The sequence below is a fragment of the Haliotis asinina genome, chromosome 7, assembly GCF_037392515.1.
Source record: "Haliotis asinina isolate JCU_RB_2024 chromosome 7, JCU_Hal_asi_v2, whole genome shotgun sequence".
In the NCBI taxonomy this organism is placed as follows: Eukaryota; Metazoa; Mollusca; class Gastropoda; order Lepetellida; family Haliotidae; genus Haliotis; species Haliotis asinina.
The window spans coordinates 19,661,589-19,792,733 of NC_090286.1; the positions used below are offsets into that span (position 1 = coordinate 19,661,589).

Consider the following 131,145-nt stretch of genomic DNA (forward strand, 5'->3'; position numbering starts at 1 on the left):
AGAGTTAGAACTTGGGGAACAATAGTTTCAACATTCCTTTCTGACTTCTTTCAAAACAATTCACATATATATAAAATATGCCATGTTATATACCTACTTGAGGTAAACATAGCTGTAGGTAAATGATATTACGCCAATTATAGCAAGTAAGGGTATGTTGTCTTTATATGACAGTGTGTTTATTGTGTACGATAGGCCACACACGAGAACAGCATAATTCTTGGAACGTCAACTGTGTCCTTGGACATCTGAAACACTCGTAAAATACTGACATACCAAACATATTGCATACCACAAGATCTGCTGATGTCGTTAGTAGTATTTTGTACGCACGCCATTTTACAGAGTTGGAGTCTGTGTTTGAGTGAGTACTGCGAGGAGTACAGAATGTGTTTTTGTGTGGGCTGGTGTCTTGAGTTGATGGTTTATGGTGGTTTATTTTGATTGGAGTGTGTGGTTGGGGGAGTGGTGCAAGGTGGAGAGTGTGTGATGTGTGGGCTGGTGTGGTGTCTTTTGTGTTAATGGTGTGGATATGTGTTAGGTTGGAGCTAGTGATTGAGTTAGTGGTGCAAGGTGGTGCGCGGAAAAAAGTACACAGAACATTCTGAAGTCTGGGTCATCACGATATGTCTGAACTAATATATGTTTTACATAGCTAAAATATGATGTTCAAGGCTCATCCTAATCTTAATTAAGCATGTACATAAGTATTCATATTAAAACTGTTACTTTTTCCTTTGCTTTTTCCTGTTTCTTTTTTTCCTGTTACTTTTTTCCCTACATTCATGCAAGGTAGGGAGCTTGTGTGTTGTTTGGACTAGGTTGCATTGATGGTGTGCTGGGTTGATGGTGTGCATACGTGTTGGGTTGGAGTGTGTGACAGAGGGTGTGGTACAACATGTGAAGAGCATGTTTGTATGCGAGACATGATGAATTACTTTATAGAATTACCTTGACAACTGTATTGATTAATAACGAAAGGTTTGACATGTACTCAGATGTGCATTTGTATTCACAAAGCCTGCATCAATACGTTATTAACCAAAGGGTGTTGTGACCTGTCAAGGCGTGTGCGAGAGAGACTGTCAAGTCACTTCAGACTGTCGCCAATGTGATATACTATTTGCCGACAGTCTGGAAGAATATACAGCGCCATTGTGATTCAGATTAGTGTTGAATATGGATCAAGAAGGTACCATCTAGCAAAAAGCTCTAAACAAGAACTTCCTATGTTTATTTGTTAGCTACTTCATAAACTTCATACATGTTACTCATCTGGGGAATAGTCAGGAACTATCATAGTTGATGGCAATGTTTAGAATGCATGACCAGTGTTTTGGTAGCTTGGTGTATAGTTGAACAGCATTATGTTAAAGCTTACATGCAAAATATACAAAAACAAAAACAAATACAAAATATAATTAAACATAATTATCATTTATTCAGGACATATACTATACATATCCGATTATGAAAGAAACAAATAAACAAAATTATAAGTGTATAATCGCAAATCAAAAGTGCAATATTTTGTACTTGGGTTTACTACCCTCGAAACGGAGTAGCCGGGATACCGAACCCAGTCAGAGCGGGCGGGCGTGCGCTATAGTAAAAGGAAGACTTTCATTGGCTGTTTCATTTGCCGATACTTTGCGTGTGTGTATAGAGATGTTGGGTTTTGTACATACATGCTCATTTTTTCTGCATTTGCGTTCGATCCAATCAACAAATACTGAGATGGTGAACTACTGCGTGGTTGGAAACCGTCGTTCGTCCAGGTACAAAGCAGAACCTGAAACTGACAGTCGGAGTTTCCGGTTTCCGTCGGATCCAGTCATCCGAGAAAAAAAAGGATGCAACTTGCAATCAACATACATCATAACAAGTATCACATCTGCCTGTTTGTATAATTATATAATCTGACACAGAGAGAACTCGAGCCATTTATGGTGTATAGCCTGATAGGTGTTAAGTTCAAATTGCATGTGGTCAATGATTGAAGTTGTGTATTGTATATTGCCATTAGCAGATCGGCAGACAGACATATAGGTGTCAATACAACAGAGATTGAGTTTGGTCCGTGACAGAGACTGCTTATCCAATCAACGTGCTTCCATGGAAATGAATCAAAACATTTCAGTTTTCAAGCTGGTCATTTTTAACAATGGTATTAGTATTTCTAATGCTACACTTTCTTGAAAACTTGCCAATCTGTCAACCACCCAAGTTGTGAAAAAGATAAGGAAAAGCATGGAAGCATACCCAAGATGCTTGTAATCACAAGAAACATCTTTGTTCACCTACTTTGACCACCACCACTGATGATCACTTGTTGTGTTTTTACGGGTTGCCTTCTTGGGGATAAACCGTCAAGGACGACAGTTCCTATCTCACCGTGTCTCCTCATTTCCTTGTTTAGTAATGTACTAAAACAGGTCTTGCTTAGTAACACATTTGAAATGTTATAAGGTGTCACTACCTCGCAATCCAGAGGACAACTGCATGATCACAGATCCACGCAGTTGTGATGGGTTTCCATGTGTCTATGACCTATGTGTCAGCGCACCTGACCACCCGATCCCGTTAGTCGTCTCTTAGGACAAGCATAGGTTGCAGCAGACGAGGAATAGACAAAAGTGACTTGATGTCTGTCTTGTTTAAGTGGCTATATATGCATTCACATGTCAGTGGTAATCGTATATATGGATGCCAATAATTCTGACCATGGTTATATATACCCAACCGTTCCTTATGACCACATGAGGCAGTGTGCTAGTCTGGAACGTGGTAAGACCTAGGTTCGATTTCCGACATGGGTACCATACGTGATGTCCATCTCAAATGATTAAATGCTAGAATAAAACCACAATAAATCGATCGATCGGTCAATCAATCAACACAGTTTGCTTTCTCTTTTTGCCCTCACCTCACCTGTTGTTGTGGTCTGCAATCCCTTGGATACACTATTGAAAGGAAAATACCAAAATAAAACAAACAAATATGCATGAAGCCGATGACGTGCAAGGTAACATAGCTCATATTGTGCCAGACGTATACTGCTGCAGCGTGGATGGTGTGTATGGAACTATGGAATGCTCTAAGTGACATGTAATGAGTCCCTTGAGCACTGGATCGCCCACGTGGTGGTCCGTCAGAGCTGGACACTTGCCAAATATTCACGGTAATAAATACTAGTTCGATAGGGTAAATACATACCAGTTCGATAGGATACGTACTTAACGAATTTCATGCGTCATTTATGTCTTTTGGACATTTTAATATGGGCTTCTATTTCATGTTTGTGTAATTAAACCCATACTTACATACTTATCATCGGGGATACAGTGCATCTATGCCTTTGTTTGACCACAGATGGCGAACCTTTGAGTGTATGTAGTGAACAATTTCACATGAATAATATACACGATTAAGACATCTCACTATCCCACGGGGCCTCTCAGTGATCAATTTGTACATGAATACCTCTCTTTGAACATACTTGTAAGGAGCAAAATGTCACTCAAAGCTGTCGAACTAATAATATTGTGTCTGATTGTTCACAATTGTGTCGGTTTGAGTACTATCCTACCATCGCTTCCCGAGATATTGAACGACTTTACACCAGATAATTACGTTTTTCTTATTAGATGTCAACTTCCATACGTTACATTGTTTAGCCTGTATTTATGTTGTCTTGTTACTTTCTTCTGTTGTCACATGTACATATATATGTTTTCTGCCACATATCATTCATTTATCTGATGACGGAGTAAGGATTTACTCTGAAACGTCGTGTTCCACATAATATAGAAGGTAAAACTACCTCCCAGGTTCCCTGACACTTGGCTGATTGAACTTCATGTAAATTGTCAGTCTTTAGGTGCGACATAATGTTTCACATAATACATCAGTTGCAATGTTAAAATAAAATTAAAAAAGAACTGTCGCTACAAATAATCAAGATCGTATATCAGAGTGTTTTGTGTGCGCATCTTTTACTAAGACAGACAAAGAATCAGCGCATCAATATTCTTTTCCAGGGCAAAAAACGTCTTACTCACTTCTTTTAGCCCATAAAAATAGAAGCATGCCAAAAATCTAAATTTTGGATCACTGTTAGAAATTTAACCAAAAAATTAAAATATTTCCTGAACATATTTAATTTTCACACATACGTAACACCTATGCTCGATGGTATCCACAGCAGCAAGCCCATGCTCAGTATTGCTCACCTTTCCATATACGATTTGTAAGTTGGTCACTGATGTGAAGTCAGGCTTCACACCAATCTTGACAAAGAAGGTACGAGTAATGGCAGATAATACAGCGACGTATGAAGGAACGTTATTCATAAATCATGTCCGAACATAATGGGATGCAGTCTCTTCTGGCTTCTACACAAACATAATCGCAAACTTCAGTGCAATAATTTGTTCGGCTTGCAATTTGGTGAATTTTGATACACGACTAATGTAAATACGAGATACTTAGGCCCGGCAGAGAAACATTCCAGCATTTCAGACACTGTCACTGCAGATTTGGTTACTATTACACAGTCGGCGATTAAGTGATCTCCAAGACTTATCAAACGCTTAAACCGGTCGATGCAAGCTGAGAGTTCGCGTTTGTGGAACTAAACAGTTAAACATGTATTGTTAATATAGACTAGACTCTCTGTCCTTTGTTGTTCTGAATTACCATTATCCTTCCAATTCCTTTGAAATGTACCTCCCTACAAATAAACAACATTTGGTCTCTACATGACAGCTTCGATCTATATATCGATAACTATTTGCTGAGCTATATATATGTACGCATTATATTGATACCTAATCATAAATAAGTCCTTATGGTGCCATGCTGTACTACTTTTATAGATCAGCTGTCATAGACTGTACGGATGCTGCTGCACTTGCCACGGAACAAGCGTCGTTGAAGACGACCCAGTCCTTTCACAGTCCAGTTTCCAGTGATAACTATACTGCAACACCAGTAGCATGATATTAGTGACCTGTTATAACTGCTTTTAATAAAATGGCCACTCTCCATGACCAAATGCTGAATGGTCAATATCCTCTCATTGTGGTATTAATGGTTCCGTTTCATTCCGTTTGAAGTATTTGTTTATTCTAGTCGATGCCAAGTAATAGACATGAAACCAATCCCTATAAACAAATTACTGTCATCAGCAAGTCAGCTGTATAGTATTTTGTTAGTCCATGTTAGACTTCCACCAACCATCTACTGAAGACGTAATATATTGACATGTTTGTTTCAAAATTGCAACTTCCATAAGTTTCCCTCCAGAATTGGCAATGACAGAGTGGGAGTTTACTCGTCCTGCACTTAATTACGTGAACTTATCATTCCCTTTGATAGTGTCACACAATGAGCAATGAACTGGTCAGTAAACATACAGCTTTATATGCGTCAATATCCCAATGCTCATTGCATTTATCGATTACACTCCTGTGATAAGATCGCATATGTTCAAATGAATCTCCATCAAGCATGTCACCCCCAGTTGTATAAAACAAGTCATCGCTTGATGTAAAGCCGAGATACGAAGCAGTTAATAGATAGGATGCCCAATTGAATAGTAACGCATTTACGTTACTGACGGCTCCATAGTACAATGAGACATTGATTGTAGATCTGGAATACTTGGATCAAAAAGTGGCATGATGCCGACCCACGGCTGCGTCTCTGGATGTATCAAATGTGTTGTTAGAGACTTTAAGTTCAGTAAATGCTGAGATCTTTGCTGAGAAACGTCATATCCTATGTCCTACGACATCCATACAATTCCACTACTGTAACTTGACGGTTGAGATGTTTCATATGTCATCCTCAGAAATGACTAATATGTTGATGCTCCTCTGTCCTGTCTCGGGGGACGTAACCAGTATTGTATATAAGACATGTGGCAGGTTGTAGAGGGCGACTTGTTCATACATGGTATTAATTCCACTTTTCTCATTTTTTCGGGTCTCAATATAAATATACAGATGAACGGGGGTCAAGGCATTTACTTACTCAACGCCTGGGAGATTGATTAGACTCGAGGCTTCAACAATCGAATTGAAGGAATAGCCCAGACATGTTATATAAATAATATGGAAGAAGTTGACATCCATAGCATTTTGTCTTAAACCTGAATACCATCTTCTACATGAACTTTTCAATGTAAAGAAAGTAATTCCGTTATTGCATTGATTCTGATCTATTTCGGACGTCGTAATATATCAAATCGTACCTATTTGGTGCAGCTTTTCAGTCCAGTTGAAAACAATGGTAATTATAGCTTCGGGATGTAGAGGCAAGTCAAAAGATGTTACATGAACTTCAACGTTAACATTTTTCATATTTCAGATTTACTTGTGGCTTTCTCGTTGATCCCGTTGCTTTTCAATGGACATGAAGCAGTAGGGGGAACTGCATTTGACAAAGGTAATATCTAAACTGGCTGTGTAACAGAGAAACATAATGGCGTCATTATGAAGTTAAGTCACTGTATAACCTGTAACTGCAATCACTATCTGAATATATAACCAAGGAGGTGAAATTCGTGTTGTGTCATTGTTTTGTGATGTTCAGCACTTTTGACAGTTCTTAGTGAACGACAAAGTATTTGTGGAATGTGATCACAAGACTGAATTGTTGTTACCCCTTCACATGTTTTGCATGTATGTGAACAATATAAATTTAGTCAGTAACTCCCAAATCATATATCTAACATTTGCTCGTCGAACTGAATTCACAAACACGAACTGGCATTAATATCGGAACAGTAATTCCAGCACATTTCTTTCCAAGTTTATTTACCAGATATTAACTTAATATGTTAAACTTTATATTTTAATAAGACATCAAGTGTTCCTAGAGATGAAATGGAATTGTTCCGATTGACACAGGATGGTAGATAACAAAGACGATACCACTTTGTTACACAACATCCTTCCTTGTATGTATGGTGGACAACAAAGACGATTCCACTTTGTTACACAACATCCTTCCTTGTATGGTGGACAACAAAGATGATTCCACTTTGTTACACAACATCCTTCCATGTATGGTGGACAACAAAGACGATTCCACTTTGTTACATAACATCCTTCCTTGTATGGTGGACAACAAAGACGATTCCACTTTGTTACACAACATCCTTCCATATATGGTGGACAACAAAGACGATTCCACTTTGTTACACAACATCCTTCCTTGTATGGTGGACAACAAAGACGATTCCAGTTTGTTACATAACATCCTTCCATGTATGGTGGACAACAAAGACGATTCCACTTTGTTACACAACATCCTTCCTTGTATGGTGGACAACAAAGACGATTCCACTTTGTTACACAACATCCTTCCATGTATGGTGGACAACAAAAATGATTTTCACTTTGTTACACAACATCCTTCCTTGTATGGTGGACAACAAAGACGATTCCACTTTGTTACATAACATCCTTCCATGTATGGTGGACAACAAAGACGATTCCACTTTGTTACACAACATCCTTCCATGTATTTATAGTTGATTGTAAAGATAGCATTATGATTAAAAGAGGCAACGACAATCGACGTATGAATCAAATATAGAGTTATATTGATCATTTGGACAGAAATGTTGCTAAATGAGCGTTACCTGACGCTAGTGGTTTACTGACGTTGAATGCTGTTCTTAATACCTCGAAGGAAGTACTGAAATAACACGTGATAACCATATGTGAGTGCATGATATATAGTTAACACATCCCTGATAAGTGATGTCATCTTATGTCCTAATCTAAACGAATTCGGACTATCGGGTTTTCACTGTAACTGAACCTTGAGTTTGGTCAATGAAATACACTTGCAATCCATGATTTTCAAATCAGTTGCTTGTTACTCATTCTTAAACATAATGAACGTGCCAATCCTCAAATCAATGCACCTAATACAACTGATAACGTCGGTGGGTTTTTTTTTTATCTTTTCAAAATCGTTCTGGTATTTGCCTGTCAAATGCATCTGTAACTCAAACAGGTTTTTTAAGTAGGTGCCTTTCATCAGATAACGTTGACAGCCAACCGTCATCACCATGTCCATCAATATGACGTTATATTAAATGGTGTGCATTTGTGTCGTGTTCGTGGCGTCCAGGTTTCTTTCAAGACATTTTCCACAGTATTAATTTTCTCTTTGAAATTTCACTAAGAATATGACCCGTTCTGTTTTTAAGAGATCTGTGAATAGCTTCCAACGCCTTGCATTTTGTGAGCCATTTTCCAAATCGTGCTGTCACAATGTTACAGGATCAGATTTCACAAGAAAATCAATCACAGCAAGTAACATATTCTAATCTCTTTTAACCTAAATCGTTCGTAAATGTTTTTACAAGTGTTTTTAATTTCCGAATTAGATCATCTGACCGTCGTCCACTAGTATTTTCATCGTGAATGGTTTCTAAGGTAATGACACATAGTCTGAGGAATCCATGATGATGGTGGCCACAACTCTATCTTCCAGATTCATAATTATACTGGATCGCTCATCAAGTTATTCAATGCAGTTTCCTTCAAGTTTTTAACACCAAAGTTTATTGTCATTGACAGTTCCACAAATCCAGCCGAGTGTATGCATTTATCTTCTTCGCACACCAGTAGGTTTACTGAAGTGATCACTGAATCTACGGCGTATTTAAAAAGGATTTCTACATGTCCTAAGTGTCGACAACGTTATTTCTTCTTTCATTTCATTACATTTACTTCTTTTCGGATATCGTGCAAGTTTAAGCCCTTATTCGATATTCCCTTTTCTGTTTCCCTTAACTTCCGTGGTGAACGGCTGGTGGTTTCCTTCTGCTTGGTATGTTTAGTTTTCGTGTTTGCCGTCAAACAAGGATCTTTGAAAGAATCCTCGTTTTCAAGGTTGTGCTTTTTGCTGCAGCTACTCATAATGTTTATCTCTTTTTCTCGATAGTTTCGCGTATTTGTGTCCAGTTCTTTCACCACAGTCCCTTCTGGGCTTCATGGACCGATTGTGATCTTTTTGTTGGATTTGTTGCTGTTGCCTTCCCGCTCCATTTATTCCAATGTAAGTGATATTTCATGTACTTCCGAGACCATTCTTCACAGGTTATCGTAGCGCTGTCGTAAGTCAGTGCTATAGTATTGGAAGTACGATAGTCGGTGCGCTACGATGGTTTTCTGAAAGGGGCCCTAGATATTTCGAATCTGACTCACTTCCATTAACAGTGCATTAACAATGCAAAACAATTCTCAGTATCCTTGCCTGTCTTCGGCCAAGGTAAGGGCGTTTTCAACCTGGAAAACGATTTTCTTTCATTACACTGTAAATTAGTATAAAATTATTATTATATAAGTTCCTATTATATAATTAGAGGAACAGGCTACTGGTTATGTTTGCGGGGTCTGCGGCAGAATGTTGAGCTCATTTTTATAAAAGGAATATTTTTGTAAATGAAAAAGCATGAAATTCCCATTTTGCATGCGTGTTGTGATATCAGCACAGTGTACTGTTTCACTTATTGTACTTGGCAGGGATGATTTTCTTAAGTGCATCGAAGCCACCGCATGAGCATAGTTGCGTAGACCGTCTGTAGACCTCGTCAGGAAATTCGAGGACAAGGAGTTGCCCATGTTTTGTCTGTTTGACACAGTTCGTTGGGGTTTTTTTGTGTTATTCCTTCCACGTGGTTCCGGGAATGGCTTCCGGGATTGATTATGCAATGTTGTGCCACGTACTGCATTTTTTCCACAGACATTTCATTTTCTTCTACCATGCCCGTAAGGATTCCCTCGAAGTCTGGAGTATTGATCATAAAATTTAGTTTGGAACGTCTGTTCATTGAGCAGGGATGTTGCATCTAGTTTCCCATGTATAATCTGTATCAGCTCTGTACACAGGCTTTTAAAGATGCTAAGGCCTCCCTCCTCAGCTAGTTTGTCCCTGTTGTGTCTTCTTGAACACTGTAAGTATTGTATTACCAACAAACAACAAAGAAATGTAATCAGCAACTGTACACGGAGATTAACTTAGTTCACAAATGAATGCAAAGTTGTCAGTATGGCAATACGAAATAGTGAGGCAGTACAGGATCAGCATCTGTATTCAGCTTATAATAATAGCAACAGTAATCCAACTTAGACATGTGAGCTAGGACATGTCGGTAAAAAGATAAAGAGCGATCTCACGAAATGCTGGTCTTCTTGTGGCTTGAAATGTCAGATGTGATGCTTGTATACCTCTCTCAGAGTTATGACTCTGGAAAAAGAACCCTCTAGCTCAGGTCCAGCTTCACTTGAGATGTCCATCAGGTTGTAGCAAAGGTTTAAATATATCACATCACAGCCCCTCACATCTAAACATACATCGATGGTGTACACATAATCGAAGGTCGGATAATTATCGCTATAAATCTGTTTTCAGATCTGTCCTATTCACTTTGCATTCCTTCATAGGCATGACCCTGTGTGCCCGTTTCGGAATGAAGTTCAAGTTACTGTCAACCAAAGATGGAGGAAGGGTAACAATATATGGATGAACAATTTCTTTATTGCTATGAGGGCGATTTTTCAGTGTAGGTTCACCGTTAGAACCCTGAGGACCACAACGCCTTTGTTCATCTTTAACACAGCATCCATTAAATTCAACGACAAGGCTGGAACGTTATTCCACTGAACATATATCTTACAGTTTGGGAAACTCTACGGTATTTCCAAGTGCTAACATAGAGTGTCCTTGGTATTTTTTGCTATTTGAAAAAGAATCTAAAACGTGAGGTAATTTCAAGAACGGAGTGCGCGTGTTTCAGCAGGGTATGGTGGAAAGTTTAGTTGATTTAATGCTATCACGGATGATATTTCTCACAACATTGAAGGCAATATTATTTATGTTCTTTGACCATGCAAGTGATGTGTATTACCGTTGACATAACACACATACAACGGTGATAGAGGAATCGAAGACTACCTGTATTAGTCAAGTGGGAGGATGTGCTGTAGACTTTGTAGCATGTGCACGAGGTACGAACACACTTAAGTCTGTTCACTTCAGTCACCAAACACGTATTTAGATTTTGATTACACTTTCTCAAATTGTCATACATAACTGTAAGGTCTAACAACGGCCACTCTTGGTGCTCGCTCGCACACACACACGCACACACCATACACATATACACACCACACGAAAACACTGCTTTATGAATGTGCGCGTGGCGTATTTGTATTAATGAAGTGATAGCGGGGCTACTGCCGTCTTTTTCTTCTTATGAGTCAGCGTCTCCTGGTTGTATTGTGGTTTAACACATAAATGGACAGCTGACTTTATCGCTTGGTCCACTTTTGGATTTATCGAACATTTTGTCTTTACCACGATGCGGATTATGTATTGAATGAAATAGGAACAGAATTTTCATGTAGAACTATCCGAAAACATATTTCTCCATCTGGAATGTATTTGTACAGGAGTCAAACAGCACCGATTGTGACGAGTGACAAGTGATTCGTGTCAGTTGTGTTGTCATTGGCATAGCTTTCACAAGATGAAAGGCCAACAAAACTCGCAATGTTTTCACCATCTCCTTGAATTATTTTTGCTCATTAGAGCTTCTCTTTTGAAAACATCAGTTCAGTGTTAAGGGTGCCCGTTTCATTGTGATTCTATTTCTATGTTAATCGTTCAAACTATTAAGCATTTTCCAGATAGCATGACCTTTGGAAGAGGATTGTGAAAATTTGAGACCTGATGATTCGCGGCTCTGTAACGTCTTCCTTAAACAGTCCTCCCTGCAGAGTAGGTACTGCAGACAGTCCTCCCTGTAGAGTAGGTACTGCAGACAGTCCTCCCTGTAGAGTAGGCACTGCACACAGTCCTCCCTGTAAAATAGACACTGCGCACAGTCCTCCCTGTAGAGTAGGCACTGCGCACAGTCCTCCCTGTAAAGTAGGGGTTGCAGACAGTCCAGCCTGTAAAGTAGGCACTGCACACAGTCCTCCCTGTGAAGTAGACACTGCGCACAGTCCTCCCTGTAAAGTAGGCACTGCGCACAGCCCTCCCTGTAAAGTAGGGATTGCAGACAGTCCAGCCTGTAATGTAGGCACTGCGGACAGTCCTCCCTGTAAAGTAGGCACTGCAGACAGTCCAGCCTGTAACGTAGGCACTGCGGACCTGCCTGCTATGACTGGGTTACTGCAATGATATTGGCTGTGAATGAGTGAATGGACTTTAGATCATGTCACACGTGTCATACATCGCCCATGCCTAGGCGTGGCTGATAATGACATGCGTTGTTTACTAATTGTATGTCGCCTCTGCTTTTGGAAGGGGTTTAGTTGGGTTTATTTGGTATGTAAAGTAGCGACGGAAACAACATTTCTTACTCGCCACAGATGGGGAGTAAACAAAGTAATGTGAAGATCATGAACAACAGTATATAAACACCTTTAGACAGGCCATCTGTTGCCCATTGATTTGGTCATTAATCAAAAGGTAACGATTCTTTGTTTTAAAACAAACACTCATGTTCGTCTGAAAACGGCCTGAAAATATACCTGTAATTGTTGTGATTGAAATACATAAGACGTGATTCATGTGTTGACCATTATAACTCCACAGCACTGCTCTAGGTAGGCTGGCAGTGTCAGAACACTGTTTTGATGCATACCTTCCCATGACTCGTCTTCTATGGTCTTTTTGCCCATGGAACTTCCATCACGTTTGTATCTAAGATTTCAGATAATATTACTCTTGTTAACTTTAAAAGATGTAACTGCCCCATAAACGCCTACATTATCGTCTATGTATACCTAATACTCTCTCTATATTTTTATCATCAGCTAAGACGTGACGCGTATACGGTCTCTTTGTCCTCGCGTCGGTCCGTGGGTCGGCTCTCTCCAACAACGTCAAGAGAAGTAACTGGTCATGACAGAAATGACATTCCTTCATATGAATAACACTGAAATACAAATTTAGGGTAACGTTAGTAGTTTTCTCTTCTAAATGTTCATCGAGATACAATCAGACCCTGAAACACTGGCGATCTGGTTAAATGTCAACAAGTAATGATTAGTATGTAAGGCAGGGACGTGTATCGTATGTATAGGTATGCCAGAACACTTCGTCGTCAAAACGGTTCACATATTTTCGAAAAGATTGTTAACGGATAATATTCGCTCAGGAGAATTAATATGTTGAACGCGATAAGGGCTTAATGGAAAGGGTCCTAAGATTTCAATTCTGAAGGACATTATCAATAATATGTATTAATGCTTACGTTTTACTCGTCTCCATTTATATTGACACTACTAGGTGAGAATGTCAATGTGTCCTTAGTGTGGTCACGGGAGATGAAGGTATGAATACACACTGCCATTTAGAAAACTACCAAATGCTAGAGATGACCATATGCTGTGGTTTGAGCCCAGGTAGTGACGACAGCTGCAACTGTCCAGTGGTGTATAATGGCGACTATTTTAACTGTGCATGTGTATTGTACAAATATGTGGATGGCGTACAGACATGCGAAAAGAAGGGTATAGTGATCATTCTACTTGAATATATTCAAACTGTTCTTGTTGTAAGGAGCCTATTTTGACATACATATTTTCTATACATTTACCAATATTTTAAAATGTTCTAGATTTTAACGATCATATGTAAAGTTTGAGTGATTGCAATCGATTTTAAAGAATAAAATACGTATCACAGCACTGCCATCAAATCAAGTAAATACAACTGAAACTTTACAGTCTACAATTATTTTCCCAACTGGTACTTTGTGCTTACAAATACAACTGAGACCTTCAATGAACGCAAATTACAATGACTATTGAAATTCCTTTGTTCTTTCTTTTGACCAAAAACAACTTCTTTCCAAATAGAATTAGGAGAAAGAAAAATATCAATCCAATTATGATGTCACTGTTGGGGTATGAAATTGATTTTTCGATCACACTTTAATTGTCTTCTTCAACGCAAAAAAACCCACACATAAATAGGTTGAAATGGAATGGCACAATAACTGGTAACCTGCATTGTCTCATCACGTGCCCATTCATTCAATTATTCATTCTGAACACGTTTTAAGGGGGTTTTTTGAGACTGTTATGCTATTGGTAAGATAAATGTATCATTGGTATTACTGATGTGGCATCGTTAAGACTGATGTAGAATTGTGTCTCCAGAGTGTCCCTACGATGGTGGATACTACGGTGTCAGTCCTATTGGATCTAATGTCACATTCAACAGCGATGGAGCTGTCTTACAGAGCGAGCAGTTTTGTGTGACTTTAGTAACTGATTCAACCTCCTATCCCTTACCATTCATTTTCCCTGTGGAGACGTAAACAAAGTTTTACTTGTCATACTCACTAACAAACTGAATACCAATTTTACCAGAAAATGTGCCGCATTGTCTGATGTAGGAAGTCTGTGATTTTTACCTACGTAAAACGTTATACTCGGAGAGACCGTACATCCTAACCTTTCGGTGAACCCAACACCAAGAAACAACTATCGCAGATGTTGACCATACAGAAAACCTTTATTTAGTCATCCAAGTCATCCAAGACAAATTGGTTTGTATCCCTTAAATTTCTGTTGCAGTAATCGTGGAAAGACACATTAACCCAACTCACAAATTACTCGTGAACAAAAGTATCAGACGTAAGTACACGGGCTTATTTAAATCTCAATAAATGATTAATCACCTGAGCATGTGTTTGATCCACGCCTTCAGGGATGTCAGATTGTCAGCATAACGACGACTGTGTTCCTGTGGGAGAGATAGTGGACTAGTTCTGATCCACCTATGTGTGCGTGAACGTGGGCAACGTCTACTACCTGGCACACAGTAAGATTCCAAGTATGTGTCTCGTTCTTCCAATATCTTCTACGGGACGGCGGGGTAGCCTAGTTGTTAAAGTGTTCGCTCGTCACGCCGAAAACCCGGGTTCGATGCCTCACATGAGAACAGTGTGTGAAGCCCATTTTCCGGTGTCCCCCGCCGTGATATTGCTGGAATATTGCAAAAAGGCGGCCTAAAAGTAAACTCACTCATTCAATATCTTCTACAATGAAACAGTAAGTCTGTGATATCTGTAAAGCACCTGACATGCTTTTCTAAGATCACATTATCCATGTTTGTAGCAATAATAATCATTACTTATAAATTTGGTAGGTACATATAATCTTTATTATATAACTATTGTTTGATATGCATAGTCGTTCGCTAATATGTTTTAGCAGCCCAGAACCCTACATCAGCGCTTTTAACACTTCCGACATATTAAAGATCCGACAGAAATGTTTAAGAGTGCGAAATATACAGGGACTACCATGACGTCAATGCAGCGTACAGCTGCTTCAGTGCAAAGTTGACGCAAATAATGAGCCTTGCATTATCAAAGCTGCGTCAGCTGATCTGCTTACACTTTGTGAACGTCCACCCTTTTCCCAGTAAGCTAAACCAAGTCTCACATTATCAAAATATATAATATATATTATGTTATGAGGGGGCATGGGTTGATGTATCCTCGATTTTTGTTTATGCTCCCTAAGAACCAACAGTTCACTATCGCCTGCTAAACCTACACCTGCAAGGCGGATGGGGAGTTGGCTTCAGGAAAGACGAAGGCCAACAGACCGGTAAGGTCATACTTAAACTAAAATGTCATTTTCCTTCTGGTGCTTTGGAAGAATCATTTCTTCCAAACCAAATGGGACTTTCACGACCAGGCAAAAACCAGTTTTCTTACCATACCGCCATGCGTTGTGCGTGATTGTCTGTCTTGTATGATGCGTCGTTTACACTGCTCTGACGTGGGCGACATGGGGGACTGCCGCACATGTAGTAGCAAAGGCGAAGTGAACTACGGTGAGCTATCGCGGTTATCTTTAAGCACATACATCCACGTCCCCAGCATGCATGTCCTGATATTCTGATGTAACACTGAAGCGTTCATGACATCAAGTGAAACATAATTGGTTTTTTAATGTTTAAAACATACGTTTCATCTGAAGGATGCGGTTATACAGCCTATCTTGCACTGCGAGCGGTGCATCTGGTATCCATGTGAGCCGTGGCACCGACTACACCTGCACATGTACGGTGGCTAATGGTTTCAGGAACTCATCATGCGCCTATACGTGATCACGACGTCACGTAACAGTGCATTATTTATTAAAGTGACTTGAAAAGAAGTTTACTATCAGAATAAAGTTTAGCCATTATTTATTTTCTGTTCAGCCGAGACATTGGCCGATGCTTATTGTCGTCGTTGCATTGGGCGATGTTCAGCCATTGCCATGCTGCGTAGAGAACTTGAGCTTCAATTCTAAAGTACATTTCCATCAAATGTTTGACATCCAGTTAACAAGCCATTACGCGGTACGTTGGGTTACAATATTCACTTAGACATCTGGTTCTGTATTGTCCGGCTGTCAGACAGAGACAACATGGTCGGTGCGTTGACCTTCTCACAGCAGTCATGATATCGACTGGTCGTGCCACAATGATGTACCTTAACAATAAAGATCCATATACACGACTAAGTATTGCCACACCTGTAGCATGCTGCACGCCTCATTGCTCTACGAAAGTGTTCACTAACTGACCTTATAACATTAACAAAAGAAATATATAAAGGATTAAAATTGTCAAGATTTGAAGTAGTTTAACAGCATGTCATTAGACACCAGAAATAATCTACTACTGCTGAAAGGGAGTTTTTTCATGGAAAGTAGATAATATGATTTTCCAAAGGTTATAAAATATACAATAAATACTGCAGTCTTATTCAAGGGGCTAGGATTCATAATTGGATCTAGCTTTTCATAATTATCTTTCTTATAATTAAAGAATTAAAGACAAGAGTTTACAAAATTACCATCGGAAAGATTGATTGTCTGAAGTGTAAGGACAGTGTTGACTGATGGAATGTCAGATCCTGTAAACACCTCTGACGTGGTTGAGTGGGGCACCTGTGTCCGACTGAACTAACCGTAGTTACAGGTTAACGTGGTGCTCTAATGGCGTATTCATGGGTTGACAGACTAGCCCACTATTCCTTGTTTCTCAAGTCGCATCTCAATCAGCCAATGGTAATAACGTTAAATCCAGTTAGGGTCTGCAGTTATCACAGATGTGTGTCGTGCGTGTCTGTTTCAGTGGTGCACTCATCGTTAGAGACATCTGTCACAGTTTATGGTCTTCCATGGACCTGAAATATTCATTGCATTGTGTTGTATTATGTCAGGCTATAGCGACATTTATGTGTTACACGTGGAACTCTGATCACCTTTCTGTGTTCCACAGTGTATTCACAACTGACGCAGTTTCGTAAGTATTGTTTACATGTTTTATAATAGCATTGCGTTTTCTGAATATTCCATTGTGTACAGACCGACGACAGTTTCCAGAGATTCAAATGCCCAGGTATCGATCACTTGAAGAAACGTGAACAGTTGACAACTCAGTCATTCGGAAGAGAGAGCTTTCTGCTTTCTTGTACGTCAATATCTGAAAGTGACTCACATGATGTCGTTGTCGATAAACAGTGACGTGGGCAAACAGCGCATGTTGTTATTTTGTTCCTGTAGAATTACTGCTGACTACTGGGTAAAATATTCGCCACACTGAAATATTTACAACATTCAACAACGTCTATCACACCGAACAGTAGTTTGAGGACTTTGTGAAAACAATATTAGAAGTTGTTACATTTGAATCCGTAATTTCCTAAACAAATATCTGTAGTACAGTATCCCTAAGCTATAAAGTTATTTTTTTTCATATACAATACACGCGGATACATGTTGTACCCAAAATGTCAATACAAACTTCTGATCCATTCCAGACACAAAGTGTATACAGTAGGTCACCATCTTTATTTGACCTGCAACACTTACTAATAATACTTTTATCGGATTTCTGTATGAAGTGATGTTTTAAGCCAGGTTTACCGTACTTTTCATAAACTACCCATGTTGAAATATCTTCTGTATTTGAAACAGACACCATATATGGCTGTGAGCCTCCAGGCAGTGTGCGCGCTCGCCTTGTGTCTCGCCTATGTCGGCACCCATGTGATCAAGAGAGGTACGAGTCAACCAAATTCTACAACATCTAAATTCTTTTCCGACAAGTGTGCAAGCCACCTATTAAAAACAATGGAGTAAGATTAATATCAACCTGATATCATCCAGCCACCGCCCGTCTTCACTATCAAAGTGTAGTCCATCCTTTACTTATCATAGCCGCAGACTGAATAGTGCATATATAGTGCACAGTGTCATATATATTTAACCTTTCTGTTTACACAGAGACTACATGTGCAGCCAATAACTGTAAGTATATATACAGACTGTAGATATATTCATAGAAATACGTAAGAAAGAACGTGGCAAAGTTAAGAACACGGACCAGGAGTGAACATGTACCCTGAACTAGAGCTACAAGTACACCTAAGCAGAGGCCAACGGCCTTAAGCTTGGAGCCGACTGCAACCCATTTGAACCCACAGCTTTTGCTATCGCCATGTCCTTTATGGCCGACAGTTTTTTTCATCCCCAATAACTAAGAGTATCATTTTATTCAGACAATATCACTGAGTAATATCTAGTTTTTTTTCTCAGTTACTGTGTGCAAGTGAAACGAAAATCATTTTGGAGGAGGCAATTTAGATTACTGAGATATAAGTTTTAACTACGAACACGTTGTTGGAAACTACCAATATTAAAGCTAAAATATAGTGCCTACTTATTCTGATAAGGGACCACAGCTTTGTATGTTTCTTGGTCCTTAGGGCCTTCAGCTTTTCAGGGTTAAGGGCACACACTGTCTAAGGGGTTAGTACAATGAGACCGACCTGGAAGTATGTTGACAGTTTTGAACATGTTTGACCACTTTACCCTGCAGCCTGTCCTGAACCCCGGGGTGGATGTGTCCCTCTCAACCAAACCTACGAACTAAGCCATTGTTCTAAGCTGACTTGTACTTTGGAGTCCGGTGTTTATTGGCTCCGCGGTAATATGGGTACGTTACATAGAATGTATAGCTGAGTTAATGTCTTCATCTGAAATTTATCATAAGTCCTGATAAATCCATTATTCCATAGTACACAGCTTCTTGTTTCTTTCCTGTAAATAAATACCTGTAACAGCACCAATACTTTAAATGTTTCTTCACTCATTGGACAACTTCGTTGATATGACACGATGATAATCTCTGTTATAGGATGTGCCACACTAGCTGGGAGTTGCGTCAACGTTGGCCAGATATATTCATACAACGCCTGTACAAACGTCACCTGCACATACGTTAATTCGTCTCTCATATTCAAGGGCACATATTGTAAGTTCCACCCCGTATCTCCCCGTTATATCTAATACGTTTGCAGTGATATTAACATTTTCCAATAATTAGATTACTCAAGTTTGTCAGTTTACATTTCTTGTAATAAAATCGATAATATTTTCAGATTGTGCCCATGGTGACCCTATATCTTGCTATGGACAAGGTGCTAATTTAACCATCAACGGTTGCAGACACACGTGTGTGCTCAGTGGCAACACCATCGGCTTCATGAAAATCAACTCCAGTAAGTCGTCGTGTCTTTTATTTCTTTCTTTCCTAATTAGTAGATAATACTGAACATCCCGTATTTCCTGTTTGTATTGAAATATTTGAATATTGATTTCGATAAATGTCTGAGAAGCATGTGCTGTAAATGGGACACTCCACTTTCCTTCTAATGATCACGCGCGACTTCATGCAAGTGAACTTTCATTGTTTGTCAATTGCCAAAGAAAATTTAAAAACGTACAGTTAGATAATCGATGTCTGTTTCTCTACTCGTCTTTTAGTGTGCTACATTGTATACCAAATTATGGTTTTCAGATGTCAGATAATTAAACCGGATAACATTTTTATATGGACACATTCGAATGTTACCCAACACAGACGTATATCTTCTTGTGTTCCAGATTGTGGATAGGCTACACTACAGAACAAGTTAACTACCAAAGTCGTTTCTTGGAAGAACATCAGCAATAAATATATGTTCTAGAACACTCATCATGTACTTGCTCGTTCTTTAAGGGGTATGGTATAGTTCAAGCGTTTTCTCGCCTGATGTTAGATCATTTCGTTATTGCAGAGGATCAGATATTAGTGTATTACTGTACTACAAAGGACCCTAAATTAGTGCACCACTGTCCTACAAAGGATCTGGCCCCCCTTTCACAAAGCGAGCTTAACTAAGGTTAACCTTAACACCCATTCTTTAACATTGCCCTATGGTTAGTGACTTACGATCTCTTTCTAGCGCTTTGTGAAGGGAGACCCTGATATTAGTGTATCACTGTACTATAGAGGTCCCAATAGTATTGTATTACTGTAACACAGAGGACCAGATATTAGTGTATTTCTGTACTACAGAGGTCCCAATATTACTGTAGTACTGTAGTACAGAGGACCTGATAATAGTGCATTACTGTACAACAGATTACCTAATATCAGTGCATTATAATACTACAGAGAACCTGATATTACACTGTTACTGTACTACAGAGGTCCCAATATTAGTACAGTACTGTATTATTATTACTATTTATTATAGGATATTTATATAGCGCACATATCCATGCAACTATTGGTTGCTCAAGGCGCTGGGATTTGTTTACCTCAATCATTGGATGTTCGTCTCAGCGTCACATCGTCTTATCAGTCTCAACTCCTTGGGGAGTATACAACTCTTGCTGCCACTTGGCGCATCGTGTTTATCGTGACTCTCTCATCCTAAACGAGATACCCAGTTCACAGCTGGGTGGGCTGGGACACATAATCACAGTACTTAGTCCAAGTTTGCTGCACGTTGCTGTACCCGCAATTAGATGTATGCACGTATTCACGTGGCTACCATTTGGTCATATGCCAACGGATTCGTGAGTTCTTTAAGTGCACAGGGTTGCGACAACACGGAAAGAGTCTACACACAAAGTTGACTCCAAGGTTTTTACACCTGGTCACAGATGGGCTCGATTCCGACACCTCAACCTTGCTTGATCTGATATTAGTGCATTACTGTACCACAAAGAACTTGATATGACTGTATTACTGCACTACACATGACCCGATATTACTGTATTGCTGTACTTCAGAGGACCAGGTAATAGTGTATTACTGTACTACAGAGGATGTGATATTACTGTATTACAGATGACCTGATAACAGTGTATTACTGTTTTACCGAGGACCTGATATGACTGTATCACTGTACTACCGATGACCTGATGTTACTGTATTAATGTACTACAGAGGACCCGATAATGGTGTATTGCTGTACTACAGAGGACCTGATGTCATTGCATTACCATATTATGGAGCGCCTTACGTTTTATCACATATTTAAATTTAAGGCTGCCTCACATCAACTGTACTGTACAATACTATAGCGCAACTGATGGTATAATACCAAGGCCCAATGTGTCATAGTGCGTGATATCTGTGTCTCACAGTGTTATGGTGTGTGATATCTCTGTCTCACCGTGTGATAGTGTGTAATATTTGTGTCTCACTATGACAGAGTGTGTGATATCTGTGTCTCACTATGACATAGAGTGTAATATCTGTGTCTGTTATAACAGTTCCATCCAATTACAGTACAGTTGCAATATACACATGGGTATAACGTATAGCAGCACCAAACATTTTTCATGAATAAAAGTATATTACAATTAGGAAAGGAACTTATCCACACCTCAATCAGTTTTGATGAAATTAGTAATACCGTGTACAAAGTGAAGAATAATAGAAGCCAAAGGGATTAATGGTTTTCCTATTGATTTCTTTAAATGGATCTATAGATTCATTAAAGATATATCAGCCAATAATGAAATGTCTGCGAATTGGAAATGAGGTGTTATTACCTGTATTCCAAACCCAATAAAGATAGAACATTACTTTAATATGGAGACCAATCACTTTACTTAATACTGTTTACAAAATTATCAGCTCCTGTATAGCACACAGATTAAAAGCTACTCTAGACTAACTCATTCACTCTAACCAAACTGGTTTTATACCAGGGAGGACAATTAGTGAAAATACAAGATTATTATATGATATTATGTTCGAAACAAAGAAACAGAACATCCCTGGTTTGCTAATCCTTATTGATTTTGAAAAAGCGTTTAATTAATTCTGTTTCAAAAGATTTTATCAATCTAGTCCTCCATAAATTCGAATTTGGCCCCAAACTGATAGGATGGATAAATACGTTAACTTATGAAACAACATCTTCTGTCATCCAACATGGTAACCTATCTGACTTTTTTCAAATGAAAGGGGCTGTAGACAAGAAGACCCTTTATCCCCATATCATTTCCTCTTTGTAGCCGAGATTCTTGGTTGCACGATAAGACATAATGAAAATATCAAAGGTATAGTTATTAATGATAATGAATATAAACTGAATCAATCTGCTAATGATACTGAACTATTTCTGAATGGGACTGAAGAGAGTTTGTACTCTGCAATAGACACAGTTAATACTTTTTACAAGATGTCAGGTTTGAAAATTAATTTGGAGAAATCAAAAGCAATATGGATTGGATCAAAAGCTAAATCTACTGATATGATATGTAATGACCTAAAAGTTGAATGGGTAGTTGGTGAATTTCATGTACTACGTATTAAATTTACACCAGATCTTGAAGATCTATGGGTAATTAACACTAGAAAAAGACTGGAAGAAATTAAAAGACTCCTAGCATCTTGGACAAATAGAACTTTAACACTTATTGGTAAAATAACAGTAATAAAAACTGTAGCAATCTCCAAAATTGGTTCATATTTTCAATTCCCTGCCCAACCCACCAGCAGATTTTATTACTTCTGTCGAAAAAATTTTTTTTTAAAAATTTGTTTGGAATGATAAGAATGACACAACAAAGAGGAACATAATAAAAAATAACTATGTAGAAGGAGGTTCGGGAATGATCGATATTAAAACATTTAAGGACGCTTTGAAATTATCTACGTTACGGTGAAGGTGAAAAGAAAAAACCATGCACCATACCTTTCAAAGACATATTAAATTTAGGAGCAAATTCTGATGCCTGCATTAAGATTGAAAACCCTTTTTGGCAGGATGTACAAAAGCATGGCAAATATTTCACCTAAAAAATATATTGACCCAAATAACATCGATGAAATTCTATCACAACCATTATGGTTTAATCACAATTTCAAAAATTCACAACCATTATGGTTTAATCACAATTTCAAAAATTCATAAAACTATATAAAGAATTGGGCAGATAAGGGGATTCCCAATATTCGGGATCTTTGTGATAAAAATGGATTATTGTCATTGGAATCTTTAAAAGAAATATATGATATCCAAGGTACTTTTTTAGATTATACATATTTACTACATATGTTTCCAGACTCTTGGAAAAATACCCTAAACCAATGTCATTTAATACCAGCTTGGGATTTAAATATTAACTATTGCCGGAATTGTCTCATAAAAACATCTAAAGGATGCAGAACTTTTTACGATAAGCTTATTTCCAATGATATATACCAAAATGTTTGTAAAAAGTGGCAGCTATTATTCTTCGGAAACAAACTTTGACAGAAAAGGTTTGCAAGACACAAAGCTCATAGATTTTCAATATAGATTTCTACAAGGTGCGATTTATACTAAAAGAGAGTTGCTTAAAATGAAGAGAGTTGATACTAATATATGCTGTTTCTGCAAGGATCCAAATGAGAGTGTTTGTCATGTGTACTGGGAATGCCAGGTGACACAAACTTTTTGGAGAAAATTACAAATTTGGCTTAACAATTCATTCCCTCATCCATTTCACTTTACAAAACATATGGTTTGTTTCGGTACCCTACACCGAAATACATTGCTAAATCACATCATCATTGCAGCCAAAAGACACATTTACATATGTAATATTAAGTATATATATCCTAACATAACTTCAGTTACAAAAACCTTAAAAGAAATTTTCTTTGTCGAGAAACATATATGCCAAAAAAAAAATAAAAAGATAGACCATTTCAATCATAAATGGGGCCCTCTTTTCCCAGTACTTGGATAAATTGGAATGTTTCTATACATCTGTCATATATCACCTACATCACCCTGTATATGTCTATTATCATAATGTCAATATAATTTCTGTATATCATCCATCGATATGTACCTCTGCTTCGTACATGACACTGTATGTAATCACGTGAACAAATAAAAAAACAAAAAAAACAAAACAAAACAAAACAAACTTTTCCACACCTCAATTCAATGTGTTATCTGGTGATTAAATATCTATGAAATCTAATCACAAAAAGACAAAAAGTACTTAATATTTCCTGGAGAGCAAACATGGCAATAATTGTCTCATTTTATAGTGCTGATAACCATGGTGGTATGACGCAAACAAGTGAAGCTACTTTTACGATTCTGGCACAAAATACTCATGAAATCACAGAGAGATCAGTGATCAGCAGAATGTCAAAACCTGGGTTGACTCCTAATAACAACAACAACTCTTTGAACCACTGAAAAATTACCATCAGCACGTGCACGATGAGGCCTAGCGTTGTCGTCCATGAAGACTGGCTGTTTACAGGATGGTCATCGAAATATGGTGCCACAATACTGTCTACGATGTGACTGACTTTCCATTGCCCAAACAGATTTTGACTGATCGTCACAGGGTCACGTGTGCAGTCACATGAGACCCACCCCTACACCACCAATGAATCTCCGCAATACGGTACATGCTAGAAAGATATTCCCTTGTGCAAGTGTGTCATATCCCCATGATCTCACATTCAGGTGAAGTCGGGCTTGATTCCAATGGTCCTGTTGGATTTATACTCGACCAATGTTAAGCGATTTTGAAACCCTTCTGTTGCACAAATGACGATGTGCAAACCACTCTGTTTTAACACGCACGGATGAAGTCTTATGTGCGTTGTCCTCACGAGAATCTATCATCTGTGGTCGACCTGAACGCTGAGGTCCTTATCGTCAATAGTTTGCTGATGGTTTCTGAAAAATGACCATCAGCATCTCTTGCAGCATACCAATAACTACCATCTTTGAGCAGTTGACAGTTGACACGGTCCCATGTATGCTTACCAACCAAACGACACCAGTTGATTTTCCCAAATCTTTGAAAACAGTTTACTAGAACTTGATATTTGCTTACTGACAGATACATGTGCAGCAGATCTTTTAAAAGGGTCAAAATAACAAAACAGACACATATAATCATAATAGGAATACAAATGATGGGTAAATCAAAATTGTTGCGATCATATTTTTTCCACATGTATAGTTTCCACATGAAATATGTAACCATGGTTACACACATGTACATGAACTGTTCAGCGCAGATAGCATAACAAGTGTTACATTTTGATTGCACTTTGGGTTCGGACACATGTATGTTTCGTTAATATGAATTTGTGAAATTTGAGACCTTCTCACCTGCTGCCAGTGTCTTGGTATATATTGCTGTGCACCGCCTCCCTGTCATTCAGCTCATACCCAGCACAGAAACACTTACGTAAGTATTGGACTCCCTCGTGTAGCCTGTCGAAACATTGTGTCATGGAGAGGGAATTCTTTCACCACTCTCAAGATGAAGATTACACATGAATCCGCAAATGGATTTGTTCAAGTCATCATACACTGCAAAATACACTGCAAATTACGTGAAAACAGTTTTCTAAAGTTCAGCATTTCATGTTAAATCTGAGGGTTGTCTGTATGTATTCACTGATACGCAAGAATAGTGTGTCTTTTATAGTAAGTGAGTGATCATTGTTTTCTGCCGCGACGTTGGGATTAATCATGTGGCCATGGATAAGTAAGTATAAGCAGTAAACGGAAGGCAACAGCTTGTTAAACCCATGAGATAATTACTGTGGGGTTTTTTGGTATCTGTAACAGAACGTCGTCATGGGTCTGGTATTGTATGCAGTCAGCGTCCTCGGCATGTGCGTGACATGTATATCCACTCAAGCAGTTCCGAAAGGTGCGTGTCTATATATTACTCCAGGTACCCTCCCCAGTAGCACTATTATAAACATGGAACAATTGTAACAGCACATATTAACTGCTAAAGGAATCATCGGGACGGTTGGACGTGTTTCTCTGTTCATTGCTAACCAGTTTCAGTTTGACAACAACTGCTAGCATTCTTGCTATAATTTTAGAAAGCTTCGTACAAATTGTTCAATGTAAGCCTACCCGAACTCGTCCTAGTTTTAGATAATCTTGTATGGATACTGGGCTTATTCACAGTAACGTTACAAGGTTACAATCATGTCAGTATGTTTTGAAAATATGCCAGAACTCTCCAAATGTCCCAAACGCGATCCTTTCTGTACTGATGATACGCTCTACTCGTGTGTTGACCATCACAGCTCAACAAACGTAAATCAGTCACCTGTTTTATTTTACAGCAGAGGACTGTGCTGCAAGTAGCTGTGAGTATAGAACCAGTGTAGCACGTGATGCTATAGAACTGAACGTTTAATGTGAATGCAATGGTAAATGGAATATTTCTAGAAACCGTGTCGTCATTTTTAAACGCACTTTCACCAAGATGTAAAACTATATCTAACTTCAAACAGATGAAACAAAGGGTGTTTTTTTCTTTCCTAAAATATTAGCTCCCTCAGCTGAAGACCAATTTCAATTTACAACAACATCTAAAGTCCCAAATGACCTTTACAAGGACAGTACAACCACTTTTGTTAATATAGCTTAAATTCTACAATTCTCTAACATTTGTTACTAGATAATGTGTGTCTGTTTCTAACACAATCAGTGGAATATGGCTCCTTGTACCGAGAGCTGAACCAGTGATTGGTCTGTCTGTACCATGACTGCACCAATGACTGGTCTATCTGTGCCATTACTAATGCGAATGTCTGTACCCTTACGTATACACTGCAGCATGTCCTGCGCCGGGTGGCGGTTGTGTTGCCCTTGGTGACCCTTTCATCCTGAACCCCTGCACAAACCTGACTTGCACAGTTGAGGACAACATCTTTGGACTCCGCGGGACAATGAGTATGTTTACCAAGTAGCTCATGTTTACTCCCGAATATTTTACTCATGTCTGACCTTATATGACGTGTGACTGCAAGTGTCCTGTTTTTTCATTTGGTTAAAGGTCGTGTGAGTGGATGTGGTCCTGTCTGTTTCACTAGGTTATACGACGCTTGATTGCAAGTGGTCATGATCGTCTCTCTGTGTTGTAGGATGTGTGACAACAGCGGGAGACTGTAAAGACATTGGCGAAACATACGCTTTCAATGCATGTACAACTCTGACCTGCAGTTTGACAAACAACTACCTCAGATTTACAGGTGACTACAGTAAGTATCACATTACAGATTGTATTTTAACTGAATGTCGTAAAGGAGATCAGTCCGTAAGTAGGTTTGATATCGCTTTGTTGATAACGCCTGGTTCTTACCAGTCTGCATATGTCAGCTTCAAGTTTCTCCATGTGGCCGCTCCTAGATTCATAACGAACATGCATGGGAATAACATTATCACAAATGTACAGAATGTGCACATGGAGCCGACTGCTACGAGGAGGGAGCAAAGAAGACATTTGGGAATTGTCAGTATTCATGTTCTGTCGAAAGCGTGGTCGGCTTCGTCAAGGAGGACGCAGGTACGTCACCACTTACCATTGCACGAACAATATATTCACCGACCTTTTAAATAATGTATTCCAAAATATGGCTTTATGACAAACGAATCGGGTATTTCGGTTGCATATATCATTTGCATATTATACTCTGAATGTATCAAAACTGAATCTGTGAACACATTCTAACAATCTACCTTAAATCTTTGAAAAAGGGATGAAATATTTCAGCTGTATATCCCTTTCCTACAATCTACACTGATTTTCTATAATATAAACCAACAGCAAACAAAACAAAGGTTGCTCGAAAAATCTTATGAATATACATGAATATCCATCATTAGAACGTGGATCGAACCATTCCCTGGTATCCATTTTTTTTCATTTTTGCACGATAGAATCCTGCAGACGTTTCCATATGGAAGTATGACTGAATGAAATCATATTCTGCTGGCCAGAGTTCGCCATTGGAAACACAATTCTAACTAATCTAACCAATATTACACAGGCGTGGCCAACTACCGTAGATACGTCAACTTGTAAACGTCGCGCAATGTGTTGGCAGTTGTTCACGTGTGGGTTGATGGTCGAATGGATGAATTGGTTTTGAGTTTCAGAATTTGTTCTGTGCTCCAAAGATGTCATGACCAGCCACCGTGCACCAGACGGGTCAGACACGTAACCACGAACTGACGTTAGACTCACGCACAATACAGTGGCAGTCGGTCGATGTTAGGTTGATAGCTGAAAGGCTGAATTATGAGTTTTTGGCTTCAATACTTGTTCTATGCTCTAAAGATAGTTTTGTTGATTCTGTTTCGATTCGAAAGCTGCTTGTTATTGATCGTAAACCACATGATAATACGTTGATCGTATAAAAGGACATATTTACAAATACATGTCATCTTATATAAGGACATATTTACAAATACATGTCATCATATATAAGGACATATTTACAAATACATGTCATCTTATATAAGGACATATTTACAAATACATGTCATCTTATATAAGGACATATTTACAAATACATGTCATCTTTCGACGACGCTATATGTTTTGGATATAAGAAAAATAAGTTGTTTTCAAATGGAGAAGCAACACAACCGCAGTCATTTTACGCATATTTCAAAACCTGTATCTTGCAAATGCATGCTAGATTAGATGCTGTGATTTTGTCATGCCAGATTCAGTCAAGTAAAGTAATTAGCTCTAACGATGACGTCACGTTGAAGCTGAAGCTGCAATACCGCAGCTGTAATAGGAATCTTTCAGACAACCAACCTGAACGAGAGTCTGTTATGATTTGCAAATATTGGGTTGATCCTACATTGCCCGTTCTTAAAACTGATCACAAATATTGAGATGACTGTGCCTCTGTACTACCATACATTCTAACAGTGTCTGTGAAGTATGTGTATGTGACGTTTTGTAGATGTTTTACTATGTTTGTGCTGATTTCTTTTCAGACTGCGTATAGTCAACTTGAGAACTGCCTGTTTCAAGTTCCACATTATGACTGAAATAAAAGATCACATGTTTATGTTAAGCACCTTCTTGGGTCTTGCTTCTGTTTACCTGTTCTCGGTTCAGTAGTTCTCTTCCACCGAACCACATACATGTTTGTATTCTGGTACCGCATAACATAACTCAAACCATATTCTACGAGTGCTTGCTACAAAGCAGAGAGTTCCCTTCACCGCATTTCACTATACCCAGCTATACTCCTGTACATGAACGACAACGTCATGGACGAACACGTTTTCTTCCCTGCACTGACTATTATTCAGGCCACAATCTTGGTCTGTAAATGAATGTTTAAGCACGTGTCCATTGGGCATGTTTGAAGGGACGTTATCAAATAATGTCGTCGAGATGTCGCTATGCAACAACAACACTAAGGAAATTCTTCGAGAGTTTGTCAGAAATACACCGACAGCATATACTTATATGTGATTAAGTAAAGCACGAGCGGGAAAATATTAACAGATTTTAAAGAGTATAAAGGCTTTCTGTGAAGCACTACATAATGTCGTAACCTTCAAGATGGCACGTATATTGGTGGAAGCACCAATTTGTTTTGGCTTTAAAGAGTGCACGCATATATATAAGTATGTTAAAGCACCTCAACGCGTCTCGAACTTCTGTCTAACCAGACAGTTTTCTATTTATATTGTACCTAAGAATTCATATTGCCGAAAGCCAACGGTTCACTTGACATTTCCACAGATGTAAACTGAACAGACACTGTCATTATTGTGTCACTGAAGTTTCCATAGAGGAACAGTAACTACCTCTGTACGAAAAGAATATTGGTTGATAGTCACTTACATATTATATTACCTGAAATGACTAAAACGGACTGGGTACAACGTCATGCTTTTATGAACTTCAGGCGAGTATTCTCTGGAGCTTCAATATTGTTCAACCAGATGGTTAACAATGTTTGTTTCTCATCATAGCTTATCCTTCAGTTGGAACTCATTGGTATAGATTATGTTCCAATTTGCGTTTAAATTTCAAACTGACATTTATGTCGCTGTACATAAAGAGATTTGACAACAGAACATTTGAAACATTAAATCTCCAAAATGTTTCCTCCAAAAGATGAAAGATGAATTGAACTGATATATCTATATCATGAATTACGCACACTATAGCTTTCAACGTAGAAATGTTGAAGAGATCAACCGACTTGATCAACACATGCTGTCATCTACACTGAAATAATCAGTTCATCAGGGTCTATGTTCACAGGAAGATACTGATACACTTCCACACAGTCAAACGGGCAATCCATTCGGTAGTAGTACAGCTGTTACTCCTTGCGAAAGTTGGTGAATTTTTATTGGGAATTTGTTTGATTTCAAATTTAAGACTCCTCCCACTGGTTGCCTGTTGCCCTATATAAACCTTCTCTTACCAGCGCTTGCGGTATAGGCTGTTAGCTAACTTGCGTAAGTATTCGCCTCATGTTTCCATGTGTACTTGTGTCTTAAGGATAGGCAGTAATCATTCATAGTATAATTATGTGAATGTAAGAAACAGTTGTCTTTTTCTAAAATTACTTTGTATTTACTCATCTGTGACGAAAAGGGACTTCTCTGCATTCTTCCCATGTGCAAATTCTGCCGTGTACATCAGATTGAAAATGTTGCGTTCAAGAAGAGAGTTTCGTCCTAACCGTGGCTGTAGAAAGATAACTGGCGAAGGGTTGAACTTACATAACACACAATATATGTGGCCATAAATTGTACGAACTTTCTCATGTACGTTTCGTATTACAATTTTATCAGAACTTCACAGTCAAGTTATCCCTTTGAATTTGCTTTAATGTGTGTTGCCGACAGGTACATTAAATGTATCTTTGTGTTGGCGCAAGGTTATGGACTCATATCGCCTCGCACATCTTTCTGAGTAGGAAGCCTAGCCTTAAAGATATCACCCTGTTAACGTTGACTGACTGACTGACTGACTTCCTACTGGGGTAGATGTATCGAGATGTATTTACATCGGGTGGTGTGCTATCACAAGTTTTCCGTCATGTCTTTACAATGTGTCACAAGTATAGTATAAGTATAAAGGGTAGACCGATACTGTATACCATGTTGCAGCACACTGCAGCACCACCTATAATGTCGGGGTGTCTGTGATAACTTGAAAGGAACGTGGAAGAGCGCTGCTTGGCATGACACGACAGAAATAACAAGAATCATTCATCGATGTGCAGGGTTCAGTGAGGCCCTATCACCATCAAGCTGACACTAAATACAGAGTCAAGTGCTGCAATTACTGCACAATTTCGCTTGTTTATGTGTAGATCGAGGCGATGAGGTGGCCTAGTTGTTAAAGCGTCCCCTCGTCACGTTGAAGACCCGGATTTGATTCCCACATGGGTACAATGTGTGAAGCCAGTTCAGGCGTTCCCCGTTGTGATGTTGCTATAAACTATACTCAGTCAATCATGTGTAGATCATATGTAGAATGGCAAGTCCAGATAATTTCTAAATTCTTCTACTTTACCCATAGCTATAGAGTTCTGGGATCATTAAGGACTCATTACAGCTGTGACATGCCATGACTTGTCCACGCTTCATCAAGATCTCACAAAGAGGGGATACACATTTCTATGAAGCCAGAGTCTTGTAATTCAAACATAAGATTTAATGATCACGTCACCTGTTACCAGTACATGTACATAAAGTTGACTTTCTTTGTGCCCCGGCACTTACATGTCGGACGCGCACGTAGACGTGCATCTGTAAGTATGTGTTTTGTATTATACAAACTAACGTCTGTGTTGCATGGGTGAATGTCAGACTAGACAAGGTATTTTAACGTCTCCTTATGTCCTACTTGGTCTAAAATTAAGTACTAATAAGCAGAATGTTTAGACAATGCTTAGAACTTTGTCAGATAGTCACATATTCACTAAATCATTTCACCACTTGCAATTTTTTAGAGTAACCGTTACTAATATAGTTAGTACCAATTACCCTCAACAGGTGATATATCTTAGCTTACGAAATGTTAACTTCAGCAAGTTTTTGATCCGACCTGATATAGACACAAGACTTGATCGTATTTTGATATTTCTTAGAATATATTTTTTTGGCTGATTCGCCTTGATTCTTGTAAATGCGAAATATGTGTGAAGGAGCTTTTTACTACGGCCCTGTTGTTGCTGCCACTCCTACCTGATAGCATGTATACGGTAATATCATGTCATGTACTGATAGGACATGTACGGTACTGTCCAAACTTCCTTGTCAAAAGCACGTGAGAAAGATATGTATACCCATCTTATTACTTAAGGTCAGTATCATGCTCGTAAAGCTAACATTCAGAGTTAAGAAATCGTGTTAAATATCATTTCCACATTCAGACGATGTATGACAAGGGTCGTTGCTCTGTCACTAGAAATTCAATTAGAATAATCGAGAAGGGTTGATTATCTATAGTTTTTCAAAATTCGAACCGCATTCGGGAGAGATTGTCAAAATAAACAATTATTACTTTCGTGCATTGTAAGAATGCTGTTACTGCTGACTTCTAAATGCTATCTGACGTTCCAGTGACAGGTGGCCATGTTTAATGCCATTCGGTGATGTTCTGATGGCGTCAAAGCTCATTAGAAGAGCATTCGAGGCGTGCTAAAAGTATTCGAACACATTCGAGCTCTATCCCAAATGCACTCGAAATTCCCTGATACATTTGAAGAATGGCCAAATTCATTTCCTACAGAAATCGATATACATTCCGACTCATTCCAGGAGCAATTGAGACATTCTGACAGGATTTGAAGTGACTTGCCTTTTCTATGATTCTCCCTTGAATACGTTCAGAATACCTAGAATGCAGGATGCAAATACCGTTCGATATTTTTCCACTTCGAATATACGTCGGAATTTTTGAACGTGTTGAAAACATTCGTGCAGGTTACAGGAATAGACACGAATAGGTGGAATGCATAAGGAATGCAGTTAGTTTCCAGGGATTTTTATTCCGACAGCATTCCGGCTCATTCCACCTGAAATGTGACAGGAGTGTAACATTTCTTAATGGGGGGACTCTATGCACTGTTAGTGCGAGGATCTGTGACTGCGTGTGTGTCCGCGGGCGAGTGCCTGTGTGTGTACATGCGTGTGTGTGTCGAGGGGCATGCTCCCCCGGTATTTTTATTTTTAAATTAGATGCTCTCAGAAGCAATTTCCTTTGTATACAATGTTTTTTTTCGGGCTACCTACGGCCCAGTAAAGACATGAAGAGCGCCACATTCAAGTTTGTTAAAACAGTACCAATCTCTGTCTTCTGTTTTAAAATGGCTTCTGTCTTATGCATCTTTATCGTTCAACTTCAAGTTTCAGCAATACAAATGCTTAACCATCACAATCATCACATCAAGATTCTTGATCTCGGCGGTAAGATACACGGGGTTTTTTTTTCAGTTACGGAAAGTCGCTATGGCTCGATTCATCCTCGCATCGTGTGTTCTGGCCGTATGTCTGGCGTACACTTTCGCTGGTGGCGATATGGGAGGTGAGATATGATGATAGTTTACCCATCTGTGACATCATGTCCCGTCATGTGCATCCTTAGTTTACCCATCAGTGACATCATGTCCCGTCATGTGCATCCTTAGTTTACCCATCAGTGACATCATGTCCCGTCATGTGCATCCTTAGTTTACCCATCAGTGACATCATGTCCCGTCATGTGCATCCTTAGTTTACCCATCAGTGACATCATGTCCCGTCATGTGCATCCTTAGTTTACCCATCAGTGACATCATGTCACGTCATGTGCATCCTTAGTTTACCCATCAGTGACATCATGTCCCGTCATGTGCATCCTTAGTTTACCCATCAGTGACATCATGTCCCGTCATGTGAATCCTTAGTTTACCCATCAGTGACATCATGTCCCGTCATGTGCATCCTTAGTTTACCCATCAGTGACATCATGTCCCGTCATGTGAATCCTTAGTTTACCCATCAGTGACATCATGTCCCGTCATGTGAATCCTTAGTCTATCTATGTGTGACATCATGTCCCGTCATGAAAATCCTTTGTTTACCCATCAGTGACATCATGCCCCGTCATGTGAATCCTTTGTCTACCCATATGTGATATCCTCTCCCGTCAACAGATTTCTTAGCCTAACTATATGTGATATCAATCTTCGTGTCGGTAATATCATACCTCTTCGCCTGATGTGTTAGTCTTCAAATCTGTTCCATACTGACGTACTGGTTGTCCATGTGTGTTCTGTTTACTGCAACTAAATGGGTTTTATCCACAGGTGGCGGTAGTGCTGGCGGTGATGGCGGTGAAAACTGTGCATCCCAACAATGTGAGTACAAGCCCAATCGTGATAAAGGACATGTTCACAACGCTAAGGTTTACTAGAATAATATCATTTTATTTTGTCCCAAATCAGTGAAATGTCCAACAGTGCCTAAATATGTGCTTTACCAAGGATATTTTTCCTTCTCTGAGCCTTGTGACACTTGAGGTCACCCGGTCATAATATCAGAAACACATCATGATAAACCTCGTTCAGAAGTTCCGGCATACCTTTCTGTGGAATTCCGATATTTACATGAGCCATCTGAGATCCCCTACTCTGGAGAGCCCGCGTGCAACCACTTTATCCTTGTGGGGTTTCCGTGTCAAACTACGTCCTGATCAGGAATACCCATGCTTGTATCGAGAGCAGTCTGAATGGATCATCCAGTTTGAGCTGGATGTATATAACCGTATCCACATTGCTTCAACCATAATCACATTGCTTCAACCGTATCCACATTGCCTCAACCATAATCAAATTGCTTCAACCGTCATCACATTGCTTCAACCGTAATCACATTACTTCAAACAAATGTCCACCTCTTGTTGCTTTTTATCTAGGATACAACTATCGTACATTAATACAACCTCATTCAAAGCACAGCTCCAATGAGGTAGATCACGCTCAACTTAAAGTTAGATTTAAAATTGTAAGTTACAAAAATAGCTATCTTGACATTTCCTGGTCTACTCAACATCGCCACTGCTCCATGTAAGTCGAGTGTGTATTATGTTTATAGCATGCCCGAAGCCTGGAGGCGGATGTGTTGCCCTTGGGGGTACCTTTGAGCTGAACGCTTGCACCACCCTGACATGCAGTGTTGAGGGTAACGTCTACGCCCTCCGTGGACCTACCCGTAAGTTCATCAGTCCGTGGTTTAGTGAGAGGTATTTACCCAGTATCTACCCGTGACAAACCGTGTAATAAGACATGCCTGTTAAAGAATCTAGTTATGTTGATTGGACGACCGCCTCCTTGCACAAAACAACCAGGCTGACTGGCCAGTCGGTTCGAACATCGTGGTGTCATAATCTGTAATGTCAACTGCTTTGTCTCACCACAAAATGTTCTGTCCTTTGACTTAAAAACTTGCACTCGATGCAAGTGTGAGACAGATACCGTAGGCTTAACAAGACGCGCAGCAAGCCATTTCTTTCGCGCAAGTCCAAAAGGTTGTTCACATTAAAAAAGCTTGGTATCTAGATTGTTTTGAGGGCTTGCCCAACTATCATTTTCAAAGCCAGGTCTAAGTCTGCTTTTCTTAATAATGATATCTACGCCCCTGTTTACTAGGTCTCTGTAACATGTGAAATTAATGACAAAGTCAAAAAGTTCGGCCTCGAAGCGTTCAAGCTATCCGAGCTCGGAAAACCAGGAACACCCCGCTAGTGACCTTTAAGGTATAATTAATTCGATCTTTATATTCACACGCCCAAAATGCCAAGTAAACTTTGATAAAGGCCGACCAATGTCCGTATATATAAATATAGTAATATCGTATTATTGTAATTTGAGGCTGTTTATAATTCAGCTCCCTAACATTGGTTCATGAATTGAATATAATTCAATATTTTCAGAATGTGCCTTTGGTGGTGATTGTTTTGATGGGGGTATCCAGAAAACATTTGGCAACTGTCAATATACGTGCTCAGTCTCTGGCGTCATTGGTTTTGTCCCGGATGATCCAGGTAAGTTGGCAGACATGGAACTGTAGCCTTGTCACAAAGAGCCCTTCTCTCCAACATCCAACAGGGTCCGTGTAACACGTGACGTCTTAAGTGGCCTTCACACGACAAAATTAAGTTGGACAACACATATTGTTGAAATGTTAAAAGTCGCCAAACTTGCTCTTTAACACGTCAAACACATTTGGTCTAACTTTCGTGTCATTTTGAACGCCATGTCTCTATCGGTACGGTCACGTGACAATTTCGTTGACTGCGATTTGTCCTTTCTGAACAACACCAGTCTGACAACGCTTTACACGTCAAACTCGAGTTTGACAACACCGAAAGTTTGATGGAGTAGTTGGCGAGAAAAGATACCGATCCTATTTCTCGACAACAGTTTCACAACTTGGTGTAGGTGGCGAGTTGTTGGAATGTTCACACTCTCAAACTCGAGTTTGACAAGAAGTATTGTCAAACTTAAGTTTGTGTGTGAAGGCCGCTTTACTTGTTTAGATGAGTCCAGGCCGGATCTTTCATTATGGACGTAACGCTGTTTTTAGGAAATTATCCATTGCAGAAACCTTTTTTTAACTGCCCGACAAAGCTTGGCAGTCTGTAAGCCTGACTGTCTGTAAGAGCACTCTCTCCCAGGCACCTTGCATTGTAAGTCTGCTTTGACGGTGTACACGTGTCAAGGCCATTTCAAACATATACCAGGATATTATTTTATACTTCATAAGTGATAACTTTCAATTTCCGATAGTTTATAATACCACCGAAGAATATGTTCCCCTTCCTCACTGCCCCAGTCTATAATGCCACGTATTCCCATCCCTCACTGCCCCAGTCTATAATGCCAGGTATTCCCATCCCTCACTGCCCCAGTCTATAATGCCACGTATTCCCATCCCTCACTGCCCCAGTCTATAATGCCACGTATTCCCATCCCTCAATGTCCCAGTCTATAATGCCACGTATTCCCATCCCTCACTGCCCCAGCCTATAATGCCACGTATTCCCATCCCTCACTGCCCCAGTCTATAATGCCACGTATTACCATCCCTCACTGCCCCAGTCTATAATGCCACGTATTCCCATCCCTCACTGCCCCAGTCTATAATGCCACGTAGTCCCATTCCTCGCTGCCCCAGTCTATAAGGCCACGTATTCCCATCCCTCACTGCCCCAGTCTATAATGCCACATATTCCCATCCCTCACTGCCCCAGTCTACAATAGCACGTATTCCCATCCCTCACTGCCCCAGTCCATAATGCCACATATTCCCATCCCTCACTGCCCCAGTCTATAAGTCCACGTATTCCCATCCCTCACTGCCCCAGTCTATAATGCCACGTATTCCCATCCCTCAATGCCCCAGTCTATAATGCCACGTATTCCCATCCCTCAATGCCCCAGTCTATAATGCCACGTATTCCCATCCCTCAATGCCCCAGTCTGTAATGCCACGTATTCCCATCCCTCAATGCCCCAGTCTATAATGCCACGTATTCCCATCCCTCAATGCCCCAGTCTATAATGCCACGTATTCCCATCCCTCACTGCCCCAGTCTATAATGCCACGTATTCCCCTCCCTCACTGCCCCAGTCTATAAGACCACGTATTCCCATCCCTCACTGCCCCAGTCTATAATGCCACGTATTCCCATCCCTCAATGCCCCAGTCTATAATGCCACATATTCCCATCCCTCACTGCCCCAGTCTATAATGCCACGTATTCCCCTCCCTCACTGCCCCAGTCTATAAGACCACGTATTCCCATCCCTCACTGCCCCAGTCTATAATGCCACATATTCCCATCCCTCACTGCCCCAGTCTATAATGGCACGTATTCCCATCCCTCACTGCCCCAGTCTATAATGCCACATATTCCCATCCCTCACTGCCCCAGTCTATAATGGCACGTATTCCCATCCCTCACTGCCCCAGTCTATAATGCCACATATTCCCATCCCTCACTGCCCCAGCCTATAAGACCACGTATTCCTATCCCTCACTGCCCCAGTCTATAATGCCACATATTCCCATCCCTCACTGCCCCAGTCTATAATGCCACATATTCCCATCCCTCACTGCCCCAGTCTATAATGCCACGTATTCCCATCCCTCACTGCCCCAGTCTATAAGGCCACGTATTCCCATCCCTCACTGCCCCAGTCTATAATGCCACATATTCCCATCCCTCACTGCCCCACTCTATAAGACCACGTATTCCCATCCCTCACTGCCCCAGCCTATAATGCCACATATTCCCATCCCTCACTGCCCCAGTCTATAATGGCACGTATTCCCCTCCCTCACTGCCCCAGTCTATAAGACCACGTATTCCCCTCCCTCACTGCCCCAGTCTATAAGACCACGTATTCCCATCCCTCACTGCCCCAGTCTATAATGGCACGTATTCCCATCCCTCACTGCCCCAGTCTATAAGACCACGTATTCCCATCCCTCACTGCCCCAGTCTATAATGGCACGTATTCCCATCTCTCACTGCCCCAGTCTATAAGACCACGTATTCCCATCCCTCACTGCCCCAGTCTATAAGACCACGTATTCCCATCCCTTGCTGCCCCAGTCTATAAGACCACGTATTCCCATCCCTCACTGCCCCAGTCTATAATGGCACGTATTCCCATCTCTCACTGCCCCAGTCTATAAGACCACGTATTCCCATCCCTCACTGCCCCAGTCTATAAGACCACGTATTCCCATCCCTCACTGCCCCAGTCTATAAGACCACGTATTCCCATCCCTCGCTGCCACAGTCTATAATGGCACATATTCCCATCCCTCGCTGCCCCAGCCGATAATACCACGTATTCCCCTCCCACACAGGCCTAGAGAGAACCTTCAATGTATAATACCACGTATTCCACTCCCACATAGGCCTAGAGAGAACCCTCAATGTATAATACCATGTATTCCTCTCCTACACAGGGCTAGACAGAACCTTCAGTGTATAATACCACGTAACCCTCTCCCACACAGGCCTAGAGAAAACCTTCAATGTATAGTACCACATATTCCTCTACTACACAACCCTAGAGAGAACCTTTAATGTATAATACCACATATTCCTCTCCTACACAGACCTAGGGAGAACCTTCAATGTAAATACCACACATTCCTCTCCCACACAACCCTAGAGAGAACCTTCAATGTATAATACCACATATTCCTCTCCTACACAGCCCTAGAGAGAACCTTCAGTGTATGATATCACGCATTCCTCTCCCCCACACACATAGAGAGAACCTTCAATGTATAATACCACGTATTCATCTCCAACACAGACCTAGAGAGAACCTTCAGTGTATAATACCACGTATTCCTCTCCTACACAGGGCTAGACAGAACCTTCAGTGTATAATACCACGTATCCCTCTCCCACACGGGCCTAGACAGAACCTTCAGTGTATAATACCACGTATTCCTCTCCCACACGGGACTAGACAGAACCTTCAGCGTATAATACCACGTATCCCTCTCCCACACAGACCTAGAGAGAACCTTCAGTGTATAATACCACGTATTCCTCTCCTACACAGCCCTAGAGAGAACCTTCAATGTATAATACCACGTATTCCTCTCCTACACAGGGCTAGACAAAACATTCAGTGTATAATACCACATATGCCTCTCCCACTTAGCCCTAGAGAGAACCTTCAATGTATAATATCACGTATTCCTCCCCTGCACAGCCCTAGAGAGAACCTTCAATGTATAATACCACATATGCCTCTCCCACACAACCCTAGAGAGAACCTTAAGTGTATAATTCCACGTAAACCTCTCCCACACAACCCTAGAGAGAACCTTCCATGTATAATAGTACGTATTCCTCTCTCTCACACAGCCCCACTATATACCAACAAAGTATAATGCCTTGTGTTTCTTCTCTACACAACCCGACAACATGCCTTCAATGTATAATACATACTCTTTACCTTCACAGTCCTTGAATGTAGCCTGGTATGTACAGTATCATGTTTCCTCGTTCTCGTTTTATTAGTACAGTTACATATATGAGCATCCAACTGTAAATTCTTTTCCAGCGTGTCCGGGATCGTAGAGCAGATGCACGTGTCGCACGACTTGGAAGCAGCAAAGTCATTGTAACGTAACGTCACTTTGATGGATCGTGGAACTGTGCAATAAATCTTAAAATAACATCTCGTACTCCTTGTGTGTTTGTTTTCGGGTTTTGGGTATGTCTGTATTACTACTTATTTTAATATGGCCCCTATTCAGAAGTTTGAAAATCTGGAAAATGACATAAGCTTTTCTGATGCAAGTAAAACACGATTGTTTGGTTCATCTATCAAGATAAGTCGTAGGATATCTGTTGGTTTTCCTCCTAGTTGTGTGTAATGTTAGGGGGTAAGATCACCTCAGCAGACTGGCGGCGCGTACACGTCGTGGTCCAACTTACAAATGAACGTTTTCACAACGTTAATATTCTGTGGACTCCCATTGCCGTTATGACAACGTTAATATTCTGTGGACTCCCATTACCGTTGTGACATCGTTGTGGCCTGTCGTCATGATGCGTCATTTTACGTCACCACATGGTTAAATGTTTTGATACGTGATTTTTTATCTACTTTGTCTTAACGTTCTGTTAAACTGGTGCAGTTGAAAAGATTTCCCAGCAGTGAACGCTACATAAAGCACAAATTCACGTCAATGTTCAGTCGTCAAGTTGCACGTTGGTTTTGGTCGTGTCTTTTCTGAAGCTGTAGCTGTGAAGAAAGAATCTCAAAGTGAAAGATTTACAGAAAACTCTACCGTCATAAGAAACGCTGATATGACCTTGTGGGATGCCCAAAACATAACGTAACCTCAACTAAATTTACATCATTGTTTTACGTTGTGAAGTTGTACAATAACGCAATTATAACGTTGCAAAACGTTGCCAAAACGTTTTGTATTAGGTGGGATAACACCAGGGTTACAATATCAGAAGTCTGATGTACTTTCCGAAAATACCACTAATTAATTTAGTGAGGAATTATATGAATTGAACTACCTTAATGAGACCATTATAGGAATCAATATAAACTGCGAGCATAGATATACAAACCTAGAGATAATATTGGGGAGAAGCGGGATTCGAACATGTCAGCTTAGGTGACGCAGCTCTGCCTTTCAAAATGCTGACACAGATAACCCCGTGCCAGTATACACACAGAATACATGTAGTTATGACCAAGTGTATGCGTATCATAACAGAATCCTGTGGATGTGTGTGGGGTAACTCGCAATCTAAACAAAAACGATTTAAAAGGTTCTGTTGCAAAATCACCCCTCCTAATTACCAAATAGTAACATTTCTCAAAATATTTTGCCACGTTTCAAACTTGAAGGAAATCTAAGCAGATATAAAGCAAATTCAAAATCACTTGGTATCCATTTGCTATCTATGAAACCCGTCATTAGATGCTTATTGCAAATACCTACAAAACCTGAGAGTGATCACATATAGCATCACTCTGTGGCCAAACAGTTCTTAGATCAAACAATGTATTTCACTGAAATAGAAAGGACGGACCCCACACAGTACTCAGGGTTACCGAGCATGACATATTGTATACAGTTGTACCATTTCACAGACCTCTTTCACCTCTTAAACGTCTACTGAAACAACTGTGATAGTCGTATGACCTGCACCAAGGTCGCTGGTAGCACTTCCAGTCTGAATTTTAGAAAAGGATACTACTGCTATACTCCGATCTAAATACTTCCTGTTAAAAGATCATACGCGTCCATCTATGGTTTATTTGCATGGTAACATGGTAACATGGTAACATGGTAACATGGTAACATGGTAGGTTGATGCCAATTTTTGCTCTATGTAAGACGTAATGGACATGTGGATTACTGGAGCAAGTATCACCTGAACTACGGTAGACCCTCCTTGGTGCTGATGGTCTTAACTGTTTTGTACATGCGGGAAGCCACTTAGTGGAAACCCCGAAAGGCTTCAACATCCGTCGTCTGAGGACTTTCCTCTTTATCGACAGTGACATGAAGGTGGGCACCCGAGCACTAAGTGTAGAATGGTTAAACCACAGGTTCCTCCGTCACACATTAGAACTGGTTCAACTTCACTGGCTCTATCCCTTGACTCTCCTTTAATGACATACGTGATTTGTGCGAACTTGGAACTCACTTCCCAGAATCAAGAATGCCCGATATGTGGCTCGGTATCTTGCCATTCATAACATATTGCGGACTCCTGATGTTATTCTGATATTTCAAAATACTGACATTGCAATGCTTCTTTTGAGCTGGAATACGATACGGCATTACTGTTACCTAAAATAGTTTGTCTAACATATCATTGTCAAATATTGGATTTGTTTTTCGTTTAAAGACACACTCAGCAATAATCAAGTCTGGACCACAGTCCCAGTGATTGAAATCATGAGCGAATGGGATACGATGACTCGCTTTCGCCATGTGAGTCTGACCACCTGCTCTTATAGTACTTGCACTTACGTTAATTACAGGTTGATGGATCGATGTTAATAAACTGCAGTAGATCTCGAATTAGTATAGTGTTTGATATAGTAAATCCGTGTATACCATGTATTGACTGTAACAATATCTTACGTATGTTCATGTTTTTATTCCAAGAATTATGTTTACAGGCTTTTCTTGTGAAGGTCCTGGGGTAGAATAGGCCTTCAGCAACCCTTGCTTGCCACAAAAGGCGACTATGCTTGTCGTAAGTGGCGACTAACGGGATCGGGTGGTCAGGCTCTCTGACTTGGTTGACACATGTCATCGGTTCCCAGTTGCGCAGATCGATGCTTATGTTGTTGATCACTGGATTGTCTGGTCCAGACTCGATTATTTACAGACCGCCGCCATATAGCTGGAATATTGCGGCGTAAAACTAAACGCACTCACTCTGCAGTACAGTACAGATAGCTTTATTGTACACACATACAGTGTTTCCTTGATCACAATGCAAATACTATGCTGCTATCTTGCCTGTAATGAAAGACCTTTGAAAGTCCGTCTCCACCTGAGGTCGTAGTTTACATATTTCCTCTCATTACCTCAGTTTGCTGGTCAAAGGGAGATAACCCGCAGTGCCATGTGTTCAGTAGTATGTTCGTCGATATGTCATAATTTTTTTGATAATCGAAGGAAGGATGAAGGTTTTTTGTATGGTTAATGTGTAGGCTAACGCGGCAATCAACAACATTGCAAGTGTTTGACATAATCAAGTGGTGAATACAGAGGTAAAAGTTTAATGAAAAGAAATACCACTTTATGAAAAAACAGTTGTGACCTATCCAAACACATAAGGAATCATACGCTAACGCACACCCAAAAAAGACCAAAAAAATCACCATAGTACTCATAGTTGGAATCAATCTTCTCGGGAGCAATGTAATACTGCACATGTGATGTATTTATTGGTAAACTGTAATCCTGTGTGTTCCAAATTCTCTACACATTCATTCACTCAGATAAATTTGTCTACCCGTTATTAGAGACACTATTGTAAAGCTACCATGTTGTTTCAGTCTGTTTCTCCATATTTCCTACTAACTTTACCAATAGTCATCTGTTCCAGTGCGTAACAATGTATTAGTGATTAGTGTTTTTACATACGCATTAGAGCAATCTGTTACAATGCTTCTATCATTCAGTAAAGATAGTGAACCTCATCACAACTGCCTTCAAATCGCAAATATTTTAGCACAATGGCCGGTTCCATAAAGCACATCTAACAGTTGGAATAAAATCATGAATATCAACTGGAGCTACATATCACAGTGCCATTCAATGTGAATACGGTATTTATGCACGATTTGTTTAAACAGTTAACGGGGTTTTCTCCAGTATGTCTGCTGTGGCGTTGCCGTGTATGTTGTTGTCTAAATGTCTGGTGTTGAATGGTCCGCTCCAGGGAGACAACTCCAGTAGGATATGCAACGGGGAACAATTCCCATTTGTGTTGTTGTTGTTGTTGTTGTTGTTGTTGTTGTTGTTGTTGTTGTTGTTCTGTTTTTTGTCACCATCCTTGTCAAAATGATGAACATACAGTGTAATTCCATTTTTCTTAAAGCTGGTCGTTAATCATTATGTTCCCCACACACTAGATTCGTGAGTTTTCTGCTGAATGGTTAGAGGATATTTTTCATTCTGATATATTTTATCAGTATTCCCAGCATTTATTTCCTGAGGTAGCAATCCGCATCAAATTATTTCCAGTTGCCTTATATGTATGTATATTCAAACGTCTTGAATATGTCACATCAAGTTTTGTTTCCATGGTATACTACATAAATTATCTATTCAATTTTAGATTCGAATTATATGCATAAGTTTGATATCCCCAATTTTAATATATGACATTATGTGCGGTTTACTTATAGAAATTCGATGTTCATGTTCGGATGATTATTGATATCACAATTTTAGATATCACAAACGTATATACGGATTTTACAAAATTCATTGTAATTAACATTGTTATTAACATATTTCTCAGATTGCAGATTACACTTTAATGTTCTCATGTGTAGCCAACTGAAACAGCAAGAATTCATTTTTTCATAATTCTCCAAACAGTATATTGTTTACAGGCATGTATTGCCCCAGTATGGCTTTGCGAGCGAATTAGGGTTTTTTTTATATTCCCAGAAGTGAATTATTTATCTCATAATTCAGTTTTGTGATATCAATAATGCATTTCGTTTTTGTGACATCAAACGTTCATTTTGCATTTATGATATTAGTAATACATATGTTGATATAATTGATATCGATTTGGTGATATCTAAAGTACATTCGTTTATTGATACAAAAACCTGAAAACATGTATAATAAATGAAGTATTCACACCAAGAATAGTATTAATTATGAAAATGATGCCACATAGTCCAGAGTGAAAGACAAAATCATGCTTTGAAATTGTTCTGTTCAAAATATTTCCAGGAGCTAGAACTGGAATATATTATGATAATCACCACGACACATGTACGAAATACATGATTATAGTGTCACAGTAGGTGTAAAGGGGAGCGTAATACATATGCTGCAACAATGGTGTGTGATGAATGACTACCATCCCATAAAAAACCTTCCATGTCTGTAAAGCTTACCACTAAAACAAATCTTGTACGCAGAAGCGCCACACATCGGTGTTTTGTGTATTTCCCTAATTTGGGCGCTCGAAAAGAATTGCGATTAATCTCAGAGGACCATAACCTCTTATTTTTTTATTTTGTTGATCATACAGTAGCTACGGGCCATAGGGATGTTGGAAACTGTCAGAAACCAACGTGTATTGGCCACTACGCTCAATAGTTAACAGTCTGAGATCATCAATCTATGGAACTGATACCAACGAACACAAAATGTCGTGTCCTTTCAGGACGTCCCGAGTCGAAAAAAGGACAGGGTCGATTGATTCAAAAGTATTTTCCACGAAACAAACGAGAAATCAAATTACTGTAAACGTTCATCGGGCTACTGGAGCTGTGGGTCAGCTGATTAGCGATCGTCCATATGCAGCTCGCCCCACGTGTTGTGCTGCCCCTCACAAATCGTCATATTGCAAACAGACATCAATGGTGTTCACGACGTCTAAACTGGAGTAATTGTCGCTGCTGGCGTGCCATGTTTTCAGATGAGCTTCGACTGACTTTGCTGTTCTTAGATAGGCATGGTCGTGTCTGGAGACGTCGAATTGAAGGTCAAGCCAATGTCAACCTGAGACTCAATGACAAATTTGAACCATAGTGTCACTGGACAATACTATTGGAGAACATGCTGACACTATCTGGCGTTCCGTTTGCATGGTGTGTGGGTCGACGTTTTGTCTCTCAAGCTTAAGATATTTAGTGGCACGGTTCATGTGATTTTCTTTACAAATGGTGACTGAGGACTCATTTGCAAAGACGCTTCATGTTAACCTGAGAGGCCGTCGACCACATTTGCACTTCTGTCATACTTCAACATCAAAACTTTAACTGTTTACTGAACAACCTATAGCAGGAGTTTCCATGTATCAAGCGGATGTATCATTCTTCGTGTTATCATAGTAGTAATGATTATTTTTTTCAACTAAATTCGAAATTCGCTCAACCCAAAACAAATGATTTTGTCAATTCAATAATAGCATTCATGAAATTGCTTGAATCTATAAAGGATATCCCATCCTTTTGAAATAGGTTCTATGTAAGCCATGTGATTAATGGACCACTGGAACACGGTGATGACATCAGGTGTTTACTGAAAGGGTAAACATGTCTTGTCGTTAGCAGAGTGTCAGTCACAACATATTACACACTGTTTTTAGCTCTAAGATACTTTAATTTCGTCAAAACGTATTTGCAAAGTAAAGTAACTGAGGAGCAATATACTCGTCTGTTTCACAATGCTATGGTCGCTTTAATTGTTTAGTTCGTATATGCAAACTCGATGCGAGTATAACAAGAAACAACACAACTTTAGCCTCATTGTTTCAACCAGGCTTGATAGTTTGCTGGAACGAGGCAGAAATAGGTTATTGATATACACGCATATGATATATAATATGTGAACATCCTATATAACAGCTGTGTTATATCCTTGTGTTGAACCTGTGCCCTAGCTGTGGATGAAGATGCCTGTATTGCGTTGCTGGTGTCGACCTGTAACGCTCAACTTGGATATTGTCCAGTTGGTGGCTACTGTTGTCCACCATGGTGGTTCTGGTGGCAAAGGATTGTTCCATCTCCCTCTTTCTGACCCTGGTCCGACAGCAACACAATATGGCATGCTTGAAACTCTTCCTGAAGTTCTTGGACATAAAGCCGTACACCACAGGGTTGGTGCAGCTGTTCATATAGGACATAAGGAAGAAGGCTTGTCTCATTGGTTTGAGGTAGCCAATGTGGAGCTCGGGCAATACACCCGTAGATACCAGGAGATTGTTGATGAGGATAGGCCCCCAGCAGATGATAAACAGCACAACCACCACAATCAACATCTGGATCACCTGAAACACAAGACCTCAATGTGGAGAAATGTTGGAATTCACACGCAAGACAACAATGTATAGGTATAAAACAAGGTGTAGGTATAAAACAAGGTATAGGTATAAAACAAAGTGTAGGAATAAAACAAGGTATAGGTATAAAACAAGGTATAGGTATAAAACAAGGTGTAGGTATAAAACAAGGTATAGGTATAAAACAAGGTATGGGTATAAAACAAGGTATCACAGTCATTGCAATATACCAAAGCATCTTGATGTGTCAGCTTGAAGGTCAGGAGGACTGCAAGTCTGATGAATTGACAAACTATCGAAAAAAAACTCCAAGTTTGTCTTTTGTGCGAATTTACCAAGAATTATAATCAAGGTGACCTTCAGTTATTGGATTTCGGCACGAATGACCGACGTTAATGTGCACCAATAATTGTGACACCTGAAACACTTTTTGTGAAGTATTAGTTCATGTACAGGTAAATGTATGGTAAATGCCAGGCGATCCTGACATATCCCTTTGTATTCGAAAAACAATAAACAACAGAATTGTTTCCATGTTTGCACACGTTAGACTAAAATCAGTTCCCAGACATGCATGTCGTAAGAGGCGCCTAACGGGATTTGTGACTCGCTTAGTTGACAAGTCATCGGTTCATACTGATCACTGGATTGTCTGGTCCAGACTCAAAGCAGCGTTAAAAGCAAGTAAATCACTTATTCTTCCTCAAACACTCTTGCGCACCGTTCGAAATTCTGATTTTATCATTTGATATCATGCTTTTATCCTGTGTTCTAAAACTTCCAACAAGCTCCCGTGAAGAGTTCCGCAATACTTTTAAATGCGACATTAGACATTCATCATTTCAATAATTTTACAACCAAAGTATGGCTGCAAAAACGCCATTGATTTTCATCTGTCCCATTTGGCTTAAAAGATGATTCAGCCGACTACTGATTTCATTTTAGATATCATAACGCCAGAAATAAAGTTTACATTTAATTTCTTATGATGCATTAAACCACTTAAAATACAATGATCCAATCTGATTTTGAACTATTAAACTCACTTGATTAAAAAATAAATCATTATTCATGGCAAGGTTATGGTTTAAGGCGTTTTATAAAATACTACAAACCACTTAACGATGATAATGATTCGGTGACGATAACTGAGAGAACAACTATTTGCCCTCCAGGCGATTGTAGAGCACTGTTCCAGTTTACTTTCTTGGTTTGGGTGAGTAATGAGGTAGTGATTTTCCAGAAGAAGACGCGACAAGTCATGCAACTGCATCAACGTCCTTGAATTGCACTGTGCAATCAATGTAGGATTAACGACCAGACATCTATCAGCTCGCCAATACTGCCTTTAACAAGCTGCAGCCTCCGTAATGGTAGACGGGAAACCTCCATGTCCTTTACATGACAACTTGATCCGAGAAAAATTAACTCACTCTCACTTCTAAGAAGTCATCGACTTTGGTTTTAATTCCCAAGTAAGCATCTGTCACGTTTTCAATTAAATTGCGTACTGTTTCAGGAGAGGGACTGTTGATCAAGGGCGGCATCCAATCACATTCTTTTGGGGTAAAATCAAGAGGAAACAGCCGATGTAGATCTTGTGGACAATATGCCTCCGGTTTTTGTTCCAATAACACATTACGTCCATTTTAACAACTTCTCGTTGAAATTGATGATTCGAGATTCCTGTAAACTGCTGGTCAGTTCTTTGCGAAATATCCTCATGCTGCTCATCCCGCATCACTAACGTACCTCGTTACAACGTTCTGAAGTCTGAACGTGGCATCATAATTACAGCACACTGTTAAACTAGAATTAACATCCCATTCGAAACAGACGCATTTCACGACAAGCTGAAGACGTGCTCTTTACTTCCTCAAACATTTGATGTTAATGACACGCCACATGTATATGTCTGAATGTGGCCTAAAACACTCAAACCTCATGCCATCGAAATCGGGTTTACATATTTATAGCACATGTATGCCTTTATTGACTATTGTAAAACACTTCCACGCAAAAATGTTTGTACGGTCGGAAAAAGAAATACATCTACGGAAAACTGAATAAAACATTTGAAAAACGGAGGAAGCACTAACTTTACATTTCTCTTCATCCAGTCGTGATTTCTTTTCTCGTGACTCTTTATACACCTGGTTGGGATGTCTGTATATGGGGGCCACGCAGCCACCTGTCTGGCGAACCATTGGTGTTCTTTCATGAGATGTATAACTCCCGCCCCTGAAACACATAGCAAACTAGATACCTGTGAAGAAACCATGGACTGACCGAAGTGATGAATGTCTGTTATGTGGTATACTTTCGTTTTAGCCGTGGTTTGGCTTCATTTTGTAAATGTATCACCTTCTAAATCATGCAGGGGTATGGCCTGATAAAAATGTTCACCATATTAGAGCATAATGATGAAACCGTGCCACGCAGACAATATCGTATTCTCATTATTGTTTTGTCATCGTTTGCTTAGTTTCTACATTCAGGCTAGTAAATTAAACATATGGGAAAAATTGTTGCACACCATCATTATAACCCTTGCTGCATTACAAGATCCAAAACACCCAAATGTGCTGGTAGTTCATCAGGTAGGATGTGCTGTTAAATTCGATGGGAAAACGATCGCAAAAATGCAGCAATGTGCACGTGAAGAACATGCGGCATAAATTGTGCAAATTGCAGTATCTTCTTAAGATATCGCCTATAAAAGGCGTAACACACTGTAACACACAATGCCGGGTAGACGATTGTCAAATGACAGGTTAATGGTCTTCATAGAGCAGGTCTGTCCTTCAAGGAGACTGCCAGAAGAACCGGACGACATTACACAACAATAAGCCATTTGGCCCGAAAACTTGCGCAAACTAACGACGTAAATAATCGGAAAGCCTCAGGCAGACCATGTAAGACATCAGATAGAGAAGACAGAACATTGCTAAGGATGGTGAAGTAACATTCATTTGCTTCAAGCTCAACCCTGAAACATCAATGGCTTCATCTACGCCTCAGCTACCAGACAATAAGGAATCGTCTTAAAGCTGCACGGTTGAGGTCCCGCAAGCGTTCTAAACTCTTTGACAACCACAAACTGCTACGTCTGGCCTGGTGTAGACTGAGACAGGGATGGAACTTGAGGTCCTGGGGAAGAGTCCACTGGTCCGCCGAACGCAGGGTTCTTCTGCCTATTGCGGATGGGAGAGTTAGAGTTTGGAGGCGACCTGGAACAGCTTATGCAGCGAGAAACATCATGCCAACTGTACCATGCGGAGGCGGATCTGTTATGGTGTGGGGGTGCTTCTCATTTGATTGCAAGCTGGATTTGCTGACAAGACAAACGGTGCTTGTTCACGTTGTTGTACCCCATTGTGCCAATCACCCATTGGCAAGCAGAAGGATATTCATGGATGACAACGCCCGGCCACATCGTGCGCAAGGTGTGACCCAGTTTATCCAGAACAATGCTCTGACACACATTCAATGACCAGCAATTGATCCGTATCTTAATCCCCTGGAACATGTTTGGGACATTTTGGGACGCCGGATGAATTGGAGGCATGGGACAGTTTCGACGTCTTGTGAGGGGTATGAGACGAAGACTTGTGATTCAAGTGCTGGCTGGGTGACTGCTTGTGTTTGTCGAATTGCCTTATGACTCTTTTGACCTATTGGATGAGTTCTGTGAGTATTAAATTTTGATATTTGACCATACTTATTGTGTACTCGTTTTTTGCAAATGCAAAATAAGATTCTTATATGCCATAAGGTCACGGGATACTCCATTTAAGTTCATTTTGTTGACAAAAGATTGGTTTGTTGGAATACGCAGAGTCCTGGTTCAGACATTCATTCTGTTTTATTTAAACCCTTTCAAAACCAATGCACCCAACAAAAAGTAAAGGGGTGCAACACTTTATTTACTATGTATATTCTGAGGGCCAGTAACCTCCAGGCATACCCAGCCTGGCTGGCTAGCACAAGTTGGAAAGTACTTCGCACACTGCTTTTGTTCCCGCAACTCACAATACTTCAAGCTAGTGTATTAGTTTACAGTTCATGGTTTGTTCAACATTTAGTAGACTAGTTATACCGTTCGATGTTATCTGTTTCTAACTTGAAGTGCAGCTATATCTTTTTCAAAAAATAAATACAACTCCTATTTGTCCTGTAACTGGCTTGACCAGAGGGCCTATGTGAACGTGTTTGCTCCCCTACAGTTCATTAGTTGCCAGTTAAAAACATGCCGATGCCAGTTCAACTTCAGGTTCAAAGGGAACGCACCATCAACACAGCCTAGTGTGCACTGATCAGTGGCATTATGGTAGAGCAATACTCCACAGAAAGTGAATGTCCATACTTCTCAGACACCAGTGTTACAACTGTCAGTCATTAGACAGTGATGAGAAAATGGACACAAAACCCCCACCAACAATGCAAAGTTGTTTCTTCAAGAGTTTAAGGAAAAACACTTTCAACATTTATGTGCAAGAGACCCTATAAAGGCAATAACGTCTCTTAGGGGCCTTTCTTAGGACGAAAACCTGAGCTTTAGTTTTATGACCACAGTTATGGAATGAAAGCAGTGTTCGACCGAAGGGTTCCCCCGTTAACATCGATTTATCATCCCCGAGGAATTATGTATTTGCTGTACACTTTAGAATGTCTCAGAAATTTCAATGAATTGCTTCAAAAGCAGACTGTCTGGGAAATATGTTAGAAAGAGTTGTTTGAACCAGTTTCAGGTGTATTACTAACGCCTTATACCGACAGACACAGCCTTACACAGATGTAAGTATACAGGCCATGAGATTCAGTCAGGTTTCATCACTTCGCCAATACACTTCCTGTATGAATCAGTGTTTGATACACTTCCTACATCACCTAAATACATTAAACATCTGGTTCAATACGTAACTACGGGACAAGAACAGTATATCGCACACAAAGTCAAGATCTGTCTCTCATTTTGCCTCATTACTGTAGATCACTGTGAGTGGTCAAGTTGCGCCACTGTCGTGGCCTGTTTTATGTGTTGAATACGGGTCGGTTAAACACGCTATATGAGAGTGAGAGACAAGCCATATATTAGCTCATTGACATTACCTTTTGGGGGTTTCTGGGACCACCTACCTACCATGAAGACGGACGAATACGTTGAGTCCACACTTCTTTAGTTATAATACAATGAACAGGTTACATTAAGAAATAAATCGAGCAGTTGTTATAACTCTACTATGACGGGACATACATAAAGTTGTAAGAGAAGAACCTTAACACTTTACAAAAATGAAGCAGTCAAAAATCTATAACCTTGAAAATAATACCTTGTCAAAACATTGTACCCTAATGTCACTGTGTGACAATAACCACTAACTCCGGTCAAGACCGAGATTATTTTGCAGAAATAACATCATGCAGTCGTTACACATTAACTTAGATCCCATTTTATTCTGTGTCAGCAAGTATTTCAATCATTACTCAAAGAAGGCATGTTTTTTTCTTTCAGCCGTTCAAAATAACAGAGAACATATGAAGTGTTGATACCAAAGGCCTGAACAGCAGGTTGTGGCATAACATATGCGGCAGATGGACGGCAAAAATACCAGGGTGAATTACGTCTCTAGACATGTTGAAGTTACCATCTCCTGGCGGGTTAAACACATGTTGCAACCCGTGCTCTTTAATCTAACAGAGGCCGTAGACGAGGCCGCAAACTTCAGCCTGCCGTGTTTCTGTCTTTAAGAATTCATTGTCGGGAATATATGAGATGGGCCTTGTAGTAAAGATTACCTCACAGTAGAAAACATTCATCTTCTGAGAGTGGATTTGCAATCCATTTTGGCAAGCAGTTTATTTTAGGAGCACGTCTGAGATTGCTGATGTGAGATGAAGCCCGGGGATTAAGTCACATGCAGTGAATGTCCCTCAATTCAGGGTAGACAATCGCTGGGGGAAACTTGTCGGCTCCACGGGTAGTCACATTAATTTAAATATCACAGCATTTTGAAAGCGAATTTAGGATACATTTTGCTTTGATATGTGTTTATAATACGTGCACAGCAGTTGACAGGTATTATTACCACAGTGTAGGGCAAATGAGGATTTTAAATGGTGTAAGTTACGTGAATCTAAATGTTGCCTACAGGGATACTTCAAGACTTTGGAATGATAACGAGATGCGGGGATATATGTACTATCTATACCGACGGAAATGGTAACCGTCCTCTGCATGAAATGGTAAATATGGTGTATGTAGTAACTTTAATGGGTTTTTTTATAAGAACAATGTATTATTTCATTATTTATCTGACCATTGCATTATGAAAACAACTATGTTGACAAAACCGAGACCAGGAACCAGAAAACTTGTAAGAGGCACGTTACAATGCCTGACCACCACTGCCATTGATGAGGCAGCAGCGGTTATTTAACTGATTACTGAAACCATCGTTAAGGATGTCAAGCAAAGACAGGACCAGCTGATATATCGTTCAATGGTGAAAAGAGATGTTCCATGTGTCAACGCGTCCATATATGGTTGATGCGTCGACTGGGGATTGGCTCATGGATAGGATGACAGGAGACAAATGAATACGTTGATGAAGACGAAGGCATAGTTTAGTTCAAACTTCATAAGTTGGTTTCACAAGACATGACAAACACGTATACGTGAATGAGGTGAGTGGACTTCCAGCTCAACCTCAGGGCCTTTCATGCGAGCGGCATAATCCTGCTCGCGGTCGTCCCTACACAGAGACTCCACACTCACATCTCACGTACAGTATAGATGTGAGCAGACATATACTAGTATGTAGTTTTTAACAACAATGGACAAGCAAAGATTCAACAATGGACAGATAGAGAAACAATAGCACTTCCTTGTACAGTTGATGTGATGACAGACGCAGCCAAGAGGGATGACCAATAAAGGCCATAAATGTCATATACAGTAATTAATGGAAGTGACAAAGAGGAACAAGGTGTCTGACAAAACAATGTACTCTGCAGTAGTGATAAAGATCAAGATTGCAGATTGAATAATAATAATAACTAAATGTCATATAGCCTGTCTACATAGTTTTTGGTCTGTTGACATATTGGGACATGGCTGTCCTGAAGTAGACACTATAAAACATGTAGCAGGACATCGATGTTATGGTGCCTCTACAAATCTGTTCATCGTGCTGATATGTCGGTGTAGGTGTCGGCGTTGTGCTCCAAAGCGTACGGTTCCGCCTCCAAGTGCTCTCGGCCTAGGAATTGTTGATACGGTATTTGATATCGATTCCGTAGATGCACCAACCGATATGTTGACGTGGCGTAACATGGACGACTGGTCGGCGTCACGAGTAATCTATTCCTGTAGTATTTCTTCACATTCTTTAAAAGATTACATTGTGTTTCTTCATTTTTCCTGAGAGACCACATCGTGTTTCGATAAACCTACCTGTCAACTCTATTTGTTTCCATTGATCTTTGCAACAATATGGTCGCTTTTAGCATTGTGTCAACAACATTTTCTGTCTAACAAACTGTTTATAACATGTGCTTGATAGATAATCACTGAGTACTGCTCAGATACAAGAAACACACCTTTAAGATAATACCCGAAATAAACAAACATCCAAAATGTCCAGCGTATACAAACGTACATGCATGAATTGTAAATCACGACCAGAGATATCTTCATAAATATCTATTGACAGATGCACTACTGAATATAATATATCCTACACTTTATACACAGTTACATATTTCTTTTAGTACACGAAAGAGTGCGAAATTTCCTTCTTCAAAAGTGGAATGACTAGCGCCCTTCAATCTACTTCGTAGTAGACCAGATATTAACTTTCTCAAGTAGGAATGACTCTTTACTAAAGCACATTATATTAAATAATTTGAGTTTTCTTCATTGTACCTTTCCCTTGCCTATACTCAGGTTCTCGGACGCCTCACAAGTGCTGTATTCATGTTGGCACGAGCAATCCACGGCCTGTACAACCTCGGGTTCAGCTCGAAACTTCACGGAGGGACCAGTGGGTGTGGCTATACGAAACATATTGTGACCAATCCGTCAGATGTCTGAGGTTACGAAACTGCGGACAGGCTTGGGAGGACTGTGTAATCTTTGACAGTCGACCAATGTAATAAATGAACGCTTTAGTCTGAGACAGAGGAAATGACATTGTTGAAAGACTATCTTGTAATTAGTACGTCGCCTAATGGTAATCTTGCAGTATCTGCCGTGTAGTATAGTTATTGTTTGAAGATGAAAAACGAGTGAGTGAGTGAGTTTAGTTTTACGCCGCACTCAGCAATATTCCAGGTATATGGCAGCGGTCTGAAAATAATCGTGTTTAGACCAGTCAATCCAGTGATCAACAGCATGAATATCGATTTGCGCAATTGGAAACCGATGACGTGTCAACCAAGTCAGCGAGCCTGACCACCCGATCCCCGTTATTACGTTAGAAGTCAACTTGAGCAGAGAAAGGACTATCGTTAAAGAACACTTGCTAACCGTCAAGACAAGCAGCAATTATCGAGGTATTTCGAACTACGGTGTTTGGTCCTTCTTACATCGAATAACGTGGACATTCTCATAGCTGAATGGTAATGCCCGAAGACCTTGCATGTCTTTGATTAGCCAAACTAGGCTGATTTACTGCAAAATACACATACTGGAAAATACGGGACGTGGTGCTTGATTACACTGTTAAACCATAGTGGCCCAGGGCAACGACCAAGGATGTATGTCTCTTAACATACCCTGAAGTAGTCACACTTGCAAAAAAACGGCAGTATCTAGTTTAGATCAGAGAAGGCTATGAAATTGAAACTGTGATGTGAATGCGTTAAGGAAGCCTTTCCCAGCCTTGAAGCGAAAGCTGTTGAGATGGGACTTGTTTGTGAGTGACGAACGATTTAATGTGTTTCTTGATTAGTGCAATAAAATATTCTATATTGAAGGAGAGTCAGGTTCGACAATTTTTTTCCAGAGTTTAATCAGGTTTCTGGTCTTAAAACCAGTGCATAAAGTGATACATTATTCCCAACTGTGTGGCCATGATGTCAAAAGAATATTAATCACAATGAGTGTCAGATCTAAGCAATGCTGATAGTTCAGTCACAGTATACAAGGGGACATGCGTGGTACTAGAAAGAAATACGACAGTCAATAACTGTTTCGTCTCAGCATTTATATCTATATTCATGGTTGCCATCGCAGGAAATACGTTTGGTTGCTTCAACGTTCATATGTTCAAGTACTTGTATATGTGCATTTCAACTTAGCGCCTCTGATGTTAAACTGAGAAAACGTTTCAAGTGAGTTCACCGAGAAACATTTACAATTTTATTTTGTGCAAGTTAATGTGTATGTAGAAATACGCAGAAAGCCAAGTTCCCTGACTTCAAGCACACTATGGAAAACGGTTTTGTTATCTGTGGACCGGTAAACACCGCGAATGTTTAACTATCAGACGTCAATCAAAAAATATTTGGCTTTGAAAGAGGCGAATTCAGCTTAACCTCTGATAAGAAACTGTTACATTGAGGCCCCTGTGGGAATTCTGAAGCAGAAGAAATGCCTTGTAACAAAAGCCGAAAAATGTGAATCCGTTGGCTAGAATGTGTGACTGAGCTGACCTTTTGTCAGTCAACTGTCATTGACCTCTGATGACCCTTGACCTAACTGGATGTACAGATCGCCATGAAATGGTGTCTTCTGTAAATTCAAAAGTATTCATTTAAAGTTCAAATTGACTTTATAATGTTATCTGTGCTCACATATGAGAGCTGAAGTTGAGGTGATGTAGAAGACGCTTGGGGCATGTCCCCTGAAGGAGAAAAACATTCTCGAAAACACAGGACCACAAAATTTGATCCGAGGGCTTGTTGTAACTGATCTATACAAGATTACAGAGCATAATTCTGCCCCAGTCGTAATCATCAGTACAGTCCCATCAGCCACCTGACCCGCTCGTATATCTTACCGCTAATGTCTTTCTACTTAGACTTCAAATTCAGTACCATGGTTCCTGGGTGAAATTGGACAGAATACAAATTAGTCATGACCGAAATAGCCAAAACCTCCTTTACCGAGCGAAAAGGCAGACCACACATGTCACTGGGCTCCTGTACGTCGGTACATTGTCAGCATGTAGTACCGACAGTGTCTGTTGGTGCCACACCTCCACATGAGTACGGTCATCTCGAATGGAATTGTACTTGTGCAATTCTGCAATTCATAATGGTACTTAGAACTTGATATAATATTAAAGCGTGTTCGTCGAATATGCAGTACTCATCTTGTATATTCCATCGCGTGGATCCACTGTCACTGACTTCATAGGATTATTAATGAACGTATATACAAGTTAGAGAAGGAAACTAAGGCCAAGAATCACCCAGCATTATCGGTCGTCCATATCTTCACATCCACATTTCAGGGTGTCACAGCCACACCCCGTTGTTTCCACTACAGTATTTGGACAAATATTTGCCACGGTCTAGAACAGGGGAACCGGTCTTATACTTAACAAAAGTTAAACTCCTGTAAATTGAAAATCTACAAACTGGTAATCCAATGGACACAGAAGACGTTTCCGAAGCCGCCACTCCCTCTGACTGGAGTATTCCTGTCCATATCAGTAATAGAAGTGTACAGAACGTGACTATCCCTACACACATACGCCGAGACCAGATCGAAGTTGAAAGATGAGAAGATTGAGGAAGACTGGAGTAGTCGGTAATCATAACCATCAGAGGAGGTTTGATGATTGCTTGATAATTACAAACTCCTTCATATATCCGGACAATGGTATGTGATTACTTATACACACACTTGACCCTCGTGGACCAGGCGTATATAGAGAAGATATTGATTACGAATATTTGTTACGAATAAGGAGTAACGTTCTTTATTACAATATATGCGATGTGTTGCTGTTCGTACCGACCGATAACGTATTAAGCATGTGATCCTATTGTTTCATAGGATGTCTGGACGTTCCAAGTGAAGATATTCTGAAGTAATTAGGGTTTGAAACGGCATGTAGTTCTTCTGAAGGAGTTCACTAAACGTGACGAGATAATGTGTGTGTATACATGTGTGGTAGATCGCTAAAATTTAACACTACTGTAAACCCGGCTGTTACACTTTGCATTTTGATATGAAAATATCAAAAAAAGTTGTCCGTTGTGAGTATTTTCACTACGGAACTATGACAGTTTAAACTTCAGTGCTGACGTAAAGTCATGTATTTTTCAACAATTTCATATAAGGACCTGGTTGTCTTAGTTTAAAAATTATACAATTCCGTAATAATGAAACAATGTGCATATAGTCATGATGTACTGACGACGCAATTGAGAAACCACGTTGACTGAGCAATATCTTTAATGCGTGTCATACACATACATGTATCTGTAAATGTTAAAATGGAGCATCACACACACGCACGCACGAACGCACGCACGAACGCACGCACACACACACCAGTCGGTATACTATGACGACACGTACTTTGCCACCTGACCGTAGCTCTATTTGCCCTTTAATCCGAACACACAAGTTCGATTTCTCACAATCTTCCCACCCATTTCTTGTGTTCCCCGCCATGACATTCGTGGAATATTGCTAAAACTGCTTTAAAACCAACCCCACACGCATTAACAAGTCAGCAAGATCAACGTATAAGCATCTGCTAATTCTATTTCACTTTCCTTTTTAGTGTCACATACGAAAACCATCGGAAACTACTCGCAACAGCAATTCTTGAAACAACTGCAATGTGTGGTCGTCCTGGGTACATTTCAACAAAACCAACAGGTTGGCAACACATTAAAAGCAGACCACTTATAAATAAGTGCCAAACTTATATGCGACATAGACTACTCACAGTGTCTTAACTCATAACTGAATTAGTCTACAAGTTGTTGTCTAAGCTGGAGACTTCTGTTTCCGCTCCCTGGGTTGACTGTGTTCAACTTACTGTGTAACGCCTAAAGCCAGTCTGGCGCCTGACACTCGCGACAACTCGCAGCAGATCCCCGTGTATGCGACCATCATGACCAGCACTGGCACCACGAAGATGATGACGAACATGTAGGACTCAAACAAGATGGCCAGACTTGGGTCACCATACTTCTTGATACACCAGTAGGCCTTCCGTACTGTCCCAACTTCATGGTGCGTCTGGAAACATAAAAAATTATCAGCATTCAACGGGCAATAGGCATGTATATGTGAGTAACAGGAGGCACGGAGAAAACAACACTTGCCAGATTATACCGTCTCTGATATCAGCATGAATCTTATAATGGAAACTTATTCATAATTTGGGTTCTACATAAACAGATTGGTCTAGATGGTCACTGCATCCCATCCCATGACGGTTTGCTATTGCAGCTTCTTATCCAGTAATAAGTTAACGATGTTTTTTCACGTTTTAATCTATTCTGGAACATTAAGATCACTTTGTATAACGCCGCTACAAATACACTCAGAGACAAACGTCATGGAGCTTTTTCTGCGTGTGAACCAGAGGAATGTGTTAAACTGTTCTACGAAAAACGCAAACAAGAAATTGTTGTTTGAATTGTATGATATTTGCAAATGGTGAGCAATGTTCACCGTAAGTGTACAGACAACTAGACGGTTATCAGGTCCACTCGATGCAGTCTACAGAAGTGCATGCGTCCCTTAATTGTTCTGGAACAAGTCCTACATGCAAGCCTGGGGGGAAATAGAGAAGTGCAGATATGTTTCAGTCTGCTACCTCGCAGTGTGGCGTCTTTACGATTCATAGAAACATCATTTGGCACTTATGGCGATATCTCAATAACTTTTAAAGAACTCCGTCAAATCCTTCCTCGGATATTGAATGATCTTCCCCAGGACATTCATCGTCGTTAAGTATCCTCATCGATTAGAAGGTGTCACACCTGCATCAATGTACAAGGTGGACACGCTTGCTACTGACCATGTGAATTTGCTTGTGAACCCCATCTTAGGCTGGAACTCATTTGCGCACGTCAGGGGCCCTGTTCTTACAGCCTGATTATCGTTACTATAGTGGGACACGTGTCTTTGCGTATGATGTCATTCGCGGTAGTTACACCGCCGATTCCGTGTAGAATTTGTTCGTATTTAGAAAGAGTTGTCTGATTTCTACTTTGCCACGTCTTAACTACTTTCAACTCAACTGTAGTCATAACTGAAGATGCTAGCCCTTTCATGTGATGTTATTACATATATCCAATTCATGACGAGCTTACCTGTATCACTAAAACCGGGGTAGCCATGGAGAAGGACACAACCCACGTGAAGAAGATAACAACGCGTGCATGCGCACTGGTACAGATAAATTTGGCTCTGAGGGGCATCAATATGGCAATAAACCTGCAAAGAGAAATCATTGCATCCAATAATTTCATTACGTCTTCATGAAACAACGTCCTCAATCGAAAAGATACTCCCAAGTTTCATTGCTAGTGCGTTGAACCGAAATCAATAGTATGAATGAAAGTGTAGGTCTCTATCTAATTTCCGCAATTGCAATATGCTACTGCTCGGCATATCATATTGCAAATATCATACGTCAAGTATGATTTGTACGATGTTCTTGTAATTGTAGCTTCTAATCCCAAAACAGGAGTCATTTCCGAAATTGATTTTTTTTTCTGGCACGTCATGAAAGTAGCCTCCAAAGGACGTTTATAACCCCCTTGAGGACATCTTTGCTTTTTGTCGTTCAGGCATGCGTGCAAGTACCGGCAAGTACAAGGAACGTTTTCTTCTGAATCATCACGCGTACACAGCATGGCCCTATGAAAATAACAGTTTTTCAATGTGTGTGTAAATTGTTTTAGTTTGCAGTTCCAAGAAGTATTCAGAAATATCCCGGGTAAATGAAGGCTCTATGTAAACACGCATGCCCAGAGCACACAATCCAGCAATTAATGTTTTCATCAACAATGGCAGTCAGTCGTTGACCATTACATCCATTTATTCACCTTCACATTCAGCATAGGCTGTCATCCAGTATCCACTCGGGTCCTGTCCAGGATATGATATTTAAATTCAAACATCACCGATATGCATCAAATTTTCGCAGCACAACATCCTTGAATATTTATAACCAATTTCATACCATGGGTGGTGTTGTCGTTAGTTGCAATAGCTTATAAATGTCTACCACATAATTCATGCCTTGATGTTGTGCGCTTGGATGTCGCGCATATTCTATCTATGTCTATGGTCATGGCGACCAGGAAATAACTCATAAACCCATGGTCACTTGTTGCATCCCCAACAAATATGTACCGCGTTATACGTCCTACAAATGACCTTGAAGACGCCGGATCAATTGTCACGCGCTGCATAAGCCTGTCCGCACGTCCCACTGACTAATAACATGCTAATAACACCTGTTTTATAATATCGATAATCCAATCAATTAATAACAGACGAATTCCTGAATCTACCTTACCTGTCTGTAAGTCAGGATAATCCAGTTGATTCATAACATACGAATTATCACTCATTTTAGAATATCGACAATCTGTAAGTCAGGATAATCCAATTATTGGTTAACAGACGAATTGTCACTCATTTCAGAATATCGACAACCTGTAAGTAAGGATAATCTAACTGATTAATAACAAACGAGTTGCCACACATTGCAGACCTTGAAAATGTTGTCAGTGTCAGTGTCAGTGTGCCGAATCCCTGATCGTATTGTTAAACACTATGACTAAATCGCATGCCTAAAATATAGCTAAGTTCAAAATTTCAAACCATCGTGGCCATACTGTAAATTAATGCACGTTTTACACACCTAATGCCAACGTTTCAAAAACCCCGTGCAAGAAAGAAGTCGCGATCGTCTATCCATTAAAGTCTTCATCCTCATTCCCCCGATTGACCACGTCTCATCATGAAAGTGGTGACATGAAGACTCTGCCTTGCCTCGTTAAGAAAACTCTGGATGTGATGTCAATAAACCACGGTCACTAATAACCAACAAAAATCCATAGTAAATGTTCAGTGAACGACGGCTTTTATAGCTGACGATCTGCTGCCAAGTGAAGAAAACATCAATAGAACTGTCAGTTCACGTCATTCAAATGTTGCCTGATTTGTGATACATAGTCCGTTATATTTCGTTAATGTAATGGTAAAGTGATGGAATATGTTCATATGACACTGAGGTAAAACTTACAGGGTTGCGCCCGCCGTTACCCTCCCGTGTCTTTAATACTGACTTTGTAGTACACTAACACAGGGATGAAACACCGCATGCAATATGATGCAAATGTTCCATTTTATGAATAACATGTTTCTCGCGGTCTGTCTGTCTGTCTTTATCGATGACATGTTTCTCGCGGTCTGTCTGTCTGTCTTTATCGATGACATGTTTCTCGCGGTCTGTCTGTCTGTCTTTATCGATGACATGTTTCTCGCGGTCTGTCTGTCTGTCTTTATCGATGACATGTTTCTCGCGGTCTGTCTGTCTGTCTTTATCGATGACATGTTTCTCGCGGTCTGTCTGTCTTTATCGATGACATGTATCTCGCGGGCTGTCTTTCTTCATCGATGACATGTATCTCGCGGGCTGTCTGTCTTTATCGATTACATGGGTGTGTATGTTTTTACTACGCTTTTAACAATATTCCAGCAATATCACGGCAGGGGACACAGAAATGGACTTCACACATTGTACACATGTCGGGAATACAACCCGGGTCTTCTGCATGACGAGAGAACGCCTGATTCACAAGGCTACTATCGATAAGTATAAGGGAATACACTATTAAACTTTGGCTCGCCAAATAAAGACATCAACTGGTCAAAACTGATGAAGGCATAACGTGTACTTCGTGATCACGGCCAGAGGTGTTTTTACCATAAACTTTGTAATGTCAAATGTTAATTTGCTGATTTTTAACTTTTATCTTCACTGTTAACACACATTGTATCTTAACTGATGTTAAGTACATTGAACATCAACTATGACCTTTGAAGCGATGCCTTTATTGGCGCGTGGAACATGGACTAACATAAGGCAGTGCAGACTTCCACAATAAACAAAGGCAATTATCAGGACGCTGTGTACGTGTAATTACGATTTCAAACAGATCTCTTGTGACGCAAGCTCTGCATCGACTTCGGTGAACACATTCCGGGACTAATCCATTTTATGCCTATGCCATGCACACAAACCATGTTAGTCGGCTTTCACCGTAACCAGTGTTTTGCAAACAGTCGTCTACTGCTATAGCTCAAAGCCCTTTAACAGCTTTTATGTATGGTCAGACAAGTGTATTTTGAGGAAGGCCCACAAGAATGGGCTTTCATTCCAGAAGCTCAACACTTGAAACTACAAAAACGAGTACAAAACGAGTGGGGTAATTCGGGATGTATACTGAGTCAAAAAAGAAACTTCGCATTCTTTCTTCAGGGCACTATAAAAGAATAAGAGATGGTAAGATTACACGATGCCATTTAGAAAGTGGTCAAATGCAACATATGTTATATTTGGGATTTCACTTTCTTAGTAAAGTACAAATTCTAGTACTTTTTTCGGTTGAGTCCCATCCGGGATTCGAACCCGCACCCTCAGAGTCAGGCACCTAATCGCCAGCACACAAAGTCAGCCGCCTAGCCCGCTCAGCCACCGCGACTTCCACAAAAATGAAAGTCGGACAACTGGTACTCTAGACTGCGTACTTTGTGTACCCCTCTGATGAGTGTAAATTGGCACGGCTCCCACGGCCGAAAGCTATGATTACACGATGCCATTTAGAAAGTGGTCAAATGCAACATATGTTATATTTGGGATTTCGGGATTTCACTTTCTTAGTTGTCCGACTTTCATTTTTGTGGAAGTCGCGGTGGCTGAGCGGGCTAGGCGGCTGACTTTGTGTGCTGGCGATTAGGTGCCTGACTCTGAGGGTGCGGGTTCGAATCCCGGATGGGACTCAACCGAAAAAAGTACTAGAATTTGTACTTTACTAAGAAAGTGAAATCCCAAATATAACATATGTTGCATTTGACCACTTTCTAAATGGCATCGTGTAATCATAGCTTTCGGCCGTGGGAGCCGTGCCAATTTACACTCATCAGAGGGGTACACAAAGTACGCAGTCTAGAGTACCAGTTGTCCGACTTTCATTTTTGTGGAAGTCGCGGTGGCTGAGCGGGCTAGGCGGCTGACTTTGTGTGCTGGCGATTAGGTGCCTGACTCTGAGGGTGCGGGTTTGAATCCCGGATGGGACTCAACCGAAAAAAGTACTAGAATTTGTACTTTACTAAGAAAGTGAAATCCCAAATATAACATATGTTGCAAGAGATGGTAAGATGGTTAAATTGTTATTATTTCATTGCTGAGATCTATGTGATGTACTCAATACACTGACAGTGCCGCAATCAGTTCCATTAGGCTACACAGCCGTTCCAAAACATTGCTATACAGAATGTCAAGTCACAAGAATAAAAATTCGAAATTTCTAAGTTCAGTATTGTGTATGACCACCCCGTGCATTCACCACTGCCAAACACCATCTCCTCATCGACTGCCTGATGCTTCTGAACACGTGGTTGGGGATTCTGCACAGTTGTTCCTGCAAATTCTGAGGTTGGTTTCTAAGACCACGAAGCCTTTGCCCAAGTGCATCCCAAACGTGCTCTATTGGATTAAGGCCAGGGGACGCGGGACGGCCAGTCCATGACGTTGATTCCAGCGTTTTGAAGGATTTTTCGTGTCAACATGACGGTATGCGGCCGAGCATTATGAGCCGCCATGAAAGGAACGGGTTCATGGGTGTGCACCTGGTAGCGGTAAGCCGCAGCTGTGAGGTTTCCACGGATGACAAGAACGGGAACGGTTGTTCCCACAGAAAGCATCCCACAACATGCAAATTCCGCCCCCGAATCTGTCGACACTCTCTACACAACAATGGCATACCGTTCACGACGTCGTCTCCAGGCTCTATGCCTGTCGTCCGCAAATCTGATTGTAAACCTGGATTCATCGCTAAAGACGACTCGATTCAAGTCTCTCTGGGTACATCGGAGGTGACGTTGGGACCACAGCAGACGTTGGCGTTGATGAAACGGCGTCGATATTGGCCCGCGATACGGACGTCGACAACGGATACGGAGACTGATTTCGAATGATCTGTGAGGACAGTCGACCTCTAAACATCTCAGCCGTGAAATCTGTCACGTAGGAGACGTGAGATAATTTGACGGTCTTCTGCTCATGACGTCACACGTGGACGATCCGACCTTGGGCGATCAGAAGTGGTGCCAGTTTGTTGTAGACGGCCTCGCAAGTCATACACAGTACGATGGCTGCATCCTATTGTTCTTGCAAGGTCAATAACGAATCTTCCCGCTTGCAACATGACACATTTGACAATTTTAGCATTTAAAGTACCGTTAGCGTACTGTGTTTGAAAGTAATTTTTCATTTCTTGAGGCCAATGCAAACACGTGCAAATGAAGAAAACTTCGATGCGAAGATCATGTGATCGACTGCACGTGCAAAATCTGATTTGGCGCTAAAATCATTTGCACGATGAATGGATCGGTTTGAGTGGGTTTTGCTAACGTTTTTCTTGAGTCGAAAGATAGGGATCCCATTTCGGATAAATAGATGTGTCATCAGAGAAAAAATATTCATTATTTGTGAAGTTTCTTTTTTGACTCAGTATTGTTGGAATATGAAAATTATGTACACAATGCATGGAAACAATGTTTGCGAAATGCAAGTCATTGAGATGATAATGTATGCAAAGTATGACAAGCTATGCCTCCATCCCAGGGGGTATGTCTGTAGAACAGTCCTTGCTTGTCAGTGTATGGTTAGTCAAAGGTTATTAAAAACCATTTATCTGATTTCACTATCAAGATAACTAAACCCGAGAAACAGAGTCAGTGCGGATTACATCGTGTTACTGAGGATAAAGTAATCATCACTACCATCATTTAATACGGGAAACTTGCACTAGCACTTGCAGACAATTACACCTTACACTGGTAGTCAAATACCGCTCTTCATCCCTTTTGACACACAGTGCGTACAAGAACAAACTTCCTCATCCGCCTCAGCCAACGCCACTTTACAAATACGTCCAAATGGGCCTTTCAAGGGACAATGTAGATGTCGGTTGGGGTAGATATGGACGCATTAACATTTACTGGAATGTCAATTTTGTAAACAAGTGCCCGGGAGGAAAGCCAGGTGAAACGCTTTTGGGGTAGCTAATGATGAGTCTGTGGCGTGTCACGGATACCTCCGCGTTATGCTGCCTCTGTGGACACATCCGCAACCCACGATGTTGTGTTGTTCTGCTTACCTTTCGATGCTCATGACAGTAAGCGTCATGACAGAACAGATCATCGACACCGTCTGCATGTAGTGGACGAACTTGCACAGGAAGGCGCCGAATGACCACGAGAAGGTAAAGAAGGCAGCGCACTGAAAGAAAACAAGTACCAAGAGTGAAGACTGTCAGCAGCCTTTAAGGTCATGCATTCACGGCTTTATCCTAGCCTTTTATTGTCAGACCTCACTTGCATCTAAACATTTTTTTATTTTTTTATTAATATAGCTAGTGCCATACTACACGGAAAGTGGACAAACATTATGCAAACAAGTGGTCAGCTTCAGCTATGAACAAAATAAGAATTTAAGTATGACTACCCACGGGACAGGCTGAAGGAAATTGTCAAATTCTCAACAAATATTTCACGTACGAGTCACAAACATTTCAAATTGATTTCCTAATGGCTAACCAATTACTCGACTTCCACATTTTTTCAATAAACCTTAATAATTGGTTTCAGTGAAAAGGTTGCCTATGACAAAACCGTCGCGTTTGAGGTGGGGCGCGCAACGGACGAGAACATGGTTCCGGATTCAAAAGACATTACCTTTTAACCATTTTTTCCCTGACAGAATAATTTTAAATTCAATTACGACTGACGTTTTGTAAAACATTTGATTCTTCCTTCAGAAGCTGAACACTGCGTTTTTCCATTCTGTCAGCTTAAAAAGGAATGAGACGAGTGTGGTAAATAATGCTATTGATTTTAAATCGCGGCCTACACGGATTCGTGAAAGTACCTACTGAATTGTTATATGTTATCACTGCCCAGAAGTCACGACTAAATAACTTCATTGAAACTCCCCTTATCATGGCCATGCAGTACAAGAATTGCTATGCCTTTGCTAGGGACAGACAATACCCCACTGACACACTAGCAGCTAGGCAGTCCATCAGGAACTAGTTGACTATGTATCTGTTTCAGTGATTTCACGATACACTTGTCACATTTCCGTTTCCCTCAATTACACAAGTCATGTTCATGAATGATATTACCTTTCCGTATACACCATTTAACATTCATTTCGTAAAAAGCAAGTCGACAACAGGTCACATTTACGGGGAAAAGAATTGAAATGTCTTTCTTTGATCTCCAGACAAAACCATTAATGTACTTAAGTGAAATACAACAATGTGTACGTTCACTATTCAAGAAAATATAGATTACACAAAATGTCCAGGAGTGTCATTAAATCACTTAAGACGGTCCCTTGTATTATGTTTTAGAAAAAAGAACTTTGTCAATCTTATACAGTAGCTTGTTTCAGCGTCTATGAATAAATCTGTCGTTTCAGCAATGCGAGCCTTCGTAGTGCCAAGCCCAACCAGCCCAAACCAATCAAAGTAATATCGTGGTCTAGTGCCCTGAACCATTCTGCGTTATGGCCTGTTGTAAACGTACATTAGTGGACAAATGGTTTGCTCCGAAGGGTCAGTTGACGGACAAACGACCAGCCCCTATCCATATCAGCAGCCACAAATAACCCCATCACGGGTGAGGCTGTGTTTAACGTTCAGGAAAATATGATTATGTAGCTGCGAATATAGCTAATGATAACTGTTGAATATACCTCCTAAAAACATGTGGTGATCCTGGAGCACTCGTTGAAAGCCTCGTAGACTTAGGAGCATACTGTATGCAACCACGCGTATCCAAAACTAACCACATGGTATTTCGTATAGCATGAGTGGGTTCCGAAAATACTCTCATGTCAGTAAATAACATGAGAGGGGGTTTAAAATACTCCTAATTGTCTAAGTAACATGACGAACATCACCTAACAAGAACAAAAGAATGGTCCGAAGATGAAATAACTGTTTTAACGGGAAAGCATGTTTGACGCTTTGGTGGTTGTCACACGCAACAGTTTCAGTAAGAAACCAGTGTGTAATAAACTCAGTATATTGTATAAACTTCATTTAGTTCACTTGTAAATGTATTGAGAAATAATGCTGTTTTCAAGAACAAACCTTTATCAAAAGAATTTTCTTAATGTTGCTTCATCTTGGTACATGATGGTACAACGCTTAACAAGAGAATGTCTCCGACTACAGAACCGACACCTTGCTTCCTTTGTTCCCTTTGTTGCCAGGTTCATCTCGCACCGAATCTATCTTGTACCATCACTGAGATGGCCTTATCAAATAATGATATGCCGTCAGGTCGACCTACTGCTGTTTTATTAACACGCACCTACGACATCCGAGCAACAAACATCTCTGTTGAACCTAATTGCATCTGTTACATGCTGCATTACTTTACACGGGACTACCTGATGGTAAGTCGTATTCTGCCAACTTAAAGTCTTATTGCGTTGTTTCAAGCATAATTTATTAGAAAATGCTGAGCATGAGTTTATATTCTTAATGTTATCATAACATGATGACATATGCATGAAACGGAAAACACGTTACATTCTCTTCCCACAGAGGTTACATGCCACAACTCCGGAGGAAGACATGACAAGTAACCTCTGTGGGAAGAGAATGTCTACACAAATATCTGTCGGTGTCCTAGATCTGAGCAGTTGATATGATGCACCACGCCACAACGTTCTCGCCAATGTAACGTCACCCTTGTCGACTTCTTGCTTGTAAAACACTGTCACGTCATAATTCTTCGATTTCCTGGCTCATGACATGATCACAAGGATGTGTATTTCAGACCTGATTAAAGCGAAGATAGTTTTTCTCTATATTGGTCCGTTCGAATATTTCTGTATCTGTCAATTGCATATTTGCCTCGTATTATGAGAATCAGTATGATGCCAACGAAATAATTCATGAACTGAGCTATTGGACTAAATTGTTAGCATTTGTAGATTATGTGCTTGTCTTTACATACTGGAATATACATACTCTGCTTTGTATTCAATTTAGATTCGAACCAAATGATTTGGAAAAAAAACACCGGAATTTGTTATTTTTCGGGGAATGTGTTGATTACGTTTTGTCGATATGTACAGATAACACTCAGAGACTGTCTTGTGACACCCTGAAGCCTCTCAACAACACCCCGGCCCAGCATTAGAGATGTCACATAATTCAATAAACATGACACAGCAACGGCTCCATGCCCAGCTGTCTGGCTAAAGAATCAGGTGTCATGGCGTTGGTAATTCGGTAATTGGTAAGGCACACGCGGTGACATGTAACTATGTCATTCAAGGATTCCGGATTCGTTGCTGAAAGTAGGCGCAAGTATTACATGTACGATTTAGATATATAATTTGACTTACCATATCAGTGATATTCTTGAGAGGCATTTGAGACTATATCCATCAGTGGTATAGACTCACTAAAAGCACCACTGCATGTGTTTTACAATACATCAGTTCATGTGTAAAGAGTACCTTCGTACTAGTTAAGAACAATTGACTGAAGTAAGTAGCTACATTTACTCTATGAGTCTAAACGTTTGATGGGAAGTTTATAAAAGACGAGTATATTGATGGCAACTTCTGTTTTGTATAATCCAACGTTTACTTCTTTTCCCTTCTTCGGGTGATTAAGTTCACATCCATATACTCGTCTTACTAAATATCGCTGTTTTCTTTTGTCTTGTTTTAAAAAACGTCGCACTGATGGTACTTATTTACATATTAGTGGAACATTTGCTAAAATATTTGCTAATCTTCCTAATGAAACACACAGACTCAATATATTCGAATTCTGAAGTGTGCTCCGAGTATCTGAATCAGTGTTATGTTTCCTGCCTGCATTTCGCTTTGCTGTGCTGAAAGATGAGACTGGGCAAGAGATGTCACACAAACACAATAACACAAATCTGTGACACATGGGCATGTTTGGACAATGAGTTTCAAGGGTTTGAATGTCAATCCAATTATATAGTTTGCTATCACGCTATTTGTGTTTCCGCTAACTGTATAAGAGCTGATCATTTTGCTGCCCAAGATATAGAAAGAGAGTAAGCAGTGGCTTCCAATAAATGGACATTAAACGTAGCCTAGAGTTCTAAGTAAAAACTCAGACACATACACTAAACGAAATAATATACTGTCTGCAAAATATCTGGACATTTGATTCACCCTAAATCAAACACGGTATTTGAAAACCATGTATCACTATAGAATGCGGTCGAACGTCATACATTTTATGTAATGATACACGTGTGTATCTCCATTTTGTACAGTGAAACTTGAAATCATCGAATTACTACCTGATTCCGACTGATGGAGGGCGAATGGTTGTGGCAGACCATGTAAGTTAATGTCTCTGTGAAAGTTTTCAGTGGACCTTAACCTTGTATTGGTGGTCTTCAATTCTTACATATCAATTAGGTACATCTGCACTCGTGAAACAATTGCAGGGAAAGATTTTAATATGTCTTCAAAGGAACCTCTACAAAAAGGAAAAACTATTTCAGGTGCGGCATTTGTGTAGTCAATAATGTGTCCTGCATTCAGACGGAGCAAGGATTAGTATGGCTTCAAAGAGTATGATAGCGAGCTTAGGTAGGTCTGTCTGGGTGAGTATCATCCCCAGTCTATAGCCCCAGTTCATCCCGCGGTATATAGTTGAGAATTCATATCAGAAACCTAAAGAAAGGTCTCACTTGTTCATTAGAGCTGTTTGGTTCAAGTGGAATTCGTTTATCTCCAAAACACAATTCATGTCTTTGATCACAATCCTCAACAATCAACTGATTAGTAGTTATTTGTGGGTTTTATTCAATTTGCATGATAAAATTAATTCTTCAACTCCGTCCTAGACATAATTACATCTCACAATCATCTCACAAAGAGAAAGTTCCACTTTGTTCCTGAGTGAAATCTAGCAATAGGCCTAAAATATCTGGATTAACGAGATGAGCATTGTATGGCCGGAAGAATGTCTAGTTACCCTACTGTGTCCACTCCCAATTTCGGCTTGTTTTGTGTCAGTGTCTCTGTGAGACAATTAAACTCCCCCTATTTTCCCAGTTTAGAGGGCGCGGTGTCTGAAAAGTGATGATGTGCATTGTGCAAATCCCCAACCTGATAGTCAGAACAAGCCGTCTGGATATATTTGTTTCAATTCAGAAATGAAATATAAATTTTGTTGGGGTTTCGATAAGGGCTCAGGTTTGTCTATGTGAAAGAGAACAATACCACTGCGGGAGCCAAGTGATGGAAGATATAAAGGGTACTCATTCAGCCCCACACGCGTTTGGCTTGACATGTTTGGAGCGGCCAGTCTAATAAGGAATCGGTATTGTTTCTGAAGGAAAGTATATAGCAAATACACAGCTGTTTTTGCCTGACAGCTGCATACTGATTTAACGTTTAAGCCCCTTTTACACTCACCGATGTACACATTCCTTATTTGGGGTGAACACATACACGTGTGTGTACATGCCATATGATCGCATTTACTTACATGTGTCAGTTTCATATTTTGGGTGAACACACGCACGTGTGTATGCATTGTCATGTGATCGCGTTTACTTACATGCGTTTGTTTACATATTTTCGGTGAACATACATACATGTGCATACCTTGTCATGTGATTGCCTTTACTTACATGTGACGGTTTACACATTGTGGGTACATATACACACGTCTGTATACATAGTTATATGATCGCGTTTACTCACATGTGTCTGTTTACATGTTTGGATGAACATACACGCGTGTGCCTACATTCTCATGTGATTGCGTTCATTTTTATGTGCCTGTTTACATATTTTTGGTACATATGCACATGTGTGCATACATTGTCATATGACTGCGTTTAATTGCGTGTGTCGGTTTACATATTTTGGGTAAATGTACACAGGTGTTTGTGCATGCCATGTCATTGCCTTTACTTACATGTTAGCATAGCAAAATATGCACAGGTGTCTAAAAGCTTAACCAAAAGCTTAAGGTAGATAAGCTACAAGTATTACAAGATTCTTCCATGTAGCAGAAAGTGTCTCTACCTGCATTTCATCCAAGTATGCACTCTACATCTAAGTGGTCAACTGCATGTAACAAGTTGGCATCACAGGCATCGAAAGCATTACGGCCAGTGTACCAGCTATTTAAATGTAATCGTGCACAGTGATAAATTTGCATCAAACAAAGCAATAGTGGGTGAAACAGGTCGCTGCAATATATTGTGTATACCGGAATTAGTGTAATCAAATACTGGTTGAATCTGTTACAAATGGACTCCTTTGGATACCCAAAGCAGAGCTGTCTTCTTCTCAAACTCTAAACGATAATGGACATAACTGGGTTTTGGAGGTCAGATCTCTGCTATTTTCAAAGGGTTTTGCGTGGACTCGGTTATCACAAGTCGGTGATGAAAAGCTATTCATCAGCACTTTCAAACAAAGGTTACATTTGTCTATTTCTACCACAAGTTATCTGTCGTTATACTAGGGATTTAAAAGTGATTTTGACACAGAAACATGTATTACTTGTCTTCAAGACAAGTCTTTGTACGTACATTCTATAAATTTAGAATCGCATTGAACAATCTGAAGGTAAGTGCATACAGAAAGGAGGAACGACATTGCGACTCTAACATCTGCTGTGAATATTGTATGGAGTTCCACATCAAAGATGAAGTCCACATACTATTTACCTGTCCAAAATATCCTGCACTCCGAACGAAATATTTACCATGGTTAGCCTCTGTTGTGCCAAACAAATGTAACTTAATCAAACAATCAAATTGCTATCATTATATTTAAAGCATGTATTTGAAGCACGCCGTTCTGGATTATCAGTTTTGTTTCTTCATATCAAATCCACGAGGTAAGATAATATGTTGTGGTGTAATTGTACCCTAGGTCACATGGCCTGCAGTATTGAATAAACCAGTCTGAGACTCATTCTGAATCACTACATATTTAAGATATTTCTCGTCTCGTATGTCTCCGACAGCAAAACGATCTGCCCATGTAGAAGCCTATTTACAGATAGGAATGTTCACTATGGCCGTGATAACATTGTCATATATAACTGACAGTAACTGACACACAGTTATTGCATTAAACGGCCTGAAGAGGAAGGTCATGGCATGTTTCAAGTCATGCCTACATGACATGACATGACATGACAATGGAATTCTAACATTCTACCAGAATGACGCACATGACGCAAACAAAGTCTATTCAGTGAACCCACGTTACTTCAAGCATGTCTCACTGTCGCCGTTCCATCGCATGAAAACACACACCCCCGGCTATTTGTCATGAAAGGATGTCATAAATAGACACTGTGGATAGACAGTAAACATACAAACAGATAATTGTAAAGGTTATTTAGTCCAGATGAAAACAGTAACGGATGCAGCTAGAGTATTGTTGCAAGCTTGCTGGCCTCCATTACATTGCTGCTACTGTCGCTGCTTCTGTTGAACGACATGTACAACGACGATGAGTCATTAGAGGTATTTGTTGTCGCTCACTTCTATTGTTCAACCGTGGAACAGTATATGCCATCGATGACGCCTATTGGTGAGCGTCTGGCTCTGAAGCACACGTATTAGTCTGATACACGTCAGACTTATCGAGTTATGAAATCAACCCTGAACATACTGTAAGCGGTTATACATACAATTACGTCAATTCCAAAACAATGTTGAGTAAATCAAATAATATGCAGGATAGGCTATCTGGGAATCTAAGTATTCCACAAAGATGTTCAATATTAGATGTTGAAATGAAAATACATCACTATTCTGGTGTCCTGTAAAAATATTTGTTTTTAGTACTGAAAAGACATCTTTCAGTTTGTTTTATCAATTTAACCTAATGCAACATGTGCGTTCTTAGAATAACAGGAAGGATATTGACTTCAGGAAATTAACGCCAATATTTTCTTTCCAACACCAATTATTGCATGGAGTAGAATTGTGTTAAGTAAATGGACATAGTTATTATGATATTAGATGTCCTGATGAAATCATCTTTATTTACTGGATGACAAAGTACTTCGTTGTAACTCGCGACCACATAAGGAGTAAGTGGACCAACTGTTAATCAATTCAACCGAGACGTTGTAGGAGCATCGATTCTGATTCTTTAATCTTAAAATTCTAAATTTGAAGTGGTTAATGAAGAAACCCACTTCTGATTCAATGGCCGCTCCGCAAGAATATGCGATGTTGGACCATTATTCTTACTCTGTTTTCACATATCACAAAGATCAGCCTCCATATGCCACCGCGATCCACAGTACGTTGTCTAGCTTTGGTTGCCAGTGGTCGAAAGTCGAGTTTTATATAGCTGTAATATTGCCAGTGTAATATTGTCCCGTTGTGTGTTTCCTTATCTTTAACATCATCAACATCTTCTATACACAGGTTTAATATTTCACTGAGTATCAAGACTGGGATTTCAAATTGTTTCAGATTGTCGTTGGTGGTGGTGTTGATGCTGACCAGATAACCTTCAGAACATTAATGATTTTTATGTGGATGGGTATATGGATATACTTGGAGATGCTTGATATAATGGGAGAACATAATGTCTGGAGACACCAACCTGTACGTATGTATGTTAAAATGTAAAAGAGCTAAACGCTGATAATAAATTAAAGGCTGCAAGAACTCGCCACAGAATGATATATTACTTCTGAAAGAAACAAAAGTAAGGGTGTTAGCAAAACGAAGGGTTTAACCCTTGGACGTCAATAAACGATGGATCACTTTCTAATGTCTGAGGTGAGAGAAGATGAAGCGAACCTATGTTAAGAGCATGCATTCACAGCGTTAGGTTCCAAACTATAAGTTAGGGCGATTTCTTACCACATTTTTAAGGATCGTCATACGACTGTTGTTTAAAAAATTGTTGATTAAAGTAATAAGATTCCAGACCTCAGCTTTTACAACTTTTCATGAAAGACACACTTTTTAGGGGAACAAGTAACGTGTCTTTGCTTGTGTTTCTGACGGGTACCTCCGATTGGGCTGGATACATCCTCCTCGTCAATACATAATGTCATATAAATGTAACACCGTGTATGTATATATAGGATTACACTTTCTCGGAAAGGTAGAGTCTAGTAGTTTTGTTGAGTTGAGTCACATTTTATATTTGGGACTACACATTCTGAGTACTGGGGTAAATGAAGTCAGTGATTCTAACTACCATGGCCGAGTTCTATTTGTGAGATCATTGTGCGCCTTCAGTGCAATCTAACTGCTGATCGGTACAGAGGCCTCACACAGCAAATGTCCTTATTCAGAATCTTCAGAAAGAGCATTACAGTGCTTCCATGGCCCGACCTCGACTATGGCGGACGAGGACGTCAACCGGCGCCCCAGACCATAGATCAACGCAGGCTTTGCAAGACGAATGATTCCACCAGGTCGAATTCAAAACAGATATTGAAGAAATGCCCAGCTTGCAATTGGAACTGACGCCTTCATTTTGTAAGCTATGCATGTTGCAGACATTCGATCGTTTACACAGTGGAATTTGGCGGCACCTGATCCAGAATTATCTCACTTTAAAGTTAGATTAAATTCGTGAAAATAATTTTGAGGAGAGTATGAACAAAACATTTGACGAACTTTATACTATAAATTTACCGATCACAAAAGAGACAAAGTAGAGTTATAAAACAGTCAGTCTTACTTCATGATACCCTTCAGTCTGTCAGTGCCGTCTTTAATATCAGTTCGTCACACGCTTCTTTGACACTTGTAAGCCTGAATGTAAATAACAAAAGCCACATTTCCACAATCTTAAGAAATCATTTAGGAAAGACAGAGACATTTTACGACCCCGACTGTATCAGAGACTGTCAGTGAATCACCACCATACATTCACGATATTGGGTATTCACGAAATGTTGACGGGATTCGTCACAAACACATGCAAGGTTCGGTCTAACCACACTTGAGCAAGACTCTCAAATGACAAATGACACTTTAACATTTTCGTAAAAGTTCCAGAATGTCTGAAAAGTTGTGAAATGTAGACGCCAAGAGCTTAAGATCGAGGAATATTGTTTAAAGAAAACGCCGAAGCTTTAAATAGTTGGGAGCAGCTTTCTTCTGACAGTCTCGTGGCGGGTGTGTGACTATGAATCTTCTGTATACATGGAAATATGACACATTAACATGAGTTCTTACCCAAATTTTCTATTTACACACGATGTGCATATGCTAATTCAAAAAAACCTGCACATCCATGTTGAAGATTGTGGGTTTTTGTTGTTTTTTTTGTTTTCTTTTTGTGTGTGTGTGTGTGTGTGTGTGTGTGGGGGGGGGGGGGGGATGTTGATAATTCCTATTTCCAAGCAGATGTTCTGATGATATTGGTGGCACCCAGGGCGGTGATCCCCCGTATAGGTGGAATGTGAACCCTGGTTAAGCAGAGCATGGTCATCGTACTATTAGTCTAGTTTTCAGGAATCTGCACAGCACAGCTGATAACACGTGTTTGCATGTGAAGATGTTACGGAAATAATGCAATCAAATTTGCCATGAGAATGCTTCAATATAAACAGTTTCCTAGACGAAAACACTCAAGTGGCACTCCACAGTCACATGTCAATGATCCACGGTGCCAATGGTTCTTGTCTTGCATTCAATTAAGCAAAGTGAGTAAGCTTACGGAGAGGCAAGTGTTTTGCCTACGACGACCAAAACGAAACGAGGCATTTCAAAAGCGTCATTTGACAAACAGTTTGATAACATTTATCCCTGTTGCGTAGAAGGTTTTAATTTCCTATATTTGTCTTCAGAAGTAGGCCGCCATATTGAACGGTGTAGAGTGTGCATATCAATACCTCAAGCTGTCTTGAAAGAGACTGGTCCTATCTCAAACAAACCACACGACTTACACTCAACCATGTATCATGTATATATAGTATTTAACAATATTGTTGTGTTCCTTTGAGACTGACTAGCTCTCGTCATCTTTGAAACAAACAGATTGATTTAGCTTGGCACAGAGCCATTGAATACTTCATTTTTATAAATATACATGTGAGCAGTGAGATGACAGGGGTGCAATGTTTAAACAGGCGGTCAAGTGATCTAACGGCGTCTAGCGTTTCGTCCGCAGGCCACACCAAGGTTGTCATAGGTTTGGATCAAAGGTTCACCCTAGTGAGGATAGAAGTTTCTCTACATCCATCTCCTTTGGTTTCCAAATGGTGATAAATATCTACTTATCCCAAGTCACTATTTGGTTTCCTTCCAGCGTACTATGACAACTGGTCAAGTGACTTTCAAAGGAAGGACCTGCAAACCCCAAACGGAGGCTGGGTTCGTGGTAAAATAGAATTAGCCAATCGGTATTTTATAGCTAGTCGTGTTTTACATTTTAGGTGATGTTCTTCACAGAATACTTTGTGATGTCTGGCATAATCAGGAATCGACGGAAACGCTCTTCGGGGAGCTTGCAGTCTTGCGGTCTCAGTTTGGCATCACACGACCTGTCACAGATTGACATGCCACAGAGAAGAAAGAGGAACAGCTTGTAGAAGCAGTCAATCCCCATGATGCACTTCCGGATGTGAATCGTCCACGATGTGACAGACTCTCCAACAGAGATTCTCCTCCAGACGTTTATAATTGTTGACGTGTACAGTTAAATGTTGACTTTTAGTTAGTACACTGCAGCACGCGGTCATTAAACTATCACGAGAAGAATCTTAGACATGAAAAGCAGCCATGTTTGATCTACAAAAATTCAGTCCTGTTTTATCCATGCATGCCACCAGTTCCTTGCTTCAACTGACGATCACATTCATTCAAGTTTAGTAAAACAAGCGACATGTGGGTAAACACGTTAAAACCTTATCGCTGACGGCCACTAAATATGATGGAAAGATTGTATAAGTGGTCTTGTCAAATAATGAAATAATCTTAATAATAAATGATAGCATTAATATCAATGAAAGCCAAAGTGTAAATTGTTAACAATGTAATTTAAGCCACGATTGTTTGCGTTAACCAGTTGATGAAGACTCGTTTGAGCAAGTTTCATGATGCCTGAAGCTCGTGAGGTATGGTCTTCAAGAAACACAATTGTTATCCCTGTCATAAGTTGGGGACTGGTGATCTTGTATATCTTTAGACTGTATAATATGCTTTGACTTCAAGGTTTTGGCTATGTTTGGGACATTATAACCATCGTGCAACACTGTTAACATTTCATGTTAGTATAGTTTCTTTGTTTTTGTTTTGCTTTCTTTTGTCTTGTTTTGTTTATTTTTATTAATTTGGGGGGGGGGGGGGGGGGGTCTCGAATCTGGCTATATAAAATTTCTCCATTCTCCAACTGACTGTTGTTTGTAATGTTTCTCTTTTCACAGTAAAACCGATCTAAGCTAATGTATCCCAACAAGTGTATCACATAGCTGATGTTGCTTCGTGAGACTAATTAGAACTGATGTTAATACTGACCAGTCTTCTTCCTCCGACAAGAACGTCTTCAGTGCCCAAGCACGGTTGACGGACTCAAAGTGACCACCACGATGTTTATAGCCTCATTGGCTGATCATCACACATTAGTCATCAACAATATCGTTTACAAAGTCGTGATGACTAGGCTCCCCAGACGCCTTATCGTCAAGTCGGCATTAGCCCAGAGCCAACTGTCCCGAGACCGCCCTTCTTATTCTGTTTCTGTCGTCAGGTTTAACAGAGTGGGTGTATTACTACTGACAGTTGAAATGTTTCGTTCTTTCTCGGAACCATTTTGTTCATTGCAGTACCCGAGCATGCACTGGGGTCGACAGGCAGTAAGTTAATTTCTTTGTAGACAAAACCCAGTTTTTCAATAACGCTGATTCACTTCGAGCATATATTCACATGATATTTTATGCCACAGAATGTGCATTTGGCATCCGATATAATTCTATGCAAAAGGTCATCTTTAACATGTTGTGTAAATAAGAAAGGCTGCACCGATACTATTTATTTCCTTGGTGGTAATTTTGCTATGTAAAGAAGATAAAACACCGTTTCAGAAATTCTGGTAATAAAGACAACATGCAAGATATCACCTGTGCAGCAACCTATCCTGCACTTCCGATCAAATTTGTTAGCATATGTAAATTAAATAGTAAATTATTGTCATGTTCTAATGCAAATTATGTTTAGCAAATGTAACCTGACAACACCTTATGTGATTGTCCACTGCAGACACTCCACCAGAACCACCATTCCTGCTGAGTGTAAACACTGTCATAACACCTGCTGGAAGGGGGTATACATTCGGTAACAGTCAAGTGGGTAATTACAGCAGTGCCTAGGGGATTCAGTATGTTTGTCATATCCAGATCATGGGCATGGAGATGTCGCAGATCAGACAAATCATCAGCATTCTTCTACCAGAGGTCTTGAAACGAAGTGAAGGAATATAAATATGGCGAAAGTAAGGTATGTAAATATCTTGCAAGAAGTTATAACCAAACAGTATTCACTACTTTGTAAGCAGATAGAACATACCATTACATGACTCCCCTTTGAGGGGATATATGGTCAAAATGGAAAGCATGATTTCCGTAAACTGGTTATCTCTCTTTTTTTCAAGACATCATAAATATGCGTTGATAAATAAACCTTGTAATCAGCAGCAGTGGAGTGGACAATACGGACAGATTCATCCTCTGTGTGCACAAATATACATATTTGATGTCGTCCAGGTCCATGTATGAGGCAAAATATACACGTAACACAAACCATCTGATATGAAATACAACACAAACCGTGTAAAGATTTAGAATTTAGATGAAGTTACAAAATGCCTTTTTTATAAAACAGACAGATCGAAGTATGCAACTCTAAAGCAGTACGAAACACATGACCGCGATTTTTGTCTCTTTCGCGTCTTATATTAGCATAGTATACATTTTGAAGGCCGGTAAAATGTGTGGCGTGAGTGTAGATATTCCGCTGGTTTCATTCACATGATATTCACTTCACAGGTGGTTTCATATATTTAATCACATGCCTTGTTTCTTTAGTAATGGACCATAAAATCGTACTGGGTGTTACCATACGTAACCTCCTCTATATTATACGTAAGGATATTGACAAGATTCGTCTGGTCATATGTTCTGAGCCACCATGTGTTTGAACACACCACTGATATATACGTTTATCAATAATTTACTGAAAAACAAGACTGCCACTAATAGGCGTAATCATTCAAATGTTGCCAAAATGTGAGACGGGAGTGAATTTCAATTCCAAGATTCCGAATTTAAGACACCAGTTTTGGAAACCTTGCTGTGCAGACTACGGGATGAATCATGAACACGGAGCATCATCACGTGAAGATCGAAGGGTGCATATTTCCTTTATAAACCTGTCAGACAATAACATTTGTAACTTGGGGTGTTTGCTAGAGAGACCGACTTGTAAATACAACCTTACACATGTCATTTCCTTCATCAGTACTGGAACATTCCCCAGCAAAACCGAATGAAGAAACATAATATGCGACGCAATATCCTTGTATGAAGAAAATAGGTGTAAAGCTATCACTGGTCTGGTCAGATGCAGGTCAACTCATTTTAAAACTAAGCTGCATGTACCATAGAAATTAGTATGAACTAATTAACATATTAAATGTTGCATCTCATTAGATAACTCCCAGACCCATTCTCGAGAATATTCAAAATCTGGCTGACATGCTGTACATTCTGACAGACATGTACGTTTACACTGCGAGTATTGTAAAACTGAACGAAATGACTTCGTCTCCACCGTCATTGACAAACTGGATGCTTTTCTTATTTTCAAATTGACCGTTTGGGTGTAAATCATGAGAAGTTTGCACTTTGTTTTGGGGTTCAGAACAAACAGTATCTGGAATTGTACGCCAAACCACTTGCGAAATTTAAAATTTATCATTCTTATTTATTACTATGTCCATCTGTAAAATGTGGAAGGCCATCTTCTCTTTTCATGTGCAGTATAGCAATACATGTGATTTGTGTGCATATGTTGTATGGAATATATGCTTATACAGCTTGTGTTTCTGGGACTCCTATATGTTAATAAACATACTAGAATCATGCATTTGCTCTGTGAAACATCAGGGATATTGTAAATCTTCGTATTTAAACTCTTCAGGAAAAAAAGAAATTCATTCATTCAATGTTCCGCCTGCAAGTGGGATGCCATGTGAAACTAAGCACACCTCTCACCTTGACGGGGACACAGATGAGCACGAGAAGGAGATCAGCTGAAGCAAGGCTGGTTAGGAAGGCGTTGGTGATGCTCCGTAGACTCTTGTACCTGCACACAGCAAAAATGACGAGGAAGTTGCCACATAGTCCAAACACCAAAGTGATGCTGTACGCCAGAGACACTGGGATCAGTTCCTCCAAAGGCAGAGATGTCACGGCTACATCATAGTCGTAGTCATAGTAGTCGTTGATGTCGTAGGTATCGTTCACTTTACTGGTCGTGTTGACTTCAGTGCTGGTGTATTGTGTGCTTCCTACGTCGTGGGTAGGCCAGGTAAAACTACTCCCATCTAGGATCCTTTCTGTGGTGTTCTGCATTGCTCATGGATTTTATTCTCACTTTATTTATATCCAAGACACACAAGTTAGAATACCGTTAGAAAACAAACACTGTCCAGCTACCAATCATGGTACAAAATCCGGGAAATATTCAGAAAGTTATGTTGTAACTCATGGAAAGTTCCCTCTGCTGACGGCTGGAGCGTCCAAGGAATCAATATCTGTGGCAGCCAGTGGAAGGAGACAGAGGAGCTGCGCAATAGGTGTTGTGACGGTGCCTGGCTTCAACAACTGCGACTCACTAGTTTTAAACGTTTCTCCATCACGTGATATGGCTATAGGTCACATGACCGGATAATGTCTAAAGAACTGTTGACATCAAGCTGAGGAAAGTGGCCAATTTGTGAAGCCAGACTGAATATCAGTATGGTGGAACAGAGAGGGGCGTTCCTACCTCAGGCTTAGTAGAATATTCCAGTGGCGTAATTTTGTTTCAACATCTTCTCACAGCAAAATGTGTTATATTTGTATGATATAGATACACGATGAGGAAATTATATCTAATTTAGAAATTTTGTTTGAAGAATTCTGTTGTTTTACATATTTAATCAGGTATCCTTTACCTATATAAAGGACTGTTTCTGTTAATCTAATGATGAAGATGGCTGGTTGAGTTGCACATGGCCATGTGTCAAACGATACAGATATTCTTCACATTTGAGATTCACGAGCAACACTATATTGTGTTTTATGGAAGCAATGTTTACTTGCATCTGTACATTGTGTTCCAGAACCATGCATATGTTTTAGTCCGTTTTTGTGACGTATCCAAACTTTTACAGTATCTTAGTAAACCGACAAGTCTGTTCAACATTGCTTAAACATCTCCTCAACTGTATGGCCAAGAGGTGACCAATGGAGACAGAAGCACCATGAAGGTGATAACTTCGCGACCAACTAAGATATCAGAGGATATCAGGATATCTAGGATTCAAGACGTAAAACTGGTCTCTAGTAATATCGTCTCGTTTAATCTTTCTCAACATCTGGATGTCACTATTCTGGTGATTTAAGCGTTTCTTCTTATTGTGTTGCGTAATCATTTGAACGCTTTAGTTGCACTGCATCTACCCCACAGTGAGGATCTATCGTATCATTATAAATACCACAATACGCTGATACGATAGGTCCTTGAGAGGCTTCAGATTCCTTTGTGGTTCAAGTAAATTGGGTTATCATTACTACGGTATCTGAACATAGTGTCATGGTGTCTGAGAACATTAAGGTCACATTTGTAACGTTTCATTACAACAATAAATGGAATGGTGTGCTCTGTTCGTTATTGCTGATTGAATGGGCAGATCAAGACGTCAAGGCCGACCGACCTAGTCCATTGATGGAAGTAAGTTGTCAGCGGTCATGGGTTGTAAACACACTGCGGCCTCATTCAGTATAGGCTTAGATCAGGGTATGTGCGTTGGGAAGGAACGAATTGCATATTCTTTGTAGTCTATATTTAGCTATAGTGTAGATGGTGCTTGTATGTGCAAAATGAATAATCAATCTTTTCAAAAGGAATACACCATTATATATTTCGTCAATCAGTTATACTACCCACTGTTTCCCGTGGCCTCGTGTAGTCAGTACATCACGTAGTCGAATCTTCACATCTCCGAGATGGCTGCCTGGGTTTAGGTTCCTGGATCTTAGAGTGTGAACATGGATCCAGACTCAACCATAAAACTACTAGAATCTGTAATTTACTGTGAAATTGCAATCCTAAATAATACAAATGTTATGTATAGACAGCTCCGTGATTTGGTAGATAAGGCGGAGAGTAAAAAGTCGCTATTTCGATCCCCGGATGCGCCAAGACTTTAAAAGATGGTACTTTTAGCTACCTTGCATGGCGCTTGGCTTTAGCGATATGTAACGAGAACTGGTCTGCCACAGACAATTGTTTTTACTTTACCATCGCGTTTATCTGCCAATGTTTTTGAGTTGAAATTAAATTAAAATTTGAAATTCCAAAACCTACTCCGTCTTCCTTTCTCTGAGATAAGGTCAGCCACACTTAAGAGTCAGCAGTGCTTTATGTTGTTTCCTCTTGCCTCATAATCTATCTGGCGTCACAGGTAAAAGTAGGCTTTGTTCAGTGACAATCTGACTCGGGGCTTTTTCCTCTCTGGCCATTACCCGCTAATACCGTGTCATAGTCGTAAAGTTTCTGCCGAAAAACAAAACTTTCTGTCCTGGTTTTTGGTTGTGATAATGCTTTTTTTGGTGGTAAAAGCCAAGTCATGATTTAAGGACACCTTATCCAACATTTCCTGTAGTTGTGGACATACATCAGTTACAGCTGCAGTTCACGATGTCTAAGACGAACATCATCACAGGGTTCGGGGACTACAGGGCGTCGGTCGAGATCGATTGGAGTTGACCAGAGTAGTTTTTTTTTTCCAAATATCAATTAAATGTCGTAGTTGGGTTTTTCCTGATACATGCGGAATATCGATAAAAGTTACTCCTCAAGAGCAGAAGATGATCACGGTTTCGTCTAGCTTATTCAGATTTGCATGAAAACAGCTTCCTTTTATTGAACAATATTCTCTCAGTGTTTATTACAAGACGCAGTCAAGACAAGACTCATTTCATTCATTGAATCAAGATTGTCGGGATCAATACGGTCGCCATTCATCGTTTTGAAAGTAGTTTCCAACGTACATGAGACCTCTATCAGATGCAGTAAAACGTGGATCGTGTACCTGAATCAGATAATACATTCATAGTTGGTCAGTTCAGTAACTTCGGTCATTTCTGACTTGTCAAGACTATCAACCATGGTCGTTATATAACCAGTACAATGTCAAGCATGTTCGTTATAGTAACTAGTATAATGCGTATACACACATATCTTTTATGCTACTGTATAAATGACATAAACTGATCATATTTCACCCTATGTTATCATGCTATAATGCGGGGGGTGCATTTTGAAATATACCGTTCAAAAAAGTAGGACTGATAAAATACAAATGATGAAGCCAAGAGAGGATGTTCATGTGGAAATGTTTCATCAGTATAGATATATGTTACTTTTTCTCATATGCATTGGCATTGGCTATTGGTATGCTCGCAAATTGGAATACTCCCTACTTTTTAATGGTATATGTCTCATCTGCAACGTGACACTGGATTTAGTGATAACTTTTAAGTAAAATATTTCTTTCAGAAAAATACAGTCAAATGCGACCTCTTTACTGTGTGCAAATATCTAAAGATGTTCCACACATATCCGACAAGTGTTGGGTACTAAACGTGGTTTTAAACCTAGACTCAGTGACGAACAACATTTTGTACGGCAAACATTTCATTTCATTGCCATCAGAAGATTTCATTTACATCAGGTTACATGTGCATTGTCAAAAACTTCTTAATCTCTCAACTATGAACAGTAGCTAACTTACATTGCTCTGTATACAGATGCATGTGCGTGAGTGTGTGTGTGTGTGTGTGGGGGGGGGGGGGGGGGGGTGTTTGTGCGCCCGCGTATGTTTGTGTGTGTGCATAGTATATGGCGCACATGAATGTATTTTGGGAGAAAGGGCTTAATATGGTCTTAATAAAGTCATTGTAATGAGTGGTTGAGTTGGGTAGCGCCGTATATAGGATGTAGTGAAGCCAGACTAGTGTCCGAGTCAGCGTGATTCCCGTAGCTATGCAGGTATCAGACGTTTTCCACTTTGTTGAATCCGGATGTTGTGCTGACAAGAAATGTTGGCGAACAAGGAATTGAACACAAACGACCATGGCTTTCTGGACTGCAAACTGCGTGTCTTCGACTACTCGGCCACGTTGCACCCGGTGCAGATCGATTCAGCTGAAATGCAATAAAAGTAAAGAACACTTTCTATGTCTTCTTCATGTTTGTTTACATGTATTCGCAGTCCCTGTTAAGCAGTCTTCATCAAACAAGGAGACGCGAGAAGAATATCACCAGTGCATATAAGACTTTTTTCATTTACTTCTATTTGAAGGCGTAAATTTCTTTTTCATTGTGATTTGTGTTTCGTGCATAGTGTTAAGTAGGAGGAATAAACATTGATCATGTCATGATGTTATTAATGCTGGCAACCATGCACTTGGTTTGTGCTATATGTTGTCAGGTAAAGGGGGAGCTATATGTCATATGTTCAGCAATGGCTGGTATACTCAGGCACTGTGGGTTTCTACCAACATGATGATTGTTCTTGTGAAAACAAGATGTAAATATGCAAAAATGCGTCTGGTATGACTGATTTTCTTCAGAATATAAATATGTTATTTAGAAAATCCATAGTTCTACCCAACCCCCACTTTGGTAAGACGATAAATGGACACTGTAATCTCAACACTGTATTTTACATGTTTGACGATGAGTGTGGTGTTTCTTCTCGATAACTATTTCCGGAACACTGAAACGCGCACCCATTAGATATACTGGTGGTGCGAAGTAAAGCAATATACGGTCAATTATCCAACATTCCAAATGGTCTTGGTAGGAAAGGTGTATCTCAGTGCTATGCGTTATGTATATAAACAACACCTAGGAATAGACGAATATATACACAAGTCATTAGACAACTCTGTGACCCCGCGTCCTTGGAGCTAATAGAACTATATTACTTACATTACAGTGGTGTTCAAGTTTGATATTCCCCTCATACGACTGTGTGGCACTCTATTGCTATTTTAGAGGAATTACCTTGACAGACATTCAGTACGAAAGACGCAAATTGTGATCCGAGTACCAAAGCCAAATATCTGTGACGTTCTATCCGGACATAGAGCACCACCTTCTGATGGATCATTTCGTTATGTTACAAAGGAATGCATGCCCATCTATTAGCAGTTCCGTATACAGCAGTGTAGATGCTTGGCCTCCAAATACTTACACTTAATGTAATTCTAAAATGCACAATCCAAATTGAAGACTACCTAGTATTAGTATTTACTTTAGTGTTCGGTTACAATGGCAAGCATAGGTAGTGCCAAATAGCCAGATATTTTAGTACCATAGGTGTTGTAAGATAATTCCGTTGTGAATTGTGCACTTTTAAAGTATATACGGTAACATGATTTTCTGTTCATGGAGTTAGCCACTAAGTTCATAAACTCAAATCATCTGATCTTTGCCTCAGAACTGGTATTTCAAAGCAAGACTCTAGAATACATTGGCACAAAGCATGCCAGACGGTAATGACATAAATGTGAAGTTGTAACTTAATCGAAAATATTGATGCGTTTAGGTTACTTTTACTGTCCAAGGGGGATTAGCCGGTATTGCTTATTGGTTTTGTATGTTTCCATTTAGATGAAAGTAAATAGTATCCCTTTTTATGTATTTCAAAGCATAATTAACCAGTAGCAATTATAACGGAGCAGAATAACCACTACTTTGACCCGTGTGATATAATGCTTCAAGCTGTGCTATTTACGAGATGCATGAATATGTTTGTTAACCGGTTCGGTATAGTTGCCTGTATAAATGTTTTCAGCAGCAGAATATTCGGAACGCTTGCCTTAACATTTTGTCAGTGTGTTTCTCAGACATCCTTTCAGACTTGACGTGCTGGTGTGACAGGTTTTCAGAAGTATGTCACTGTTTCTGACAGCGGTCTGTGTTCATCAACGTTCATCAGTTGTGAGCACATCAGTGTATTGTCGTATATACACGGGTGTTATTGAACCTAGGTACACAGTGTGTTTTCCGTATTTTAAAGATGATTTTTATTTGGACACATATGAACATTTAGCAACTGTAGAGAGAGGGTAGGTGGTGAGAAGTGGAACAGTGCAGCGAGTGTTGAACCGGACATCAGATACCGCTGCAGCACGGTGACAAGTGTGGGATGAACAGGATCAGAGCAGTGCCACCAACCATCCGCAGCTAGGATACTGTAATCGTACACAATGTATAGTGGATCGGTTACAACTGTGGTATATCTATGCACTATAGTGGCTCCTTATGTGCGTCAAACTGGTCGTTAAACCCAAATCAAAATATGGGTGCAGTTTAGGGACACAACTTTGATTAGCATCGATTCGTCTGATCGATAATGCCTGCTCCTAAACATTACCTTGAGTCATTACCTAGAGCGTACAATGGATATTAGTGATAATGATAATATGAGGCAATGCTGGAAAATATATCTTGGTAAAAGTGACCATTTTGAACTGATGTGAACTAAATGTACGCCAAAGTTATCCGAAAAAGTCTGCAATATAGATGCGCAGTCGGCTTCAATATATGGCCTAACTTATGTCTACAAATATCCGTCTTTAGCCAACAGAATCATAACTGTGTAGACAATGTTTTCGCTGCTCAGAAACTGAAAAATGAAATACGCCCTTGTCGAAATATCGTTCATAATTCCACGCATGTCCTGGGTATCTGGTAAGCTGGTTGTCGAGCTCTAACATGCTTCTACATCTGCTGGCATAACCATAAGTCGATGATTCAGTACTATTAACGTTGTGTTACCTGTTCATGAAGGTTTATGAGCGACTCTCATCTGACCTAAACCTTAGGTCGCCTGTGGCTCATTGACTCAATGTCTATCATCATAATTGTAGATGTAGTTCATGCAGGCTCGGAAAATACCTTAAACCTTAGATGCAACCAAAAAATTAACATAATTAAAACACAATTATCATTTTGTCATGACATATAATATATATTGCTGATTATGATAAAGAAAACAAACAAATAAACAAAGTTATAAGCACACAATCGCAAATCAAAAGTGAAATATTTTGTACTCGGGTTTGTTACCCTCGAGACTAAGCAGTCGGGCTAGGGAACCCAGTGAGAGCGGGCGGGCGTACACTTAAGTATAAAGAAGACTTTCATTGGCTGTTTCATTTGCCGATAGTCCAGGGCTCTTTGTGTGTGTGTGTGTGTGTGTGTGTGTGTGTGTGTGTGTGTGTGTGTGTGTGTGTGTGTGTGTGTGGAGAGAGAGAGAGAGAGAGAGAGAGAGAGATGTTGGGTTTTGTAAATATATGCTCATTTTTCTGCATTTCGATCCAATCAACACATCCATCAACAAATACTGTGATGGCGAACATCATGACCAAGTACAAACTTGAAACTGACAATGTGAGTTTGCACTCGCGGTTTCCGTCCGTTCCAATTATCCGTGAAAAATAAAATGGATGCGGTTTGTTTGCAATCAACAGACATCATAACATGTTATATGTACAAGTATAACACTTGCCTGTCTGTGGAGTCACATAATGTGACAGAGACAGAACTCAGCAGGTGCACGAGCCATAAATCAACGTGTTTTTAAACTGTTTATGGTGTATAGCTTGACAGCTGTTAAGTTCAAATTGCATGTGGTGTTGCTTATATTGTCATTAGCAGACAGACAGGCAGACAAATTTCTCTTTAAAAACCTTGTAGCGAAAACTGTTTAAAAAATGAAAAACTTCATCTACCGCCTGATTAGACATCAAAGCTTTAACTTGTTTGCCACGCTGTTGTAAGTCGCTGATACTGATAATAAGACTAAACTCATAATAGTAACGAATGCCTTCTGACCAGGGTATTCATCATTATAAGTGACATCGTTTCATAGCTGTCCATAGACAGCTATTATATACGTGAAGTCCACTGGCAACTGCGTTGTTCTTGTTGACCTGTAAGCCTGTTCACATTCCTGTGGTGGAGCTGAGCGGTGGTAATTAACGCACTTCCCGCTACATGACTTCGTCTACACATATGTACATTGCTGGTGCACCTGGGTATCCCTTCAATGGAATCGTCACTTAGGAACAATCAAATCTGGACTCATTTCTCAAAGCAGCCCTCTCGCCGGGACCGCAATAAATCCATGTTATGTGCGAGAGTCACGGGAGTTGTAACGTTAATGACACTTCGGTGAACATTCCTGATAATTATAAGGATGTTGAACTGATTGAGATGCATGTGCCCCCAACTGAGCAAGTCGGTATTAACTGTTAACAAGAGCAGTGGCCGCTGGGGTCGCCATTCCCTCCCATACTCCAGATCGAAGTACAGACCTCGATCGAAAACACATTCTTTCCCTAACAATGTTAGGAACACTTGCAGAACGCCGTTTGTGGATTGTATCATGACAGTAGTCCAAGATCAAACAATGTGAATAAATATGCAGACACTTACAGATGGCAGACACGCCGTGGCCACCCAAGGTGTTCTATTCAATGGTCACGATCGTGACACAGTCTCCGTCTATGGGTTCTAAAGGTTTAGAAACACAATGGCTTACAAGGCATGTGACTAAATTTCAAGAAATGATACAATTGCCTGGCTACACCATGCTACACTGTTACGTGCTAACCTTGTGTTGTGATAGTCAGATAGAGGTTTAATGGCCCATAACCAATTGTTTGATGTTCGTGTGTAAGCGTTACAAATAATATTGTGATATCAAAATCATTTCTGGTGAACCTTGTTTGGGGGGTAAGCTTATCTTCACTTTTTTTGGCTGAACGCAAATTAATATTCTCAGGAGATACGTTGCCAGATATATTGGTGGCATCGGTAACACAAAGCTGAGGCTGTGTTTGGCGGTCTTACCCAGACATGTCTATCAGGAATCAATTCATCATGTTTGATGGTCATCACTCGGTTCTACTGCTACTGGGCGAATGCCGTTCCAAAGTATAAGTAGACTATCAAGAACGCTTTTTCATAGCCATGATAGTGTTCACATGCTCATCAAAGCATAGAGTTATACTTTATCGGATGTTGTTGAGTACGGTACATACGGATAGGGTAAAAGAATTGATAGTTTATAACTATTGATCGGAGCAGTGCAAAGTAGCACGCCACATCGAGTTCAAGCAGACATAAACATCACCACATATAAGTAGTTAAAACCACCGTGATGGATATCATTAGTCATGAACATGAACGACTTTAAGTTTACTGCAAAGTGACTATCGCCAGTCATTCATCGACAGACAACTATGGCGATATAAGTGTGAAGTAATTGTTACGCTCACCAACTAGGCAATGCATATGTTATAGTGGCTAATTCAGGGCAGCCACCATCCAAATATTTAGAACAAAAACTATGTAGCCAGGTCATATGATAACCATTTGCTATTATTTAATCTGCGTCCTTAATTTTTATCACTGCCACCGCATGCATTGTCTTGTCGGCTACCTTGTTCATCTTTGTCGCTTCCATTAATTACTGTATATGACATTTACGGCTTTTATTGGTCATCCCCTTGGCTGACCAGCTGTACAAGGCAGTGCAATTGTTTTTTTCTATCTGTCCATTGTTGATGAAAACTGTATATATATGTATGCTCACATCCATACTGAATGTGAGTGTGGAGTCCGGTATTCCGACTCTCTGTGTAGGGACGACTGCGAGCAGGATTATGCCGCTCGCAGGAAAGGCCCTGGGTTTAAGCTAGAAGTCCACTCACCTCATTCATGTGTACTTGTTTGTCATGTCTTGTGAAACCAACTAAAGAATGCCTTCGCCTTCGTCAACGTAATGTTCATCAAAATCACGAGCCGATCCCCAGTCGACGCACCAACCATATACCACACGTTGACACATATATCATACTACATATATATGCATATGCATGTGTGTGCGTGTGCGTGCGTGTGCGTGTATGTCACACGTGAGTGAATAAAATAAATCATCAAAAACGGATTGCATCTGGTGTAGACTACTCACTTCCCGATGTGTTCATGAACGTGTCGATAAGATCGCACTTGAATGTCTGTCCAAATAGCAATGGTCGCAGCTCAAATGTTTTGATTAAATCATTAATGCATGACCCTTCACGTTACACAGATGAAAACGAATGATTCAGGCGGAAAGTTATAAAATTAGTCTGTCTTCACACATGACTTTAATAATGCTCCGAAGGATAGTGCATTGGGTATGTTTCACACATTTCTAGCCGTCCACCATTATTCTACAGACGCGTCAGTTAATCGGATTACTTAAATGGTCAATGGTGCATTATTATTACATAAATGTGTTCACTAATGCATCGCGGAAATTAAAAAATATCCTCTCTTTACGCAAAATATATTATTTCTTTCTCCTTAACTATGTACTATTAGTTTAGGCCTTTAATTAGGTACTGTAATTGACCCTATCACTCAGTGTAAGTAATGTACGAGTCTCTGGTACATTCAAGGAATACATTATCGGCATTGGGTCGATTTTGGATTAAATTATGCCCGGTCTGTCAGTGTTTATCTCACTTACAGGAAAATACATGTTTGCAATGAGACCAATTTGTCTGAAGAGATCGAGTAGGATGGAATGAGACTGCTGGTTCTGGAGCTGTCAGTTTTGTTGTTAGTGGATTGTATGCTCAAACGTCTCTCTTGAAACATACGCCCAGCGCGTATGTACCTGCATAACCCTGACGAATAATTGTGGGTGTTGCCAACAAGAAACACAACACTTTTATCGCTATATGTAGACATTATATTTTCGCATATCTCTACTGTTTGATATTAATTAGCATGTTAGGAACACATAGCACATTTCATGTTGCACTTACAGATAGGTTTCAAGGGTTTAAAGTTGACTACTTTGGACGATGATTCCATAACTTTGAATATTACTGTTCAATACGAAATGGATCCATGTGATCTATTGCAAGTAAGTTTACGAGTGAACAATGGCGACAGTGTCAGGACAGATCCACGAGAAGGAAATGGAGCGACGTGTGGCGCAGAACGTTTGTTTACTCACAGATCACAAGGCTATCACGAAGTAATTCACTTCCCTGTCTTATGTTAATATCATGTCTATTGTAACAGGATTAGGCATGGATCATGTAGAAAGGCATTGTACGTGGAAAGTATTACGATCAACGATGAAGACGCAATGTAACACTTCATTGGATTTGACTTGAATTATTACAGGGACGAAATTATTTGTTTGTATATTATCATTGTTAAAATAACATGTTTTACTTATTATCACTTTCCCTGTGGTGACATTGTGTTATGCGTAGCTAGCTATAGCAGATCTCATCTTGTCAGTTAATTTGAACGAAATGAAATTGAATGACCGCATACAAGACATAGATGAGAGGAATACACGGCTACTGAATCGCCAGGAACATGGGAGGCTCTTTTATACTGCTCTTAATAAATACCTTCAATTGGATTATACGTTTACTACACGTGGTTTTTTCCCCAATATCGTTGAATAGTTTGATTAAACGACTAATTGTATCGATATATTTTTAAGGCATTTGTTGAATATGTTGCAAAAGGACAGTTTTGATTAATGGGGGCCATTTAGGACAAATTGCCGGCAAGCAAGTCTGTGCGCGTATCTTAATCAATTCACATTTAAAAACAATAATGTGTTAATATTTGAATTTAAATCAAATTCTGGAAACGTTATAAATCTTCATCAGAGATTAAGATGCAAATTAGCTGAATGATGCTGACCATTTTCCGTTTAATGTTACATTTACATCATCAGCTGTCAGTGATGACAACTGGGAATCATGATGATAAAGTAACAGTTTAACTAAGCATAACTAACTAACTGATTATGCACAGTTAAAATGTCACTTTGTAGGAACTCAAAGTCCACCCGTTTACGACCGAAGTTGGTGCACTCTCAGAATACATATTAACAATAGTTGGCGTACCACATGTTTTTACGGGGTGTAAACTTATGATATTTCTAGGAATGTCCTTTATCAAGGAAATTCCCTCAGCTGAGAGATTTGAAACCTTTGATAATAATACACATGTCAATGTGGTTCAAATGTTCTGAACCTAAAAATTGAAACGGTTGGACGCTAATTATATACCAACAATCTAAACGAGAAAACTGCACTGGCACAGGCACAGGCACAGGCACGGGCACAGGCACAGCCACTGGTACAGGCACTGGTACAGGCACTGGCACTGGTACAGGACCTGGAACTGGCACTTGCACCCGCACCCGCACTCGCACCCGCACCCGCACCCGCACTCGCACCCGCACCCGCACCCGCACCCGCACCCGCACTCGCACAGGACCTGGACCTGGACCTGGCACAGACATAGGCACAAAGTAAGGCACTGGCGCAAGCACAAGCACAGGCACTGACACTGGTACTGACACAGGCACTGGAACTAGCACATGCACAGGCACAAGCACAGGACCTTGACCTGGCTCAGGCACAGGCAGAGGTACTGGTACAAGCACAGGCACATACACTGGTACTGGCACTAACAATGGAACAGGCACAAGAACAAGCACATGCTCAGGCACTGACATGGGCACAAGAACTCGCACAATAATTTGTACTGGCACTGGCACAGGACCTGGCACTGGCACTGGCACTGGCACTGGCACTGGCACTGGCACTGGCACTGGCACAGGACCTGGGACTAGCACTGACACTGGCACTGGCACTGGCACTGGCACTGGCACTGGCACTGGCACTGGCACTGGCACTGGCACATATACACCTACACGTGTAATCATACTATAATGTTCGAAAAATAGTTATAGCTATGATTCAGAAAGTTCTGGATGACATATATCTGTAATGAAAATATAAGAGCTGGGTACAATACCTTGCCGGAACGTAGAGATGTTGACGTACGACGCAGGCAAATACAATAAATATAACAATGCACTTCAGCTGGTATCTTAGATGCAGCAGAATTGGTATTATTAAGAATGTAGATCGCGTTTATTTATGTCAACCTGTCATTGCGATAAAAAAATACACATTCATAAACAAAATGATAAGCTAAGTATCAATGTGATATTTTGTGAAGAGGAAAATAGAGCAGTAAATCAAATGTCAAGACTAATATCATTATTTGTAGTTATACGTCACAGCGACCGATTCAGCACAGCCATTGCGCGATACACATGTGCGTGCGAGCGAGTTTGAGTTTCCTTGGTTTTTTCGGTTGGGTTTAATTTTCCGTTTTGGTGAACTGGGGAGAAGGCGTAAGTGAAACACCCAGTACTGTATTCCTAATCCCGACATGTTCAAAACCTTAACAGTGCTGCATCCATGGTTAGATCGGATTTTGTTCATTCCTACAAGAATTACAGGTTTCCTTCTGTCCACTGACATCCATGAGATCATTCGGAAAGGTGTGACAGGTTGTTACTGGAAGTACTAAACTTACAAGGTCTCCCGAAGTGTCATGACCGGTTCACAATTTACGATTGTGTACAGCTGTATACTGACCTTGACCGTCAGTCCACTATGGTACCGTTATGACAGAGCACACCATCGTATTTGGGCGATAACGATGGAAAAAGCTTCCTTTGATATATTGGTGTTGAAATGATAATTATAAAGGACAGCGAGTAAAACAACTTATAGACTGGCGTATTAGACCGCATTGATGAACCAAATGTCAGAGCCCAATTCCCGGCAGGTGGTGGAGAGATTATTGATGACAGCAAACATAGCACAATGAAACATCTCCTCCAAAAAGAGGTCATGTGCTGCATCAAGGACACACGCAAAACTCTGACAGCGCTGCCCATATATGTGTAGACAATCATACAAAAACAACTACCCGATGACATTGTGCGGAATTGTTTGCCTCTCGTGCAGATACTCTCTCAAATTGGATGACCTGTCAAATATCACACATATTCTATACACTCCCAAAAATGTTAACATCAAGACGTCGGAATCCGCGTCATTATGTCCTCCAGTTCACGTTCTTTTCAAGGTTTTCAAATTGAATAAAATAACATTCCCATCCTCATCCTCATGGACCATCAGCAGAACGATGTTCTGGTAAAGAAAAACAATTTCAACGAAATGTTTATAATTGCGTCCTCGTAAAAATGCGTTCAGAGAAAAAATATACTATTTTGTTTTGTGATGAAAGGATTCAGCTCCTCTGTAAATCATAATCTAGACTTTAAATCAAGTATGCCGCTACGGCAAAGGCTCAGTTGTGTTCTGTACCATTGTGACCTTGGGTTGTGGTGCAAGCTCATCACAAGGACTCATTGCAAGTAAACAAACACGGCCACAGGGTGTGTTCCCAGCATTGATACTACAGGAATTGCCATACAAGATGTATAAAGCTACTGATTGAACTTAAGTCCTGCAACCTGAAGATACCTCATTCAGCTAACACAGAACGTGAAAGCATGAGATCAATGTTAACATGCTGAATCCATGGTTCTTTTTGGTAGGTTTAGTTCAGGTTTCAGTGTAGTACTTCTATAATTCTTTTTCTGCAAAATGAAAACTGTACAAGGAGCATTTGTCATTATAGTTGGGCATGTGATGGGAGTCTGGACAGTGTGAGGTTTATTCTTCGTAGGCTTAAAACTATGCAAACGGTGTATCAATTCCACCTCCCTTTTTAAAGGAGAACAGTTTTTAGTTATCAGTTCGTGATATCAGTGGTTTCGACCAACGTCAGAGATCAATAAACCGGTCATTACACTTCCTTGGATGTGAAGTTAGAAATAGTAAGTTGCATTCATAAACACAAAATGAACACAGTCGATAACTATCTTACTAATCGCCCTAAACCCTACGATCACGCATGTATCAAGGAAATGCTATTTTTATAATTAACATTAAATTGATATGACAACCTAACTTAATGTCAAGCGAGTCGACATTGGCGTTGGGACTTGGGGCCATTTTCTGGACTCAGACGCTGACTGGGAATGATCAAGAAATTCTTCTACATTCATCCAAATGATCATCACGGCAGCCATCTTATCCACGTACTGAGCCTTAATACATGTATGCAAATCGCATGTGCATTGTCAATGAGAGGAGATAATTCACGACTTACGACTTGTTCACACGTAAGATACGCAATATATTATTGGTGTTATAAGGTCTTATTCATAACTGACATTCCGTCACGTTTGCTTGTTTGCATTCATCTGTAAGACGGTAGTCTGTAAGTAACAAATTATGACCTGACAATCACGTGATTGATATCGTGAACATTCAACCATGCCACCAGGGCAAAATGACACGTTACCGAATCTGATCCATTTAGTGGCCTCTCCATAGACTTTCTGGTACCAATTCTAGGCCGGAACCCCCACCAGACACCCTGTCATGGGACAAATTGAGGTCTGCATCAGTTTACAGACATGTTTGGTAACAATGTTATTACACGTTGTGTCCAGTCGTGCGACTGATTTATATCAACAAAGTAATGGTCACTGATAACATTTTTCAAGGGTTTGTGTTTTTTCTGTACAATATATGGTGGATTCATCACTCAGCAAATTGTACCGACAGACGTCGGCGTATGCTTATAAAGAAAACACTACTTTATGAAATAATCGAAAAGAATGAATGCGAATAAAGTTCATTTCTAAATCATCAATGTGAAGGCTTGAACGTATTTTCTTGTTGAATGACCAAAACTTGGCTCGATGCATGTTTGTAAAATATCAATAGGACAGGATCATGTTGTGTCCACGTGTTAAGAGATGGTGACGTCAAAGCTCGGTGTTACGAAGGGTTTGTATGGTGACACTCGAGACACGTCAGTTGGTGACATCTTGTTGTTAATTACAAATATTCAGCATTCAATCTTCGGAATGTAAAGTAACTGACATCCTTTTATCCCAGAGCAAATGATTTGCCTGAAGAGCAAATAGTCAAGAATCGACATACTGGTAGCTCACTTCAATTACACACTACCAATCAAATTAACCGTAATAATTGCCTTAATTGCAGGCATTCACGTTGATCAATACTCTTGTTTTAAGGTCTTCTTATAGCTGTTGAATGGCTATTGTCTCCACGGGGCTCCAAGTCGCATGATTGTGTCCGTTCACGATACAACCGACAGTGAAGTCAGATGCCGGCAGATGCGACAGTTATCTGCAATAGGTACATGTATGTTATCTGTGTGTGGAGATTATTGGTTAAGTAGTGAACCAAGATTGTTGTTTGTTTTTTATGCTCCTTGAAATGGCCCAGAGTATTGTCACATGTCCCAGGTAAACGCAGCAGAATAATTAATGTCATATTAGGTTCACTCAAACATGGTAAATTGTACAGCATTGCCTTAAGCTCCAGCTACAACCATCTCTCGAATTGACCAAAACGTAAGGAGGGATGGAGTCCTTAATTGAGTGGCTGGTTAAAGGCAGGATTTTCCTGTCTGTTTTATGTAAACCTGCCGTCCAATGTGATACAAAGTGAAAGATACACGTAAGGGGTATGTTTTAACAATGATATCCTACAGGATCAATACCTGGAGTAGAGACAGACAATACTTTAGATGAGGAAGGAATATTTCTTGAAATAGTCACGTGCAATGTATCAGAACTCCGTGCTGGTGAAATATGGAACCTGTATAAAAGTTTGATTGGTCTGTGGCTCTGTCAGCTTTCAAAATTCGTATCTGAAGTCCAGATTTTCGAACATTCCGCCTAATTGGTTCGATGAGAGGTCTTACTCCTGTCATTCATCCCTATCACTCAGCGCACATTGGGCTGCTAGCATTGGTCCATAGCCTGACATTTCTTCAACAGTTCAGACTGTTTTAACGTTTTTCGGCAACCTATTAACGTTTTATGAATTTTAAAATACGATCCGGTTAAACCATACAGTGGTCACAAAATAGTGAATACACTCAACGGAAACGGAGCGGATAAAGTTATGGAGACGTTGTGTTGTGGGTAAACTCTCCTTCACAAAGTACAGTGGAGTATTTCACAGTCATAACTGGTGCGGTATATTCCGTGTTTGTCTGTAAGTTATGGAGACGTTGTGTTGTGGGTAAACTCTCCTTCACAAAGTACAGTGGAGTATTTCACAGTCATAACTGGTGCGGTATATTCCGTGTTTGTCTGTAAGTTATGGAGACGTTGTGTTGTGGGTAAACTCTCCTTCACAAAGTACAGTGGAGTATTTCACAGTCATAACTGGTGCGGTATATTCCGTGTTTGTCTGTAAGTTATGGAGACGTTGTGTTGTGGGTAAACTCTCCTTCACAAAGTACAGTGGAGTATTTCACAGTCATAACTGGTGCGGTATATTCCGTGTTTGTTTGTAAGTTATGGAGACGTTGTGTTGTGGGTAAACTCTCCTTCACAAAGTACAGTGGAGTATTTCACAGTCATAACTGGTGCGGTATATTCCGTGTTTGTCTGTATGTTATGGAGACGTTGTGTTGTGGGTAAACTCTCCTTCACAAAGTAAAGTGGAGTATTTCACAGTCATAACTGGTGCGGTATATTCCGTGTTTGTCTGTAAGTTATGGAGACGTTGTGTTGTGGGTAAACCCTCCTTCACAAAGTACAGTGGAGTATTTCACAGTCATAACTGGTGCGGTATATTCCGTGTTTGTCTGTAAGTTATGGAGACGTTGAGTTGTGGGTAAACTCTCCTTCACAAAGTACAGTGGAGTATTTCACAGTCATAACTGGTGCGGTATATTCCGTGTTTGTCTGTAAGTTATGGAGACGTTGTGTTGTGGGTAAACTCTCCTTCACAAAGTAAAGTGGAGTATTTCACAGTCATAACTGGTGCGGTATATTCCGTGTTTGTCTGTAAGTTATGGAGACGTTGTGTTGTGGGTAAACTCTCCTTCACAAAGTACAGTGGAGTATTTCACAGTCATAACTGGTGCGGTATATTCCGTGTTTGTCTGTAAGTTATGGAGACGTTGTGTTGTGGGTAAACTCTCCTTCACAAAGTACAGTGGAGTATTTCACAGTCATAACTGGTGCGGTATATTCCGTGTTTGTCTGTAAGTTATGGAGACGTTGTGTTGTGGGTAAACTCTCCTTCACAAAGTACAGTGGAGTATTTCACAGTCATAACTGGTGCGGTATATTCCGTGTTTGTCTGTAAGTTATGGAGACGTTGTGTTGTGGGTAAACCCTCCTTCACAAAGTACAGTGGAGTATTTCACAGTCATAACTGGTGCGGTATATTCCGTGTTTGTCTGTAAGTTATGGAGACGTTGTGTTGTGGGTAAACTCTCCTTCACAGAGTACAGTGGAGTATTTCACAGTCATAACTGGTGCGGTATATTCCGTGTTTGTCTGTAAGTTATGGAGACGTTGTGTTGTGGGTAAACTCTCCTTCACAAAGTACAGTGGAGTATTTCACAGTCATAACTGGTGCGGTATATTCCGTGTTTGTCTGTAAGTTATGGAGACGTTGTGTTGTGGGTAAACTCTCCTTCACAGAGTACAGTGGAGTATTTCACAGTCATAACTGGTGCGGTATATTCCGTGTTTGTCTGTAAGTTATGGAGACGTTGTGTTGTGGGTAAACTCTCCTTCACAAAGTACAGTGGAGTATTTCACAGTCATAACTGGTGCGGTATATTCCGTGTTTGTCTGTAAGTTATGGAGACGTTGTGTTGTGGGTAAACTCTCCTTCACAAAGTACAGTGGAGTATTTCACAGTCATAACTGGTGCGGTATATTCCGTGTTTGTCTGTAAGTTATGGAGACGTTGTGTTGTGGGTAAACTCTCCTTCACAAAGTACAGTGGAGTATTTCACAGTCGTAACTGGTGCGGTATATTCCGTGTTTGTCTGTAAGTTATGGAGACGTTGTGTTGTGGGTAAACTCTCCTTCACAAAGTACAGTGGAGTATTTCACAGTCATAACTGGTGCGGTATATTCCGTGTTTGTCTGTAAGTTATGGAGACGTTGTGTTGTGGGTAAACTCTCCTTCACAAAGTACAGTGGAGTATTTCACAGTCATAACTGGTGCGGTATATTCCGTGTTTGTCTGTAAGTTATGGAGACGTTGTGTTGTGGGTAAACTCTCCTTCACAAAGTACAGTGGAGTATTTCACAGTCATAACTGGTGCGGTATATTCCGTGTTTGTCTGTAAGTTATGGAGACGTTGTGTTGTGGGTAAACTCTCCTTCACAAAGTACAGTGGAGTATTTCACAGTCATAACTGGTGCGGTATATTCCGTGTTTGTCTGTAAGTTATGGAGACGTTGTGTTGTGGGTAAACTCTCCTTCACAAAGTACAGTGGAGTATTTCACAGTCATAACTGGTGCGGTATATTCCGTGTTTGTCTGTAAGTTATGGAGACGTTGTGTTGTGGGTAAACCCTCATTCACTGAGTACAGTGGACTATTTCACTGATAGGCGCAACAGTTACTCTCAGAGCTGGAGATTGGCGGCTCTACTGAACAGGGTATCCTAGCATGACCTAACATGTCACATCAAAAGGGAAATCTGAAATGAGTGAAAGTAGATGAGGGATTAACCGTCATTCAAAGGGTCTACCTAATATCTATCTAGCATGAGAAGTGCGAATATGTTATAGGAGTATATTATTGTTCCAAATAGCTTGTGAGATGCTAGGAATTCCTCGGTTAATTTGGCTAAACCTTGTAAATGTATCAGCTTTCGTGGCTAAACCTTAGCATTCATGTTTGTAAGAACATGGTGTTTTCATCAAATGTTCCTCCCCAGCATTGACACAATATGTGGTGGCTAATCGGGGCGTCTCCAGCCGTGATATTTCTGGAAAACAGCGTAAAGTCATGACAGATCCTATTTACCCACAGTTGACAAAAGAAGGACTCTTGTAACCTCTGATATTACAATATCATGTTCTCAACAGAAAAAGACAATAGCTCAAATGTCAGTTGAAGGAGTTGATCGCTGGAACGAATTGCATGGCCACTTGAATGACAAACAACTAAGAACAACAATTATGCAATATACATGAAATGTAAATGAACGGCAGCACCAGCTTCGCTGTCCTGACGGGTAATCCTCGGTGTCTTCAAGCACACTCGCCCAACCTTGACAGTACCAACTTATTGCCTATATGTGCACCCAATCATCATATAAAAAACAAATATCCATAAAGCGCCTGCTATATTGTTTGAACAAAGCCGTCTCTATATGAATTATGCAGAGGTGTCCACGCAAATGGATTGACTTGTTCAGTGCCACAGTTGCCACAGTGAGCCCTAGAAGTTGTATAGTTGCCAGGAGAATGAACAGACACCACGAAGTATAATACATGTATTAACAATTATATACATTTATTATAGATGATTTCTTTCTGATTTTTTCTTTTTCTTAGCTCTCGCGATGTAAGAGCTACATGCAGAAATAATGAAGACTTATTAACCTGAACAACGCATAACGTACAGTTATCCATTCATACAATTCTCGATCTCTTCTCCTCTGTCTTTCACCCTCAACTGAATCAACGTCGGATGATATTCGAAACTGGATTTTTCCAGCTGCCATCAATTTTATTCATAAGAATATTTTTGAAATCATAAATCATAGTCTGCTGCGTAATTGCTTTCGGATTTGTTTGTGCCGACTCTAATTCTGTGAAAAATGTCAATCAGCTGTTATACTGAACGTATGTGATGGCTTAAGGGGGTGCCCTCTACGAGGAGAGGATGCAGTATGATGTGTTTCTTCACACAGGTCATACGGTAGCTGGTCATACAGTAGCTGTCCCGGCAACTGTCGCTATATTTCTACACACTCAAGCTCAATGTTAACACGTTAACTGATTATAACATCGGTCTATAGGATAGCTTTATTATCAGCTTCTCTATTCTCCTAGCAGTAGGTTTAAAGTTCTCCTGTCCGTATGTATTGCAAACAATATAGTAAGTGGTAAAATATTCTATACACTGAAAACGTCTGTCAGTATTACATGCGTTACTCAGATGATGTCTCCCACACACAATGATATAAGTAGTGAGAACGGGACGTCAAAGAACTCAATACAAATATGGTTATAAGAGATCCCTGTTAGATGGGGAAAGTACTTTCCCCTTTTAGTTCAGATGTGGCTATTCCTGGTCTCATTGTTTGCTTAGTATAACTGTAATACATCATTGCGTATGGACAGACAATATGAACCTTTAAGAAACCAGACAAATAGTAATAGACTAACTGATGTACTAGTCAAGTTAGACCTACTGTCTAGGTTTCTACCGATCAAATGGTCCCCTGTTTCTCGGCTTCAGTTACAGTTACAATCATTTCAGAACCAGAACTATTTGTCGCGGTGCAGCCTGGAATCAATGAAACTTTACTGTGCCCCTGACAGTTGTTACAATACAACGGATGATTACAAATCAATATATTCCAGTGAAAGTCTCCCGCCCCTCCGGTATTGAGACAATGTGTGCTCTTGTACAAGTCGCAGAAGAATTCTTCATGGGTGCGTACTTATGTTCTGCAGGTTAAAACTCAACGTTCTCTCCGATTGGAAATTGTTGAAATGTAGTAAAGGATTAACATTATTATGATAGTCAGTATCAGTTCGATGTCTACAGTTTGAATATTTTCCTGATTTTCATTTCCAGTATTGTCTTGTTTGTTTTGTATGTCTGGGAGGCTATTCAACTAGTGTTCACCATGTTGTGATAACTTAGTTATGGGGTTGGCAGTATCCCAGCGTCTTTTCAATCAGTCACATCTTTATAGTAATCCTACCGAATAATCCTCTCGTATTAAGAGGTTGAGATTCCACTGTGTTCAGGAATATTTCAGCCGCACAACGGTGACAGGTTGCAAGTCTGCCTAGGCTGGGTGTATCACTCAACAGACCATCCGGACATTGAAATTTTGTTACGAGGAGACCCAGCTGAACACAAGCATTCCAGTGAATCACGTACCATGGGCATCTATTTTCATCTTCAACAAGGATTCATAATTTGTTTACGCCTAATCTGTCATACAGACTCTGAAACAAATATATCCAAGTCTAGAAGATAGAAAATGTGGCAAGACTAGATTTGAAAATGAAAAATGTCTCAGGCTTCCTTTCCATCGTATCTTATGTTTTTACTATGAGCCTCATTTCTGTAAAATATGTTCATTTCAGAGACTAGCTGTTCTGTAGCTGACTCACTGGTACAACTGTTACACCGGTCACAAACACACTGTAGTGTCTATGTGTGTTGTTACAGACACGATGTATGAAAGAAAACGTAATGCCAATCTCACAAGTGAAGCCAAAAAGAGTGACACTGTACTACTTCTTGTGACCTCTGACCTTTTCATTTGGCTGCAGTTATGTGGTAACAAGCTGGACTCAACGACTGATCGAATTGTCGATTACTTCCCACGGTCTTATTGCAATAAAGAGTTGACAAAGTATGAGAGCCATTTTACATCGATAACGATCGAAGTAAAACAAGGCTATTAGACTATTATACCGCAATAATATCATTAATCATTTGTTATATTCTACTGAGGTTAAAAGATCAGACTAAATAACTTGCAATACAGATTCATGATGGTGTTGCTAGGTGATTTCAAAGGTTAACCAAACTATCGATTCGCACAGTGTTGAATTGTGAAAGTAGTGAATGACCACTCAGTTACAATGAACAAATGTGAAAGACAGTGTTCACTCAAGTCAGTACAATGTCGGTAGTTACAGTCACTAACTAGCACGTTTGCAGAACATATCACTGATACTGTTGATGGTCAATGTTTCGAGGCTGGCAGGTATTCGGTGTTTTCAGACAGAGGTCTGCACTTGGCAAGCAGATCGGATGCATGTCATAATACCATGAAAGGCCTCAATTCGATCCGTGTGTGAGTACAAGACATGATAAACAGTTTTTCTTGCTGTTCTGTGGAGGATACACCAAGCTAGGGTTAACACGACATATACCATGTCACAGTACAGATCGCATCCTCAAGCTGCTGGAGCTTGGTTGCCTCACACGTCATGCAAGCTGTGTTTGGCCACAGCTAGAGACACCCTCCACACCCATGGGACCCACTCTCGTCGAGCGATGTCGTCCACCCACATACTATCTGCCCAACGCACATAGTTCATGGTGTTTCCTTTCCCTTCAAGTGTCAGTGAAGGGAGCAGTATTAGACTCATTCAAAATAAGTCTTACTATTAAATATCCATTCTCTTGTGAAGTGTGAGGCTAAGGGCTGGTCTGCCATCAACACATGACTGTTGTGCGATTGAAAACGCATTACTCAAATATCAATTACTTTGGTCTATCGATTACTTACATATATACGTATTTGGATATCGATTACTTACATATGTATGTATTTGGATGCATATTCATGCTCAAGGCCAAAAAAGATCACCACTGAATAACGTTTCTATCAAGATCTAGATGTAATTTCATAACCTGGAAAACGTTAATGAGTTTCGCCTGACAGCGAATACAAACATTTCGGTAACGACACAAACGGTTATCCATAGCAACGAGAAGTGACTGCAATTTGTTGATTCTAACCATGGCAGGCTGTGATTGAAAGCTAAATATGTTTCATCATCCCCTTCCAGATTCTCGAGTTCATACCTGCAATACCAGAGCCTGGATTCCCCAGAAGGCCAAGGTAGGTTAATATGTCCCTCAGCTGCAGATATGACGTTATCAATATTTGCATAATTGTTTGGGAAGATTTAGAAATTGGATGATGCCAAATATGGAAAATACGAAAATTGTTCAGACTGCTTTTATGGTGGAATAAAACACCCTATGCCTTGTTATTCTCATCCAGTTGCCTAAGATTAGTTTAATTTGGTTATTTATGATCTAACCTCTCGGGAATGAATCTCGAGGCTCTGTCTCCTCCCTTCTGAAGTCTCGCTCCCAAAGGAAGAAGTATCACTCCCTAAAGTAGGGTATTCGGTCTGACTGAGGAAGATGGAGAATAATAGACATTAGTAACGCAGAAAGTTTCTACAAAATTGGTGGGCATCAACTCATTTAGAATTTGGTTATCAGGAAACTGACACAAAAATGTCAGCTACGGATTGTGTTTAAGAACTTGACAGTAAGTTGGCAACTCAAGTCAACAGCCACAGATCGCAGCCTGCTCTTACTCAGTTGGTTGTCGACCCTTTGCCACAAGCAGCACCCTTCTGTGGGAAACTTGAATTACCCAGGGGCATTTGCCTCTTGTCATCGTGTTTGGGGTCAAGGTGGGTGACCGAGTGCCCTGTGCCAGCAGATTGTTGTGGGGATAACATTCTGGTATGTTTGGCGAGTCGTGTCTAGAACCTGACGACTTGCAGGGAGATCGTCGGTTGATAAGAGGTAATTCTTAGGACATTGAGCCATGTTTACAGATATATACACAACCATGTATGAATGCGCAGATCGGTGTTCATGGTGTTGATCACTGGATAATCTGGTCCATACTCGATTATTAGCATACCATATGGCTGGAATATTTTTCAGTGAGGCGTTGAATATCAAACCAACCGACCAACACTGGAAGTCAAGTTGAGATCATCCAGAGGTAGAACTTTCTAAACTATCCTGATCGTTCTCTTATTTCAAGGCAAAGAAATTTCCTACACAATAGATTAGACACCAACGCAGTTGTTATTAATTCACATTGTCAAAAACCCTTGTAGCCATATATTTTTTGCACGGTGTATATATTTCTTGTCTACGAAGCAGTGCGGGGTATCATTTAACTGTCAATCGTTATTGAGGACGAAACCGCCTTTATTCAAATGCCTAACACATATAGCGATATTATCCAGGCAAATATCAATATCTACTTCAGCTGCTGTGTGCTCTGCTGGCCACTGTATTTCAGGAATATTCCTAAACACAACGGACACAGGTTATACCATGACAAGGGCTGCGGGTAACACTGAATCGTGCTACATGTCACTGTAGGTTTGTTAAGAGGAGTGTGAATAAAGTGCGGTTATTCCGGTGTCTCTCATACCAGGCATGTCCTCCTTTTCCATCTTAAACGGAAACTGGCATTGCTCAGCGACACAAACGAATCCTTGCACTAGATTTGATACCACGGATAGAGCATGTTTGTCCTGCAGGAGTCCACATAGTGTGTAAGTGGGCTTTTTTAAAGGTATACTTCACAACCAAGCCTGTTGGTTCAGCTCACGTGCCCTCAAACTTGAATTGACATATTGTTTTGAATGAATACACGAAATAATCTTTAGGACTGTACATTTGCAAACACTAATGACGACTAGTTTCTAACACTTGTTCTGTACTTGTGTCTGCATTAGATTCATGACGAGTGTTCATAGTTCCTCACACGTTCGTTACGCTATAGACTCGTGACTGAGACATACTGAGAAGCACATCTTTACAGTTCTGCTGAAATGATCACGCTTACCAGGCACAAGGCACAAGGCACTTTGACGACATCCGTATAAAGCAACCTGGCGTATTAAAGATACTGTTGTTGAAAGTAAGCTGTTCTTATGGCAAGTAAACGACAGTCCTTCTGTGGGGACTGTACGCCAATGTAGGCCGTGTCTAAGCAACAGTTTGACATCAAGCTATTATTCAGGTTAATAACTTATCGACTGAATCAAACTGCTATAACATATCTAAGTTCCCGTTCACTGACGTTCTTCAAACAATCCATCTTCGTGTTGTCATTGCTTGATTTGCGAGGTCTGACTTTAACAATTTCATTTTCCGTTCTGTTCCCTTAATTATGAAATGTAGTTTCAAAATTTGACGTTTTTGAAGCCCAATGATGGAACAAGTTTATTGCTGTATATTGTATAGGTCGAGGTCTGCTCATCAAAACAGAACGTTTTCATTTTCTCATTCTGTACTGGCTTGCCCAATCTCGCAGATATCACAGCCAATTGAGCTCAGTGTCCTGGACGTGCCGGAATGGACGGCAAGCTGACACTAATCACGTGTGTATGAATTGCAATACCACAGATCATCTGGCTTCTGTGGGCGTTAGGGAACAAGAGACGTCATGGTTTGTAAGTAAGAGTTTCTGTGATTAGTCGCCACCCCCACGTGTCACGTACAGACAGCCTCTCCTTCATGTCGGTATCGATCTGAAACTAATGGATTCATCAAGTCTCTTCACTAGTTTATAATAGGAAGCAAGGAATTATCCACATCCTAGTCGTAGCACATGGTCTGTAAACTAGATGTTGGTAATAATAAGTGTAGCTACGAGCAAGCTCTGTTTCAGAACACCAAGCTATATCCCTCCTTTCTTCATGACATGATAAAAGCCCATTGGGTGATACGTTTAACGTAACGACGGGTCTGGTCACGTCCAAGATGCTCACATCCTACTTGATGCGTGTTGAAGCACTTCCGGCAATGCCATTTGACTTACGTTTTACTTATCATGTTGGTGCTGGGGTGGAATATAACACGCCATTATCTGTTACACTCGGGACTATTTTTATGGATACATATTAGCATTTCCGATAAGGTTTCATAAGATCATGTCTGCTGGAGTCTACACGATTTCCCTATCTGCCCTGCTGCGCGGAACCATTTGATACAATCTGCTAAACGGCGTCTTTATCACTGCTGAAAAAAATATACTCATATTCATTTCGAATCTGGTCACATGCTTAAAAATAAAAGCTTGACGTTTAGGGTATTAGACATCAGAGTGCCTTACTTGCATGCTGATATATCTTTCGCTTGTAGTGATTGATCGGTACACGTGATGACGTTATGGGACATGTTTCGTACACCACAGTACTTTTAGATGACATCTTTCTGAATGTTACTGAAAGTTGCCAATATTTATACTCATATTGTTAAGTTGTATCGTTTAACACGAATGCGCATGTTTGGATGCTTATCGTTGATGGGAGAATATACGATGGCAGTTAGAATAATGTGGGATGGAAGTGTCAGGGTAAATCACGTGGAAATACTAAAATGATGAGATTAGTGGTAGATCATTACATATCTCTCTGCTCCCCGTGTTAATAATGTGAAGGTACTGACTGAGTGAGTTTGCTTTTACGCCGCTTTTACTAATATTCCAGCAACATCAGGGAGGGGGACACCAGAAATGGGTTTCACACATTTTATCCATGTGGGTAAACGAACACGGGTTTTCGGCGTGACGAACCAACGCTTTAACCTCTAGGCTACCCCGCCGCTCCTGCTCTCAGCGATAAGGTGATCAGATCTCCTCTATCATAACCTCGACATACCAATGCGTTTAGTTTTACGTTGTGTCCAGGAATATTCCAGCTATATGGCGGCGGTTTATAAGCAATGGAATCTGAACCAGGCAATCCAGTGATCAAGAGCATGAGCATCAGTCTACGCAATTGGAATACAATGCCATATGTCAACACCCAATCCCGATAGTCGCCTCTTACGACAGGTATGGGTTACTGAAGATCAGTTCTAACGAGGATCCCTTCACTTACGTATGGAAACCGTAACCCTCATCCTAGGATATTAACTTAAGTATGACGTGGCGTTAAGGTAACTTTACACAAATCAGGTGACGTGGCCGGTGGTGTGGCATCGTATCTTGTGTGGAGCCTGGTTTGTGTTGACAGTCTGTGGCTTGTCTAGCTAGGCCAGAGACGCCGAGGTGGAGCCGGAAAAAAATCCGAATGCAGCGTTAAACAACATTAAACGTTAAACCACCTAGTACGGCATGTGGCAGAGGTTCAGCGTGGAAGGGTTACTTCTTCTGATGTTGATATTAATACTGAGTATATTCAGGCACAACACTGCGAAATCTGATCCGAATATTTACACTTTGTACATATACACGGGGGAATAACATATCTCAACAATTTGTTATATTGCTTCAGACAAGAGGAAATGGTGACGAACGGTGGTTTTGTGTAAATTTATGTCTCTAAAAAAACTTGCCTCATGAATGATCTATGTGACAGTTAGTCTTCCGGGCATTGATAGTGAGACATCATGCGTCCATAATTGTGTGCACGTGTCACAACAGATATATAGTCCTGTGATGGATATCATCGGGAGAGACATTCAAAGAAAGATTGATGTACAATGTGGGGAAGCGGAGACACACCTCTTGACACTGGCGGGTTAGGCATATCCAGTTGGGATGAAGTGTTTCATGAGTGATGTTTCTGTAAACACTGACATACCGTCTTCCAAAGTTGAGACTCTTCCGTAAGTTGGTGATCGATTCATGTTAAACGAGCGTATAGACATTACGTCTTTTGATATTTAACGGTACTTCCTCCCCACAAAAACATTCACCTGATTTCGGGTGTGGGTTGTGCATTGACTGCCCTAGACTATGTGATGATTGACATTATTTTATAAACGTGCACATGCCTAACATATAGAAATTTCTATAACGTCTGTTTATGACCAACCCTCTTGAAACGAAGAGACGGATACAACGAACTGTTTATGGTCACGGTCACTTGCTATACATTTTAGTCGAAATGACTGTAACAAACAGGGTTAACACTAATTATATTTAATGGTCCCTTGGGATTTACTGCACATGCAAAATGTAAAACAATAAGGTCATGAGAATTCAATAATATAAGTCGGTGTCGACAATAAGAATAAAGGTTTGTCTGGCACTTCCTGGCAATGGCCGAAACATGAATCTGGAACACAAGTTGGCATATTGAAGCTATGGATGTGCAGACTGAGGGTACCGTCGTGACAGGACAACCCCTACCATAGGTGCTCTTTTGGATCCAGATAAAATGGCGGAGATATGGAAACAAGAACTCCCTTGGGATTTCACTCACTGACATCTGTTGCATCTTTTCGTTGTACATGGACTAGGTTTGTTCTCCACTGTGGTAGGCTTACCCACATTTTACAATACCACCACCGATAAGACCCTCGCATCAACTCGATACAGTATAAACGTATTGAGTGGGGCTTCAGTGGTATGACATCTCAAATATAATTTGCTAAAAACATAGAATTATCAGCAAACACACATGTACACCTCAAGCCCCTGGACCTCTTTCAGCTGTTACCATTTCTACGACATGTACGGAGCGCCCACTTGGAATAGTCCCGTCTTTCCACTAGGTATTGTTCCTGAAGTGTTAAGTCAAGGTTGTGCATTTAATCCCCGTTGGGTCTTCAGTGATTCAATGATTCATTTTTTTAATCTGGTACCTAACGATCTGAAATGTTTTTGTCCGTTGATATATGCGTATCAACATTACCTTGACATTGTTGGTAAGGATGTGTATCTGTCTGCCATTGCCGGCCCAGTATCAAGACCCTGTGTTAATATTTTGTATATTTACTCAATGCAGTTGTTACTGAAGCTAAATATTCCCCCGTCAATAAAGCAAGTTTTCGTTTTTTGAACACTGAAACACATTCCTTACGTTTTTCGTTCTGTTTTTCAGTTTCGAAACGTAAGTTTTCAGGTATCAGGGCAAATACCAAAAACAATGGGGAAAAGCACTAATAAATTTAATTTGAAAACATATTAGATGTAGTATCATAAAAAGGCGTTAAAAGTGTCTTTTAATGTTTTGTAGCTTAGAGCCACTTCATCATAGCACACATACTGACAGCTGCTGCCCACACCAATGCCACTCTTCTCTCTGGAAAGTTCGTCATTATCTGCTACAGGGTTGTCAACCAATCCTTTGATACAGTGGCAACTACATACAGCTTTAAGGCGTTAAATTTTGCAGTTTTCCTTCTGCGTGATGCAAAAATATTTTGCGGATTTTGGAATATGATCCGTTACTTGTCGAAATTTGGTTAAAATAATGAAATGCCATGTTTAAGCGAAAAACCTAAGTTCTTTCAGTTACATTATTACGCGCGCTGTTTTCTCGACTTGACATATGAAACAAACGTGTTCACTGACATAACCATAGGCTTACATATTCGGCTGTGTTTATCCACTGACATGATTAGGTTCCTGTGTGATGTGCCTGTCAGCTGATCACGAGCCGATTATGTATTATTACTGTAGGACTAAAAGCAATAACCATCCATCTCTGGTAATTTGCACAACCGTGAAGTCCATTTATATGGCTTTAGTGTGGAATGATCTGTTGAGCCACGTGACTTTAAATTCTAATGTATACTGGCTCAACCAGAACTAGCAGGTAAATCACTTGTAAAGATAACCACTTGTATTTTGTTCTTGTAGATAAATGATCGATAACTGGACTGTTCAGCATGAATTTACTGGGACGACCGTTTGATCAGGTTCTTGCGACTCTTCATAAATGTCACGAAAACATTTTCTTTAATGTTGTAAAATATTCCAGAGTGTTTGTGTAGCACTGGTCCTTTGAGGGGAAAAACCGGATATCGGCCTATTTAAGCATGGGATAACATGCCAGTCACAGACTCTCGCGAAGAGATGATGTGTTCTGTGTACCATGCTAGTGCCACATGACCACATTATGTTAATGTCCTCGAACTTTATTTACTTCAATCCGCCATGAGTCCGTTGCGACTGATACAGCATTACAAACAGCAGGTCAATCAATGTACTATAATATGCATGCGGAAAGCGTTCAGCTAGTTGTGTGAGATGTTGTTTGAGAGACGTCTCTTTCGAAGCGAAAGTAGTGCGTGAGTTTAGTTTTACACCACCTCCGCAATAGTCCAGCTATATGGTGGCGGTCTTTAAATATTCGAGACTCTGTCAGAGAATCTAATGATCAGCAACGTGAGCGTCGATCTGCGCAGCTGAGACTGGATGACATGTGTCATCAAAGTGAGCGAGCTAAAACGAAACAATAGTGGAGAAGGGTCCGGATGAATTTATGTGTATGAATATGCACCGGGGGTACATTCGACGAGATAGACTGGAATCACTAAACATCATCCACTGCATGGACAGGGAAATATAAACCATTCTTCAGACATATTCACTTCCCAAACTAGAGAATTATATTGGCATAAGGCATTCGTCTAATGAGTGAGTTCAGTTTTACGCCATGTTCAGCAATATGTCCTGTAGTAAACACCAGAAATGGACTTCACACATTGCACTCATGTGGGGAATCGAACCCAGCTTTTGCATGACAGGCGAACACTTTCACCAATAGGCTTTCCCACCGAGGCAATTCGACCGATGAACCTACATATATATAAGTCAAGGTCACATGAAGCGATGAAAATCAAGGCATAATAGCTGATACAATGCATTATTTAATATTGTAATGTTTGACAATGAACTAACACACAATGAAATACAAGGTGCAAGAATGCAATTTTGCTAAATTGGAAGTGAAGATATGTCAATAGGTTTCCGATGATTCTGAAATTGTCAGTGAAAGCTGATATATTGAGTGTATTTGAGCACAGGCCAACTGCAGCGCCGATGGGGTTGCGCAGCATAGAGAATATCACAAGTCTTCTTACATGCGAGCGAAGCGAGAAATATTTTTCGAATGAAGCGAGGGAAGTAAGTTGCCAACCTTTGCTCCCTCGCAAGTAAGAAGACTGGTCATTTTCTCTATGCTACGCAACCCGTTGGCTCTGCAGTTTCCCTGTGATTTGAGTGGTTAGAAAATCACTTATGATCCCCAATACGTCCATATATGTTACACGAAATGTTAACTCAGTGTAGAGGGATTGCTGTGTGAGTGAGTCAGTCGTCAACTCTCGCGTCGTGAGGCTAACACAGTTGTCAAGCTTCTTACGTGCGTCCAGCGTCTGAGAAGCCGGAGCTTGATGAAGCTCGCCACTCCGGTTTCTGAAACATATCACGTTAGGATCACACGCTGATGAACCTCGCCACTGCCGTTTCTGAAACATATCACGTTAGGATCACACGCTGATGAACCTCGCCACTGCGGTTTCTGAAACATATCACGTTAAGATCACACGCTGATGAACCTCGCCACTGCGGTTTCTGAAACATATCACGTTAGGATCACACGCTGATGAACCTCGCCACTGCGGTTTCTGAAACATATCAAGTTAGGATCACACGCTGATGAACCTCGCCACTGCGGTTTCTGAAACATATCAAGTTAGGATCACACGCTGATGAACCAGGTCACAGTGTCGTGTCCTTTAACTTTAATTTGACTGTACAGAGTTTATCTAACATTACCGAGTGTGTTGGATAGCGTTCAACATATCACTGACACGGGAAAATTGAGTAAAGTTTTACCAATATTTTATAACGGTATGTGCTGTTGAAAACTGGAAATTTGCAGACCCGTTGGACACGTTCCTCAATGTTAAACCTGTCAAGAGTCACAATGATAACGAGTATCAAACTTAATCCGTGACCAGTATCTCCATAAGCTAACAGAACCAAGGTGAAATGCATGTATCTGTCTGTGCGGCTGTTTGTAGTTCACGCTGGTCAAATCACGTGCGTGCCACGTATACCCTCGTGGCATACTCACGACTGACCATCGATGCCTTGGTCCTTCTAAATGACATAATGAAAGGTTCACAATAACACCATTATAGTAAGTTTCATCTGTAAACGCGATTATCTGCGATAGCTGGAATATGTATATAAGACAGATGACAGTCACAAATCAGGGGGTGGCTGGCTTGTAAATTTTATCTATTGTATTACGTTGTGAATACTATACTGTGTGATAACTGTGTACAACGTAGATTGAGTATACGTCATCTAACTTGAAGTGTAGACTATTCAACAATGACATAGCGTTGTATACGTTTGAATGTGTGTCGTGATTAATGTAGTATGTATAACGAATCTACTTATGATATTTATCTTCTTTGAAAGCTGATTGATCACTAGGATAATTGTACCCATACTATTTTCGAATGAGTATATAACACGTCATCCTGTGACTGCGGGTATTAAACTCCCTGTTTGCTTCACTCAGGTATTGTTTTGTGTGTGGTTGGTATAGTCATAGCTCTTGCCAAGCGAGACAATTCCCCAAACTCGCGATTTAATAATATTGAAAACCACACAGAATTATACCTACCTCTACTAGATATTTTAGCATCTGTAGAAACATGGACCATATTCTAGTAACTACGCAAACGCGTAATTAATCAGACTAGCAACTCGTATACTAACACAAGGTGTATGGGTTTGAAAGTCATTCATTTGAGAGGAAAGGGAATCATATAAGTAGTGTCTTATATCCGCATATATTTTGGGTATTTTGAGTCTTAAGACTACATATCATGTTTAAGAACAGGAGGAAAATATATGTATACTTTAGTCCTTATGCACTTGTCACAGAGACGTCAACCCCAAATGACGTCAGGCTGGTGCGGTGTCTTGACGGATGCCTCTCTTTCAGTCATACAATGCTGTAAGATTTGATTCTTGTTTAGACTCAGAATAGTGACAGTGTTCCCAACTCGCCTGATATGGTTAGCCTATGGTTTAGATAGGCCATGTGTGACAAGCTACAGACCTATAGTGATAATGCTAAGTCTTAAACACAGATACGTATGAATATACATACTACTTCCTGGTGCCAGTGTTTAACATTTACTTCGATACCTGTTTGGGCGACGTCTGGTAATTGATTCGCACGTAGCAGTATGAAACATGCTATCTATAGTCGTGGGATCGGCCAGATGAGATTTTATCGCGTCTGCTTTCGCATCACGTAATTGATTTCAGATGAAAAACGGATTCATTTCTCATAACACCTTGGGTGGCAAGTCATTCTCCATATTGGCCTCGGGCTAACCCCTTTTTATAGTAGAACGCAGATATATTCAGTTTTACATCTGTTATGAGATCCAAAGAGTTGCAAGCAGCAATAAAACTTTTGTCACGTTCTAAACGTTGCATAACAGTGAGTGAAATTAGTTTTACGCGGCACTCAGTAATATTCCATCTATATTAGCGGACTCTCAATATCATGTCTGGATCAGACAGTCCGGTGATCCGTGGCATAAGAACAAAAGCACCGACGTCCTTTCAGACACACATTTCTGTTAGCTTCCATGAGTCTCGCTGTGATTCTGTTACATTTTGCATACTCTCTTCTACAGAAACGTGCAAACAAGACATAAACGGCGTATAGCTAGATATCATGTCACCTTTCAGTATTAGAATCGACATACAAAATGATACCCTAGATTGCTCGATCAGTGCATGCTTTGAATGAGAGAAGTCAGGGGCGACATGTCGGGGAGGTATTGCCTTATGTTCAGCATACATGAGGTCAGTGTTCTCGGTGGCGTTATCTGACACTAGTGTCAGATCATTATGTAGCGTATCCTTAGAGTCAGCACCATATGTGTGTCATTCAATCAAACGTGCTAGTCTTGTTTGAGAAAGTCCATGTGTCCCTGAAGATCGTGGAGAGTAAGAATCATGCGAGACATTTTCTAACGTTCATCTATCCTTTTCGTTTGAAATGATTTGTAAGGTTCGTGTGAGACTGATAGGAATGAAGACCAGTGATTTTGTTCGTACGAGTGTGTCCTGTTATCTGTTTCCTCTGACCATGCGAGCATTGGGGATTGGTTGGCTGTATTGTCTAATCTGGCTGTTTTTGGCCAAAACGCCCGACGTCATAATGCATGTCTGGTATCAATGATTTGTCTGGTTCAGACCTCCGTGACATAGTTCGATTGAATTATTAAGCGTTACTGAAACATATTCACCAACTAGTTTGTAAACAAGGATAAGTATCAGTCTCTCAGTTGATGTCTATGACTCGACGTAGACAACATTGATTTAATAAATCATAAGTCTCGATCAGTGTAATTTACTATTTACACCGTCACAAAGTCTGGAACATACTGAAGGCGAGATGCAGACCTGAAAAACATCGGATTATAGTGGGATAACACTCGCGTAACAGTGCGCCATGACAATCGCACATGTTGGTAACCTGAATTAATAGTACATCAATACTAGTACTTTGTATCAACAAGGATTTTATTCGGGGTTTGTGACGAGAGGGTTTGTGGCCACATCGTCTGAGACGCCGTGATTCTTTGTGCGTCCCGTGAGGAGTCCATGACAGAGGGTTCAAATTCCAGCTTTCACTGATGATGGCTGTGGTTGGGTTTTCATTACAGCGGGTACCATCTCAGATGTGTACCGTTTCGGGCTTTCCTTCCCGCTAGTATAGCATACCGTGATTATATTGTCCTAAGCCATGTTGACCTAACTCACAAACAGACTCGCGCTGAATACGTAATTTGTAATACGGCTTGTCGGGCATCGTATGAAAGATTATTATCATCATTCATATTGTCTGCATTTGAAATATACACTTCATTTCACATTAAGACGTGTGTGTGTGTGTGTGTGTATGTGTCTAGACTACTAGGTGGCTAAACATATTATCAAAAACATGTGACACTAGCGCTACGCCACACTGTGAGAATAAAATGAGGGTCGTATAATGTCCCAGTGTTTAAGTGGGGACACGATACTTTAAACTGCGTTCACCTTGAACATAGCGAAAGCCTTGTCCACTCCAGAAGAAGAGGCGGTAACAGGGTATAATCATTTATACGTTCAATTCTGAAACATTAACATCACGAGAGTTTTAATCACAGCGAAACAAAGCCGTTCCCAATTTGATGTAGCTGTGCACCTGAACGGGAAAACCGCTCATTCATATACCATTCTAGAATTTATTGGTGATAAAGATACCATTTTCGTCCACAAATAACCTTTAATTGAATTAGTAGCTCGAGTTGAATCAATCACTGCGGATTTCACAGAAGACTTTGCAATTCAATTTGTGAGCGACTGTCCTTGAATGAACACATGGTTATTCCATTATCTGAGAGTGTCGCCCTGCTCCCGTCTGTGTTCGTCCACTGTAGTCCCAGATTAGGGACGGTTCACGCGCTACTGCCTGAACTTTTGACTTCTCTTGAAATAGCTCCAGCCATGACACTATGCCCAGTGAATCTCGTTGTTTTCGTGTTACTGATGATAGGTTCATGAAAAGATTATTTATACAACCCTGAAGAAAATATACATACCACATACAAACGTATCCTTGGACTTTGTACATGATGGTGTGTATTGCGACTACACTGGGGCTGAACTGCCAGGTGATATTAAAGCTGATGTCAGAACAGATGAAGACTAATGAGGACAGTCCACTGACATGTAGTCTAAAGAAACGAAAAAATCCAAAAGATTCACAGAAAAATCCGAAATTTTTATTCATTTTATTCCACTTGCCTAGAGCGAATGTCATGGGGACAGACAAGCGATACGATGCAGGTTGTTTTAAATGACTGTTTGGAGTGAAATTGGTTGAATGGTTGAAATATGAAAATCAGTGGAAGCAGGGTGAGACGCAAGATTAAATCATTTAACAATTAGGTTGACATCAGTTCTACTGAATTGAGCAAAGGTCGAATATATCACATGCCGCCTATCGATCTGTTTTAAAGCACTATTTTGTTAGATATTCTGCTCTTATGACATCGATTTTTTTTAGTCTTTGTCACTGAATTAGATTTGACCTAATCGTCTGATGTAAACGCCCCTGTGGCTAAACAGAGGAATAGAACTTGGAGTTGCTCAGAGTATTCATGGTTGTTATTTTTTCCAACCTACCTGCAGATGTACATGAATTCATGACACTCTTGAAACATAAGAAGAAATCACTGTGTGGGTAAGTACAACTAACACTTGAAAGTAGAAATATATGTTGGCGTTTACAATACACATGATGGACTTCACACCACACTGGAAACACAATTCCAGTCGAGACGTAAGTGAGATGCAACCTCACAGCATTGGGAACAGCTAGATTTAGTTTCATCACCAAATAATAAATGGTTACTTGTTTAGATCAGAGTTATGCCTGTTCAAGATGAAAATTTTCCTACTTAAAATAAATCTAAATTACGTGGGATCTTGTTGTAGAATTTGATGAAAACCCCCGTGGCCGACCCCGCGGGATCTGCACGTTGTGGACTTGCTGGTGTGATCAGGAACCAGTACAAATCGAAGGAGTGCTTTATGAAGTAACGTCTCAGTCAGTATGCACTAAAAACCTGCCAGGGACCATTAGGCGCTTTCTATCCGTTGACAAATACTTTGTGACCAGGATAAGACAATTTTTTCATTATGCTGTGCTAATGTAGCGTTGATTGAGTTTAAAGATTTCATGTCCCAAATTCACACAGATGTGGATCTTTTCACAAAATATAATTTGCATCTTGAAATCAAAGTTAATGCAAGTGAGAGGTGGGTGTAGAGTGAGTTTCAAGGAGCGCTTCATAACAACGTGTGGTGTGGATTTACAATTTCTTTCATATTTACAAGACGATGTTTCTGGACTATTCCCTGTCCCTCTATCAGGGGAATGGAACAACGGGCAAGGAGTAGCCCCTGAACGTCGTGTTGGAAATATCAAAGAAGTTGTAAATCCATACCACAGGTTATCATGTTCCCATCAAGCATCTAAGGGGCACTTCAGTCCTCAGTTCCTCGTGTCATCCTGCTATCTATTCTGTATACAGAGGAAGTGCCATTGAAACTGAAAATACACTCCAGAGTATGCTACGAGCTACGAGCTACGAGCTACGAGCTACGAGCTACGAGGCACGAGCACCGGTCATGAAATGACGCTCAGTATTCATTCACGAAGGACAAGCATTTTCTTTCTGGAGCATGTCATGCTCTGTATCATCCACTCTCCCTTTTCAGAAAATCTAAGTTTTCTATCCCACGAAGAGGAATCTTACATGGACAGATGATTCAGCTCCTATCTTGTACTCTTTGCACTTACGGCAATCAATGGTACAGTAACAGGCAATGAACCAGTCGACGCGAAGCAAAAACTAAATGGTGTTAGTGAAAAGAGGGGTTCCCAGCACTGAATAGTAACACTTGCAAATCTGTAAATACTAATGTTTACGTACATTATAACTTGCAAAGGTTTATGTTTTATGATTCTGTTATATTGTGAAACGGATGTCATTGTTTTGGAAGCGGAGGTGGTGTTGGAACATACGATACTATTCCTGGGTCCAACAGAGTCTCCAACCAAATATATCATTGCACACATTCATACACTTACATTATGCTGTGTTTACGGTGCACAATGTCCCCACACGTATAGGCAGAGTATTTCAGGGAGGACAAGAAAGACCGTCAGTTCATACAACAGTGACTTTCGACTCATGCTTAATATGACTTAAGTGTTTGATGTGACTGTGTAGAAAAGGTTAGTTCTCATGACAGTTTGTAAATATTGTGTACTTTATTCCACGTGAAATGACATCTAGCTCTGTGCTTGTCAAATACCCTTTGAGGATCAAGGCTAATCATCGAAGATACTGGTGACTCTCCAGCGCTGTGTGATGATCTCTACCATGGAATATTGTTCTGTCTTTAAAGCTGCTCGCAACCTGCACCCTGACGTCTCATTAGTCTTCTCAACTCATTTCTCACGCCTCTTTACAGGAGAATACAGTAAGTCCTCACTCAAGGCCACTCTGACACCCGTTGCCCTTATGTGGAAGCCGCTACTTACAAATATAACAAACAGACGAGAATCTTGAGAGGCATTTACAAGTTGGTGAACATATAAGACGAGTATATTGACGACAGCTTTTTATATGACACAACGTTTACGGGCTACTTCGTGTCCCTTCTTAAGGTGATTGATAACAAACAGACGTCTGAATGGTTAAGGACGCGAGTTCGACATTGGTACCTGAATGTCTGAAGCCCATTTCTGATGTTGGAGTATTGCTAAAGATGCATCCATCAGTCAGTGTCTGTATCTGTTGTTTTCAGAGATGATCTGGACACGATACCAATAATTTTAAGTCATTTCATGTCCAGCGTTTCGGCGACAAGTGATTCTTTTATGCTCCTTATATGCCCATGTCACCTTGTTCCGCATTAATGAAAACACCGTGTCCTCGAGGTGTACGTAGCTTAGGACTGCTCTCTGCGAATCTTAAGGATTTCTCAATGACTCCCAAGGCGGGATCTGTACGAATGATACATCGACAGTGTACTTATACATATATAGTCTGCTTATATCAAAGATAGGCTCGATGCAGCCTTTGGATGTAGCAATAAGTCTTTGTATCTACTGCTTGTTTAAACCCTGCAGAAAAATGCTAGTGTCACTAAATAGCCAACATGTTTAATGGCATTAATGTAATGTTTTTATGAGTAAGTTTCGGACAAATACTGTCAACAGATACACCGGTAGCTATATATGCTCATTCGTTCTAAATATATTAAATGTGCACATTATGGGGGAAATATGTTTCCTGTGTTTACTTACATACAGCATAATTTACGGGTGCATCCGGCTGTTATGTGTTGTTTACATCCAGTACGACCCAGCACATAAACCCAACCCAAACGGCATTCGGTTGTAACTGATTTGACCAGATCGATGCATGTATTGCTGATCAAACTGACTGTCCTGTCATTACCTGGTTTCCTATGATAGGTACATCTTGGCTTCTGCTATTCAGAGTTCAGCGAGTTAAGGATGCAATCCATAATAAGCTATATATACGCAATAGAATGCTTCCTGCTGGCAATCTTTGTGAAATATGCGTCACTTTCTCCAGCGCTTTTCGTGTGGGCTTGGCAAAAACTACAACTACATGATCCTTATAATAGCAGGTGACTGTGGTCACCAGTTTATCAGGTGCACTTACCGTGTTAAATCTCCAGGAAGACAGGTGATGAGGTGCACTTAACGTGTAACACTTCCATGAAGACAGGTCATGATATGTATTTACCGTGTTACACCTCCATCAAGACGGGTCATGAGGTGCACTTCCTATGTTACACCTCCATGAACACAGGTCATGAGGTGCACTTACCGTGTTACACCTCCATCAAGACGGGTCATGAGGTGCACTTACTGTGTTACAGCTCCATGAAGACAGGTCATGGTGATGGAAGAACAAATCCGCAACATTCTTCGGGGTGGTATATATAATAAAACCACAATTTCATAAACCTGGAAGGGCGGAACACGGATTTTAGAGACCAACATAAACAATCCTTTTCATTTGCGCATCGCCCAAGTACTTCGGAATTGTCGATACAAATGACATCATACATTTCACGTTACAGTTGACAGCTTCGCACCGGGAAAGGTATTTCAGCGAGTAATATGTACGAAATGTCACTTGCGTAGTGTCACATAGACGTATTTATCAAGGCAATATATCAGTTCATTATAAAACGTTCCCTCTGTTTCAATAATTTCAGTCAAAAAGCAAAAGTGTGGCCAACACAGTGACAGTGAACACGCCGATCGTTCTTATTTTCGACGTTGACCAAAGGTTCCACTCGTGGCTTACTCGCATCTGGTCACCCATTGTCCTCATATGTCATCGATACTTGGGTCAACTTAAATGATATTACATGTATATCATTCGCTCAGGTATGTACCTTTACTATATTCCTCTTTGATCTTAGTACAGTACACTCCTGCTCAGTACACTCCTGGATTACGTCCAATTAGCCCCACGCCAGTTTGGGTTAGAGGTACATTACCACTTGTGACTCGAAAAGACACGAAAGAACTCTTTGTTATGGCTTTTGTTCGTACTCGAACAGACCATGTGCCCGTCGGCGCAACAGAGTAAAGCTAGATAAGGACGATAACTCTCTCGCCTAATAACGCCGCCAAGTAAACTTGCATTGGCGCCCAGACAGTAGATCCAACGCCACCAACAGGCACGTTTTGTTCAGTGACGAGTCATGAATTCCTCTTGACATCTCAGATGTCACGACACGGGTGTGCAGACGCCGAAATGATCAGCATCTGACACCTTGATGAACAGAGAGTTATGGTATGGGAAGACATTACATCGCATGGTCGGATGCAACTAGTCATCGTCAATGGCAGTCTGCGATACAAGATGAGATCACTAGGCTTCACGTGCAGTTCTTCATTCAAGGATAATGCCCGCTCACATGTCGCTCGTGTTGTGACAGATGTCACAGCAGACAGCAGAACATCCCCGTACTCTTCTTGGAATGAAATGGAGTGATGTTCGCGTCTAGCCCAGAATCAGTCATCAGTTGACGTTATCTGGATTGGGACAAGCGTTAGTGCAGACATCGAACAATGTTCCACAAGTTTTCTTCAGTCGCTTACTGTCGTCTGTGCGTCGTCCTTGTCAAGCCTGCATCGTCGCCAATGGTGGATACACAGGATACGAAATTTGTGAACTGAGTTTTGACACATCACCTCTTTAAGGGCGTGTCAGGATGTCAGATCATACAGATATTACTATGTCCACAGTTAAACAGTGATCAAGGAAAACACCTAAATTCATGTTCTTATCCTTTTGCATTAAGAATGGCATAATACGAAAGCCCAGGGGGTCAAAATGGTTTTTTGAATTTTCTGTTTTAAAACTGGTAATAACCACTTTTTTTCTGGTAATTACCACTTTTGAAACTGGTAATTACCACATTTGAGTATCCCCGAGTATTTAAGAGAATGATTTAGAATTTGGTTGGAGTTTCAAAAGTGGTAATTACCAGAAAAAAAGTGGTTATTACCAGTTCTAAAACAGAAAATTTAAAAAGACATTTTGATCCCTCTGGGCTTTCGTAGGGTGCATAAGACTAAATAGTGCACAGTTGTTTTATTCAAGTAGTGTATAATTGAGCACTGAAAGTCCCTGATGAGCCACGGTAAGCTCTGATCATCTAGGAACAGCCCCGCTTACACAATATGTGTACAAATATAGCGTTCCATTTTATGCTTTAACAATAATAACTGATATCTTATCATCTTACATATTTAAAGACCAAAATTTAGACAACAGAGGATGCACCACGCACTTAGGCATCCGCCCACTCATTCCTTCACTTACCCCACTCCCTGAACCACTCACGAACTAACGAACGAATGCAGCTACGTGTGCATGCACCCACCCACGTTATCTCAAAGGGGAAGAAAGCAGCATGTTAATTCACATGAGAGTTTACAGGGATCAAGCATAACTCTGCCTGCACCTGCAAGCTCAGCTTGACATTAGGTTCTTGTACAAAACCGCTCACTCTGGGTCAAGTGACTGATTTTGAAGACTCCTTGATACATGGCTGTTGTGTTTGTTACAAGTGGCTTTACACGAGGACCTCTTCTCTTATCTCACGCTTTGTGTTGTCAAGCTCAAGAGCGTGTCACGTTTTTCACAAACACAAAGATTATATTTTCTCGTAAGTGAGCATGTTAGCTGAACAGTCCTCATCGAGCATGTATCGAGAATTACCCTGATGTGCTTTTGTGCCAGAGGTGATATTTTTAAGTATGTTTGGTCAAAATAGGGTATCGACTAAAAGCCTGGAAATGAGCAAAATACAGTGCGGATAAAAACATACCCAGTTTCACGTTAAATGTGCTTTACAAACCTAGGAAGAGATCGCTGACAATATCCGCTTCTACAGTTTTATCCAAGTGATTACCTAACATCCCTCGCAATTGCAGCCTGCATTAATGAAACACCCCTCGGAATCTACCATTGTACCGCCACCAGTGGTGTTAAAGACGCACCAGCTGCGTCCAACGTTTCAGGCCAAAGCATTAGTGTAAAGTGCATTCAGTAACTGCATTAGGGTTTCTTTCAAGGCGTCTTTATGACCCTGCTGCCAGTAAGTGTTTGGAATTTAACAAGAGTGTCTTCATGGATGTGTCTTCATGGATGTGTCTTCATGGATGCGTGTTGAATAAAATCCGGAGTGGTGAAATCCGCACTGAATGACATTATCGTTCCCAACACTGATGATCTGACTTTGGTTCAATGGTTTGGGCACTGGCATCTGAAATTCTGTAACTGTACTGTTTTCATGTCTTCCGCAGATATGATTCTTACCGGTAATGCAGAGAGTCAAGTGGCCATGATGTAATCACGGGTGGAAGAGGCAGGTTTTATACATTGTTAACAATGTTCCTGTTGGCATACACTTCTGCATACACCACCACACCTTTAATGATGTGTAGAAGATAACCTCAGGCTCACTGATCCAGACACTTCTCCATCTTGGAGCTACAGTAAAGTACACATTATGAACTCAAGGGTAAACTTTGTGTGAACTGGACCAGTATCTCCCGACGACCTCATGACAGGTGACACTTCGTTATACACTGCCAAGAATACGATCGGTATATCTGTAATGTTGTCCCATCAGCACGCCTACAGGGTATGTGTGTGTGCGTGCGTGCGTGCGCGCGCGCGTGCGTGCGTGCGTGTGTGTGTGTGCGAGTGTGTGTGTGTGCGAGCGTTTACTTCTGAAATTAAAAGAATTATCTGAAATGGCTTTGATAGCCCTTTTTGAGAGAACCTTCCTTCCAGAATAAGATTTTATGTCCGATCGGCAGTATATCAGCCATCCAGTGACTGCATGGTAATGAAAACCCTAGATCAAACATTTCAGGTTATCAGGTAATGTTCAAGGCTGATTACTTATAGACATTCGCAAACTGCGACATAATGTTAACTAGAAATTCTTTGGATATCAAAATATTTAAAACATCACTATGTTAGATCAAATGCACCCATTGGTCTATAATGACAATGAGGCCACAGAAATGCGTACATAGACTCCTTGTTTATGTTATCATGGAGGAAACAGACAATGAAGGAAAAGAAAAGTTTAGCAAATATTTAATGATGATAATGGAGAAATTGCAGACTAAACTGACTACGTTCCTCCATCATAAAAGTGCCATGAGTTCAACACTTACGACGAGCATTGGATGCACTCCGGGTCCAGGATGCCTTATCCGCCTAGATGTGATTATTAAATACATTTATCTGTCTTTACGGATGTTTGTATTCCACGTTTGTCAAATCACGCCCGTGTCACATATACCGTCGTGGCTTACTCGCATCTGGTCACCCATTGTCCTCATATGTCATCGATACTTGGGTCAACTTAAATGATATTACATGTATATCATTCACTCAGGTATGTACCTTTACTATATTCCTCTTTGATCAGTCTTTGCCATTGCTATTCTGTGTTAACTGTAATCTACTGGACATCTCTTTACAATGTGTTGCCTTCGGCACTACCTTCAGGTTGACGTGGCATCCTTTCACATAGTTATTTATTTATATATTTGTAGAGTATCGTGATTATTGCCGTATGTAACAAATCTACATGTGATTGTTATGTATTTTGATAGTTGATTGCATTGCGAGCACGACGTAACAATTAATTGTACAGCATTCTATTACTGACTTGTTATGTGTTCATTCAGTGGCTTTTGAATACACTCCTCGTTTATTTACTCAGGTCTCGTGAGTGGATTGGTGCAGATGAACCTCTAGCAAAGCGAGTTGATCCACCAAACACACTCCCTGCTTACATGATGTCTACATCAGTGAGGGTGGGATAGCCTAGTGGTTAGAGCGTTCGCTCGTCACGCCGAAGACCCGGGTTCGATTCCCCACATGGGTACAATGAGTGAATCCCATTTTCTGGTGTCCCCCGCCGTGATATTGCTGGAATAGTGCTAAAAGCGGCGTAAAACTAAACTCACTCACTCACTCTACATCAGTGAATGTCTAGAAGATGCTTATACACTCCCTGTTTACATGACGTGTACATCAGTAAATGTCTAGAAGATGTATGTTCACTCATTGTTTACATGACGTCTACATCAGTTAATGTCTAGAAGACGTATATTCACTCATTGTTTACATGACGTCTACATCAGTTAATGTCTAGAAGACGTATGTTAACTCCCTGTTTACATGACGTGTACATCAGTGAATGTCTAGAAAACGTATGTTCACTCATTGTTTACATGACGTGTACATCAGTTAATGTCTAGAAGACGTATACTGACTCCACGACACCAGTGAGTGTCCAGAAGACGAATATACACTTCCTGCTTAAATGATGACTACGACACCAGTAAGCGCCTTGAAGACGCTTATACACTCCCTGCTTGCATGAGGTAAAGGACACCAGTGAGTGTCTAGAAAACGCATATACACTCCCTACTTACATGAGGTCTAGGACACCAGTGAGGGTCTAGAAGACGCATATACGCTCCCAGCTTACATGACGTCTACATCAGTTAATGTCTAGAAGACGTATGTTCACTCCCTGTTTACATGACGTGTACATCAGTGAATGTCTAGAAGACGTATACTGACTCCACGACACCAGTGGGTGTCCAGAAGACGCATATACACACCCTGCTTGCATGAGGTCCACGACACCAGTCAGCGTCCAGAAGACGAATATACACTCCCTGCTTGCATGAGGTCCACGACACCAGTCAGCGTCCAGAAGACGAATATACGCTCCCTGCCTGCATGAGGTCCACGACACCAGTCAGCGTCCAGAAGACGCATATACACTCCCTGCTTACATGAGGTCTACGACACCAATGAGCGTCTAGAAGACGCATATACACTCCCTGCTTACATGAGCTCTACGACACCTTGAGCGTCTAGAAGACGCATATACACTCCCTGCTTACATGAGGTCTACGACACCAATGAGCGTCTAGAAGACGCATATACGCTCCCTGCTTACATGAGGTCTACGACACCTTGAGCGTCTAGAAGACGCATATACACTCCCTGCTTACATGAGCTCTACGACACCTTGAGCGTCTAGAAGACGCATATACGCTCCCTGCTTACATGAGGTCTACGACACCAATGAGCGTCTAGAAGACGCATATACGCTCCCTGCTTACATGAGGTCTACGACACCAATGAGCGTCTAGAAGACGCATATACACTCCCTGCTTACATGAGCTCTACGACACCTTGAGCGTCTAGAAGACGCATATACACTCCCTGCTTACATGAGGTCCACGACACCAATGAGCGTCTAGAAGACGCACATACGCTCCCTGCTTACATGAGGTCTACGACACCTTGAGCGTCTAGAAGACGCATATACACTCCCTGCTTGCATGAGCTCTACGACACCTTGAGCGTCTAGAAGACGCATATACGCTCCCTGCTTACATGAGGTCTACGACACCAATGAGCGTCTAGAAGACGCATATACACTCCCTGCTTACATGAGGTCTACGACACCAATGAGCGTCTAGAAGACGCATATACGCTCCCTGCTTACATGAGGTCTACGACACCAATGAGCGTCTAGAAGACGCATACAGGCTCCCTGCTTACATGAGGTCTACGACACCAATGAGCGTCTAGAAGACGCATATACGCTCCCTGCTTACATGAGGTCTACGACACCAATGAGCGTCTAGAAGACGCATATACGCTCCCTGCTTACATGAGGTCTACGACACCTTGAGCGTCTAGAAGACGCATATACGCTCCCTGCTTACATGAGGTCTACGACACCAATGAGCGTCTAGAAGACGCATATACACTCCCTGCTTACATGAGGTCTACGACACCAATGAGCGTCTAGAAGACGCATATACACTCCCTGCTTACATGAGGTCTACGACACCAATGAGCGTCTAGAAGACGCATATACACTCCCTGCTTACATAAGCTCTACGACACCTTGAGCGTCTAGAAGACGCATATACGCTCTCTGCTTACATGAGCTCTACGACACCTTGAGCGTTTAGAAGACGCGCATATCCATGGAAACTCCCAGCCCAGGCTGACCCAGGTTATGGCAACTTTAAACCATTAATCAGCGATCATTACTTATCACGTAAGTGTTATTTTATGTCCAGGAGTTTAGGCCATCTCTTAGCTCAACTCTCCTCACCCCGTTGCCCTCCCTCGCCGCCTCCAACATCACCTCAAGCACTGCAGGCGACATCAACAACCTATTCAACATGGCTTCAATTCCCTCAGTAAGAGTGATTCTCTCAGATAGTGTCGGCTTGTCTGGATGATTAAAACACACGTGTGTATAATATCCTGCCGTTTCTGGGATGAAATACTGTATTTGATGTGCCACGTGGAATGTCTACTGATCAAGTTTTATATCTTATGCCATGGAATGCGCCACATCACTGACCAGTCGATACAACAACGACTGCGAGCCGCGCTTACAGTCGGGAAGATCAGAAAGAGGGAGGGCCAGATATGAGGCCGTTTTGAAAATGACAGGGAATGAGATAAAAGAAAGAAGATATGAAATAGTTCTGTCAATATCACCTTCGTGTTTACTGACAGGTCTGTTGATTATAAAGAATACAACAGGATGGTTACAAAAGCTCTACGATGTGCTTAAACTAACACCACTCCCGAATATTCCAAGATGAAATAATTAATCGCAACTGACGCTTAAAATGACGCTATCCCCTTATGTGCCAAGATAAGATAATTAATGGGACCTTGCGCTTACAATAACGTGATACCCCAGATTACGATAGATAATGGCGGTCTAAAATTCCCCTAAAACACTAAAAAGGAACTCAACTTTACTCATCAACCTGGTTGCAGTCTCTTAAAATTCAAGAAAAGGTTCCCGCCATCTCGGCCATGAGACAGAGAGATGAGTCATTCGGAGAGAGTCTGAAGGACATTATCTGTGTAAGGGTGGTCTGATGTTGTTTTTACTCAAGTAGACCAGGAACATGTTACTGAAGGACAAAACGTGGTCTTATCTGCACCCGTTTGAAACAGTAAACAGTTACTGATATGTGTTGCAGTAGAGTGTGGACTGATTGGTGTGGTGGGCTGAATGTTTTTATGGCACCTTCTTCAATCAGTCACTTTGATTTCTCACGTCTGAAGGTCGATCACAACCAAGTGTGAAACCGTTCCCAAAGACATCCCCCTTAAGTAATGCTGAATTATGACGGTTATTAATTATTATTAGTAGTCATGTTTTCTGTGTCTGGTCAGGGATCGCCGTCACAGCTAACAAACTGGTATTTCTTAGGATGGGACATGTGCATAGTCAGTTGGCGAAGTCTCCAGTTGTCAGACCATTTGACTTGAACACTATTGTACTGGCTGGGAGGCAGGTAGCCACAATTTGACATCCAGTGTATTCTATTGAGGAAGCCAAAACCAACAGCTCTGTGAACCATTAAGGTTGTCCAGATCGGTGTGTATGGATATTTTGACAACAGCTTGATCTAGGCATAAATGCTGACGATATTTCGATGTAACAGTATTTAACAGGTGCTGGGGTTTTTAAGTGGCGTTAAACGTCGATATAGAGTGTCAAAACAACACCCAGCCTGGACAAATTCAGGTTTAGAGTAGAAGGGGAAATAGCTGCAATCATTACATGAATAAACCAGTGAACATCAGCGATGACACCACTTGTTCGTGAATAGTCTCAGCATGACTTGCCCCATCGATAGCAGTCATAAGAAATGCATAATTGAAAGCATTGTTTGCCCTACGCTGCTCAGTGATCGATGAGCCGGATAATTCATTTAGATAATTTGGAAACATGACTGATGGGTAGAAATACATAGATTCCGATGCTTACATCAGCCTATCATAATGTGATTCCAGCATGTGTACTCTTCTTCTACTGTTCTTTTCTTTGAAAATGTCCATGAGATTTCCTGGCCTGTTTGCAGCCATTTCAGTGTATATAACTCGACACTTAACCTACATAATTCAAATTGACTTTACCAACTGTGATGCTGGCGAGCACGTGTGAGATGCTATGGTCTCAACAAGAGGACACACGTATGATGGCAGATTGTTTCTTGTTTTTGTTGTGCCACTCATTCACTCTGATTCAGTTTCTCACGTCTTCTCAAATCAATGTGTACGTGGAGGACAAATGACGAATCTTCCTGCCCGTGCCTCTTGAGAATTCTTAGATAGAGGTCAGGGAGATAAACTGCGTGCGCATCCTTCCTAGCTAATCTCTGATAAATGCAATTATTCTAATCTTCTCTACTGATATGTGTTTTATGCATGGGCAAGAAAAAAAACATTGAATTTTCGAAGTGTAAACCTATTGGAGGAAAACTGTCACCTGGGTAAGCTAGAATAATGTTTAATATGATGAACTATTTGTAGAATTGATAGAAAAAACGCAGAGTAAATCATTTCCTCAATATTATTGATGTAAAAGAGGACGAGCGTCGCCCAGTTTCAATATCAGTCGGCTTAGCTGACATGGATCATGGTAACTGCTTCTTGATCGACGAAATTCGTCGTTTCCATGATATTGGAAAAAGAAACTGGAATAATAAAAGGAGAATTAAGAGCCGCTGCCTGAGCTTGAAGACATTCTAAGAGTCGTACAAGATTACCCACAGATCCCCTCATGATAAACAGCACATGTGCACATAACAGCCCATCAATAGTTCCAGATACGTCACAACGGTACCTCAGTCCGTGTTCCTTCCTAGATAGAACTGGTCTAGCTGCTCATGCTAGCCCCAGCAGGCAACCTTGGTCGGGTGTTACATTTCATCGTATCTGATATACACATGTCGAATGATAATTACTCGGCTGTGTGTTTCAGATACGATTATTTACAGAATTA

At 40.5% G+C, this 131,145-nt stretch overlaps 4 protein-coding genes, 1 long non-coding RNA gene and 1 pseudogene across 5 annotated transcripts; 4 read left to right on the forward strand and 2 right to left on the reverse strand.

Annotated features, from left to right (window-relative positions):
- Window positions 1-15,619: 15,619 nt before the first annotated feature.
- Window positions 15,620-20,088, forward strand: LOC137292139 (uncharacterized). Its single transcript, XM_067823679.1, has 8 exons — window positions 15,620-15,659; window positions 17,329-17,352; window positions 18,027-18,111; window positions 18,336-18,359; window positions 18,931-19,047; window positions 19,249-19,365; window positions 19,493-19,612; window positions 19,998-20,088. The coding sequence occupies exons 3-8, from the start codon at window positions 18,036-18,038 to the stop codon at window positions 20,006-20,008; spliced, it is 465 nt and encodes a 154-aa protein (XP_067679780.1). The 5' UTR covers window positions 15,620-15,659; window positions 17,329-17,352; window positions 18,027-18,035; the 3' UTR covers window positions 20,009-20,088.
- Window positions 20,089-25,545: 5,457 nt separating this feature from the next.
- LOC137292140 (uncharacterized) lies at window positions 25,546-29,262 on the forward strand. Its single transcript, XM_067823680.1, has 7 exons — window positions 25,546-25,607; window positions 25,994-26,078; window positions 26,509-26,532; window positions 27,005-27,121; window positions 27,313-27,429; window positions 27,624-27,734; window positions 29,183-29,262. The coding sequence occupies exons 2-7, from the start codon at window positions 26,003-26,005 to the stop codon at window positions 29,191-29,193; spliced, it is 456 nt and encodes a 151-aa protein (XP_067679781.1). The 5' UTR covers window positions 25,546-25,607; window positions 25,994-26,002; the 3' UTR covers window positions 29,194-29,262.
- A 2,617-nt stretch (window positions 29,263-31,879) lies between these two features.
- On the forward strand, window positions 31,880-40,425 carry LOC137292141 (uncharacterized; annotated as a pseudogene).
- A 4,629-nt stretch (window positions 40,426-45,054) lies between these two features.
- LOC137292203 (galanin receptor type 1-like) lies at window positions 45,055-82,410 on the reverse strand. Its single transcript, XM_067823766.1, has 6 exons — window positions 81,789-82,410; window positions 66,648-66,769; window positions 60,561-60,684; window positions 59,276-59,478; window positions 49,370-49,511; window positions 45,055-47,258 (listed from the first exon to the last, which is right to left on the reverse strand). Exons 1-6 carry the CDS (start codon window positions 82,146-82,148, stop codon window positions 46,842-46,844), a joined length of 1,368 nt encoding a protein of 455 aa, XP_067679867.1. The 5' UTR covers window positions 82,149-82,410; the 3' UTR covers window positions 45,055-46,841.
- On the forward strand, window positions 68,841-78,910 carry LOC137292205 (uncharacterized). The gene is made up of 2 exons (XR_010957293.1): window positions 68,841-68,956; window positions 77,955-78,910. It is a non-coding gene; the product is annotated as an uncharacterized lncRNA (long non-coding RNA).
- An 11,202-nt stretch (window positions 82,411-93,612) lies between the features above and the next one.
- LOC137291907 (tetra-peptide repeat homeobox protein 1-like) lies at window positions 93,613-94,615 on the reverse strand. The gene is made up of 2 exons (XM_067823466.1): window positions 93,958-94,615; window positions 93,613-93,632 (listed from the first exon to the last, which is right to left on the reverse strand). Exons 1-2 carry the CDS (start codon window positions 94,613-94,615, stop codon window positions 93,613-93,615), a joined length of 678 nt encoding a protein of 225 aa, XP_067679567.1.
- Window positions 94,616-131,145: the final 36,530 nt, after the last annotated feature.

Coding starts and splice junctions, on each gene's coding strand:
- LOC137292139 (XM_067823679.1), top strand. CDS start 18,036: ATGGCTGTGAGCCTCCAGGCAGTGTGCGCGCTCGCCTTGTGTCTCGCC. Junction 18,360..18,930: donor TACATGTGCAGCCAATAACT/GTAAGTATATAT, acceptor TTTACCCTGCAG/CCTGTCCTGAACCCCGGGGT. Junction 19,366..19,492: donor CATATTCAAGGGCACATATT/GTAAGTTCCACC, acceptor TAATATTTTCAG/ATTGTGCCCATGGTGACCCT.
- LOC137292140 (XM_067823680.1), top strand. CDS start 26,003: ATGGGTCTGGTATTGTATGCAGTCAGCGTCCTCGGCATGTGCGTGACA. Junction 26,079..26,508: donor CACTCAAGCAGTTCCGAAAG/GTGCGTGTCTAT, acceptor TTTATTTTACAG/CAGAGGACTGTGCTGCAAGT. Junction 27,122..27,312: donor TGGACTCCGCGGGACAATGA/GTATGTTTACCA, acceptor TCTGTGTTGTAG/GATGTGTGACAACAGCGGGA.
- LOC137292203 (XM_067823766.1), bottom strand. CDS start 82,148: ATGCAGAACACCACAGAAAGGATCCTAGATGGGAGTAGTTTTACCTGG. Junction 66,770..81,788: donor TCATCTGTGTCCCCGTCAAG/GTGAGAGGTGTG, acceptor GTTTTCTTTCAG/TGCGCTGCCTTCTTTACCTT. Junction 47,259..49,369: donor TGGATGAAGAGAAATGTAAA/GTTAGTGCTTCC, acceptor CTTGTGTTTCAG/GTGATCCAGATGTTGATTGT.
- LOC137291907 (XM_067823466.1), bottom strand. CDS start 94,615: ATGATTACACGTGTAGGTGTATATGTGCCAGTGCCAGTGCCAGTGCCA. Junction 93,633..93,957: donor GCAGTTTTCTCGTTTAGATT/GTTGGTATATAA, acceptor CATGATTCCCAG/TTGTCATCACTGACAGCTGA.